Source organism: Myxocyprinus asiaticus, chromosome 34 (assembly GCF_019703515.2).
Source record: "Myxocyprinus asiaticus isolate MX2 ecotype Aquarium Trade chromosome 34, UBuf_Myxa_2, whole genome shotgun sequence".
In the NCBI taxonomy this organism is placed as follows: domain Eukaryota; kingdom Metazoa; phylum Chordata; class Actinopteri; order Cypriniformes; family Catostomidae; genus Myxocyprinus; species Myxocyprinus asiaticus.
This window is the reverse complement of record NC_059377.1, coordinates 5,885,003-6,029,181: the sequence shown is the minus strand read 5'-3', so window position 1 is coordinate 6,029,181 and position 144,179 is coordinate 5,885,003. Positions and strand designations below refer to the sequence as shown.

Below are 144,179 nucleotides of genomic sequence, written 5' to 3'. Positions count from 1 at the left end.
ATATTTGCTAAAATATGTCAAATACATTTACATAAATACATTTTCTACAAATACATTTTTGTGGCCATTTTTGAAAATATATTTAAAAATATAAATATATTTTAAAAGCATTAAAAAAATATATTTTGCCCTCCATATATTTCAATACAAGAAAATACACACACGTAACATTTGAAGAAAATCTTTATTTGATGTCTAAAATGTGAACATGTATGTAACACATTTGAATAAAAATCAAGCAAGGAACATACTTTAAATTTTAAAAAATTAACTTTTTTTTTTTATAAGTTCCCCCAGCTTAGAATTCACTGCAATCCCCAAAGCTCCTCTGGACACATTGGGAAACCTCTTCTTCACTGCCACTGTAAGAGACAAAAATCACAGCTATATTTTAAAGGGATAGTTCACCCAAAAATGAAAATTCTGTCATTAATTACTTGTCCTCATGTTGTTCCAAACCCATAAAACTTCCGTTCATCTTCAAAACACAAATTAAGATAATTTTATGAAATTTGAGAGATTTCTGTCCCTCCATTGACAGTCCACGCAACTACCAATTTGAAGCTTCAAAAAGTTCATAAAGAGATCGTACACTGCAAAAAATGATTTTTTGTCTTGTTTCCAGTCCAAATATCTAAAATTCTTAAATCAAAATGCATTTACTAGATAAGTAATATGGCATAAGAAATTATGTCTTGTTTTCTGAAAAAAAAAATTAATAAATAAAAAAATACAATTCCAAATTAAGTGAGTTTTGCTTAAAAAAGCTAAATTATCTGCAAATGGGTAAGACAAAAAATCAAATGGAAACAAGATTATTTTTCTTACCCCATTGGCAGATAATTTTGTTTGTTTTAAGCAAAAACTTTTTTTTTTTTTTTAAGAAAACAAGACAATATCTTATGTCAATGTACTTGTCTAGTAAATGCATCTTGATTTAAGAATTTTTAGATATTTGGACTGGAAACAAAACAAAAATACTAAGTATTTTTTGCAGTGTAAAACTAATCCATATGAATTGAGTGGTTTAGTCCAAATTTTCTGAAGAGACTCGATCGCTTTATATGATGAACAGATTGAATTTAGGCTTTTATTAACATATAACCATTCATCAACTCACACATCAGTTGTGGTAAACGGGAGCTCAAGCATGATTGCTTGATGTGCGAGAACCAGTGAGGTTCATTCTCGTGTTACGCAGCACGTTTGAGCTTCAGCAAGAACCAATGAGGTTTATTCTCGTGCGTCGAGCAGGTTTGGTTGAGCTTCTGTTTATGTTCGCTGATCAAGCCTAAATTCAATCTGTTCATCATACAATCAAGTCTCTTCAGAAAATTTGGACTAAACCGCTCAATTCATATGGATTAGTTTTACGATCACTTTATTAACTTTTTGAAGCGTCAAAGTGGTAGTTGCGTAGCTGTCAATGGAGGGACAGAAACCTCTCAGATTTCATTAAAAAAAAAAATCTTCATTTGTGTTCTGAAGATGAACGAAAATCTTATGGGTTTGGAACAACATGAGGGTGAGTAAATTATGATTTTTTTTTTTTCCATTTTTGGTTGAACTAACCCTTTAACTGAATTTTTCTAGTAAATTTTCGTTTCACCAACTCTGCATACAAAATCAAATACTTCTCTACTATACAGTATGCCAAACATGGTAGTATGTCCGAATTCATAGTATTTGAAAAATAGTAGGTAAGTCCGAATTTCATTCATATAGAACATACTTTTTTAATGGTTGTGAAGTAAATTCAAATACAAATGTAGTACCTACTGAAACAGTATGCGATTTTGGACGCACCGCAAGTCTTGACTTGTCCTTATCAAGGGCACTCCTTCTCTAGGCACCACAGTCAGTTTTACTCATTCCTCCTACAAAAGACAATACACGATACATGAACATTTGAATAGGGTACAGAGGGCATGCACCATTGTCTTCAAACTAGTTTTAGATTTCCAAATATTTTTGTTCACCTTAACAGTGGAACTGAAGAAAAATAACTATAGGTATGCTGGATTTGAAAGACATGTTTATGGGTATGTTTTGGACAGTAAAGAAAATAATGAAGGAGAGGTAGAATTAGCCTTTTTTAAACTACTCAGATTAATATCTAAGAATTTGACCTGGCCTTCGAAACTGTTTACCTTTCAAACTGCTGTGGATCAGAACCTCCAGTGGGAAGGCGGCCATTAAAAGAACACGCACCATTGAAGTGGCTGTTTGGGTCTGCAGGGCAGAAGTCCATTGATGCTTTAGAATTTTTATGCCTGTGCCATGTGCTAACTAAACCTGTGGTTGTAATCACATAAAAAGAGATTTACAATATACATTATTTTCAAATAAATTCTTTAAAAGTTTTTATTCAGCCATTTCACCCATCACAGAAATGCATAACAAATCTGTATGTACAGATCTAAATCCTCAGCAAAAATTACTTACATAATTAGCATCACTGGAACACTAAAAAAAGTAAAAATAAAAAAATAAATAAAGTCAACAATGTTATTACAGACAGACACACTTTATTAAGAATTAACAAAGCAATGACACTAATGTAACTGCACCATGTATTTTTTCATAGGTGAAAACAAAATACTTACTTTGGCAGAACCAGACAGAGAAGCCTTGGATGGAGCCTTCGGCACCTGTGAAGCAGAATATAGATAGATTAAAAACAATACACAACACTGAGCATCATAAATCTTTGTAGATGTATCAGAATATCACAACATTGCACAACTATCTAAACATTACTGCTTGTAAGTCATGTGACTTATATTTTGATGGAGGTATGACTTGAATACACCCATACAACGCAAGTGAATAGGTACAGAGTTTCATGTTCTGAAAAAGACATAAAAAGCTTAATTGTAAGCCATAAGAATCCAGTAGTTAATAAATGTCTTCTGAAGCAAATGTCTTCTTGATTTTGGGTGAGAACAGACCAAAACGTTCCTCCAAAATATACCTCTACTATAAATCTTGACATCAGCAATCAACTTCATGATCATGATTAATTAAATAACTTCCTGGTTCCACCTAGTGCTCTGTGCATGCGTTAAGCACTAGGACTGTATGTCTATATGCATATACACAAGGGTGAGTAAATGATGAGAAATATCAATTTTAGGTGAACTATACTTTATCTACCACAGTCATGTTCAAATCACTAGGATGCTATGAATAAAGTTCCTGATTGTACAAGTATATTTGAACGTAAAAACATAAAATAAAAACAATAGTTAAAAATGCATAACTTGCATCAAGGAAATCTGCATTTGATTCCAAAGGCTAAAATGAATACAGTAAATGGATATATGTTAGCAATAGTACTGGACAATTGTTGTTACAAAATAAGTTTATCTAATGATCTCAAGAAAACAGTCATTATTTTAATAGTTATGCTTAGTATGTGACATAATAGCATGTGGCACAGACATTACATAAAAAGCAGCTAATACTTACTTTAGGAGCATGTGAGAGGGGAACATGAGATGGAGTCTTTGACATCTGTAAGAGAGAAATTCATATATTAGAAACAAGTCATTTAATACTGTACATCAGAAAAATATTTACATAGCAGACTATACCTTGTTCAGATGCAATGTACAAGAAAAATCAGGGACGACCCAAGCATGGTACTGGGCCCAGTGTAAGTTAGTATAAGCCCCTCCCCCCCATCCGTTCGTGATCATGGCCCTAAGTACAATGCACTAGTTTATTTGTTTTTTTATCTATATCATATGTTCATAGATATGAACAACATGTAAAATGTACATCATGAACATCTTCAACAGCTATTGTAAACTGCACCAAAAACAACAACAACAATAATAATGATAATGACAAACAAATTAATAAATTAGATTTAAATCTTACTTCAGGAACATCTGCATTTGATTTCATGGGCTGAAATAAATAGGCAGAAATATTACTACTGAGCAACCAAAAAACTCTAAAGGTCTTAAGTTTAAAAAGGCAAGGAAATGTGGAACATTGTCATTAGTAACTGCTTTATATTATGTAAACAATTCTAACCTCCTGGAGTAAGTGCTCTGTAGCCAGAAGGAGAGATGGGTTTTCTGTGAAAGTAAAATTAAATGTGAATAAATTTTGAAAAAAACAAACAAACAAACAGTAGAAAGACCAGACTGTGGTTAGTGTAAGCACACACACACACACACACACACACACACATACATACATACATACATACATACATATATATATATATTTGTTTTTTTTAATTAGTACAATACTTACTTTCAAGTATTTAATTTTTCAGCCTCTCATTCTCTAAATAAATTTGATCTGTTATCTTATTTTTATTTGTAGCCAACTATTTTTTGATGTTGTACATAAGATATATTCCTGTTACTCTACGGTAAACTATTTTAGAATGTAATTCTTCTAACACACTTTTTTTTTTTTTTTTTTCATTTTAAATAATGGATACTTTTGATCTCCATCCACATTCTGTAGGGTTGGAAATGTATTTTCTTGACCCTGAAATACATTTCAAAATATATTTTGTGAAATGAAGGTTGAAATTAAATATATTTTCGATTTCAAAAATATATTTTATTGAGCTTCACAGTTACAACATATATTTGGCATATATTTAAAATATATTTTGGCTAGAAAAAATATATTTTTTTACCGTATAGGTGGCCCAGGAAAACTACGTGCCTACTGGGAGAAGGAAGTGCATAGAGTCCTGGAACGCATCGGGAATGGTCTAGTGTACAAGGTATAGCCTGAGATGGGTAGCAAGACCTTCCGTGTACTTCACCACAACCTCCTACTTGATGTCAGTGACTTACCTTTGGAAGATCTCATGCCTTAAGTTAAAGAAACAAAGAAAGTAAAACAGAAAAGACCATCAACAAGTCAGCCTGAGGATAAGTCAGAGACCGATACCTCACATGAGGAGGAATATACTTACCATTATAACCTTCAAAGGAACATACCCTGTTACAAATTTGTGATGTTCCAGCAAAAGGAAAGTGATCATGCACCTCAGACATCCCGAAACCACTCCAGCCTTCATCCAACTGCCAGTGAATTCTACACTGTCGAAAGATGTGATCCCAGGGAGAACCAGGTCCAAGAGTTGGATCAGGAGCATCTGGTACCTCACAGCTTTATGCCAAGCCCAAGGCAAATGACTCCAGACAGAGATCAAAGAGGTGGTGAGAATGTGGAAAGGGAAGAAAGAGAACGGGATGCAGAAAATGAGCATGAGAGAGAAGTACAAGTAGACACTGGAGAACAAGATGCAGAGAACGAGATTGACAGAGAAACAGAGGTGATGAGGGAAGGAGATGTGAGAAGGACTCATAGGGTAGGAAGACCAAGAGAAATGTTCATGTATGATGCTCTGGGCAAACCATCATATAGAACTTGGAGAGCAGAGGTAAAGTGACTTTGGTCTAAACAACCATACATCCCTCATGATGTTGCCCCTTACTACCATTACATGCCCAATCATCCTTGCTGTTACTTTTGGCATTACACACACTGAAGGAACAATAGTGTAAACAAAAGTGAAAAGAGTACATAGATGTCAGGAGCTATCTAAAAAAGTAGGGGAGCGTGTAGTGGATTGAAAATTTAAATGCAAAGGAAAAAGTATACCCCTCTATTATTATTATTATTATTATTATTTTATGAATAAATTAATGTAATTTATTTAATTGATACATTTATTGGTTACATTCTTATTATAAAAGTTTTGGGTACAAGTATCTGATTTGTTCCTGAGTATAAGTTGAATCGCTGTTAATAATGCCTCCTGAAGAGAGCGCTTAGTGCTGTGGGAAAATGGTGCTGCGCAGGTCTGGCCACAGTCAATTAAACACTGCCAGAGCTTGCACCCGCATCCCTTTTCTCACTGCATTTTTCGCTTTTCTTTAGTTTCTTTAAAAATTCCACATTTAAGTTACTCGCTTGGGCCTGCATGGTCTGAGGTGGGTAACACATACAAGTCTGATTATTTTTGCCAGTATGCTTGTTTATACTGAAAGCATAGCCATTTTTGATACAAAATTCTAAACCTCCCACATAGCAATTTTTGTATGGCCCAGCTGTGACTTGTTTTTATGTTGGTGGTGTTTAATCGGTCCTGTTTCGTCACTGTTCCTGTTCTCGGTCCGGTCGGTTCTGTTCCCCGTAACCTCTGCCCCAGTCTGGATTAATTACTTTACGTTTTCCCCTACGGGGTAGATTGTGTTTGTTTTTTTCCCCCTTGTGGGAGTTTTACGTTGTATTTTGTGTCTTATTTTTGTATTTAATAAACCTTTATTTTTCACTCTGCATTTGGATCCTGAGCCTCTCTGTTCCTGACAGGTAATACCTTACATCCACCCAGTGTTGCTCAGTGCTGGCAATTCCATAAATATACCAACTATAGTCTTATTATTATTATAAAATATTAAGCTACAGCTCCTTCCCCCAGCTCGTCTAGAGAAAAAATCCCTACTTATCTATGTAGACCCTAGTCTTCACGGATCCTACTGTAGGCCACTAAATGCTTAACTTGTGTGTGCAACAAAAGACCAAAGACATAGTCAATTTTCATGCACGAAGCGTACCCCTCAGATATCACAGCAGCAGGAAACCAAATAAACAAAATAAATCAGCGACTCGCTGCTATATCTGCTGTATCTGTTAAGGAAAACTGTAGAAAAATAAAAACAACTTACTTTTTGTACCCTGTCCTGTCCAATGGTTTTTGTGGATGTATTACCTAGTGATTATTCACAACACATCGATGTATATTAATAGGAAGAAATATACATTATCCAATATAAGAAGATGATTGCAAACGTTTAATAACTAAAAACAAATTAAATATTTTACAGAAATCCCAATTAGTCCAATATTTGTTTAGCTCTGTAATCAGAATAATCTTTTCTATCTACAAAGACTTTGCTGAGTTTAGTATCAGTATAAAAAAAAATCTACTTTATTTGTTACCTTATGATGCATACATTTTGGAGACTCCAAAATTAATCCAGTTAATCATTTGATACGAGCACACACAGAAAATGTGTTTGAATTACACAGATGGGATCAAAACTAAAACATTCCTTCATCTGGAAAGCATATGAATTAGTTCGTGTTTACTCTTCCGACCACAAATTATAAAAGATTTAACTTGTATATCTTACACGTGTGACAAAGACAAATTAATTTTAGATACGGTAAAGATTAGTTTATAGCGTGCCGTAATTTGGCCAAGAGCACGCAATAGTATCAAATTAAGAAATAGTTTTGACGAGCCCCCAATTGTTAGCACACTTCAAAGAGGAAGTAACAAAACCAGGGGAGAGACGGGACTGTGTAAAAAGGAAGGTTAATTTTATTTATCACACCGGTGTTCCCCATCAGTATTTGATTATGCTTTCACTGTGAACAGCAAACACACACACACACAACCAAACAAAACGAAAGAAAGGCCAAGAGGACCATCACACCTTCCTACTACTACATTGATTAAAGTGTCATTAATCTGTTTAGTTAAGTAATAAAACATAACACAGGGCTAAATAAATAATTATAGCAAAAAAGAAATTGAGGTTGCTCAACCCCCACAGACTGAAGAATAGACACTGCTGTTAAAAATAATTTCTTAATATTTGTCTTGTTTTATTGTAAAAATATATAAACATCCTTTACAGTGGCGTGTCCAGAATTCTTTGACTGGGGTGGCCCATGTGGAGCACAGACTCATTCAAGAGTGGCATGACGTGTAACTCAACATCCCTGATATTAATAATAATAAAAATAATATATGTATATTTTCATCTTATATGTATAAGATCCTGCCTAGTCAAATGTTACTTTCTTAAATAAATGATTAACTGTTATTAAATGTCAATGCTGCAAAACACAGAAGACACTAAATAACATTTCTTTTTTACATTATTTCAGTATAATTGTTTATGTATGTAATGTATCTTGAAACTGCATAAATGTTATGGACACTGCTAATATGAACACAGTAGGAGTTTTGGATTTGGAGAGATGATGCTACTGTGGCATGACGCAATACTATCAAGTAGGCTATTGTTTTATTTTGAGACAATAAAAAAGATATTGAAGATATTTCTTAATCTTATCATAGGCCTACAAATAAAGAATGTGCATGGATTTCAGTTTTGTGTAGGATACTCAATTTAGCCATATATTGGGACTGCCAAAAGTAATTAATTAAACAGTGCTTTAAAAACAACTTACTTAATTTGATATTAAAACTGTTTTCCTGATCTCCAAAATGTTTTTAATTTTTCATCTTTTCTTAAGAGACACGCTATAAAGTAAGACTGAATACATTACATTATGAAAGGAAATAAAAACAGGCTATATGAAGACTCAGCTTTCTGCAAATTAAAAAAACTGATAGATGTATTAATTTAATTGCAACTGCAACACATGATTATGATAAAGAACCTGCAAACGTTTACAAGGTTTGTGGCAATGTGGCATCATATCTTTTAAAGATTTTTACATAATTTTAAGTAAACAAGATATCCCCGCATGTTTAAAAAAAAATACTTATGATTCACACATCAATGTTATACACACCCCAAAACATCACATGGGAAAGTAGTCAGATATTTCATATCTGAATGAATGAATGGTTCTTGGCCAGAATAAGATGGTGAAATATGCAGAAGTTTACATCATTACAGTTTTTGTCTAGTTGGGATAGAAGAGATTACCGGCTTCTTCACTTCATTGTGACGGGATGCGTAGAGGTGCAAATTTCAGAGTTGAAGGTGGGAGCTCATGGTGTTTCCATGAAATGTGGACAGGAGCAGGCAGTCAGAAAATATTCTGAAAAATCCAATCTTTTTTACTTGATTAATGAATTTTACAAGGTAAAATAAATGTGCACACAGCATGTGCATCAAATTATAAATTCTTTAGAGCAGGCAGGTAGTCAATGAGGCTTTAGAAGAATGGCAGAGCAAAGCGTGGGCACACTGTGCCATCAAAAGATGTGTAAATCAGACAAAAAAATGGTAAATTCAGTGTTAAAAATAGAAGAAAAAAAAAACTTGCACACTTGCTCACTGCTCCAACATTTTAATCTAAAACCACCAGACCATAAGAACAATTTAGTGTTAAGAAATCAACCTCAGGCAAGTCAGATGGGCATCATGTCATGCGTCATCTAATAATTGCATTAAAATTTAAATTAAATGCTTTTACATGTGTTCACTTGTTGTCTATTTGTATGGCTTTCATCCTATCTGGAAAACAAATGCAGGGTTGATGGAACGGGAGCAGTCGGGATGAAAATCACTGCGGGCAGGGAGCGGGTAAACATGGAGTAAAATTCAGTGGGAGTCCGGGAGAGTTCGGGCGCAGGATAGAAACTTGCAGGAGCGGGATGGAAAAAACAGTCCCACACAGACCTTTGACAGGACAGATGATCATAGTACTTTTTGTGAATTTGCAGGGGGAAATTGATTAACAAACCAATGAGACAACACAACTGGCTACTTTACAACAAAATCACACATTTAACCCAACATCTAAACATAAACAACATAAAACTGACCATGAACCAAAGTAACTGACATGAAGACAAAGATATACAAAATAAACACATAAAATAAACATTACTGACCTTGTGCCCTTATCAACCCTGTACTTGATAAAAAAAATAAATGGGCAAATTTCTAAATTGTGGCTCATTAACTTTTATGTATGTAGGTGTGCTGATTGCTCTCTACTCTTCCATTCAGTCTCCCGTTCTTCAGAGGCACTTCAAAATAAAAGTCCAGATAGGAGAAATAACTCAAAAAAGGGGAAATAATAACACTAAAAACATAAAAACACATATCTTGTAGCTTTTAATGTTATACTAATATTATCAACTAACAGGGTTGGGAGGGTTACTTCTGAAATGTATTCCACTACAGATTACAGAATACATGCTGTAAAATGTAATTTGTAACATATTCCGTTAGATTACTAAAGGTCAGTAACGTATTCTAAATACTTTGGATTACTTCTTCAGCACTGGTAGATTTTTTCACTTGTTTTGACTATAAAAACTCTGCCAGTACAGTAAGACAAAATACACACATGTTAAATATACATTCTCTGAAAAACCTAAATATCTTATACAGTGTTGTTTCTAATCAAAAGATTTTTAGATATTTTTACAGGAAAACAATACAAAAATTATCAAGAATACGATTTTTGCCCTAATATCAAATGTCTTACTAGAAAAAAATAAATTATGATCCAACGTGAATTTTCTTGATAAAAAATATGATCGTGTCTGGTAACGTGCATGTAAAATGGCTAGAAATAGCATTTTAACTTAGCGTAAAGCTGACAATTTACACAAGGTTTATTTCTATTTCTTCTGCTCCAAACTTACTTCAAACGTACTTCTCTGTCTGCTCGTATGAATGTAACACATCATAAGAAAGTGTTTCACCGCTGTTCAAATGCACTTTGGATCGTATCATTTATATGTATAAATGTTTCCATCTGAAAGGACTAAATATTAAATGAAACAAATGACAATAAAATGCAAAGTAATTTCTTCAGTAATCAAAATACTTCTGAATGTAACTGTATTCTAATTACCAATGATTTAAATTGTAATTGTAGTGGAATACAGTTACTTATATTTTGTATTTTAAATACGTATTCCCGTTATTTGTATTTCGTTACTCCCCAATCCTGTCAACTAAAAACTAAGCTATAAATATGTGAGGGTTATTTATACCAGGTTCTGCCTGGTTTATTTAAAGGTCCAACTCTTGTGAAACTTGTGAAATGACCAATTACAGTTTAGAATTTGGGGTGGCCAATCAAAATTTAGGGGGGTCAGAGCCACCTCATGCCCCCCATCTGGACATGCCCCTGATCCTTTAAACAAGACCAATTTACCTGAGAAACATAATTGTATATAAGACTTACAGAGAATACATCGAATTATATCTAGAATATATCTTATTATTAGCCTATATTATTTTTGTGTATTATTCTCACACCATTGGAAAATTATTTGAGTGTATTAAACATAAACCTAACCTAACATATGCAATTTTGCTTCTCAGGTAATTTTTATAAATCGTTTTTAGGATTTTCTATAGACCCTTAAATTTTTTTTTTTTTGTTTGTTTTTTTTTTTTTGTTGTTTTTTTGTTTTTTCTGAAAGCAAAACAGAGATACATTTTAAGGAAACATTTTTGCAGTGTAATAAACTCTGACATAACCAAACTGCAATATGCTTTGAATAAATATAGTGTGCAACATCTAAGCATATTTTGTTTTATGTGGTATTTTCATAATTTTTTCCAATATCTCGAACAGGGTTGTCATTACGTTTGCTTCAGGATAACGCAGGCAGAACATTTTATGATTATTTTGTGCAGTACTGAACCTGTGTGCAGCTGTTACTGTGTTTCTGATGAGACCTATCCAGACAGCCAACCACCAGTCTTTACAATGATCCATTCAACTACTGAATGCGTCCGTTTTACCAATTCAGTTGGTGAAGGGTCAGGGTGATGCGAGCTGATTTCTTGTTATGTATGAGAACATAAGCAGCAGAGTTTTGAAAAAGTTGTAAACGATGAAGCACTTTTGCGGGTAAACAAGTAAAAAGAGCTACAATAATCTAAACGGACACCGTATTGATAAATGTAACGTTGGTGTCTGGAGTGGAAGAGAGGAGACGCAGGAGTAGAATCTTTCAATTATAAACGCTGGTGTGGATCAAACAATAAATCTTAACATCAAAACTTAATGCAACACTTCAAGGACTGACAAATGAAGAAAACTAGAGGGTATTTATACACAAGAAACTAATGAGGGAATGGAAGGCAGGTGGGGATAACGATGAACATATGGAAATGATTAGGGCAGTGAACTATGGGAGATGTAGTGCAGGAGAAAACTTCAAAATAAGAGTCCTTGAAAATGAGGGAGACAGACTGTGCCCGGGGTTCCCAACATAACTGACAGCATATGGGGGATATGCAACCTCCGTGGTCACTACTGCTGACTGCGGCAGGGAATCGACCACCGGAATCAGGAAAGGATGAGCCCCCACAAAAAATGTTTTAGGGGAATTGTATGGAGAGGAGTTACCTTGGAGATAGGGTGCGTGGAAGGCATGGAGACAGGGGCCATGGAAGAAGTCAATTTCTGTATTAAACATGATGCGAGTGAAGTGTTATGCATATTCAGGGTGGCTAGGATGTAATTCGCCAAGGGAAGATCTTCCGTCTCTGGAAGTGCTGTGGGTCTGTGGAAGTTTAATGCCATTCCATAAATGGGCTTGAGGTATATGTCCGGAATTGATGTCGAAGCAGAAAGGTGAAGGAACTTGGTTGTGTATTCCAAGAGGGGAAGATCCTGCCTGAACAGCTCCAAGAATAATACTGTTGGCTCCATGCTCAGTGATGTGCATATTGAGGTGAGGCTTTGTAGGAGAGGAGGATAAGCAGGATCGCTGGAGTAGAGGAAGATGTTAGGAGGAACAGGTATGTATATCCATATTTTTTTGTTTTGGGTCAGTCCTTCTGTAATGTTGGTGTCTGGAGTGGAAGAGGAAGAGAGGAGATGCAAAAGTAGAATTATTCAATCTTTTAATTATAAACGTTGGAGTGGAACAAATGCTGGAGTGGAACAAACAATAAATCTTAACATCAAAACTTACAATGTAACACTTCATAAACTCAACACAACACTTCAAGGACTGACAAATGATGAAGAAAACTAGAGGGTTTTTATACACAAGGAACTAATGAGGGAATGGAAGGTGTTGCGACTTCTGCTGCCTTTATGAAGAATCACTCTCAAAGTCTTGGGGTTTTGATGCCAGAAGATAGACTTTATTATCAGAGATAGCAAAGCCGAGTCAGTCTGCAGAGTAACTAACTTTCTGTATTCAAACATGCCTATATACACATTCACCTAGGGCGTGACCAATACACCCCATACATTTTGTTCTGTGTCTTCAGTCTGTTAGAGAACATGAAACTATTTGAGAGACCCCTCTCCATCTCTCTACGGGGCCTTATCCTATATTTCCTCTAGTGTCAAAACATGAGACTCAAGATTACCTTATATGAGTACCATATGTGATCACACATTCCATTTTGAGGGGCCTCCTTTACACAGACTTCTACACACACACACACAGTAAAATCCATGCTTGACCATCAGAAATAATTGTAGACAAAAATGGCTATATTTACATTGATTATACTTGATTAATTTATATTAACTTGATAAATAATATTCCACATTTCCCCCTCTGAGACTTACATAAGTCTCACCTTCACTGTCTTTATCCAGAGTGCAGTTTCATAATTCAGTCGCCTCAGTTATGCTATCGAGTGACTAAGTTAAGTCACACAGCTTCATTACCAATGACCAGATTATGCTTAAAAGATTCTGTTCTCTTATTCATTCAATGAATGCAACATATAAGCATGTTATAAGCATGAGCGTGCAATTGGTTCAGCCTTGCTTGTGTTTGTCATAGTTATGTGGAGTATATCAAACATAAAACAAAATATTCATCCTAATCAAAGAGTTCTTTTTTGTAGCGTACATACACTATATTGCCAAAAGTATTCGCTCACCCATCCAAATAATTGAATTCAGGTGTTCCAATCACTTCCATGGCCACAGGTGTATAAAATGAAGCACCTAGGCATGCAGACTGCTTCTACAAACATTTGTGAAAGAATGGGCCACTCTCAGGAGCTCAGTGAATTCCAGCGTGGTACTGTGATAGGATGCCACCTGTGCAACAAGTCCAGTCGTGAAATTTCCTCACTACTAAATATTCCACAGTCAACTGTCAGTGATATTATAACAAAGTGGAAGCGATTGGGAATGACAGCAACTCAGCCACGAAGTGGTAGGCCACGTAAAATGACAGAGTGGGGTCAGCGGATGCTGAGGCGCATAGTGCGCAGAGGTCACCAACTTTCTGCAGAGTCAATCGCTACAGACCTCCAAAGTTCATGTGGCCTTCAGATTAGCTCAAGAACAGTGCGTAGAGAGCTTCATGGAATGGGTTTCCATGGCCGAGCAGCTGCATCCAAGCCATACATCACCAAGTGCAATGCAAAGCGTCGGATGCAGTGGTGTAAAGCACGCCGCCACTGGACTCTAGAGCAGTGGAGACGCGTTCTCTGGAGTGACGAATCACGCTTCTCCATCTGGCAATCTGATGGACGAGTCTGGGTTTGGCGGTTGCCAGGAGAACGGTACTTGTCTGACTGCATTGTGCCAACTGTGAAGTTTGGTGAAGGAGGGATTATGGTGTGGGGTTGTTTTTCAGGAGCTGGGCTTGGCCCCTTAGTTCCAGTGAAAGGAACTCTGAATGCTTCAGCATAACAAGAGATTTTGGACAATTCCATGCTCCCAACTTTGTGGGAACAGTTTGGGGATGGCCCCTTCCTGTTCCAACATGACTGCACACCAATGCACAAAGCAAGGTCCATAAAGACATGGATGAGTGAGTTTGGTGTGGAAGAACTTGACTGGCCTGCACAGAGTCCTGACCTCAACCCGATAGAGCACCTTTGGGATGAATTTGAGCGAAGACTGTGAGCCAGGCCTTCTCGTCCAACATCAGTGTCTGACCTCACAAATGCGCTTCTGGAAGAATGGTCAAAAATTCCCATAAACACACTCCTAAACCTTGTGGAAAGCCTTCCCAGAAAAGTTGAAGCTGTCATAGCTGCAAAGGGTGGGCTGACATCATATTAAACACTATGGATTAAGAATGGGATGTCACTTAAGTTCATATGCGTCTAAAGGCAGGTGAGCGAATACTTTTGGCAATATAGTGTATCTTCAACCCAGATACTTTGCGCATCGTAGAGGGTCACCCTTTGGGGAGAGGTTAGGCTAGCACTTACACCCAGGGTGTGGCTCATCTTTATTCATCTTCTTTGTCTTCATTTGAGGTACTTGAATTCCCAGCCAATGTTTGTGAATCCCAGTTTGGTTTATAAAGCCAATCCTGATAATATACACTTTGGTTACCCTCTAATATCACTTTCCCATTATCTTGACATCTTAGAATTTCCATTTGCTTAACTGTGGCTTTGATAACTAGTGACCTCAATAAAGGAAGTACACAACAAAACATTAGCCCTCCTATCATTATTGCAATTCCCAAAAACATTCCCAATTTAGCAAACTATGTTCCCCATGCTCCTAACTTTAGATCAAACCAATCCCACATTTGATTATCTCTTCCAACATTTGCTTTAACTTCGGTTCTTACGTTTTTTAATTTAATCATGACTTCACTAAATGTTCCTCCTGGAGCAGTATTATTTGGTATAAAAGTACAACATTGATCTCCAAACATAACACATACACCCCCTTTGTCTGCCAATAACCAATTAAGAGCCTGCCTATTTTGCCATGTCATCTGACTTGTTTCATGTACTTGTTCTTCTAATGCAGATAAAGCATCATCAGTGTAATTCATAAACCTTTGTTGATTATAGTAAATATAATTGATCCATTCTGTGTTTTTATTTTGTGTGATCCAAACGAATATTGATTCAAACCCTGCTTTGACTTCATCTCTAGCTTTAAATTCATTAGGTATATTCCTGGGTTGACCAGTTGAATCTATATACACAATAGGGTCTGTTTTATAAGCTCTCTTAGTTCTATTCTTATCTTCCTTTATGAATTGTCCTAATTCCCACTGTGCCATGGCAATTTCCTGGATCAGTCGTACTCTAACACATATTCCTTTCCATCCTAGTGGTAAGGGGGCCCTAAGTCGTTCTTTTCCACAGACCCAAAAAAAATCTGCCACCACTATTGTCTGATCCTCATTTAACTCTATTGAAGGAAACACTATAGTTTGATTTTCACATTCTTCTGGATATATTTTCATTCCCTTTCCTAATCCTTGTGCTTGAAGTACTTTACAGGTACATTTGATCGCCAAGCATTTGTTTTGTCTAAGTACCAAATAGTAGCACATCTTCCCTTGAATTTTCCCATATCAAGAGTTAATTTAGGCTTATTATAGCACTCATACTCTTGGCTATAATCTATGTTGTACCATTTTGGGATTTCTACCTTCCTTTCTTTTATTTTATTTTTTTATTTTACATCCCAATACCTACACCAATCTCCCCAATGTGGTTTATTAAATTGCTCCTTAAGGATGGAATTACCCACAAAAGCCAAACACTCAGCTAAGCAGTAGGGTCTAAAATGCTTTTCTAGATGACAAAAGTTTCTGTTAAATTTAGCACATTTTTGAAAGTCATGTGGATTTGGAACTACTATTACCTTATTTAAGGGTGATTTGGAGCATTGTAAGCAATTTTCCATACCTGTCTCACTTGCTGTAAACATTGCCCATTCATACCTTTCGTTATTTTGCGCTGTTTCCCATAAACTATCTAATTCATTTATTTTTTCATTACTTATCTTCTGTTCTTTATTCAATTCTTGTTCTGTTGGGGTTATTATTGAGTTGTTACTGGGTCTGACCGAGGGCTGCAAAATCAATTGTAGGGAAGTCTGGTTGAAATTTTGAGCAGTGGTGTTGGCTGTAGTTTGGGCTTATAGTAGAGAAGCATGGGTGGTATTGATTGTGGCTTGAGCTTGGAATATCAGATGCAGTAAATATGTGATGATAATTAGACATGCTATTGGACTCATTCCTTCCACTCTCTTGATTCTTTCTGCTTTGCTTAGCTGTTTGTGCATCTCTTTCTGAGCCTTTGCCATTCTGCACTCTTTCGTCCTTTGTCTCTGGTCTCTCCTCATTTTCTTCTGTATCATCTGTTTCAAGTCTCTCTCCCTTTCTTTCCTTCCTTACCCTGGGAATTCTTGTGCAGTGGTTTAGATGATACCAGGTGGTGCTTCCTTCCACTTGGACTGCTGTTGGAGTAGCTGTCACCACTTTGTAAGGTCCCTCTCTCCTGGGCTCATTCCACTTTCTCCTGAATACCCTCAAATATACTTGGTCACCTAGGACGACTGGACAAGATGTCTCTGTCTCCTCTTTAGGCTCCTTTCTCTTTTCCTGTAAATGGATAGCTTTATGTATTGCAGTTAGTTTCTTCATATAAGACCTAAGTTCCATTTGCAATTGCTCTAGAGGGGGTCCTTTGTAGGGACCTCTGCAATATGGCACAGGCATGGGTCGACCCGTAAGCATCTCATGTGGTGTTAAGTGCGTGCTTCTGTTAGTTTGCATGCGATAGCTCATTAGCGCAAGAGGTAAAGCATCAATCCAGTTGTTTAGTACTTTCACATATTTTGTTAAGTTTGGCCTTGTGGGTACCATTCACCCTTTCTACCATCCCTTGGGATTGTGGGTGATAAACACCCTAGCCTCTGTTTTATTCTCAATTGTTGCAATACTTGTTTTACAGTTTTTTGAATGAATGCTGATCCATTATCTGAACTTATTTCTGATGGTATTCCAAATCTAGGGATTACTTCTCTTGTTAGAAATGTAATTACTGTTCCTGCCCCCGCATCTGCTGATGGTATTTCTTCTACCCATCTGCTAAATCTGTCTATTACCACAAGCATATACCTTTTGCCTTGTACTCACTTTATTATGTCCACATAATCCATCACCAGGTGCTTGAATGGTCCTTTTGGTATTGGTATGTGTCCTATTGGTATTGGTATGTGTCCTATTGGTGTCGCTGTTCCTTTCCTAACATTGTTTTTGGCACAAACTTCACATGTGGACAGAAAATTGTCTATCATTGCATGTAAGTATGGAGACCAATATCCCTGCTGTTTAATTTTTTTATCACTTACCCCCTCGCGCAATGGTCAAAACCATGCGCATCTGGAATAAGAATGTTTAAAAGTGTGGTTGGTGCAACGATTTGTCCTTCATGTGAACGCCAAATATCTTGTGTGTCTGTCATGGCTCCTCTTTGTTGCCACATGGAGTGTTCATAAGGACCTGCTTGTTGTTGAATTCGAATAATATCATCTAATTGAGGTTGTGGTTCTATAAGAACTACTGGAGCTAATATTGCTACCTGACATCCTGATGCTTTTTTAGCTTCCAAATCCGCTTTGTTGTTACCCTTAATGATATAGTCATTTCCTTTTTTATGAGCCTGACATTTGATGATTGCTAATCATTTTGGTAGCATCATAGCAGAAATTAATTGACCTATCTGTTCAGCATGTTGGATGGGAGTTCCATCATTCTTTTTGAAGCCTCTCTGTTTCCACACTGCTCCAAACAGATGACATACACCATGAGCATAAGCTGAATCAGTGAAAATATTTGCTGTTTGTCCCTTTGCTAATTGACATGCAGTCGTGAGAGCTTTTAATTCTGCTAATTGAGCAGAGCAAGGCTGTACACACTGTTGGAATATTACAGGCACAAATTCATCCATGTTTTTCTTTACTACTGAGTATCCTGTATGAGTTCCCAAATAATCTCTAAAACTGGAACCATCCACAAAGTAAGTGACTTCTGCCTCAGAGATTGGTGTAGACTCAAGATCTGGCCGTAACCTAATGAATGCCAATGAATTAGACACACAGTCACGTGGCTCACCTCCATAAACAAAAGGAATCAATTCAGCTGGATTAACTGTATTACATCGCTTAATGGTAACATCTGGATATGTAAGTAATGATGAATATGCTAGAATGCGGGCTTGAGTCAGAACAAATTTCCTTGTTCTAGTAACTCCACAATTTTGTGACGCATATAAATGGTTACTGGGTATCCCATAGTTAATGTAGATGCTTTCTCATATGCGTAATATACTGCTGCAAGGCCTTGTCAGTAACATGGTGGGTAACCTTGTGCTACATTGTCCAGCTTAGTGCTATAGTAAGCTATGGGTTGTTTTTTCCTACCACTGCAAGTCTCTTGCATCAATACAGCTGATGCATAGCCATCAGCTCTGTTTGCCACATACAGGTGAAACGGTATTGTTTAGTCGGAATTACAGAGGGCAGGTGCCCTTTGTAATTCTTTCTTTATAGACTCAAATGCTAGCATCGCATCTGTATTCTATCTTAGTGGAGTACTTAAATTTTGCATGGATGATTCTTATTGGGCTGGCTGAATTCACCAGTCCTACATCTGTGTCATGCTGAGACCATAACTCAGCTGGTACCTGATGCTCCTCTTCCTTAAACAGTTCAGCATCAATAGTCTCTACCAATTTGGGTGTTGTTATCATCTGCGTTTGTATTTTTTTTACTAATGACTACTTCCTGAGGAGTACCCATCTATAAAATTTCACACAACATTTTTATGTATTTTTTGTCAGCAGAATGAAAAATCAATGGATTTACTGTCGGTTCCCATCGGCACTGTTTAGCTTTTTTCATAATTGGCCCCAAATCTTTTGCATTCCAATGATATATGTGGAGCAGAATTTGCTACATTAAACCAATTTTTTACAAATTCACTCTCAGTTATATTTAAAGCTGCTCCCTGTTTACTTATTATGATGTATTGTGAGGTCATTTTGATTTTTTGTCCTTGCATATTTTTGCAAAATGCATCTCTCCCTAACAAATTAACAGGAGTCTGATTTGATACTAGGATAGGTATAGTTGCACTTTTGTTTTTAGTTTGTAGACACACTGGAGCGGTCATAGGAATTAGCTGCATTTGTCCCAAGAATCCTAGTGTCTTTGCAAATTTTCCAGACAAGGGGAGATGTGAGGAATAATTTGAATTTACACGTGTGTAAACCGCTCCTGTGTCTACTAGCATGGGTGTGGTTTTTCCCTCTATTTTAACCTGCAGCATAGGTTAAAGACACTAGGATTCTTGAGCATAGGTTCTTGATCAGCATTGGTTGTTAAAATTGGAAGCTGACTCTCCCCTGTAGGATTCTCTGAGCATCCCTAATATCCTTGATTTGGACCTCCCCAAGGGTTTACTGGGCCTTGAGATGGACCTTGAAAGGGCTGTTGCCAACTCCCCCCCTTCCACCCCCAGGTGTCTGTTGCCATGGACTTATGGGGCAGTTGCTTTTGTTATGTCCAGGCTGTCCACATCCCCAGCACATTCTTGGAGGAAAATTATTAGGCCTGCCTCTTCCTCTCTGTCCCCCTTGTGATGTTTTTTTTTTCCATCCCATCATCCCTGGCTGTTGAGCATAGACATTGACAATGGGTGTGGGGATCTGGTTTGTATTTGTAGGGATTGCTGTAGGTGGATTCAGCTGGATAGTTGGTGATGGAGCATTACTGTCATTTGCTCTGATTCTTCTTTCTTTACTGTAGCTTGAATCTTTTTCTTATGCTTATGTGTTAGTTCTTCAAGTTGTAACTGAGTCAGATTTCTCTTTAGCTCTTTCTCTTGGTTCTTGAGCTTTTGTTCATTTTTTTCTGTATTGCTCCACTGCATGAGTCACATGATCGCAAAACTCCTTGTGTGTTTTGGAGGTTAAGCCAACCATGTCCTCCAGCTTGCGCTTTACAGCTTGTGGCATGGCATCTATCACAGCATTTCTAAACAATGTACCCATTAATGGGTCTCCTTCTGAATTCCCTTTGGTCTCTTGCTTCCATCTGTTTAGTTGTCTCTGAACATATGTGGTTGGGTTTTCTGTTTCCCCCAGCTGCTCCCCCTTTAATGCCTTAGGGTCCACTCTGGTTGGATACTCAGCACGCATTGCCTGCCACACTGCTGGATGGTATGCATCAAAAACAGTTCCATCCATGTAATAAGAGTCCACAGCTCTATCCAGACCAGATACTTGAAGGATTTCTTCCATCTTTGATCCTCCTACAATTTTTGCCAGGAGTGCTTTAATGTCCCCCACAGATAAAAGTCTGCCCATTGTTTGTTCTTCAAACACTCTAATCCACTCCCCAGCCCCCTCGTGGATATCAGGGAGGCAAGTGACCAGCCCCTCAAGGTCCTGTGTAGCACAGGGCACATAATGTCCCTGCATATCTTTAATTAAAATGGGGAGTTGATGTGCCAATGGTCTAAGCCTTCCTTGTTCTCTCCCCTGTGCTCACCTTCCTCCATCAAATGATGACTCCTCTTCACTTTCTATATCCCTACTGTCTAATAGTCTACTTCTATTTCTTACCAATTTATCTGTGTCTTGTATTAATTTTTCTGTTTCTCTAATTTTCCTATTTATTTGTGCTTCTATTACTTGCACTTCCGCTTCAGTCTCCTCTTGTTCTCTTCTCACTTGCCCTATCGGTTCTTCTTCACATTCTTTTTCTTTTTCATACTGTACTTTTATTTTCTCTAATGCTGTCCGTGCCTGTTCATAACAATCTAAAGGCAAGTTTCTCTCACTTTTTCTATCCTGTTGTTTCTTCGGTCTTACTCCCAGTTTTGTTTGTCTTTCTTTTTCTAACTCCACATGTCCCTCCATCTGCATTTCTCCTAAAACCTCTACAGTTCCCTTGAGTATTGGGAACTGACCTTCCGAGGGCACATATGGGGGTGGTTTAACAAGGACTTCTCCTTTTTTACTCATCTCTTTTTCTGCATCCTTCAGTATTTTTCTTGCCTGTCTTATATTTTTCAGAGAATTTTCTCCTTCCTTTTTGAACAGGGCTAGCACTTCTCTCTCTCTTTCCCTTTTTGTTTCTCTCTTTTTATTTACTCTTATCTTTAGTTTTATAATTTTTTATCAACGTTTCCATTTCCTCGCACAACCCTACATCAAATGTCCCTTCCTTTGGCCATTTTGTCATCATATCTTTGGTTCTCTTTTGCCATTTGCTTGAAAGCTTATCTATAAGTTCTTTACACAATGGATATTGTAATCCTAATATGGCCACAGGAGTGGCTGCCATGATTTTTCCTATAATACACCAAATCCTATCTTTAGGAAAAATATATCACTGTATCAATATTTGTGACAATTTTTATTTTTGGACTATTTTATTTGTTCAATTAATATGATCTTCCTAAAGAAATTCAGTTATTTTTATTTATTTATAAACCAATTTCCCTTATCACCTTCTATAACATACACTTTAATTGTAATAATTATTATACCACATACATGTACAAATTTCCTATATGTTGTCAATTTACTTTTAGGATCACTATCCAAATAGTGCCAAACCACAATAACAGCTACTTTTTCTTAGATAAGCTGAATCCTTATTTCTTTATTCTTTATTTCTTCCAAGTAATTTTTACTTGGCACACAAAGAATGAAAAATTATTTTATCACCCTTCATTTAGATAAATCATTAAATTTAGAAGATGAACGTATATCTTACTATTTTAATTTATTTCCTACTACAATAATCCGTAAAGCCAACAATTTTTCTAATTTCTTTCACCTTCACTTTTTAATACACAACATTCATACAAGTCCCTTTATTATTTTGCGGGGCTCAGATTCTCATACATACTTATTTTCATACATCCATGTCCCCTTTTTTTGGGCTCATACACTCATTATTTATCCTTTTATTTAAGGCTCATTCTCTCATTCTTTGCCCGTATTATTATTTAGGGTTCATTCTCTCATCCACTCCTCTCAAGTGTGACAATAACTGTGCCCTCTGTTGAATCACACTTACGTGACAGTCCAGAAGGCACCCACTGTCCACAAGATACAGAGTTTATTTTCTCATACAGCCACAGTCACAGATATACTCACACAGACACAGACTTAATCACAGACACTTACATATACACTTTTTTAAAACACAAGGCATTTATAAACAGAGCTCTCAAAGAATACAATATCTTGTATTCTATAGTTTCTAAAACGCAACTATTCTACCACCCCTCTGAGGTGACCTGCAGGATTTGCCTCTCTTGCCTTCCTGGCTTTTTATTTTTTTATTTTTAAATTTTATCTGCTTTCATTTACTGTTATTCATCATGGCCCCCTTAACAGTAAAAACAGATAATTGCAGTATTTGCCTACCTGGTCAAAAACCTGTCTCTCTTGCCTTCCTGGCTTTTTTTATTTTTTTTTTATTTTTAAATTTTATCTGCTTTCATTTACTGTTATCCATCAAGGCCCCCTTAACAGTAAAAACAGATCATTGCATGCAATTATTTGTTCTGGTATCAGAACCCTTTATTCTTTTTTTCTTTTTTTTTTTTTTTTTTTGAATTTGGAGGAGCTTTTTGAATGTCCTTACCACCACAGGCAGATTCTGGCAAGCAACACAAACTAATTATATAAGCAAAAAATGCTTACCTTTTTAAGTGGCCACTGTTTGAGTTGCTCGTCCAGCTAGCCCATTGTGATGTTTCATTCTGCTCCTTTCCAGTGTCCTGCCGGGATCGCCAATTTGTTGCGGCTTCTGCCGCCTTTATGAAGAATCACTCTCAAAGTCTTAGGGTTTTGATGCCAGAAGATAGACTTTATTATCAGAGATAGCAAAGCCGAGTCAGTCTTCAGAGTAACTAACTTTCTGTATTCAAACATGCCTATATACACATTCACCTAGGGCGTGACCAATACACCCCATACATTTTGATCTGTGTCTTCAGTCTGTTAGAGAACATGAAACTATTTGAGAGGCCCCTCTCCATCTCTCTATGGGGCCTTATCCTATATTTCCTCTAGTGTCAAAACATGAGACTCAAGAATACCTTATACGAGTACCATATGTGATCACACATTCCATTTTGGGGGGCCTCCTTTACACAGACTTCTACACACACACACACACACACACACACACACACACACACACACAGTAAATCCATGCTTGACCATCAGAAATAATTGTAGACTAAAATGGCTATATTAACGTTGATTATACTTGATTAATTTATATTTAACTTGATAAAAAATATCCCACAAAGGCAGGTGGGGATGACTATGATCAGATGAAAGTGATTAGGGCAGTGAACTATGGGAAATGTAGTACAGGAGAAAACTTCAAAATAAGAGTCCTTGAAAAAACTGAGGGAGACAGACTGTGACAGATATGATTTATGAAGTTTGTTATTTTCCAGATGAGACTGTTACTGAGAGGTAACTACCTTTTCTAATACATTAGTCAAAATAGGCAGGTTGGAGATAAGCCTGAAGTTGCTCAAAACTGTGTGATCTACACCTGGTTTCTTGAGTACTGGAGTGAGAGCGGCAGTTTTTAATCTTAGTGTTACATGACCAGTAACAAGAGATCTGTTAATCTTGTGGGCAATAGGTGAAATAATAGCAGAGAAGGAGATTTCAAGGAGATGAGTTTGTACCTGATCAAGCTGAAAGGAAGAGGAGTTTGATTTACTTATCAGGTCTATTACCAAAGATGAACTGGTTGTTGAAAAGGTCATGAAGAGGTGGACTGAGTTTGCAGGAGAATGTTCTGAGGTGGGAGAGAAAACTTGGTTGATCTAATAGATGTTAGAAAGAGTAGAAGTTGGAGGTTTGATGAGTTTGTTAATATTAGTTATACGTTTTTTGTGGGGGGGTGGTTACACTTGGAATTAGTAATGACAGAGGATAGGTTGGTAGAGTGTGTAGAATTAAGAGCAGATTTATATTTAACACATAAGGGTGCTTTCACACTACCACTTTTGATGCACACTCAGGTTCAAATTATGTAAAAGTTTTTTGTTTGGATGATGTGAATGCTGTTTTCTTAACTCACCTGGGTCCAATTGAAAAGGTGGTCTGGAGTACTGTTCATGTAAACTCTGGTAAGGTTTGTTGCTGATATGAACACAATCGTACCAAATTGTGGAAGTGAACCGCTTGTGATGATGTATAAGTAGCATCTTTGCAGGCTCCCGATTGCAATTGCGGCAGACAAATGGTAACATTCATCACACCATTGCATAAGCAATGCACCTGCGGCAGACAAGTGCAAGTGTCGTTCTGTGCATGGCATGTTTTCATGGTAAATTCAAAGAGAAAAACTTTAATACTTAGTTACTTAACACAGTGATGTCTTCTCAAGATGTTACCTATTTACAGTGGTAAACAGCTACCACTTGTCCTCATGTTGATGACCTGATCAGACAGCAGTTCGGATCCAAATAATATGGTGTGAACCAAAACCAGCATGGGCAGGGGGAAGGGGATGAAATTAACTCTGGTTCAGTACATGAAGCCGAACCAAGTGTGAAAGCACCCTAAGGCGAGTATGGCGTTGGGAGGGGGATATGTGAACTCTGTGTAAGATCTTGAATCGCTTTAACCCTATTACAGACACTCAATGTTCTCGCACTTTCCCAAGAATCATCCCATTCCTCATCCTTAATCTCTACATTGAGCCCCATTTCCCATGTTTTCTTTAGGTGAAGGGTGCTTGTACTACCATACTCTTTGAGAATATTGTAGAAAGAATTTATGGAACTGCCCAGCTGTGAGAAAATAATCTGTTATTCCTGGTAAGAAATCAGGATTGTCACAAACTGGGGTTTAAACAGAAGTAATTCCAGATCTACCATCTAATCATCTAATAGTCCTCCATGCTTTAATATTGCAGACTGTAATGGGGTTATTGCAGGCAGATTTCAGAGATTTAAGCTTTTTAATAAATAATAAGTTAGCCAAGGGAAATTTGGACATGGAGCTTTCTATGTCAAACCAAATAGATGAGGGCTTTTCATGCACCCAGTCAGCTATGAAGCGCAGGTGCGCACTAAGCTGATACTTATGAACATCAGGAAGGTCTAACCCTCCCTCTGAAGATGAGAGACATAATGTTGCTATTTTGAGCATGAGGCCCCTTCTTAGCCTATATGAAAGAGCTAAACCATCTATTCAAGGTTTTTATAGTTTTCTGAGAAAAGGTAACTGGGATCATCTGAATTGGATATAATAACCCTGGAAGATTGTTCATATTCAAAAGAACAGCACGTCCCAACCAAGAAATAGGGAGTGTGTTCCATCTCTCCAAATCCATCCTAATATGTTCAAATAGAGGAACAAAATTTGTTTTGTACATTTGGCCAAAAGAAGGTGTAATATTTATTCCTAAGTATTTAAAGCCTGTTGGGGACCATTTATAGGGGAAGGGAGAAGGAGTTTGAGGTTTCTGTTTTAAACTACCCAGGGGCATTGCAGACTTATTAAACTAAACTCTGTAACCTGAAACGGCACTAAATTTGCTGATGGTCTCAATAAGAGTAAGGCAAGATACATCAGGCCTGGTGAGAAAAATCAGGATGTCATCAGCGTAAAGAGTAATTTTATGCTGTTTGTCTAAAATGGTTAGGCCACGAATGTCAGGACTTGTCCTAACTGCCTCGGCTAATGGCTCTATGGCTAGGGTGAACAGGAGAGGTGAGAGAGTGCAGCCCTGCCTTGTGCCTCTGTGAATGCAGAAATTGGGAGATCACAATCCATTGGTAAGTACTGCCAAAAGAGGATCTTGATAAATTAAGTTGACCCATCTGATACATTTTTCACTAAGACTGAATTTATATAACATGTGAAACAGATAAGGCCATTCAACACGGTCAAACGCCTTCTCCGCGTCCAGTGAAACCACCAGACCATCTACTGAATGCTGATTACATTTTTTTATTGTGTTCAGTAACCTGCGCATGTTGTTAGATGAATTATGACCTAAAATAAAACCTGTTTGGTCTTCTTTAATGAGCAAAGGATGTAATCCTTCCAGACATGTTGCAAGTATTTTTGAAAGAAGTTTCAGATCCACATTGAGCAATGAGATTGGCCTATAGGAGGCGCAATCATTAGGCTGATTATCCTTTTTTTAAATTAGGGAGATGTTTGCCTCCCTGAAATATTTAGGTAGGACACCTTTTTCAAAGGAATCATTAAACATATTCAACAGAGGGTCAACTACAAGGTTCTGAAACTGCTTATAAACTAACTACTGAGCCCATCTGGTCTAGGTGCCTTTCCAGACTGTAACCACTTAACTGCATTAAGTACCTCTTCCCTAGATATAGGAATTAAGTGTAAATCTCTGCCTGTGGGCATCATCTTGTAACTCTGATTTATATAAATTTTCATAGAAGCTTTTAAATGTATCATTAATGGCTTCAGTGTCAAAGGACTGCTTACCATGCTTATTCATAATTGAAGAGATAGTTTGGGAGTCTGTCCTTTTTTTTAATTTTTTTGTTTATTTATTTATTTATTTATTTTTTTTGTTAGGTAAGCTAAGTATTTACTTGCTTTATAACCCTGGTTCATACAGTTTCTGCTTGGCAAATCTGATTTTTATATCTGCATGTTTTGTTAAGAGAGATTCTCAAGCAGAGCGGATTGCAGAAATTTCTTTAAGCCTCCAAGAAGACAGACTTTTTACATAGTCTTTTTCAGCCAGTTTGAGTTTGGATTCAAAGATCTCCCTTTGTTCAGCTTGTCTATGCCTTTTGCTGGACATATAAGAGATGGCAAGACCTCTTGAAATGGCTTTGGATGTTTCCCATAGCAGAAATGGATCATCTGTATATGAGTTAATAGATCAAAATTATTTGAATTCCTCTGTGAAGATATGAATTTATGATCTGCCAGAATAAAGGGATTAAATCTCCAATATTTAGTCATATAAACTGTGTTCTTTAGGTTATACTGAATGAAGACTGAAGCATGGTCAGACACAGTCATATTCCCTATAGAACTAGAGGCAATTGACTGCAGCAGTGTTTTTGGAGTGAGGAAGTAATCTATTCTAGTGTTGCATTTATGAACCTTTGAAAAAAAATTAAACTCTTTATCTACCGGATGCTGAGCCCTCCAGACATCTATATAACCCAAATCATCACAAAAGGCACTAACAATCATGGCCTGGGGAGAAAGAGGTGATTTGCCCAGAGGAAATTTATCCATAACAGGGCTCAGATGACAGTTAAAATCTCCTCCAACAAATGGGTTCCAGATATTAAGATCTGCCAGTTTAGAGAATGCAGTATTCAGAAACTCACCGGAATGACCAAGAGAGTAGTAAACATTCATTTTTGCAATTTCCTATCCATACAGTATACCCTTCACAATAAAATAGCATCCCTGTGTATCACTAATGCAGTTTATACATTTGAAAGGCAGGTTTTTCAGTAATAAAATAGCTACACCTCTACTCCTCGATGTAAAAGAAGAAAAGAAGATTTGCCCAAACCCCCCTTGTTGTAATTTTAAATGTTCCTTATCATTCAAGTGGGTCTCCTGTAGTAACGCTATATGAACTCCTTCCCTTTTAAGATAGGTCAACACCTTTCTCCATTTAACAGGCGTGTGGATATCATTAAAATTCCAGGTTGACAGTCATAAACTAAGAAATCAAATATTTCCGGAACACAACTTCTGCCTATAAGTGTACGAATGAAAAGCGAGCCGAGTAACAAACAACAAACAACTATCATACGTGAACCAAAAAAGTATAAACCTGAGGGTTACTGTCACAGTCTGTCTCCCTCATTCTCTTCAATTACTCTTATTTTGAAATTTCCACTGGACTGAATTTCCCATAATTCACTTCCCTCATCACTCTCACCTGTTTCCAATCCTCCTCACCTGCCCTCCATTTCATCATTAGTCACTGTTTGTATAAATACCCTCTAGTTCTGTTCATCCTTTGTCAGTCCTTGAAGTGTTACATTGTGCTAAGTTTTGATGTATAGATTTATAGTTTGTTCCACTCCAGTGTTTGTCCTATTCCAACGATTGCAATTAAAGGATTTAAGATTCCACTTCTGCATCTCCTCTCTTCCTCTTCCACTCCTAGACCCCAACATTACAGTTACATGGCCTAATGTTGACAGTAAAGCTGGGCACTGTCCTTCTCTCACTCTGATGAGCACACAAGTGAAAGGGCTCTCTGACAACAAAAGAAAACTAGCTGCTCAATGCGCTGAGCAGTGTCACCTTTAACTTACATTATAGAAAAACATAATTTAGTTATAGTCCACATCCGTATACTCGCGACCTAACGGTAATTTCATGAGGTCATCTGCACAATCCAAGAGTCAGTCTGAAATTCATGCATTTTCAGCAGGGGTCACATCCAGCAAAGTAAGGTAATCCTCCACCGCAGCTGGATCTCGGAACAACTCGGTGGATTCCCGGTGAGTAACTTGAAGTGAGGCCATGTAGATTTGCTTGTACTCAGCACCAGTGGACTTCAGGCATTTCTTTACCTCATCAAATAGTCTGCACTTGCGTAGAACAGAGCTGAGAAATCCTGAAAGATTATCTCCGTCGCTTCCCATATTTCAGTGGTTGATTATTTCTCCCCATCTTCCACGACGCATTCATCACACGCTGTTTATTCTTATTATGGAACCTCACCAAAACAGATCGTGGTCTCTGGTTAGGGTGAGGCTTGGAAGCTAGCGAATGGTGTGCTCTCTCCAGCTTTATTCGGCCTTTCTTTGTGTTAATATTCAGGGTTTTAGGTAGCCAAGACTCGAAAAACAGCATTGAATTATAACACTCAGCGCCTTCTGGGAGTCCGATTATGCGTATGTTCTTCCTCCTCCCTCCTCTGTCATCGATGTGTTCCCTCATGTCAAGCACCTGTTTTTTTCCAATGCCCTTAACTTGCTTAGGACAAGATCAAAAGCATATTCCAATGCCAAAACTCTAGTCTCCGTTTCCGATATCCACTTTGCGTAGCTGTCAAGTTCTTCATGGTGCGTCTGTATCAATTGTGATAGTGGCCCCAGCTTTTCATCAATAACTCGATGTTAGCAGTAATCTCAGAGAGCGCCTCGCTAAGTGCTGGTGCAAAAGATCTAGCTCCTGTGTTAATATCGCTGGCTTGTTGGCTAAGCTCCTTGAAGTTATTGCGAGTTGGATTTTTCCTGCATGACATGTTGTCAGACTGCCTCAGAAAGTAGTTATTACAGGTGCATCTCAATAAATTAGAATGTCGTGGAAAAGTTCATTTATTTCAGTAATTCAACTCAAATTGTGAAACTCGTGTATTAAATAAATTCAATGCACACAGACTGAAGTAGTTTAAGTCTTTGGTTCTTTTAATTGTGATGATTTTAGCTCACATTTAACAAAACCCACCAATTCTAATTTATTGCGATGCACCTGTAATGCTCATTGCAGGATGTGAGATCGCAAAAGTGAAGTATTACGAATGTAGATTATAATGTAAAAAAAAAGACGAAGTGGCACGCCAGCTCAACTAGGCACAACCTTCCTTCAAGCTGCCATCTTTTTTTTTTCCTATTGGTCATCATTAACTAGAAGGTTTTGAGTCAAAAGTCGAATTGCACTGTGGTCTTTCTTTAGCACTTGTTTGGTATGTTGATTTCAAACATCAAGTTCAAAATAGTCTTAAATTACAAATTTAAGTGAACAATAAATTTTACAGTGAGAAATGTTAACTGAAGTAAAAGGTGTGACACCTAGCCCTGATATGTCCTATACACTTATACTGTACATTCATATACCTACTGTACATTCTATATATTTTTTATTTTTATTGAATGTGTATCTATATAGTGCGTATTGTATACTGTACAGTGTATGTTATTATTTGTATATTGTGTTGTGTGTAATTATTTGTATATCATACGTTTAAATTGTGTTGTGTTAATTTGATGTTATTGTAAATTGGTACTGTCTCATCACTGTCACGACTGCTATGTTGATCAGAACTGCACCCAAGAATTTCACACACCATTGCACTTGTGTATATGGCTGTGTGACAATAAAGTGATTTGATTTGATTGATTTGACATTTTAATTCAGGCTTTCAACCGATTAACATTTTTAATTAAATGAATTATATGGTATGCAGATTAATTAATCACATACATAAATATTTGCTGAGAAAGCCCCTCAAATAAGAGTAATTCAATATAATGATTAAATAATTATAAATAGTTACTTAAGTAACTAATAAAAAAATAATACGGTTAATTAAAATGCATTACATTACAAGTGAAGCATGAAAAAAGACAATACAAAAAGTGGCTTTAGAATACAATATATATATATATATATATTTTTTTTTTCCATTTTATTGAACATAAACCTGTCATTGGCCTACAGTTCACTGCAATCCATTTTGCTATTGAATTCATCAATCAGTCCAAGATTTATTACAAGGGCTTTTTTAAGGACACGTCAAAGTACACCTGCATTAGACGGACGCTTTTGCAGAGTCTCGGTTACGCCACATCATAAACACTGTTTTTGTCAAGTTAAACGAAGTTTTAAACTTAGAAAAACACACCTTGAGATCCCTGGCTTCGGATTTGCACTCCATCAAGCTGTGTTTGAGCGCAAGAACGTGTACTCATCTTGTGTTGTCTGCTCTTGGTAAGTGCGGTTTGTTCTCTGTCTGTATAAGCTGCGTGTTGCCTATACAGCGAGTTTCGCTTACTGCCCACTGGAGAAAACAGGTGGAACTACAAGCTTGAATTGCTCAGACAGAAGGAATATTCCTTATTATGGTCTGGGGACATGAATAATTGCATTAATTTTTTTATTGCATTATATCTTATGTAATTAATCAAACTGAATTAACGCGTTAAATTGACAGCCCTAATTTTAACCTAAATTCTTTAATTTTTATATGACATTTCTGAGCATGTTTATGAAATATAAGGAAACTAACAACATAAAATATTTTTTTTTAAGCCTGAATGGTGAAAATGAATTAACACCTAATATGTAAAAGTCAGAGTATCATCGAATTGTGCAGCTGATTTCAAGCATCATGGCTTCATTGGCTTTTTAAATCTAGTTTCTATTGATGTATAGGGAGATTAAACTGTCAGATGTTTCAGTGAAAGACAGACATCTCTCTTGGGATGATCATGTGGCTTGGAGCAGAATTCCAGGGGGAAACACTGAAGCCCAGAGTCACGGTTGATCAGTAGCGGGTAACTCAGTGGTTTGTTGCGTGATCAGCAAGTGATGAGTAATGCTTTTCTCATTAGGTAATGAAAGATGGTTGGCCTCTCAACACCTCAGGTCAGCACATTTGCAAGTGTGTTTGGCATGAGCATTAATAAACTCTATCACTGTGGTTTGTCCTGTAGTTGCTTATCAAGGGAACATTGGATTTCGGAGATTTTCACTACGTCTGCATCCCACAGTGAAAGCAAAAGAACATCTTTATCAACAGTGTCTCATAGTTTGTTGATTGCCTCTTTTTACTCCCTCTTTACTTTCTCTGTTTGTTAGTTCCACTTAAGTTGGTTTGGAGCTGCAAAGGTCTGAAGTGACTATTAATTGGCTCATCCTCTGAAGTGCACATTCACCAGCTCACTGAAGCTACAGTCACGATCACACCGTCTCAAGAATTTGCCCGAGTCTCCTATGAAACCCAGGGGCTTAAAAAGAGATGGCACAATAACAAACAAGAGAAATGAAGAAGTGTCTAGACATAATGAGGGTATAGACTCGTATAGAAAACGCAATGCTCCATATGTAACAAGGTCTCACCAGAACTGGATTCATGCTGAACCAAATGCCTAAAAGATGTCTAATGAGGTTTCACACCAGGGAGGTCTATACTGTCTGAAAGGAGCTATCTTAGCATTCCTATTGCTCTGAAAGGCAGTTGCCCGGCTGGCGCATACAGACCCAGAAATACACATTTCTAATGGACATTATTATGGGGCAATTTCTCTAAAAATTTCACAAACACAATCAACGTTGCAATATTACGTCTGCGGAAAGAGGCAGTAAATTGAATTTTATTTAAAAGAGGTGTTTGAATCAACATGAGCGATAGCAAATATTTGTAATGCGATGGGTTTGAGGAGTAACAGAATATATGTAACAAGGTTAAGTATTTGAAATACAAGATATTAGTAACTGTATTCCACTACAGTTACAATTTAAATTATTGGTAATCAGGATACATTTACATGAAAAGGTATTTTGATTTTTGAGGAGATTACTTTGCTTTTTATTGTAATTTGTTCCATTTAAAATTTAGTCCAAATCAGAATGAGCTTTATTGCCAAATATGCTTACACATACAAGGAATTTGTCTTAGGGACAGAAGCTTCCAGTGTACAAACAATACAGCAACAAGACAAGAAAATAAAAAGTGAACAGAAAATATAAGTATATATAGAAATACACAATAAGACTAATAATAAGACATATATATATATATATATATATATATATATACAAACACAAATCTTTTATATACAGATGCAAGGGAATGTATGGCAGAAGAGGTAGGATATGTTGGATAAATATAAATAGACTAAGCTGTGTATTGTACATAATTATTGCTCAATGGGGCAGTTTTAAGTGTTCATGAGATGGATAGCCTGAGGGAAAAACTGTTCATATGCCTGACGGTTCTGGTGCTCAGAGCTCTGAAGCGTCTGCCAGAAGGCAACTGTTCTAAAAGGTAGTGGGCAGGGTGAGTGGGGTCCAGAGTGATTTTTCCAGACCTTTTCCTCACTCTGGAAGTGTACTGTTCTTGAAGGAAGGGCAGGGGGCAATCAATAATCCTCTCTACAGCCCAAACTGTCTTTTGTAGTCTTCTGATGTCCGATTTCATAGCTGCACCAAACCAGACAGTTATTGAAGTGCAGAGGACAGAATCAATGACTGCTGAGTAGAACTGTATCAGCAGCGCCTGTGGCAGGTTGAACTTCCTACAACCTCTGCTGGGCCTTTTTCACAATGGAATCAATGTGGGTCTCCCACTTCAGGTCCTGTGAGATGGTAGAGCCCAGGAACCTGAATAACTCCACTGCTGCCACAGTGCTGTTTTGAATGGTGAGCGGGGTCAATGTATTCATGTAAAACATGTATTCATATAAATGATGTGATCCGTGTGATTTTGAACAGCAGTGAAACAGACACAGGGCGCTGTCACACTGTTATGAGTGAATAAATGCATATGACGTCATTGAGGAACTTTCCCTTTGGGAGCTTTAAGGAATAGTTCACCAAAAATTAAAGTTTTATCAGGATTTACTTACCTTTAAGCCATCCCAGATATCTTTCCTTCTTCAGCAGAACTGAATGAAGATTTTTATAAGCACATTTCAGCTCTGTTTGTTCATACAATGCAAGTAAACAGGTGCCATTAGACTGCTGGCTATTTGATAGTCCAAAAGGCATATTTATGCAGCATAAAAGTAATCCACACGTCTCCAGTCGATCAATTAATGTCTTCTGAAGCAAACCGATAGATTGGTGTAAGAAACAAATTGATAAATTAAAATGTTTTTAACTTTAATCGTTGCTTCTGGCCAGCACTGCATTGATGTTTGAAATGACCTAACTCTTGTGTGACGTTCGTTCCTCTGTTGTATACAAAGTGCGTGCTTGCGTCACGTGATGCATCGACTGCTGGCAGGAAGCAATTTTTAAAGGTTAATTGCCTGATGGCACCTGTTTACTTACATTGTATGGACAAACAGAGCTGAAATGTGCTTATAAAAATCTTCACTTCAGTTCTGCTGAAGAAGGAAAGTCAATTTTGTGTTAACTAACCCTTTAATAGAGAGAATCCACATTCAATCAGAAAAAGATGTCATTGATTACACAATTTTGAAGTATGTTTGGAGCAGCAGAAATGGTTAACCTTCTGTAAATTATCATGTGAACATTTAGAAAAATATTCAAAACACATCTTGATAATTTTTTATTTGCTCAGAAATTACATAAATGTTTTTTAAATAATATTTTGTATTCATCCTAACAGCCATTGTAGTAAAGTAGATTTAAAATGTTTAATGAAATAAAGATAAAAAAATGGCACTAAATGAACACAAGGAAGAAGGTATTTAATTTATAATATATTAAATATTATTAGTATGCATCAATACAGCAATACAGTAATACAAAGGCAATGTTTACCTACATCGATTCTGAATGAACAGGGTGTGCAAAAAATGTACTCACTTATATTTTGGAACCAAGCTGAATATTATTTATTATTGTCCAGTCAAGTTTATATTATAATATGATGCTGTATTAATATTATTATTTTGAGAGCTTGATTTATACAATAGTAATATATTTCTGTCATATTGACTTCACCTGGGGTTTTTATTTTGATGGAACAATGATAGTGCACTGCTTTGTCAGTATATATTTCACAGTTTACAAAGATCATCATTACAAATATCCCGACATCTGGGGCACAAGCAATTACATGGTTTGCGTGGTTATTAACACCATGAGAAAGACCTTTCTGACCTGTGCCTCACCACCCCCCCACCCCACACACACACACTCTGGAGAGCAACTGCTGCCCTTCCAGCCGACCCAGCGCCAGATGGGTTTCCCCGCCTCCGGGAACCAGGAATAGCTCTAGGGAAAGGAGAGGGGGAGGGGGGAGTGAGAGAAGGAGAGTGAGAGAGAGGAGAAGAGAAGAGAAGAGAAAGGGGAACAAAACAACTCGCTGGCTCCCGAACACGCCGCCCACCCGGTCCACAGCCAAATGGACCATCTCCGTCAGCGACGCTGAGCGATGGCACTGGGCTTGCTCAGCCACCCCCTTCGGTAGCCTGCTGATGAACCATCCGAGTACCACCAGATCGTGTATCCTCAGCGTCACGTTCTTGATCCAGTAGCGAGTTCTCCAGGACAGCGTGCTCTTCCTCCAGTCTTCGGTTTCTGCACCAGTGTAAAAGACCTTTGCTCGTGTGGGAAGAAGGAAGCGGGAGCCGGGTGCATACCCAAACGTACAACATTTATTTTTACACTTTCCAGTGTCTTCACAATCACAGACTGCTTTTCCAGCAGCACGCACCCTAGTGGCTTTCCAGCTCACTGACCTCTCAGATGCTCTGCTTATCAGCAGCGGCTCTCAATCACACACACAGACACACAGCTTTGTTGCATCTCTCTCTGTGTCTCTCTCACGACTGTAGCTCTGGTCACAGCTTTATCCCTCGCCCGCCAACACTGCAATCACCAACAGCTGGGCGAGATCATTCTCCCCAGGTGTCCATCCTGGCCTCGCTCTGCACCGTCATCACTCAGCCCCGCTCCGCCTGCCACACACTGCTACTGTTCTCAACCCTGGATATGGATGTGTCCCGTGACACATTGATGTGTCCCATGACAAGTTGAGATGACTACCAATAGGACTGAAGACATTGGAGCTCACATGATTAATCTCCTGTTGGATACTGTAGTCTAGTGTCAAGGCGGACGAGACTTTACTGAAAACGATTTCACTGTATTCAATATGATTTGTTTCTGCTCAAATAAAAGGTTATAATAAAATAATTACATGTGTAAAACCGTATCTGGAATTGTCGGCATTACAAGTATGACTGAGTTTGATTCATGCATTGACAGTCCTGTTCATGATTTGTTTAAACTTATACACAAACACGATGTTAATTTTTGCTGCAAAATTTTTTTATTCTTCATTGACTGACATCTTATTTTGACCAGCAGTTGTGATCCAATTATTAAAAGCTATATGAACCATAGGAACGCCCACTGCAGCCAATAATACAGTCACACGGCAACTTCCAACATTACTGTAAATTCGCAGTCAAATTTGAACAGGGCACACATATTTGTCTCTCACTTACATTCCTCTCAGATTCATCCAATTTGTTTGGCTTGTCAGGCAAAATTTTCATCACTTCCATCAATTTAAAGGCTGCTTTCTAATCAAGACCAATAATCCTAAAAGTTATTTCATCTGCTTTTAGCTGGGTGGTTGCTTAATAGCCCAAGTCAAAAGAGCCAACCCTGTCTTTATAATATTCTGGTCTCTAGATATGGCTTGGGTCCCTCTTTCAATGTAAATCTATGGATTTTTTTTTTTTCCCTGTCAGGAAAATATTTTAAGTCCATTGGCTTGGAAAACTAATAGCACACCTTTTCCCAATAAGCTGCATGATTTGAGGTATTATTCATTGCTAGGGGTTGGTTGGGGGTTTTGAAAAATCCCTAAACCTATGTATGAGCAATGGCGATAGTGATGCATGCTTTAGCAAATACTACTAATTACTACCACCAGCCCTGCGCCAGCACTCCAAGTTGCTGCTGTTCATGAGTAAGGTTCTGTACCAAATGGCATACTTGAAGTGAACTTGCAAGCTCTTGGCCTTTGCTTGTGTGTCCATTTCTCCTTATGGTTCAAAACAGTGCTGAAGAATGCCCCTCTGCTGCCTTGATGCATCTTTTTGCTGGGCCTGCATTGTCCACGCGTATTACATCACCAAGGTGGACTCATAGGAGGATTGCAAGGGCTGACACTATGATTTAGGACAGGTATAAGATTAAACATAATATACGCAAGCTCGATTTCATGTGTTCTTGTGTCCTAAATTGTGCCAGAATATGTACAATAGTGATGTTTCATTTGTGAATGAATCTGTCTTTTTGAATGAATCTTTTCAGTGAACAAATCTTTTAAGTTAACAAATCATTCTCGTTTACTGTCTCATATTTATTATTCACTGAAGTCTCTCCTATTTGAAGCCAATGAGTTCTAGATAAAAGCACAAGACTGCTTCTGTGGGTTTTCTTGTCTGTAAAGACAGACTTTAGTGGGAGCCAATTGCGAGTCCGGGCTCCGTAGCATATCATTTGTTTGACCAACTGAAGGAATTCGCCCGAAATGATTTTATAAACGCACTTACATTAATTCTTAAATAAAACTTGTATATTACTTGAGCTGTAAAATTGAAGAAAATCTTTGTTTTTGTAAGATTTAAGGGGGTTTATGCCGTTACGGCGTCATGGCAACAATGTCGGAAAAATTGGATATAACTTTACACAGAAAAGGTCAGTGAGCAATTTTATCACACTAAAAGCATGTTTGCACGCTTATTGTTTATGACTTGTGGCTATACTTTTAAAATAGTGAATATTTTATTGTTTGTGGAGTGGCCCCATTCACTTCCATTGTAAGTGCCTCAATGTAACCCAGATTTTTGCATTTTTTGAAGAAAAGGAAGGATGAGTCAAAATGAATTTTTGTAGTAATCAATATTATGCTACAAATGAGCTTAACTTGTACTGAACCCAGAATATTCCTTTAAATAAAATTTTGTTTACAGCTTGCTTCCTCGTTGTCACAGTCTGTCTCCCTCATTTTCTTCAAGGACTCTTATTATGAAGTGTTACACTGAGTTTATGAAGTGTTACATTGTGTTTAGTCTTTGATGTTAAGGTTTAGTATTTGTTCCAGCGTTTGTTCCACTCCAGCGATTACTATTGTTGAGCTGTTCGTTTGTTCCACTCCAGCGTGTATAATTAAAGGATTTAAAGATTCCACTCCTGCGTCTCCTCTCTTCCTCTTCCACTCCTTGGACACAAATGTTACAGAAGGACTGACCTACAAAAAATACGGATATATTTACCTGCTCTTCCCAATGTCCACCTCTACTCCAGCGATCCCTCTAATCCTCTTCTTCCACTCATCCAGACCCATGTGAGCATGGAGCCAACAGGGTTATTCATGGAGCTTTTCAGGCAGGATCTTCCCCTCCTGGAATATTCTACTAAATTCTACCAACTCGCTGCTACAACCTCCATATCGGATTTATACCTCAAGTCAATTTACGGTATGGGTTTATATTTTCACCGACCTACAGCACTTCCGGAGGCAGAGAATCTTTCCCTAGCAGATTATATCATAGCTACACTGAACATCCATTATCCCTTGCTATATTCCATTACCACGTTTACTCCTCTCCCAGCTTGCCCTATGCCTTCCACGACTCCTCCCTCCACGCCTTCCATGGCCCCTGTCTCTGCGCTTTTCACGCCCCCTATCTCCAAGGTAACCCTAAATAATTTTTTTGGGGGGGCTCATCCTCTCCAGGTTCCAGTGGTCGATTTCCTGCCGCAGTCAGCGGTAGCGACCACAGTTAGCAACCCAGTGCCCATGCCTGTCACGGTTAATGAACCAGTGCCCATGCCAGCCACAGTTAATGAGCCAGAGCCAGAGCCAGTGCCCATGCCTGTCATGGTTATCGAGCCAGAGCCAGTGCCTGTAGCCTCAACCGTCCCCATATCCACGCTCCCTCCTGGCCGGAAGAGGAGGAGAAGGAAGAGGACTCCTCCTCTCCAGTCTCTGCCTATGCTCACGACCACAGAGGTCATTTCCCAGTCTCTGCCTATGCTCATGAACACAGAGGTCGTTCCCCAGTCTCTGCCCATGCTCACGACCACGGAGGTCATTCCCCAGTCTCTGCCCATGCTCACGACCACGGAGGTCATTTCCCAGTCTCTGCCCATGCTCACAACCACGGAGGTCGTTCCCCAGTCTCTGCCCATGCTCACAACCATGGAGGTCAATCCCCAGTCTCTGCCTGTACTCTCTTCCACGGCTCTCAGCCCTGAGCCTTCCATGGCTCTCAGGCCTCTCAGCCCCGAGCCTTCGACGGCTCTCAGCCCAGAGCCTTCCACGGCTCTCAGCTCTGAGCCTTCCATGGCTCTGTCCCTTGAGCCTCTCATGGCTCCGCCTTCCATGGCTCTGTCCCTTGACCCTCCCATGGCTCCGCCTTCCATGGCTCTGCCTGCTTCCCCAGAGTCTCTTCCTCCAGCGGTTCCTGACCCAGTCCTTGCCCTGTGGCCACCTTCCAGGCCTCCTGACCCAGTCCTTGACCTGTGGCCACCTCCCAGGCCTCTGGACCCAGTCCCTGCCCTGTGGCTGCCTCCCAGGCCTCCAGATCCATTCCCAGCCCTGAAGCCACCCCCCAGGCCCCCGGATCCTTTCCCAGCCCTGAAGCCGCCCCCTAGGCCTCCTGATCATCCTCCTTGTATCCTTCATCTTCTGCGTCATCATACCCTCCTCATCCGTCGTTGGGCGCCAGGAGTCGCCCTTTAAGGGGGGGGGGGGTAATGTCACAGTCTGTCTCCCTCATTTTCTTCAAGGACTCTTATTATGAAGTGTTACGGTGAGTTTATGAAGTGTTACGTTGAGTTTAGTTTTTTATGTTAAGATTTAGTGTTTGTTCCAGCATTTGTTCCACTCCAGCGATTACTATTGTTAAGCCTTTCGTTTGTTCCACTCTGCATGGAGGCATGAGGACTGCAGATGTGGCCAGGGCAATAAATTGCAATGTCCGTACTGTGAGACGCCTAAGACAGTGCTACAGGGAGACAGGAAGGACAGCTGATTGTCCTTGCAGTGGCAGACCACGTGTAACAACACCTGCACAGGATCAGTACATCCGAATATCACATCTGCGGGACAGGTACAGGATGGCAACAACTGCCCGAGTTACACCAGGAATGCACAATCCCTCCATCAGTGCTCAGACTGTCCACAATAGGCTGAGAGATGCTGGACTGAGGGCTTGTAGGCCTGTTGTAAGGCAGGTCCTTACAACCTTTACATTCTGTGCGTGATTTCCTGCAAGACAGGAATGTCAGTGTTCTGCCATGGCCAGCAAAGAGCCCGGATCTCAATCCCATTGAGCACATCTGGGACCTGTTGGATCAGAGGGTGAGGGCTAGGGCCATTACCCCCAGAAATGTCCGGGAACTTGCAAGTGCCTTGGTGGAAGAGTGGGGTGACATCTCACAGCAAGAACTGGCAAATCTGGTGCAGTCCATGAGGAGGAGATGCACTGCAGTACTTAATGCAGCTGGTGGCCACACCAGATACTGACTGTTACTTTTGATTTTGACCCCCCCCTTTGTTCAGGGACACATTATTCCATTTCTGTTAGTCACATGTCTTAGTTGTTGAATCTTTTTATGTTCATACAAATGTTTACACATGTTAAGTTTGCTGAAAATAAAAGCAGTTGAAAGTGAGAGGACCTTTCTTTTTTTTTTTTTTTTTTGCTGAATTTAGATAAAATATCGATGTGAAAGTAATGATCATTATTGATATTGTATTAATATCTTACTTGAAATTCTATAATTATTTTAGGTTTATTTATTCATACATTATTTTATTGATTGGAAAACAATTAAAGTGCCAAAAATATATTTCTTGCAATAAATAATGGTCATAAATAGCTTATTTTGTAAATTTATAAATTGTCTCGTTGAAGTGCACTTTAAATTGGAGTGAGAGGGGGGAGTGACTGTCACTTTGCTCACAGCTGATTGTTCCAGAATTTGGATGAGATCTCTGATCGGGAACATAACCTGCCCCTGAGCAGATTAGCCGATTAGCGTATGTTACTATGGGGATGAACCCAGATTAAAGCCTATCCACTTTACTGGTACCGTAAATTCAGAGTTCGCTTAAACTAAGTTTAAACTTATCTAGCTAGCTGCTTAATCCTGCTTTGTGACATAGGTGTCTGATGGGTCCCCTTTCGTGTTCAGGTAGGCCACACTAGTCCTGTCTGTCCTGCTCTCTCTCTCTGTTTACAAACTGAGAACCAGTGGGCATGAGCACCACAACGATGACACATGTTGTGCAATGTCTTGTGACATCACAAACACAGATTTCCAAACTAGATGTTTCAGTAGGGTGGTAACTATAAATGCTCTTTTTAGACCAGGGAGAAAGTTTTGAGTTCTGAAATTTACAGTAGTACAGTTACCTCTTATATGTCTAAATATCAAGGAAAATTTGATTCTCCATTTCTTGACCCCTTTAAATCAAATATGCAAGGAACAGTGCTATTCTAGCACATTTAGGGAATGTTTAAGATAGACTGTGGGGGGGGTGTACGTAAAGGGGCAGTCACACTAGTCTTTGAGCAAACACATTTTTTTCCGCAATGGACCAGGATATGATGTCACGCGGGAGGACTTCTGGTGTAAGTAAATAATACATTACAAAAAACAAATAATATTATATTAAAACTGTTAAAATATATTGTCTACTTACTTTCCTGCAAGAATAAAACACACAGCTTTAAAATATATGCATTCTTTGTATTGAGTCAAGAGGTCAGCGTGTGTCCAGCGAAAACAGCATCATAGTGGAAAGTTTGGCATGGGTGAAAATGAAAAAAATATATATTATGCTGCCATCTGCTAACATCCATATATTGATTAGATTTACATATGGCTCTGCATAAAAGAGCTGTTTATTCTGAAGATATATATAATCTTTTCTAAAGGGATCAAATGTCTGCACATATTGCAGGATTGGTCGTTCAATGGTAAATGTCTGAATTTATAACCTGTAGTTGTTTTATAGAGTGATACATATGCACAAACTGCGAGTAATCCCCTTTGAGACCCTTGTAAAATACATCACCATACATTTTTAAAGAGTTTGAAGCTCATAGGACTCATGACCATGCAGCAGACGTTTATATTTAAAGATGCTATGTTAATATTTAAGCAGGTACATAATATTTCAGTCCTATTATCTATTACTTTAAACTCTCTTATATAAGTACATGTTTACATAATGTCATTCAGTATTAGGGCTTTAAGGATAAAAAAATGAAAATTTTGGTGTAATTTACTCACCAGCATTGTTCCAAACTCGTATGACTCTCTTTCGTCTGGAGAATAAAATATATATGCTAGGGAGAATGTTAGCCTCAGAATGTTAGTTCATTTTCATATTATGGAAAAGAGTACTGTGAAAATTGTTCAATATATCTCATTTTGTGTTCAGTGGATGAAAGAAAGCCATTCGAGTTCGGGGTAAATAATGACAGAATTTTAGTTTTTTGGTAAACAATGCCATTTAAATAATGTGGCCACGTGTGGCCTGTCTGATTAGAATTAATCTCAAAACATCAGAATCCCAGATGTATGATTACAAGACCTTGTGTTCATATGGATTACTTGCCAGAGTAAAATCCTGAAGCTGGATTGTGCAAATGAAACGCAATTACTGGAGGGAAATTCTTGCCAGTCCAGCATGTTCTAATGATGGTTTCACATCACTGATAATGGATTAAGAAGCTTCCCCTGAGGACAACATCGTTTGAGCAGGAAACCTTTAGAGACTCAGAAATGACGGCTTCACTGCCTCTACACTCCTCTACCCTTAACACTCCAATCCTTTCCTATGAACAGAAGAAAGTCTGTTTTCTTACACATCAATTTCTTTTTGCAATATAACAGAGACTAATATGGAAGCTCATTTCCGCCAAAATGAAAAAAAAAATAGTACTTTGGTAAGTCAATTTTGAGATACTATGATACTAGATACTTTGTGTCATATTTATGACTTAATATCTCATCGCTGGTGTTTTTTTGTTTTTTCGCACCATTCTCTATACACTCTGACAGATACTGTTGTGCGTGAAAATCCCAGGAGATCAACAGTTACAGAAATACTCAAACCAACCCGTCTAGCACTAACAATCATGCTACAGTCCAAATCACTGAGATCACTTTTTTCCCCAATCTGATGGTTGATGTGAACAGTAATTAAAGCTCCTGACCCATATCTGAATGATTTTATACATTACACTGCTGCCACACGATTGGCTGATTGGCATGATTGGTTTATATTGATCTATTTAAAATGGACTTGCGTGAAAAGTGACTCTTATGTTGGGATAAATGACAGCTTATTTTAATAAAGTAAAATTGTGGGGGGCCTGGGTAGCTCAGTGGTAAAAGACGCTGGCTATCACCCCTGGAGTTCGCTAGTTCAAATCCCAGGGCATGCAGAGTGACTCCAGCCAGGTCTCCTAAGCAACCAAATTGGCCCGGTTGCTTGGGAGGGTAGAGTCACATGGGGTAACCTCCTCGTGGTCACTATAATATAATTTGTTCTCAGTGGAGCACATGGAGAGTTGAGCACAGATGCCACAGTGGATGGCATGAAGCCTCCACATGCGCTATGTCTCCATGGCAATGTACTCAACAAGCCAAGTGATAAGGTGCACAGGTTGATGGTCTCAGACCCAGAGGCAACTGGGATTCATCCTCCACCACCCAGATTGAGGCGAATCACTACGCCACCACAAGGACTTAAAAGCGCACTGGGAATTGGGCATTCCAAATTGGGAGAAAAAGGGGAAAAATCCAAAAAAATACATATATAAATAAAAAGTAAAATTGACAGTAATTAGTATATTGTTACTGATATTTTAAAATGAGATTTTGTTGAATATAAGCAACTTGCGTTTGGTTAAAATTGTTTATATTATTTTATTGAAAACCCCACTTTGAAATCCATGTATCAAATATGATACAACAAAAGGTTTTTGAGGTATATTTCTCAATCACCATTCCATTCCATTCATGCCCACAAAAAAATAAAAAAGAGCTTTGAAAATTCTGACATATTCATTTTATATGATATAAAGTGTGAACTAATATTTCTGTGTATTTTCATATATGCAGCCTGCTCTGACATTATAAAAATCTCATTATTTTACATGTTATTACAATGTCATCTTACCATAAGTTCCTGAAACCCAGTGAAAAAAGTTTTACAATTTCCCTTTTTTAAATGTCAATATAGTGTTTGGGGCACAAAATACATATGATAAAAATTGTTTATTGAAAAAAGAATATGTTATTCATATTGTATTTGATGTGCTGAATTGAACTGTGGTACATTTCAATCCATATTTATAGAGCAAGGAGAGGAAGTTGTCATGGCCATACTCTCAAATATTTGGTGTCTCTGAAAAGCCCAGTGAGTCCTCTGAAAATACTCCAAGATTTACCAGTGTAGCATGTATGGGCTAAAAAAAACTTAAATAACAAATGTCCTACATAAAAATGAATTGCTGGGCCTCGGGAGGATAATGACCTTTAAAGCCCAATGTATCAAATATAATCCATAAAGAAACATGTGCAATTGTTTTTCCACTTACATGTATCTGAATATTTTGCAATTAACTCGATATATATTGCTTCTATACTTATAATCAACAACTTTAAATCAACAGTTTTTAATTTGATTACATCATTCCCAGTGCATCATGGGATTGTAGTTTATTCTCTCATTAAAGATGTTAGGTATACGTTAAGTTTACCTTTGTTTTAAAGCACAAAAGTATTTGAAAATTTGATAAAAAGACAAAGTTTGTAATGTTGTGATTTATCTCAGAGCTGGTTGGTTTGGTTCATGGCTTAGAATGATTTTATGAAGACTTATCAAATCTCTATGGAAGAAATTACTGGGAAAAATACTTCCGGAACCAAGACGGCTGAAAATTTGGGTGAGCACTTTGGCCGTTGCGCTTTAGAATAGTAGTAAAACCTTTGTGCAGTTCATCAGCCTAACTGTAGGCATATTCAGATATATCAGAATTTCTACAAAGAAGAGGAGAGGACAGAAGATGAGAGTATACACACACACACACACACACACACACACACAATGCAAATTCATGATGCTGGAAAACGTCAAAATGTCATGATGGGTGGGCTGTTCATATTCATATCAATAAGGAAGCCACAATGGCATACCCCTTTGCAAGCTTATTGATTAACATTTCAAAGACTTCTGAGTGCTCATTGAAAAGATAGATTTAACTTTGAGCTCAACCCTGGATGAAGCCCTACCGGACGGGAATGTTTTTAAAAATGAGCAATCTTGAGCTAAACTAATAGTGCCCTCTACAGGTGCAAAGTAAATATTGCGGGTGGTTTCATGATACAGCATTTGCAGGTTTTCCTTGCAAAAAAGTACTATGGCAGATGGTAATAGCAATACTTTGATATATACACTGAATAATATTATATCATATACTCGTATAAAGCAGGGGTGGGGAATCATTTTCCTATCAAGGACGATTCCAGTATTTACAAAATTATTTGTTGGCCATACAATTGCTCACATTCCTTATTGTTGCTTGAAATTAAAGTATAGGTGCATTCTGTACGAGCTCACACACAAAGAAAAAAATTATAATTAAAGGGGACTTTCCATTTTACATTATGTTGTTCTGTTAATATTGAAAATGACTTTTAATCATTATTTTAATGTAATTTGATTTTTTTTTCAGTAAACAGAATCAAGGCCATTTTTTATGCTTATTAATTTAATTCTCAAATGGCCTAGCGGGCCAGTTAATTGGTCTCACAGTCTTTATACGGCCCTGATGCTGGACATTCCTCACTCCTGGTATAAAGAAGGCCAAAAGCTCTTATGGAAAGAAATTGGTCATTTTATTCACCAAAGTGGCATTCAGCTGATCACAGTATATAGTCAGGACATTAATAATGTGAAAAATTACTATTACAATTTGAAAAAAATGTTCAGAACTTCTTAAACTACTTCAAAGAGTTCTCAATAAAAAATCCTCCACGTGCAGCAATGACAGCTTTGCAGATCCTTGGCATTCTAGCTGTCAGATTGTCCAGATACTCAGATGACATTTAACCCCACACTTCCTGTAGCACTTGCCATAGATGTGGCTGTCTTGTCGGGCACTTCTCACGCACCTTACAGTCTAGCTGATCCTACAAAAGCTCAATGGGGTTAAGATCCATAACACTCTTTTCCAATTATCTATTGTCCAATGTCTGTGTTTCTTTGCCCACTCTAACATTTTCTTTTTGTTTTTCTGTTTCAAAAGTGGCTTTTTCTTTGCATTTCTTCCCATAAGGCCTGCACCCCTGAGTCTTCTCTTTACTGTTGTACATGAAACTTGTGTTGAGCGGGTAGAATTCAATGAAGCTGTCAGCTGAGGACATGTGAGGCGTCTACAGTGCATCCGGAAAGTATTCACAGCGCTTCACTTTTTCCACATTTTGTTATGTTACAGCCTTATTCCAAAATGGATTCAATTCATTATTTTCCTCAAAATTCTACAAACAATACCCCATAATGACAACATGAAAGAAGTTTGTTTGAAATCTTTGCAAATTTATTAAAAATTGCAATTCTTCTGTGAATACTTTCCGGATGCACTGCATTTCTCAAACTAGAGACTCTGTATGTATCCTCTTGTTTAGTTGTACATCAGAGCCTTCCACATCTCTTTCTGTCCTTGTTAGAGCCAGTTGTCCTTCGTCTTTGAAGACTAGTCTTTCATACATATTTTTTTTGAATGAAATGTTCATTTTGTTTTTCTTTTTTTTTTTTAGCAATTTAAAGCATTGTATAGCCTTCATTCCTCAAAACAATGATTGACTGATGAGTTTCTAGAGAAAACTGTTTCTTTTTTGCCATTTTTGACCTAATATTGACCTTAAGACATGCCAGTCTATTGCGTACTGTGGCAACTCAAAAACAAACACAAAGACAATGTTAAGCTTCATTTAATGAACCAAATAACTTTCAGCAGTGTTTGATATAACGGCAAGTGATTTTCTAGTACCAAATTAGCAATTTAGCATGATTACTCAAGGATAAGGTGTTGGAGTGATGGCTGCTGGAAATGGGGCCTGTCTAGATTTGATTAAAAATTATTTTTTTCAAATAGTGATGGTGCTGTTTTTTTACATCAATAATGTCCTGACTGCACACCCTGGCAGAAATTGTGAAATTTTGGCATTGATTTTGAAAATATGACTGATCAAGCAAAATAACTGTCTTTTGTTTAAGGATAGTGATCATTTAAAGCCATTTATTATCACATTGTTGTTTGGCTCCTTTTTAAATCATAATGGTAACTGAAATCACCCAAATGGCCCTGATCAAAAGTTTACATACACTTGAATGTTTGGCCTTGTTACAGACAGACAAGGTGACACACACAGGTTTAAATGGCAATTAAAGGTTAATTTCCCACACCTGTGACTTTTTAAATTGCAATTAGTGTCTGTGTATAAATATAAAAATATATCCAAAGCCTTGAAAATGTCAGTCAGTACTGTTCAATCACTTATTAAGAAGTGGAAATTTTGGGGATCTCTTGATACCAAGCCAAGGTCAGGTACACCAAGAAAGATTTCAGCCACAACTGCCAGAAGAATTGTTCGGGATACAAAGAAAAACCCACAGGTAACCTCAGGAGAAATACAGGCTACTATTTACTACTTTACTATTATTCTAAAATGTCAAAAAAAAAAAAAAAAAAAAAAAAAAAAGTATAATAAAGAATAAGTGTTTCAAAACTTTTGACTGGTAGTGTGCGTGTGTGTGTGTATATATATATATATATATATATATATATATATATATATATATATAGGTACTTTTTGTTAGTGTTGACTGTAGAGGCTTTTTAAAAATGAAAACAAACAAAAATTAAACCAAAAGATGCTCACAGTTTCGATTTTTAATTAATAGGGAAGTGAATGTACATTTGATTCTTGAAAGACCTTTTTGTATACATCTTTACATAAAAAAGAACTATACAGCAGTGGAATAAAACAGATCTTATTGTCATTGATCATTGTATCTCTGTAGTCATTTTTGTTTGTGCTTTATAAAAACAGGATAGTGTAATACTACACTTACAATTAAAACAAATTTCTGACATCGGGAATACAAGATATACAATACAATCAATCTACAGCATATATCTATACAGTGCACAGGCCGTCTATGGGCCTACAAAAACAAAGTGTACCATAAAACCAGCAGTGAAAATGAGCTCATTTTAATGTACCACTTAAAAATGCACCAGCAGTTTTACATTTACAGTGACTCCATGATGTAACATCAACCATTTTGTTTAAAATTGCTCAAAGTACAGTGTAAAATTTCATCAAGAGCTGAAGGGTAAATCTGACAAAACAAAGAACATCTACAGTTCATATTTAACCCCAAAATCAAAAGAAAGAAATAATACATTATATTTTGTACATAGAAAATGAAGGCTATTTTTTAGGACTATTAAGATGTGTTGTAATATGACATTTTTATGACAATTAAGCACATTTACACCGCAAATTGTCATTACCATAATGCGAAATAATATTTACACAGTATTTGGTTTACTGCATTCAATTTAAGTCTGCTTTCAATAAAAAAGTTATTTTATTACAGTGTTAACAAACTGAAAAATAAAATGCCCAGTCACATTTTGCTCATAAGAAATTAGGAGGATAAATGAGCTTAAATGTCTTAAAAATAATGTCACAATGCAAAAAATCGTAACGGTTATAAATAGGATTCCTTTCCTTGTGAAAAAGAACAAGAATCAAAATGGACAAGAGACAAAATGGACATGTTTTTTGTGAGATTCACCCTCAAACATCTAAAGTGAAGTGCTGTGTTGCTAAAAAAAGAATGAAAGATATTAAAGACAGAGGCTTATGTATGTGAAAGTAAAAGCATTGTAATTGACAGTAAAATGCACATAACATGGTACTGTGTATTGCTGTCCTGAGAATGTCAAAGATGTGCTTTCAGATACACACATCAGTGTGTTTAGCATGAGAAACAGAGAAATATTAGCTGTCAGTGTTATAAACATTCGTATAAACAGACTTTCTTTATTATTCTAGGGTCAGAGTACAAAAGTCATGTAGTACCAGTGTTAAGGCAAAAGTGGTCAACATATTTCATTGCACACACTCTCACACAAACAACCCCAGTCACTCACCACTAAAACAGTTTATCACCAGTGTTGTAATTTCCATAAAAGAATTATTGTTGTGCATACGTATAAGTCTATTCCTGTGCACAACAAAGACAATTAAAACAGCCCAACCCACACAGTTCCATGTTGCCTTTACCATGAAATTCCCAGTACAAGTCTCTCCACAACACAAAGTGATCTGGTCGTGAGGAATCATGGGAACTCTTCAGAGGATTGGCACTCCAAACCCGCTCTTCAACAGTGTGTGAAATGAATTACCTGCATCTCGCACACACCCGCATTACTTCCTCTTCCTCACTCTATAGCACTTAGTGACTGGCCTGGGCTCTCATCAGTATACACTGGAGGTACATGGGTAACAGGATGCTAGAGTGATATGGAGGGATTTTAGCTGCAGTTCTAGGGGCAGCTTTTATCTGTCTAGGGCTTCCTCTGCAAAGATGCTGATTATGGCCGATGAAACCTGCATAGAAAAACATTTTTGTGAGCAAATGTTCAGATAAAGTTCAACCAATCTGTCCTCTTACCAAAAGACAATGACCGCATTTACATGTGCAATGCATAAAATCATGCAGATTCTGGTCAGGAGCTTCAGTTAATGTTCACATCAACCATCAGAATGGGGAAAAAAATTTGATCTCAGTGGTTTCGACCGTGGCATGATTATTGGTGCCAGACAGGCTGGTATGAGTATTTCTGTAACTGCTGATCTCCTGGGATTTTCACGCACAACAGTCTCTAGAATTTACTCAGAATGGTGCCAAAAACAAAAAACATTCGGTGAGCGGCAGTTCTGCTGACGGAAACCCCTTGTTGATGAGAGAGGTCAACGGAGAATGGCCAGACTGGTTCGAGATGACAGAAAGGCTACGGTAACTCAGATAACCGCTCTGTACAATTGTAGTGAGCAGAATAGCATCTCAGAATGCACAACATGTAGAACCTTGAGGTGAATGGGCTACAACAGCAGAAGACCACGTTGGGTTCCACTTCTGTCAGCCAAAAACATAAAACTGAGGCTGCAGTGGGCACAGGCTCACCAAAACTGGACAGTTACAGACTGGAAAAGCAGAGCCAGGTCTGATGAATCACGATTTCTGCCGAGGTACACAGATGGTCGGCCAAACTGAGATATACAGGTGCTGGTCATATAATTAGAATATCATCAAAAAGTTGATTTATTTCACTAATTCCATTCAAAAAGTGAAACTTGTATATTATATTCATTCATTACACACAGACTGATATATTTCAAATGTTTATTTCTTTTAATTTTGATGATTATAACTGACAACTAAGGAAAATCCCAAATTCAGTATCTCAGAAAATTAGAATATTACTTAAGACCAATACAAAGAAAGGATTTTTAGAAATCTTGGCCAACTGAAAAGTATGAACATGAAAAGTATGAGCATGTACAGCACTCAATACTTAGTTGGGGCTCCTTTTGTCTGAATTACTGCAGCAATGCGGCGTGGCATGGAGTCGATCAGTCTGTGGCACTGCTCAGGTGTTATGAGAGCCCAGGTTGCTCTGATAGTGGCCTTCAGCTCTTCTGCATTGTTGGGTCTGGCATATCGCATCTTCCTCTTCACAATACCCCATAGATTTTCTATGGGGTTAAGGTCAGGCGAGTTTGCTGGCCAATTAAGAACAGGGATACCATGGTCCTTAAACCAGATACTGGTTGCTTTGGCACTGTGTGCAGGTGCCAAGTCCTGTTGGAAAATGAAATCTGCATCTCCATAAAGTTGGTCAGCAGCAGGAAGCATGAAGTGCTCTAAAACTTCCTGGTATACGGCTGCGTTGACCTTGGACCTCAGAAAACACAGTGGACCAACACCAGCAGATGACATGGCACCCCAAACCATCACTGACTGTGGAAACTTTACACTGGACCTCAAGCAACGTGGACTGTGTGCCTCTCCTCTCTTCCTCCAGACTCTGGGACCCTGATTTCCAAAGGAAATGCAAAATTTACTTTCATCAGAGAACATAACTTTGGACCACTCAGCAGCAGTCCAGTCCTTTTTGTCTTTAGCCCAGGCGAGACGCTTCAGACGCTGTCTGTTGTTCAAGAGTGGCTTGACACAAGGAATGCGACAGCTGAAACCCATGTCTTGCATACGTCTGTGCGTAGTGGTTCTCCCCCACATTTTTGAATGGGTTTTGTTTCACAATCCTCTCCAGGGTGCGGTTATCCCTATTGCTTGTACACTTTTTTCTACCACATCTTTTCCTTCCCTTCGCCTCTCTATTAATGTGCTTGGACACAGAGCTCTGTGAACAGCCAGCCTCTTTTGCAATGACCTTTTGTGTCTTGCCCTCCTTGTGCAACGTGTCAATGGTCGTCTTTTGGACAACTGTCAAGTCAGCAGTCTTCCCCATGATTGTGTAGCATACAGAACTAGACTGAGAGACCATTTCAAGGCCTTTGCAGGTGTTTTGAGTTAATTAGCTGATTAGAGTGTGGCACCAGGTGTCTTCAATATTGAACCTTTTCACAATATTCTAATTTTCTGAGATACTGAATTTGGGATTTTCCTTAGTTGTCAGTTATAATCATCAAAATTAAAAGAAATAAACATTTGAAATATATCAGTCTGTGTGTAATGAATGAATATAATATACAAGTTTCACTTTTTGAATGGAATTAGTGAAATAAATCAACTTTTTGATGATATTCTAATTATATGACCAGCACCTGTATATGGGTGTGTGTGTGTATGCAATCAATATTTTTTTCAGAGTTTGCAAGAGAATAAATGTATAAATATATTCACTATACGGTATGTTTCACTAAAACATTTTCAAGGATATTAAAGGTCATTTTAGCAGGAAAACTGCATTAAAAAATTCCAAGCTTTCAAGGATTTCAAGGACGCGTGGGAACCCTGGTATACCATGGACAGATGGTTTAAGCATAGTTTCTGCTCATGCAGAGGATGCCGAGAAAAACAGCAAGATGTGCCACAACAGTCAAATACATCCATCTGGTACATGCTTACATAGGAAAACAATTAAAAAACAGCATAAACGGATGCAAAAACAAACCTCTTCAATAAAGTAAAATATTGTTAACATTTTATAAGAACCTACATGAAAAACGTTAACAAGCATTATTGCATTAGGCTATACACTCCTTAAAGGGGTCATGACATGAGGAATCAAATTGTCCTTGATCTTTTGACATTTAAGAGGTCATTGTACTATAAAATCATATTGTACGTTTTAGAACTCAATACTTCCTCCCTGCAAAAAGAGCATCTATCGAAATCAAGCTGCCAAAATGACTCGTTCTCTACTTCCTCTACATTGTGATGTCACACTGTGGTAGATATTTGCATCTGACCGCCTCCATAACAACACATCAGTGCCTACTTTACCTTTAATCCCTTGCATAGCACGCTCAGTAGCAGTGAGCAGTGAGATGGCAAGGAGAGAGATCAGATCAGTCAAGAGCAGAGTGCCAGTCATAACAGTGGGCATTTACTGTCAAGTCTTAAAGGAGAAGCAGCACCAAAACTGAGCGTTTCTGACAGAGGGTCAGAATGAGGGTAGAAAATGATCATGTTTCACAAAAATATGACTGTTTTTGAACCAAAAACTTTACTAATAATGTAAGTGAATCCCAAGGAACATATTAAAATAATAATAATAATAATAAAAAAAGGCATGTCATGGCCCCTTTAAAAGATCATTTGTTAAAACTTAAAATACATTTAATTATAGGGCTGGATGTTGATTAAATTCAAATCGATTAAATTCGATATCGATTCATATGGGTTATAATGTCTCTTTTGGTTACATATGGCACATAAAAAACTATTAATTTGACTAATTATATTTTATTATTATTATTCTTTTAATAATTTTTATCACATTTTACCTTTTTAAAAATGAACAGATCCATGTTTTCATTTAATAAGTATGATATTATATTGCATATATTATATTTTGTTACATGTTTATTGTTTAACTGCATAATTTGTACTATTTCCAAGTATTTACATTGATTTGTTGACCACATGCTAAAAAACGGCACTGTCTCTTTAAGAAAACCGGCATTTCTGTAAATGAGCGCAAGTTAACGAGAGACTCGAGTGCATATATTTTATTGTGACACATTAACAGTCTTTGACTTTTAACTGTACCCCTTAAAATGTTCACCAAAACTGTTAGCGTAGAGCCCTGCATATGCCACCGATCGTATTCAGATGTTGTAGTAATCACAAAATTGGCTTATAAAGTAGCATTTGGATTAAGGTATTTATGTGCCACATACATAATCGAATATGACCAAATTTGGAATAATATAGGAATATTCTTGTGCATGTGAATTACTAATTGACTGATAAATCCATTTATTTATAATCAATCATACTAAGAACTCAGACCTTGTGTATATCCTGCTCTCCTCATGTACCTCCATTTCTGAGCTCTTAAACTCATTCAGTTCTTTTCTTATGGCCGCCTGGAGGAAGAGAGAAAACACAGAGTAAAGAGAAAGATCAAGATGAACCTGGTAATGTAATGTTATATAATAAATCATTTATATATTGATTGTTATATCATGATGGAATTGGTCAGTGTTTCTTAATGTCTATGTTATTTTTTAAATACCATTTGTTTGGCAAGGATATTTTGCATTTACTCAACAGTGTGCAAATGTTTTTTTATGTAACTACAATTTACATAAGACTAAATTCAAGTCTTATATAAGCCACCACTAGGGGGCAGATGAATCCAGCACATTAGACAGACCTTGTCAGCAGGAGTGAGTTTGGTCCAGGGTTTGTCAGCACGGCGGTCATAGTCTTGAGCTGAAGTGCACTCCACATACTCATGAAAACGCAGGATTTTTCTGGCCTGAAGCTCAGCTATTGTGGGCCTCTGTGATAACTGTAGACAAAGATGAAACAACTTTTAAAAAGGTGGTTCTTGATACCAAACTTGCTTGTTCTGAACCCAAGTTCGTTCCCTCCCCCTGGTTTCTGTTAACATAATATTATTTGGGTCTGATTGCATCATTAACGTGTGTACAAGCGGCAGCTGTTTACCACTGTAACTAGGTAACAACTCAAAAGGACATCAGCTTAGCGGTGTTATTAAAGTACCATCAAAACTTGACATGCACAAAACAACACTGTTTGTCTGTTTGTCTGCCGGATGCATTAATAGTGCAACGATATAATGCATGTTAGCGTTTGTCTGCCACAAGCTCGCGGATGCGTTGCAAGAGAAGTGAAGAATGTGAGCTGGTATTTGGAGGCCATTTGTTTGGAGACAAACAGGTACAAGAAATGCACTTTACCATAATAACTGCAATCGGGAGCCTGTGACGTATCCAGCATACAAGGAAACTCCTTTCATTCTGTTTAAAAAGCATCCCAGGATGCACCACATGAAGTTGCTTGAGAAAATGATCAGTGTGTGCAGAGCTCTAATATCGACAAATGGCAGTAACTTTGAAGAAGCTCAAATTTAAGATAACTTTGATTTGTTTAACGTTTTTTGTTTCACATAATTCCCACACTTCCATTTGCATTTTTTCATAGATTTCATTTACTATTTCCTATTATTCTTAAACGTGGAGAACAGTCCTAAGCTGCATCCCCAAATCGCATACTTCCGCACTATTCTATGCCGTTTTGTAGAGCAAGTAGGGTGAGTATTGTGTTTAGACTGAAAACACAATGAAAAGAAGTGTACTACTGTACGAGCACTTGGATGATGCACTTCTTCCACCAAAATTAATGGAGTGTGGAATGTTAAAATGTACAAGTGTTGGACTGAGGTTGACTAATGCGCTAAAGCAAATGTCAACATATCAAATGCGCCAATTCAGTCAGCTGAAAAACATCCAATGCTTCCATGTAGTAAAAAAACATTAGTGTTCCATTAGAAATTATACTACATTTTGAAAATTGCATAGTGTATAATGTGTCATATGGGATTTGCTCTTGCAAGTCAACATGCATTAAAAACTCAAGGTTAAGGTAAATAGTTAAAGACTAAGATCTTATCATTCCAGCCTCATTTAGTTTGTCTGCTTTATACCTTTCTGGTCAGCCTGCGTTTGATCTCACTTCTCTCTGCCCGTCGGTCAGCTTCATTCTTGGCTGAAAAACAAGAACATACAGGCATACAATATAGAGAACCTTTTCTGGAACCGCTTCTCTTTCCCAGACAGAAATTATGTGGATAAAACCATCAGTAAATCTTGACTATACATGTCAAGACATTTAGCATTTCACATGTGCATCGATCAAGATGTGACTGGCTTCTGTGGATGCTATACTAGATGACTGGAGGACGTGTAGTGTGTGTGCTGGCAAAGGAAAAACTCAGCTGGCCAAACACTCACCTAGTAGGATGTTCCTCTGCTCGAGTTCTTGTGCTGTGGGTCTCTGACTCAACCTCCTATGCGGAGAGAATGAAAAATACACAATGTTGATGTGAACAGAATACATAAACACTCTGTAAAACACCTCTGAACACACACAGACCTTGTGAGTGTGCTGCCAATCTGGTTGCGGAGCGCCTCCCACTGCTCTTTGTTCTTCCAGGTGCCGTTGTCATCCTCTTGAGACCGTTCCTTCTCCTGCTGACGCTCCAACTTCAGTGCCAGAGTATCCTTACGCTTCACACGACTCGCAAGACCACCTGACAACACACACATAGGTCAAAAGTTATGGTCAGGTCATTTATGAAATGTTTTGCAGATCTCCACAGAATTGATAATGCTTTTAGCTATAGTACCAATAGGCGTTTTCTTTCCTAGTTCATTTTTTTCCCAAGACACTAAAACCAGAACCAAAGCAAAAACCCAGTACCTAGCACTAGTTCCACAATTGTGTGGAGTTACGCTTAATAATAGTGTAATGTAGTAACATGTTATAATTTTAAAATCCATTCTGCAAAATTCTCCCAAAATCGTGCAAAAAAAAGAAAGAAAAAATAAAATCGAAAAAAGTCTGCAGATTCTCTATGGGACTGTTCACAGTTCATATTACAGGCAAAAAGTCATCGGTTTAACCCTCACTACTCATTTTTGTCTCACAAATGTCATTCAATTTTGCTATTTAGAGGTTGTCTGTGAACAGGACCAATTGTCCAAACGATGGCTCTGCCAAAATGATTGCTTAAAAAGTTGTAACATTGAAACATAATAATGATAAAAAGAGGGCTATACTATCACAAAGTCGACAAAAACAGGCACACAGTGAAAAGATACAATGTGAAGATGATGTGAATCTGTTTTTTTTTATTTTTTTTGCCCCCTCTATGATTGACTGTATTTTTTTATTTATTTAGTCTGGTTCTTTTACACTCTAAAATGTGAACAACCTTTCTTGAACAGTATTTCTATTGGCAGTAGAGCATCTTTGCCCATGGCTTAATTTTGGCAAAAGGAAAAACGTACTATTTTTTTAAAAAATGTTGATAATCATATCGCTGTCCAAATCGTAATCACGATTAGATTTTTTGTCCAAATTGTTCAGCCCTATTAATAATTCACACCGTTTATTCGTAGGCCTTTGTGATATAATCATGAAAATGAAGCAAACCAAAACATTGTTAATGCAGTCATGCCAGCTATAAATAAATGCTCTCTTTTTTCAAAAAGTAGTGGCCTATTATTTTTCCAGTGTAGCTGGTTAAACGTAGCACATCTGTCAATAGTATGTAAATTTAATGGGTTTCATGTGTTAGAGTGTGGGCTGGGATAAACTGTAAATTGAACAATTGCCTATACCAGAGGTCTGCAACCTTTTTGACATGGAGTGCCATTTTAAGCTTTCCCTGTTAATGGCTGTGCCAATGCCTATTTTGCTAATTTAATAATTATTTTTTTTATTACAAGTGATATTATCAGCATAACATTTTGAGTGAAATGTTGATATAAACCTGATAATTATGATATCAAGCATGTACATTTTTCTACAGAGCCTCCTGTGTAGTCTTGTGAAAACCTGACCTTTTGTTCAAAATGAGTTAACATAGTTAATGTCACAAATTTATTTATCTGATTTGTGACCAAGAAACTGTCTGAAATCTTAAATATTTCATATTCATTTTATGTCACACATTTTTCAAAATCGTGAAACTTTATTTCCAGGTTAAATTAATATATTGAACCACACTCAGATTTTTGAACCCCAGGATGTATATTTTTGTTTACGCTTAATTGTTTAATGTAGTTATGAGAATCACCATCATTGAGGTTTAAGGAGGGTGTATGCTGGGTTGAAAACCTTAATGATTGATAGCGGTGTCTTCTTATTTACATCATGTGTTTTTCTGAAAGCAAAAGTTGCGCTCTTCTGTTCTGCAGTCTCATCACACTTAGTGTTTAGCTTCCCATTCAACTCATAACAACACAAAAACACACAGCATGATTATGAGGAAGGATTACATCAAGAGGTAGGTTGGCATGCAGGTGTGAGGGACTTCATATAAATACAGTGGCAAGACAAATATGTGAACCCTTTGGAATTACCTGCATGTATTTATCTTAAAATCTGGTTTGTTCTTCATCCAAGTTACAATAATGAACAAACACAACCTGTTTTAACTAATGAAAAATACATTATTTTGCTGTACTTGTACATACTGAATGCATCATTCAAACATTTTCAGAGTAGGTTGGAAAAAGTATGTGAACCCCTAGAGTCAGAAGTTGGCAAACCTGGCATCCAATTAATTAAACGAGATTGGAGGTGTGGTTTAGAGCTACTTTGACTTATAAAAAGCACTCAAACATTTTGAGTTTGCTATTCACAACAAACATCGTCAGCCGTGGACCATGCCTTGCAAAAAAGAGATCTCAGAAGACCTACGATCAATAATTGTTGCTTTGCATAAAGCTGGAAATGGTTACAAAGTTATCTCGAAAAGCTTAGATGTTTATCTGTCCACCGTTAGATAAACTGTCAATAAATGGAGATGATTTAGCACTGTGGCTACTCTCCCTAGAAGTGGCCGTCCAGCCAAGATGACTCAAAGGGCACACCACAGAATGCTCTATGAGGTAAAAAAAGAGCCCAAGAGTGACAGCTAAAGACTTGAAGGAATTATAGGAACTGGTTAACATCTCTGTTCATGAGTCTACTATATGGAAAACATTAAACAGCCATGGTGTCCATGGCAGGACACCACGAAGGAAGTCGCTGCTTTCCAACAAAAAACATTGCTGCACGCCTGAAGTTTGCCAAAGACCACTTTGACACTCCACAACGCTACTGGGAAAATGTTTTGTGGACTGATGAAACTAAGGTTGAATTGTTTAGGAAGAACACGCAGCACTACGTTTGGCGTAAAAAGGGCACAGAATACCAACATGAAAACATCATCCCAATAGTAAAGTACGATGGATGGAGCATCATGATTTGGGGCTGCTTTGCTGATTCGGGGCCTGGAACGCTTGCCATCATCAAGGGAAAAATGAATTCCCAAGTTTATCAAGATATCCTACAGGATAACGTCAGGGTGGCTGTGCGCCAGCTTAAGCTCAGTAAAAGTTGGGTGATGCAGCAGGACAATGACCATAAACATTGAAGTAAATCCACTAAAGAATGGCTTCAAAAAAAGGAAATCCACCTTTTGGAGTGGCCCAGTCAAAGCCCAGACATTAACCCAATAGAGATGCTGTGGAATGACCTCAAGAGAGACGTTCACACCAGGCATCCTTATAATATGTCTGAGCTGAAGCAGTTCTGTAAGGAAGACTAGTCCAAAATTCCTTCTGAACATTGTGCAAGTCTAATCCACAGCTACCGGAAGCGCTTGGTTGAGGTTATTGCTGCCAAAGGAGGATCGGACATTTATTAAATCCAAGGGTTTACTTACTTTTTCCACAGCACTGTGAATGTTTAATGGGATATGTTCAATAAAGACATTAAAGATTATAGATGTGTGTGTGTTGTTAGCTTAAACACATTGTATTTGTCCATACTCATGACTTTGATGAAAATGAGATCACATTTTTTGACCAATTAAGGTAGAAAACCAGCTAATTCCAAAGGGTTCACATACTTTTTCCTGCCACTGTAAATAAGCCTACTCCTCTCTCGTTGTTGCTCATGTGTCAGTGGTTACCCCTCTGTGTACCAGTGGTGGCACGTGTGGCATAGGTTGCCAACCCCTGGCCTATACTGGATTCTGTTAAACTCAGATGAATGAAGAGCAGGTAGAAAATAACATTTCAAAATCATATGGCTGGTCAGAAACAATAAAGAGTCATACTTGTAGGAACATCCTCCTCATCATCATCTTCCTCATCTTCATCTCTGTAATGAATGGGTCCATCAGAGTCGCTCTCCTCCTCATCCTCGCTGTCTCCAGGTCCGCCATGCTCCGGTATGACAGTTACTCGAGGGTCTCCCACCAGACCTCGGCGGCTCCGTGGCTCCAGTTCCAGCTGTCGTGCAGGCTGAGGGTCTGGACGCAGCTTCTGCAGCTCTTCTTCAATGTCAAAATCATCATCCTCAGGCCTAAAAAACACAAACATAGTGAGCATATAAATAACGCAAGGTTGTATGCATATAGGAGGTGCAGTATGGATTTACAGGAAATACAGAATGTGTGTAATACTGTATAGTCTAGTAAAGCATAATACAGCATAGTATAGTATACACTGGCGGCCAAAAGTTTGGAATAATGTACAGATTTTGCTTTTTCATAAGGAAATTGGTACTTTAATTCACCAAAGTGGCATTCAACTGATCACAAAGTATAGTCAGGACATTACTGATGTAAAAAAACAGCACCATCACTAGTTGAGAAGTCATTTTTGATCAAATCTAGACAGGCCCCATTTCCAGCCTCCATCACTCCAACACCTTATCCTTGAGTAATCATGCTAAATTGCTAATTTGGTACTAGAAAATCACTTGCCGTTATATCAAACACTGCTGAAAGCTATTTGGTTCATTAAATGAAGCTTAACATTGTCTTTGTGTTTGTTTTTGAGTTGCCACAGAATGCAATAGACTGGCATGTCTTAAGGTCAATATTAGGTCAAAAATGGCAAAAAAGAAACAGCTTTCTCTAGAAACTCGTCAGTCAATCATTGTTTTGAGTAATGAACGACTATACAATGCTTGAAATTGTCAAAAAAACTGAAGTCTTCATTCAAAGGTGTACACTACAGTCTTCAAAGACAAAGGACAACTGGCTCTAACAAGGACAGAAAGAGATGTGGAAGGCCAGATGTACAACTAAACAAGAGGATAAGTACATCAGAGTCTCTAGTTTGAGAAACAGACGCCTCACATGTCCTCAGCTGACAGTTTCATTGAATTCTACCCGCTCAACACCAGTTTCATGTACAACAGTAAAGAGAAGACTCAGGGGTGCAGGCCTTATGGGAAGAAATGCAAAGAAAAAGCCACTTTTGAAACAGAAAAACAAAAAGAAAAGGTTAGAGTGGGCAAAGAAACACAGACATTGGACAACAGATAATTGGAAAAGAGTGTTATGGATCTTAACCCCATTGAGCTTTTGTAGGTGCGTGAGAAGTGCCCGACAAGACAGCCACATCTATGGCAAGTGCTATAGGAAGCGTTGGGTGAAATGTCACCTGAGTACCTGGACAAAATGACAGCTAGAATGCCAAGGTGCTAGAATTGCTGCATGTGGAGGATTTTTTGATGAGAACTATTTGAAGTAGTTTAAGAAGTTCTGAACATTTTCTTCAAATTGTAATAGTAATTGTTCACGTTATTAATGTCCTGACTATACATTGCGTTCAGCTGAATGCCACTTTGGTGAATAAAAGTATAAATTTCTTTCCATAAGTGCAAAATCTGTACATTATTCCAAACTTTTGGCCACCAGTGTACATGTAGCATGGTTAAAAAATTGTTAGTATTGTATCTACACTACTGGTCAAAAGTTTTGAAACACTTGACTGAAATGTTTCTCATGATCTTAAAAATCTTTTGTTCTGAAGGCGTATGCTTAAATGTTTGATTTAGTTTATGAAATGTATAACTGTTTAGTTTTGTAGACAAAAATGTAATTGTGCCACCATATTAATTTATTTCATTATAAAACTAAAATTGTATTTAAAAAAAAAAGCCAATAAGTGCCCAACATAGATGGGAACTCCTTCAATACTGTTTAAAAAGCATCCCAGGGTGATACCTCAAGAAGCTGGTTGAGAAAATGTCAAGAGCACATGTCTGCAAATTCTAGGCAAATGGGTGACTACTTTGAAGATGCTAAAATATAACACAGATTTGATTTATTTTGGATTTTGATTAGTCACAACATAATTCTATATATTATAATAAAGAATGAGTGTTTCAAAACCTTTGACCGGTAGTGTACATAGATATCTGGGGAACATGGGGTGACATTTCAAATATCATAATTAATATTGTAATAAAAAAATTGTCCCACCCTAAACTCAAATTATGTATTAAGTACAATATTGTAATATGTACAAAAATATTTAGCTTTTGGTAGATACCAACTTTAATTTGTACAGGTTAACCATCGTAGAATGACTAGTGCTTTAAATTCACAATGAAGCTTTTATGTGTTTGGAATGGAATACTTTCACACTGCTAAATGCAGTATACACTTTGATCAAATAATCAATCAAGAAAGAGTGTTCTGAGATAAACTGATATATAGACTGTGTAAACACTCACAGTCGGAGAGGTTCGATAGTGACTGGGAGCGAGTATCGCCCTCCTCCTGGGGCCTCAGCGAGGATGTCCGGCGGTGACTCAAACAGAAGCGAGTAAGCACGCTGGGATCCGTCCAGGTTGGGATGGGTCGGGCTGGGATTGTTCAAGGCTCTCTGGATGCGTATGTGCAGAGGTATGGGCAGCTGAGTGGGCGGGTCTGTGGTGGGGCTGGGCGGGTCCACATTAGGGGTGTCAGGGACCGGATGGGCCCGAGGAGGGGACGGGGGGATGTGGGTTGGTGGAGGAGAGAGGTCTTCAGAGCTTGCATTTCTGCCATCATTTGACTGGACAGGGGGCGGGGCAGGAGCTGGGACTGGAGCTGGCACAGGGACGGGGGCAGGGCCTGTGGACAGAGGCTCAAGCTGATTGGATGAGGAGTCATCTGAGTGGCGTTTGGTCACAGGTGTCATCCTCTTTGGGGGAATAGGAGGAGATGGCTTGACTGGGACTGCAGTTTGAGAGGGATCCACTGTAGGAAATTAAATTATTAATGAAAATGAGTTTCACAGAGAACAGAGGGTTAGTGCACATCTGAGAACAACAAATTAGGGGCTGTTCACACAGGATGCATTCCTGCATTTACAAAAGACAGAATGGAACAAAATGTTTTTTTTTTTAACAGGGCACAGCATTTTAAACGCATGTGTACAGAGACAAACAATTAAAAAACAGTGCAGACAGAATACATGAACTTGTCCTTTGTGAATAGTTATCAGTGTTAGGACTTGATTTGCATGCCATGAAATTAATCAAGGGTATTAGCATGGAGGGGGTGAGACCTTAAGCAGTACTGTACACTGTTTCTTATTTGAGAACATCAAGTACAATTTAAGCCAAGGAAGATAACGTCTGATGCAAAACCAGGCTTGAAACACACTCTACGCAAGTATGTTTAAAGAAAACACTTCTAGCTATGCAAGCTTGATTTCATGTACTGAGTACATGCAGGACAGCTCCATAAAATAAATAAATATATAAACTCATTATAACACTTCAAAAATGTAATATTAGACACTCTGAGGAAGAAAAAAAAAAACAAAAAAAAAAACAGGAGTAATTTCTCGAGTGAAAGCTCAGTCTGAACTTCCAGTAAGCACACATTTGTTTGCTCTGCAAGATTGTGAAATGTTAGTATATGGATGAATGTACAGATATCAGCCAGATTGAGTCTGTTAGTTTCATCCTCAGCAATGGTTATATTAAATTATCATATTGCTTATGTATTGAAATTCCATTAAATTACAGTAATCACACTGATTTAGAACAAGACTACACATTCTAGGTGTTAAACAAGCATGACTGTCAGATGTTACTATACGGGACATGCATGCCATTTGGCGGTGGGCGGGTCGACACCAGGGCTACCTGGGCGGAGTTGAGCGCCCCTGTGGCAGAGGTAGGCAGGCAGCGACAGATAGACTCCAGAATCTGCCTGCTGTCTCCAGCTCATCCAGTACTGAGGAGGCGGAGCTTTACTACACCTCTGTAATGTTGAAGCTTTGGAGTGGAGGGAGGGAAATATGCTTTTAGAATTTTGAACAACAAATCAAAAGCACTGTTGGAGAGTGGTCCAGCTCAACAGACAAAACGTATTCAAACCTTCAAAATGCAATTTAAATACATCCAATTTAAAATTGAGTGAGAAAATATACAGATTTAAAGTTGAAGTGTGTAATTTCTGTGGCACACCAAACACACACATACACACACACATATCCCCTTTGAAATTATACATATACATATATATATATACACACATACACATACACACACACACACACACACACACACACACACACACACACAGAGCGCCCTCCACTAATATTGGCACTCTTGGTAAATATGAGCAAAGGCGGCTGTAAAAAAAAAAAAATCTTTATTTTTTATCCTTTTGATCTTTCATTTAAAATATTCACAAAAATCTAACCTTTTATTGAAATAAAATAATTGAAGGGGGGGGGGATAATCACATAATTATATAAACATTTTTCTCAAACACATTTGCCACAATTACTGGCACCCCTAGAAATTCTTTTGAGTAAAGTATACCTGAAGTTTATTCCCATTAATATTTTAGATTTTTTTAGTGCACCTGTGTGACTATGAACATTAAATTGTTCAGCCATGACTTCCTTTTTCACAGGGGTATAAATATGAGGTAACACACAACCCAAATTCCCTTAGTCATCCATCACAATGGGTAAGAGCAAAGAATAAAGTTATGATGTGCAGCAAAAGGTTGCTGAGCATCGCAAAATGGGAAGCGGCTATAAGAAAATAGCTAAAGCATTGAAAATGCCCATTTCCACCATCAGGGCAATAATTAACAAGTTCCAATCAACTGGACATGTTTAGAATTGGCCTGGAAGAGGACGTGTGTCTATTTTGTCTCCACGCATGGTGAGGAGGATGGTTTGAGTGACCAAAAATTCTCCAAGGATCACAGCTGGAGATCTGCAGAAATTAGTTGGGTCTTGGGGTCAGAAAGTCTCCAAAACTACAATCATTTATCACCAAAAATTGTTTGGGAGGATTTAAAGAAAAAAGCCTCTTGCTCTTATCCAACAACACAATCAAGCATCTTCAGTTTGCCAGACCCTAATGGAACTTCAAACAGGACCAGGTTCTATGGTCAGATGAAACAAAAATAGAGCTTTTTGGCAGCAAACACCAGAGATGGGTTTCACGCACACAGTGAAGTAGCCATATGGAAAAGTACCTCATAGCATGGTTAAATATGATGGTGGATCTTTAAAGTTGTGGGGCTGTTTTTATGCCAGAGGTACTGGACATCTTGTTCTGATACAGTAAATGGCATCATGGACTCTATCAAATACCAACAAATACTGAATCAAAACCTGACTGCCTCTGCCAGAAAGCATAAAACGGGCCCTGGTTGAATCTTCCAGCAGGACAATGATCCAAAACAAACATCAAAATAAACACAAAAATGTTTCACTGACCACAAAATCAAGGTTCTGCCATGGCCATCCCTGAACCACCTGAACCCCATAGAAAACCTGTGGGTTGAACTGTAGAGGACAGTCCACTAGCGTGGACCTCGGAATTTGAAGGATCTGGAGAAATTATGTATGGAGGAATGGTCTCAGATCCCTTGCCATGTGTTCTCCAACCTCATTAGGCATTATACAACCCCAACTCCAAAAAAGTTGGGACAGTATGAAAATACTAATAAAACAAAAAGGAGTGATTTGTAAATTATATTCACCCTTTGCTATATTGAAAGCACTACAACTAAACATTATATGATGTTTTACCTTGTGAATTTCATTGTTTTTTTATGTACACTAATTTCAAATCAGATGATTGCAACACACTCCAAAAAAGTTGGGACAGGGTCAATTTAAGACTACTAACAATTTCACGAGTTAAAATAAGGCAATGTGAAACAGGAGATGTTAAACTGATGAGGCAATTGTGTCATTTTACATAAGGAGCCTCCAAAAACAGCCTAGTCCTTTAAGATCAAGGATCATTCGAGACTTGTCAATTTGCCAACAGATCCTTCAGCAAATAATCCAGCACTTTGAGAACAATGTTCCCCAAAGACAATTTGGAAGGATTTTGGGCATTTCACCCTCTACAGTGCACAATATAGTTAAAAGATTCAAGGAATCTGGTCAAATCTCAGTGCATAAAGGACAAGATGAAAACCATTCATCCGTAATGGATATCATGAACATGGGCTTGGGATTACTTTAGTAAACCTTTGTTAGTCAACACCATTCGCTGCTGCATCCACAGATGCAAGTTAAGACTTTACTGTGCAAACCAGAAGCCCTACATCAACAATGTCCAGAAGCGCTGCCGACTTCTCCTGGCTCGGTCTCATCTTAAGAAAGTAGAACAGTGGAACCATGCTTTTTTGTCCGATAAGTCCACATTTCAAATAGTTTTTGATAAACACAGCCGTCGTGTTCTCCGGGCCAAAGAGGAAAATTACCATCCAAGCTGTTATCAGCGTCAGGTCCAAAAGCTAGTGTCTGTATGTGCCAGGGGTGTGTCAAAGCCCATGGCATGGGTAACTCACACATCTGTGAGGGTACCATTAATGCGGACAGATATGTACAAATTTTGGAGCAACATATACTTCCACACCCAGCACCGTCTTTTCTAGGGACATCCTGGCATTTTCAGCAGGACAACTTCAAACCACATACTGGCCGAATTAGCACAGACTGTGGGTGCTAGATTGGCCTGCTTGCAGTCCTGACCATCTCCAATTGAGAATGTGTGGTGCATTATGAAGTACACAATATGGCAATGAAGACCCTGTACAATTGTGCAGCTGAAGACCTGTATAATGGATGAATATAAACTTAAACTTGTTTCTTCAGTGCCTAAATGCTTAATAAGTGTTATTAAAAGAAATGGTTATGTTTCACAGTGGTAAACACTCGACTGCCCCAACTTTTTTGGAGTGTGTTGCAATCATCTGATTTGAAATTACATAAAAAACAACAATGAAATTCACAAGGTATAACATCATATGTTTAGTTGTAGTGCTTTCAATATAGCAAAGGGTGAATATAATTTACAAATCACTCCTTTTTATTTTTATTAGCATTTTTCATACCGTCCCAACTTTTTCAGAATTGGGGTAGTAGGAGAAGACTCAGAGCTGTTATCTTGGCAAAGGGAGGTTGCACAAAGTAGTGAATAAAAGGGTGACAATAATTTGCCACACATACACCGATCAGCCACAACATTAAAACCACCTGACTAATATCATGTAGGTCCCCCTCGTGCCACCAAAACAGCTCTGACTCGTTGAGGCATGGACTCCACAAGACCTCTGAAGGTCTGTGGTATGTGGCACAAAGACGTTAGGAGCAGACCCTTTAAGTCCTGTAAATTGCGAGGTGGGGCCTCCATGGATTGGACTTGTTTGTCCAGCACATCCCATAGATGCTTTATCAGACTGAGATCTGGGGAATTTGGAGGCCAAGTCAACACCTTGAAATCTTGGTCATGCTCCTCAAACCATTCCTGAACAATTTTTGCAGTGTGGAAGGGTGCATTATCCTGCTGAAAGAGGCCACTGCCATCAGCAAATACCGTTGCCATGAAGGGGTGTACGTGGTCTGCAACAACCTTTAGGTAGGTGGTACGTGTCAAAGTAACATCCAAATGAATGCCAGGACCCAAAGTTTCCCAGCAGAACATTGCCAAGTGCATCACACTGCCTCCGCCGGCCTGCCTTCTCCCATACTGCTGCCATCTCTTCCCCTGGTAAACGACACACACACACACACACGGCCGTCCACATGATCTAAAAGAAAACGTGATTCATCAGATCAGGCCACCTTCTCCCATTGCTCCGTGGTCCAGTTCTGATGCTCACATGCCCATTGTAAGAGCTTTCGGTGGTGGACAGAGGTCAGCATGGGCACTCTGACTGGTCTGTGGCTACACAACAAGCTGCAATGCACTGTGTGTTCTGACACCTTTCTATCATGGCCAGCATAAGTTAGTCAGCAATCTGTGCTACAGTAGCTCTTCTGTGGGATCAAACCAGACAGGCTAGCTTTCGCTCCCCACGTGCATCAATGAGCCTTGGGCGCCCATGACCCTGTCGCCAGTTCACCGGTTGTCCTTCCTTGGACCACTTTTGGTAGGTATTAACCACTGCATACCTGGAACACCCCACAAGATCTGCCGTTTTGGAGATGCTCTGACCCAGTCGTGTAGCCATTACAATTTGGCCCTTGTCAAAGTCGCTCAGATCCATATGCTTGCCCATTTTTCCTGCTTCCAACACATAAAATTCAAGAACTGACCGTTCACTTGCTGCCTAATATATTGCACCCCTTGACAGGTGCCATTGTAACGAGATAATTAATGTTATTCACTTCACCTGTCAGTGGTTTTAATGTTGTGGCTGATCACTGTATATTTGACAAAAAAACTTTTTTGATAAAACTTGAGTTATGTTTGCAATTGTTTGATTTTTGTGAATATTCTGAAAGATCAAAAGGATAAACAATAAAGACATATTTGCCTTCTTTGCTCATATTTACCAGGGTATATTAGTGGAGGGCACTTAACAGTATATTTAACCAGCCCAAGACCTTAGCTTCACCAAAAACTTGACAAAATTATAGTTAATTAAAAATAAATATAAATCTAACATAGACACACAAACCTAAATATTATTATTCATTATCTCTGCCTCTCAATGCTTTAAGGTCAGAACTGACATTGGTTTGTCCTGGTGTCTGCACAAGTGAGGCCTATAAATGGCTCCTTTTGGAGAGGAATGGTGTGTGTTGTGTTTCAGACACTTGAGCAGCTGCTACCAGTCTGTCATTCCACTGGATGCCTAAAATGATCTTTCCTCAATGACAGTGCTACAGCCATCCGAGTTAGCTCTCATATCTTTTAGTTCAGCTAATAGTTCAGGTCTGCAGATACTTTATATAACTCTAGAGAAAAAAAAAAAAAAAAAAAAAAAAAGTTAGTATTACTGGAGAGCTGCATGATTATGTCAAAAATCATAAATGTTGATTATTGCCCTTGACATTGTAATAGCGATTATTAATGTCGATTAAAAGATTACATTACTGTGACATCACAAAGTAGGCAACCGCTTGGTTCTTCAGAGTACCAGATTTTAATGGTGGATAGGACATGCGATCCAGTTTTTTTTAAGCATCTTTTAAGCATTTAATGTGGTAATAATGTTTCTTAATGCTAGGCCTAATAAAAGTTATTTTAAAGGGATATCTATGGTATAGAAGAAATATATGTAGTTTCTTTCTTAACTATTGACAAAACCAGTTTTTACTTGATTCAATATACCTGTCTAACATGTAACAGGCTGATAAATACACATCCTCACAAGTTTAACACACCTCTTAAGCCTGAGAAAGGTGGCATAAAATCCAAAACTACTATCAGACATGCAATGTGTCTTTACTGCTTAAATTATTGGTCCACGTACAGTAAATATGGCATATTCAATATTAAAACTTGGCAGACGATTTAAATTGACCAAGTTACTTACTGTGTTCAGTAAGCGCTGTGGTGGTGAGACTCCCCATTAATTCCATTAGATCTTTACTGGTGATCTTGTTCATGTAAGATTATCCTTAGATCATATTTGGCCAAAGCAATTGGACTTTGGGAATTAAAAACAGCCATTTGCAATTACAGTTTGTGTGATATGTGAAATTTTCAAATCTACTGGGGCAAATGGCTCGTATTAGATCAGACGCGATAATAATGACAGTGATTTGTGAAATCTATGCCATTCATGCCATATTCTTTATGTTGGCTACACCTCAAAAACAAGCTTAGAACAGTTAAGTTGAAATATTTTATTGATATTTGAAACAAATCATATTCACATTGGCCTACTTATTAACATGACAATGTCTATGCCTTGATTTGAACGGGAACATTTTAGTTTTGTTGCGTTGCTCATTTGCAGTGTATTTACCATCTACGATGCAAGCGAACAGCGCAACATGGAATTAATCCAAAATTGGCCATTGGCATTTCATTGCTCAACGGACATGTCTGTGATTGGTTAGAATACTTAAGTGCTGCAAAAACACGTTGTAAATAGAAACAATTGACGCAACAGGAGCAGACTTAAATTAAAGGCTGTAATCGTCAGTTTTCATGATTACATAATTGTGGCAGCCGTAACCGTGATTAGTTTTTCGATTAATCGTGCAGCCCTAATTACTGTACACAAACCACTCTACAGAAACCAAAATTGGTGCTAATAAACCAACAGCAAGTTGTTGTCCATTTACACTGTATCTAAGAACACTCTAGCAACGTGAATCTTATATGGCTAGATACACAACAATCCATCGTGATGCGTTACTAGTCAAGACAGGACATAACGTAAGATATGCCCATACAAGACATTGCCTTGATTGACAAAATCAGTAAGCATTATCTATCAAACTATTAAGACAATCTTAATGCAATGGATCACACCCACAGTGTTTCAAATATGAATTTAGAGCTACATGATCTGGGCTTCACTACAAATTAGGGTTGCAAATTTTAAGAAATGTTCCTAATCAACAACTGTTAACGTTAATGACTGAAAATCGATTAATCATTAACAATAACAAGACTAAACTGTGAGTGGTGTACAGCTTGAAACTAAAAAACGCATATGTTTCATGTGTGACGCATATGTTTCTTCAATCAAAACTTGATTTTTGACTGACCGACCATTCTAATGCAAACTTGAAAATGTCAACAATGCATCAGAGAAAAAATCCTTACTGTGGAAGGAAAGGTAAAAACATGAAATAGCCACTGAAGTATGTGCATGCCACCTACTGTTTAAATACACTTTATTTTGTATTTTCATCTTAATATATGTTCAGTTCAGTGTATTTGTAATACATTCACACAGTGTTTTAATAAATGTATTGTTAATGTATTACTGTTAAATATAATTTATAGAAGATACAGATTAGAATTCACTAAAACTTCACGTTGTAGATCGTGATATGTTTCAGACCTTACTTTTTTTTATTTATGGAGCATCTACAAACAATCCACCAGCCAAATTAACAGATGTTAACAGTGTGTCAACAAAAACAGTAGAGACAAGTCTGAGCCTGCCCATCATTTTGTTACTCCCTCTGTCTCTCTGCTTCACAACAACATAGTGTAACTAGAGAGAACAGTAGGCACCAGACACAGCCACACCTCTTTCACTTACCACATATGGCTGCAACCAATATCAACTATCAACTAATGGACTGCTTATTTGGATGAAAAACAATGAAATACCCTGTACCACAAAAGAAAAAATTGTGCTCGCAACATGTTAAGCGTTGTATAATGCAATAATGCTTACTGTTAATGTTATTCTTGTTAATTATTAAATATAAACAATATATTTTCCTATGATGCACACATAAACTACCTTACAATTTTATTAAAGATGCGTTTCTGCATCCGTATATGCTGTAAATGCAAAAAACTCTGCTTATACCATCTTTACGTGTTACAGTATATCTGACTTTGCTGCTTCAATCTCTTGCCCTCTCAGAGGGAGTCAGATGCGAGTGAGATGCGAGTGAGTAAAGACTTAACATAGTACCACAACATCACCTAAATAGCTGTAAGCTTAACTATAAGTCTGCATTACGTAATGTTGTTTATTCCTTGTATCATGTAGGTCGGACAATGAAGGTTGTACCTGCAGTAAAATCCGAGCTCTGTTGTTTAATCACGAATTAAACATGAATTTTATCTCTGTCAAAACAAATCAGCACAAGACATAAAACAATATAGCTGTTTATTAAAAATAAAGAAACAACAATATGACCACACAGTTAAGTGGTGCATAAAAAATGGTCTACAGAATGACGGTCACTGAGGAAGCCCGTGGTTTTACACTCGTGGACATATACACTATATATGGTGCTGGTCTAGCTTATAGCTGGTGTAGTACTGCAACACTGAAAAAAGTCAGCTCGCAGAGTATAAAACAGAGCATTGTAAAAAAAAAAAAAAAAAAAAATCCTTTTCTCATTAATTTAACAGAAAACAACAAATATTTTTCTCATAACTGTATGACGAATTTTTATTATTCTCATTACTGCAATGCAAAAAAAATACAAAAATTTCTTGTTACTGTAACAAAATAAATAAGTAAATAATCGTATTCTCATTTCTGTAATGCAAAAAATATATTTTTCTTGCTACTTTAACCAAAAAACAAAAAAAAAAAAAAACAACGAATTTCTGTAATGCAAATTGTTTTAATTCTCATTACTGTAATGAGAAAAAAAATCATATTGTCATTACTGTAACAGGAAAAAATCGTATTCTCATTACTGTAACATAAAAATAATATTCTCATTACTGTAACGTGAAAATTTTTAATTCTCATTACTATAATGTGAAAAGAATCTGTAATGGGAAAAAATCTTATTCTCATTACTGTAATGAAAAAATATTTTATTCTCATTACTGTAATGAAAAAATTCTTTGTTCTCATTAATGTAACAAAAAAAATTATTATTCTCATTACTGTAACGTAAAAAAAAAAATCACTCATTACTGTAACATAACATTTTATTCTCATTACTGTAACGTGAAAAATATATTTTTCTCACTATTGTAACAAAAAATCATTTCTGTAAGGTGAAAAAAAGTCATATTCTCATTACTGTAACACTGAAAAAAATTGTATCATCATTACTGTAACACGAGAAAAATCCTATCATTACTTCAACGTGAAAATAATAATATTCTCATTACTGTAACGCTAAAAAATTATCCTATTCTCATTACTGTGAAAAGAATCATATTCTCATTACTGTAACGCTAAAAAATTATCCTATTCTCATTACTGTGAAAAGAATCATATTCTCATTACTGTAACGTGAAACAAATCTTATTCTCATTACTGTAACATGAGAAAAATCGTATTCTCATTACTTTAATGTGAAAATAATCATATTCTCATTACTGTAACGTGAATTTTTTTATTATCATTACTATAATGCAAAATTTTTTTATTCTCATTACTTTAACGTGAAAATAATCACTCATTACTGTAACGTGGAATTGTTTTTATTCTCATTACTGTTACACGAAAAGAATTGTATTTTCATTACTGTAACACAAAATAATAATATTCTCATTGCTGCAACATGAAAAAAAATTATTCTCATTACTGTAACAAATAATATCTTATTCGCATTACTGTAATGCAAAAAAAAACGTATTCTTGTTACTGTAACGTGAAAAAAATCTTATTTTGGTTACTGTAAGGTGAAATCCTTTTCATTCTTATTACTGTAACGAAAACATTTCTCATTACTGTAATGTGAAAAAAAAACTGTATTCTCATTTCTGTGACACAAATTTGTTTTTATTCTCATTACTCTAATGTGAAAAAAACCTGTATTCTCTTTACTGTAAAACAAAAACAAAAAATCTTATTCTCATTACTGTAACACAAAATGTTTTATTCTCATTACTGTGACGCGAAAAACATCGTATTCTCATTACTGTAACAAAATGTTTTATTCTTTTTACTGTAACGCAAAAAAACCTCAATGTAACAAAAATAAATTCTATTCTTATTATTGCAACACGAAAAAAAATTATTCTCATTACTGCAACGCAAAAAACAATTTTTAATTTCTCATCACTGTTTAAACAAATTGTATTCTCATTACTGTAATACAAAAAATATATTTTTCTCGTTACTGTAACGTGAAAAAAATCTTAATCTCATTACTGTAACACAATCTTATTCTCATTACTGTACCACACAATTTTTTTTTCTCAATGTAATGCAAAAAAATACTATTCGCATTACTATAACTAAAAAGAAAATAACAAAAAAAAAACAATTGCATCAATGTAACGTGAAATAATCTTATTCCCATTACTGTAAAGCAAAAAAACTTATTCTTGTTACTGTAACGTGAAAAAAATCCTATTATGGTTACTGTAATGTGAAATTCTTTTAATTCTTATTACTGTAATGAAAAAAATTTCTCATTACTGTAATGAGAGAAGAATCATTCTCATTACTGTAATGTGAAAAAAATAGTATTCTCATTTCTGTAACACAAATTTGTTTTTATTCTCATTATCTCAATGTAATGCAAAAAATACTATTCGCATTACTATAACTAACAAAAATTACAATTAAAAAAATTTAATAAAAACAAAACAAAAAAAAACAATCGCATTAATGTAACGTGAAATAATCTTATTCCCATTACCGTAAAGCAAAAAATAATTCTTATTACTGTAACGCAAGAAAAAAATCTCATTAATGAAATGTGAAAAAAATGTATTACATTATTTAAATCATCGTATTTGTTTTACTGATTTTATGCTGATTGTGTTAAAAATCATTGTGTTAAAAATCATTTTCAGCACTGTATTACGAGAATGAGTAGCCTATTATTACATCAAGATTTTGTGCCGTTAGGGGCCTGGGTAGCTCAGCGAGTATTGACACTGATAACCACGCCACCACGAGGACCTACTAAGTAGTGAGAATTGGGCATTCCAAATTGGGGAGAAAAGGGGATAAAAAAAATTAATTAATTAAATGCCATTACTAGAATTTGGGGAGAATATGTGCTTATTTGTAATAAAAAAAAAAAAAAAAGAGAGAAAATGTAAAAAACAAAAACAAAAAAAAAAAAAAACAAAAAATAAAAACGTACCTTTATTTGTGAGATTCACTCTTGAAACATTTTGTACCTGGGCGTTGATCGCTTATGCGACAAATTATATAAAATACATCTTCCAAAAAATTTCCAGTGAAAACAAAATAAACAGAAAATGTGATCTTTGACATTAAGATCTGACACACTGAATGACCAGTAATTTTACCCCTCACAGACCCAATTTTATTCAAAGCTAATTAAAAATGCTGTCTACTCTGACTCTAGTCTATTAAGAGTGGCACAAGCCATACAAACTTTACAGTTGCAACTTTAAAGGCATAAGCAGGCAGGACAAAATAGGACTCACCTTGCACTGCAGTGTTGCTGTTGTGATGGGCAGGTTTGGGAGGGGGCACAGGAGGCTGTTTAGGGGTAACAGAGGCTGTAGGGGCCGAGTGGGTGGGGACTGTGGGCGGGGTCTCCTGGTCTCCTGTTACGGAGGGAACAGGATTACTACGAGAGGACTCGTCTACATTTAAAGACACAGTCCGGGGAGGAGGCTTAGCAATAGGAGGAGCAGAGGATGAGGAGGAGGATGAAGATGACGATGAAGAGGAGGAGGATGAGGATGGGGCTTGAGCAGGCTCGGTGGAGGAGGAAGCGGCCATCAGCCATTTGGGAGGGAGGATGGCATTTTTAGTAGGCAGCTGTGACTCTTTAGTGGAGGTAATTCCAGGTTTAGGCTCAGGAATGAACCTCACACCCACTGATCCTAGCGGTGAGCATAACACACATGCACAAACAGACACAAACACAAATAACAGAACACACACATGAGTGCACAGCACAGTCACAAGAGCATGCATGAGTAAATCAGGAATGGTGAAAGCATATACAGTGCATCCGGAAAGTATTCACAGCGCTTCACTTTTTCCACAATTTGTTATGTTACAGCCTTATTCTAAATTGATTAAATTCATTATTTTCCTCAAAATTCTACAAACAATACCCCCATAATGACAATGTGAAAGAATTTTGTTTGAAATCTTTGCAAATTTATTAAAAATACAAAAATGACATGTACATAAGTATTCACAGCCTTTGCTCAATACTTTGTTGAAGCACCTTTGGCACCAATTACAGCCTCAAGTCTTTTTGAGTATGATGCTACAAGCTTGGCACACCAATTTTTGAGCAGTTTCTCCCATTCTTCTTTGCAGGACCTCTCAAGCTCCATCAGGTTGGATGGGGAGCGTCGGTGCACAGCCATTTTCAGATCTCTCCAGAGATGTTCAATCGGGTTCAAGTCTGGGCTCTGGCTGGGCCACTCAAGGACATTCACAGAGTTGTCCCGGAGCCACTCCTTTGTTATCTTGGCTGTGTGCTTATGGTTGTTGTCCTGTTGGAAGATGAACCTTCGCCCCAGTCTGAGGTCCAGAGTGCTCCGTATCAGGTTTTCATCAAGGATGTCTCTGTACATTGCTGCATTCATCTTTCCCTCAATCCTGACTAGTCTCCCAGTTCCTGCTGCTGAAAAACATCCCCACAGCATGATGCTGCCACCACCATGCTTCACTATAGGGATGGTATTGGCCAGGTGATGAGCAGTTCCTGGTTTCCTCCAGACATGACGCTTGCCATTCAGGCCAAAGAGTTCAATCTTTGTTTCTCATGGTCTGGGAGTCCTTCAGGTGCCTTTTGGCAAACTCCAGGCAGGCTGTCATGTGCCTTTTACTGAGGAGTGGCTTCCGTCTGGCCACTCTACCATACAGGCCTGACTGGTGGAGTTCTGCAGAGATGGTCGTTCTTCTGGAAGGTTCTCCTCTCTCCACAGAGAAATGCTGGGGCTCTGTCAGAGTGACCATCAGGTTCTTGGTCACCTCCCTGACTAAGGCCCTTCTCCCCCGATCGCTCAGTTTGGACAGGCAGCCAGCTCTAGGAAGAGTCCTGGTGGTTCCAAACTTCTTCCATTTACGGATGATGGAGGCCACTGTGCTCATTGGTACCTTCAATGCTGCAGAAATTTTTCTGTACCCTTCCCCAGATCTGTGCCTCGATACAATCCTGTCTCGGAGGTCTACAGACAATTCCTTGGACTTCATGGCTTGGTTTGTGCTCTGACATGCACTGTTAACTGTGGGACCTTATATAGACAGGTGTGTGCCTTTCCAAATCATGTCCAATCAACTGAATTTACCACAGGTGGACTCCAATAAAGTTGTAGAAACATCTCAAGGATGATCAGTGGAAACAGGATGCACTTGAGCTCAATTGGCAAAGGCTGTGAATACTTATGTACATGTGATTTTTTTTTCGTTTTTTATTTTTAATAAATTTGCAAAGATTTCAAACAAACATTTTCACATTGTCATTATGGGGTATTGTTTGTAGAATTTTGAGGAAAATAATGAATTTAATCCATTTTGGAATAAGGCTGTAACATAACAAAATGTGGAAAAAGTGAAGCGCTGTGAATACTTTCTGGATACACTGTAAACAAAGTGGTGCAGGAGAGCTTTAAAGAACCCATGAAATCAAAATTGCAGTTTTGTGGCTTTTTGTTCATGTCTGTATGTTCTGAGGTCATTATATGCCAGTGTACTCCTTAAAAAATGGCAAAACTCACATTAAGAAGATGTATGCATTTAAAATACACTACCGTTCAAAAGTTTGGGGTCACTTGCCTGAAATGTTTCTCATGATCTTAAAAACCTCTTGATCTGAAGGCATATGCATAAATGTTTGAAATTAGTTTTGTAGACAAAAATATAATTGTGCCACCATATTAATTTATTTCATTATAAAACTAAAATGTAATTAAAAAAAAAAGTTTTTGAAATTGATGACTTGGACCAAATAATAAAGAAAAGCAGCCAATAAGTGCCCAACATAGATGGGAACTCCTTCAATACTGTTTAAAAAGCATCCCAGGGTGATACCTCATGAAGTTGGTTGAGAAAATGTCAAGAGTACATGTCTGCAAATTCTAGGCAAAGGGTGACTACTTTGAAGATGCTAAAATATAACACAGTTTTGATTTATTTTGGATTTTGTTTAGTCACAACATAATTCCCATAGTTCCATTTATGTTATTCCATAGTTGTGATGACTTTACTATTATTCTAAAATGTGAAGAAAAAAAAATGTAAAAAATAAATAAATAAATAAAGAAAGAATGAGTAAGTGACCCTAAACTTTTGAACGGTAGTGTATATTCTGTCTCTTCTGTCAAAATGGACCAATAGAATTTTTGTCCAATAAAATGTCCCACTCTCTAATTCCACCAGACACTGACTAGTACTAGCAAGTAGCAAATTATAGTTCATAGCTTTGACAAAAACTCAAATCTATTGGCTTTTATTTTTTTAAAGTAGGACATGTTAACATAGGAAAAAAAGTATATTGAGCAATTTCATGGGGTCTTCAAAGAACATACAACATTGTGCCCGTGAGCAACATTTATAGTGCACAGTGAGCAACTACAGATCTAGTAATCCTTATTTAGTTTTTTTACCTCCAGAATAAGTGTATAGACTGTATGATCAGTGCTCTAACAGTTTGGTGTACAGCTAAGCTGTTTCTTAAGGTTTGAATATAAGCTGCTTTAAAGAGCTTAAGCAAATGTGTTTGTGGCACACACCTGTATATTTTCTCCTGACAGGAAAAACGATCAATCATCGCTTCCTCACTAAATTCTGCTCACTTGTCAGCTCATTTCACAGATAGACTAAAAAGCTACTGAGGACTCTGAGGTTATGAAACGATAAAGCCATTAAGTTTTAGGCTCTGAAATCAATGAGGATAGCATTGTCTACATAGTATTAAGCTTCCTTCTAAGGCAATGAACCCCTTACAAGTGACTGATTGAAATGCTGCTCTTGGAAACAACTCTGCACTCCACACAAATAGCACTCTTCAGGTGAAGCACAGGGGTCTCTAATCACAAATGATTTATATAAAGCGCAACAGTAGAAGTAAAAATCCCATTCACGTTCCCCATGGGGGAGTAGATTTGAAACAATGACATCAACATTTTAAAGCCAGACCTACCGTGAGCTGCGAGGTTGTTAACCAATGATATGCTTCTGTTGAAGCCATCAGTCCGTGTTATTTCAAGTTCATTTAAAAAAAAAAATCTTGCTTAATAAAGTAATCTCTGATGAAAAACTACACTACCCATGATCCTGAGGGGAGAAATCCACCAATCAGAGAATCACAGTGAACAAAGTGTGCCAGAAGAGCTCTTTAGCAACTGTCCACTTCCATGATGCACTGTGAATGATGCAATAGAGTCATATTCACAAATATTTTCCGCAATAAAATCAATTCTTATAATCAAAAACTACAAATAGCTTATTTTTTTTTTTCATCTTTTTTAATTTGATTACGTCATTCACATTGGGATTCTTCATGGGATTGTAGTTCATTCCCTCAAGAAAGACTCTCAGTACACAGTCTTGTACCTTTGACATTTTGTCAGATTTTCAAATACTTTTTTTGCTTCAAATCATAGTTTGTAATGTTGCAATTCACATTAGAGCTGGCTTGTTTGGTTCATGGCAGAAAATTATTTTATGAAAAATTTTATGTAATTCATTTGGAAGAAATTAATGGGAAAAATACTTCCGGAATGAAGATTGAGAATGCCGAGAAAGTGGGCGGGCACTGTTGCGCTATATGGAATTTCACATTAACGTGTTGCTAAGCTAACAACGCCACCCTCTAATAGTCATAAAAACTATATAGCACACACAAATATTGGGTGAGATCCAAGTCCATTTTTAGTAAGATTGAAAACATTTTATCCTCAATACTTTTCTTTATTGAATAAGTTGATTTATAATCAACATTATAATAGATGGGATTTTTTTCCCCACACTGAACTCGTCGCAATGGGATGAGATTGCCTGCTATGCAAAGGATACCTGCATTAGAATTTGACCAAAATTAGGTATCTTAGAGGCCTTTCACACTGGCAGTTTAGTCCGAATCAGAGTACGGTTCGCATTATAAAAATAAGTAATATGAAAGCTGTTTTTCGATGACTTCAGATCGATCACATTCTTGTGCTAAAAAAGGCTAGACACAGTGCCACAAATACAGTTTAACAGAAAGCAGGTGTCTCAAGATGCTTTTAATGTTCTTTTTAATTAGACACAGCATTTAAAAAAAACAGCACCCCTGCACGAGACGCTGAATAAACAAAAACAAAGCGAAACAAAGATGTTCGTCTAGCGTGTGTTTACATAGAAATACAAATGGATGGTTGCAAAAGCGTTCGGTGTGAACAGACCCTTACAGTTGGTGGAGGTCTTTGGCCACTGCGTCTTGCTCTCTTATAAGCGTTTCTCAGATTAAGCAATGAGTTGTTTAAACGCTTTGTCAGGAAAGATGTTCAACTTGGAAATGTGTGTCTCGAGGTCCTTGCGTTTGGTTCCATTCTGTTGTGTTCTATCTGTTTGAACAGCCCCTGTGCTTAGTCTGAGCTGCTTCACCACTGAGTTCAGCCGAATACCTCTGCTGTCTGGGAATATTTCTACTCTACATACAACTGTACTGAATAAAAAACAATGTGGTATTTCGCTGTTATTATGAAGCTTGAGTCTGGAGTAGTATACTGTGGCATCAGTGCAAGTGTAACACCATGTGAACTGCCTATTGAAGCGTTTCCCCCACTCATTTTACTTTTGACTTAACATTTGAGAATATGGATCGACTAAAACTTTTATTTATTTATTTTATGCACATTATTTGAAAATGAAATGCTCTTTGACAGACAGGAATGTTCTTTGCAATAATGTAATGGTGCTGCATGGTTTATGTGTTTAATGCGCCCTCTTGTGGAATAAGGAAACAACGTCAGTTTAAGAATCAGCTGACTTTAAAATTAGAATATTATTCAAATTTGGAAAATATTTAAGGTAAAAATTTGAATTTATTTTCTCTGCCCAATTGACAGCCCTAGGAGCGACCATGGCCTCCAACACAAGACTACACTGCAAAAAAATCCTTTTTTACAAAGTATTTTTGTCTTGTTTTCAGGTAAAAATATCTTAATGTCTTTAAAACAAGAATAATTTACTCGTGAAGCAGAATGGCTCAAGATATTAAGTCTTTTTTTCATAGAAATCTAACAAAATTTGGTGGGGATCATGCTTAAAACAAGAAAAAAAAAAAAATTGCCAAAGGGTTAAGAAAATAAACTTGATTCCCCCTTAAATCAAGTTTTTTTTCTTACCCCATTAGCAAATAGTTTTAAAATAGTCTGTTGTTATAAACATAAATGCTACTAAATTTTGTTAAATTTCATTTTGCTTCTCAAGTAAATCTTGTTTTAAGAATGTTTAGAAATGTTTTACTGAAAAACAAGACAAAAATGCTGAGTTAGAAAATGATTTCTTGCAGTGTACCTGTAGGAGGTAGTCTAAGCTCGGATGCAATGGCACGGTTTGCATGAGTGGGAACGAAACCTGTGCTAGGATTCACACTTGTTCAGGAATTAAACTAACTACCACATGCATTTTTGTCAATTTAAGCATGATGACATCATTATTTGGAAAAAAACAAAACAAACACACACGAGCACACGTGACAGGAGAACATTGGGAGACACCCAAGAGCTGAGGTGCGTGAGTGAGCGTGCAATGTAAGCTGAACATCAAAACGTGCCGCCATAATTTTTTCTAGTCTCCAATTGACACGTTTCGATGTTTATTATTGTTTGTATTGTTTACTTTTCTAATTTTGTGTATTAAGTGTTATATAAAGTTTGTCTAATGCACCTTGTATATTCTGTGTAAATTGTGTTCCTTGTTTATATTGTATATCTTTCTAATGTACTGAATGTATTGTATTATATGTGGTACATCTATGTACGAGTTTTACCTGTTCGTGATCTTAATTCGTCCTCTGCAGGTGTGTATCGTGGCAGTGTACTGCTCTGAATGGCCTCAGAAACTGGCCGGACCTGTAGGATTTCAGATGAGCTTTTCTGAAGACTGGGCCGCATGTCCATCTCTGACTGAGGCCGCACAAATTTCCCATCAGACACCTGTTTCACAGGCTCCGGCCTAATGACGTCCCTCCTGTCTCTGTCATTTTTCCTCTCGCGTTCCTCGCGTCGCTCTCGCTCCTCTCTTCTTTCCCTGTCTTCCCTCCTTTCATTCAGTTCCTTTCGTTCACGATCATCTCCCCTTTCCGGCTCGTCCCTCCTTTCATGATCTTCTTTCCTGTCTCTTGGCTGTTTCTTGTCTCTGTTGTCTCTCCAGTCTTTGTCTTCCCGCTTCTCCCGGTCATTCCGCTTATCTCTCTCCCGCTCGTTTTGCTCCGATCTTCCGTCTTTTGCATGCCACTCGTCTTTATCGGGTCTGGTATCCCTCCTGTCTTTGTCTCTTCTGTCTCGGTCCCTGTCGTCTTTTCTGTCTCGTCTATCTCTGTCTTTGTCTCTATTCCCTTTCTCTTCCCTCTCACCTCTCCGATATCTTGCCTCATCCTGTCCATGTCTCTCTTTTGGTAATGTTCCCACACGTCTGTCCGAGTCTGATTCCAGTCGACTGCGGCGGTCTGTTTCGGGTGGTAACCGAGTTCGAGCATCCACGTCCAGAGGCTGGCGGTTCCGGCTAACGTCTGAGGGAGCTCTGTTGCGGCGCTCTGGTTCTGGTGCGAGGCTATTCCTTTGTTCATCTCCCTGTGGTCGTGATGATGGTCCCTTGACTTCAGACGCTGTATCTGACCTGCGGTCTCCAGGAAGTGGTGCAGTGTGGCCATTTTTAACTAGAGGACCTTTGGAGTGATTCACAACATTGCTCTCTGAAAAACAGACATTGATAATGGATTATGAGACAGAAGAAAGAGAACCCAAAAAAAGCTAAATCATATGTGATTACGTCTAGGGATGCACGATATATCAGTGGCCGATATATTATTGGCCGATAACCGGGAAAATCAAAATATTATAATTACACCAGTAGTGGAATTACCACCGACGTTTTCACCAATAATTTGTTATGGTTTATTTACTTACAGCTGAGAATCTCTGACTGCTTGCGGCTTCTCTACTTCAGGCAGCCTTACACCTTGTCAACACCAGACACGAGCAGTGCATTGCGTTGCGTCAAAACCAATAGGACCCATTATAATCAATGATACTGTCTACACTGGACGTGTCCGTTGCATAAATGGGTGTCCTGTTCCATTTTTCGCTATTTATTGTATTACTGCTAACAATACAAAAAAGACGGTTTAGAACTTTCATGTTGACTCATCCAGTGTAGACAGCCTCAAGTTGTTGTGTCGCACCCGGTATAGATAGGTTGTTAAGCGATGTGCACGTGTGCAAACACACAGCATCTCTGAAAGTAAGAGTAAAGCTCATGTCGCTCTGTGAGGATTATCTCAATATTACTGTTGTTACAGTCATTACGTTGTCTTGGGCTGTTTCAGTTGGGATCATCTGCTTTAAGTAACAACATGCCATTTCCCAAATTCTGTTAATGTTTAATGAAGCAATAAAAGAAAACACGACAAAAACATGTATATGTCACTTGGCGGCAATCAATTTAGCTTATTACTTCATGAACCATAAACGGAATATGTAAAATTGTGTACATCATTACTTATTGCAAAGGATTGTGATTAAAACAAGATCAAAAACAATGTAACGGTGAATAGATCTTGAAATAATCCACACAGAGCAACATGAGATGGCTGAAAAAACTAGCTTGTGAGTGATACAAATGTGCTTTTTGTATTTTACGAGTTAAAAGGTATATTCCAATTTTGACTCGCTCCTCCTTTTCTTTAAAAAAAAAAAAGAAAAAAAAAAGAAAAAAAAAGAAAATCTGTGTTGTGAAGTGAATGGGGGTCAATTCAACTTATGTACTTATGACAATGTAATGTCAAGAAACCATAAAACCTTAAATAGACCTTAAAAATTATGCTTTAAAAATGGACTGCCTCAGCTGACTGGATTCAGACTCGGACAGACCTATGGGAACGTTAACAACTGTACAGCTCAAAGGATACAGGAGTTTTAACAGAATAATTAATATAAGTGCTTTTATAAAAATATTAGCTTCACATTTGTCCCTTTAAATCCTCCAAAAATTGTCCCTGTTCAATTCCAGTTTAAGTTCCTCACGGTTACCTACATTTTTGCTATTTTAAAGAAAAGGAGGATGAGTCGAAACAAATTTTTGTTGTAATCAACATTATGCCACAATTACTGTCGATTGATCTTAACTTGTATTGAACTCGGAATATTCCTTTAAGACTTTTCTCACGTTATGACTCATGACTATTTAGTCTGTATGATGTTTTACCTATTGCCATAACACAAACAAACCACACTTCACTCGCAGTCTGGCTGCCAGCAATGTATACAGAGATTAGGGTTTGTATTGTATGTTTTGTTGTTTAATGTTCATAACATCTGTAAGAAGTTTGTTTATGTCTCTCTGTTAGCGCTTCGGTACTATTGGGGAAGAGATTCATCAGAATTACTGTAAATATTCAGATAAATGGGCATAATACAATTTATGCAAGTGTATTCATATATTTATAATTTATTTGTGTCATTTATTTCTCATTCAAATCAGCATATATCTGTAATATAAGCACATTTCTGGTTAATGTTACATGCGCCAAAACTTAAAGAACAGCAATTAGAAGTCCACGTTTTTAAATGACACCTATTTTTTTAAATGAGCAGCTTTTAATTAATTATCTAGCAGTTCCAGGTTAAAAGATTACAAATTAAAAAAATTATCAGGTATCTGTATTGGCCACAATGAGCTGTGAATTATCGGTATCGGCTCAGAAATTCCATATCGATGCATCTTTCTGGACACTTATACGAGTTAAACCTAACCAGTTTCAAGTTTCAAGGTAAGTTTGAAATGACAAGAAATTAGTCTGTCCACACTGAAGTGAACATACAAAAGTGACAATCAAAGCCAATCTTAACATTTTTTTTTTTAATATACTTTTTGGTGAGGTGGGCTTTTGGAATTAGGAAAGAGATTTCAAAATAGAAACCAAGCAGCCGACAAAATGTTTTGTTACTCATCAAGGTTGTGGCTGGATAGAACTCAGATTAACACTGAAGAGAGGATTGATTTCTTGTCTCTTTATCGCATTGTGCTTGGTTAGTACAAACTGTAATGTTACCTTCATCCACAACATTTAAACATCATAATTCAAAACGATGTGACACAACCTCAACTTCATCTGTGATTCATGCACTTCAGTAGAACATTACATTTTATTTAGTGTTTTTATCTCTTCTGGATTGCTGTACCATTCTCTGTGATGTCCTTCAGTAAACCTCGCTCTATCAGCTCCTCTCTGGGCTTCCTCATCGATATCTTCCTCTCCAGCACTGATTATGCAGAAAGAAAACAGAAACACATTAGCCTCATCTCAAAAGCCACTTTCTCACATTAAATACGTTACATTTTGCCTGAAAACTTTTATCAGAATTAACATTTCGAAAAAAGTATTCACACACCAGCTTCAAAATGCTATATAAACCACAAAGATGGCATTTTGCTATTTGTTGATAGACTTTTTATTTCAGGAGTGCCTGAAATAAAAACTTGAGTAAACCAGGCAGCTCTACAGGATTAAAGTACGATACTTGTAGTAGAGGTAGACCGATATATCGGTTTTACCGATTAATCTGTGCCGATAGTTGTTTTTTGTAACTATCGGTTATCGGCATAAATCTGTTGCTAGTCACCGATAGCTTTTTCATCATTTAGTCATTTCAAAATAAGATTCCCCAGTGTATTTCGGGCTTGTTTATACTAAAAGGTCCAATGTACCAAATCTTACGTTTTTCTAGTTATTATTATTATTTTAATTTGAACAAAAAACTACATCTGGGATTTTATTCATTCTGGACTCTTTGTCTTTGCCCGCCATAGTAAAGACAGAATAAGATATTTTTTTTTACATTCCATAAATCAATTTGAAAAACCATCGGCTGATTAATCTATTATCGGCCTTTCCCACCACCTTAGTTATCGGTATCGGCAAAATCCACTATCGGTCGACCTCTAACTTGTAGTACAAAAGTCATGGGTTGATTAATCTTAATGATTAATGCCATTAAGAAAGATGATCACAAAAAAAAAAGTTGATATCAGAAGGCAGCATAAACAAATGAAAATTTTAAATTTTAATTCTGAATCAGTATCAGCAGAGAAATAATTGTACCTGTATAGTCTTATTGTCTGGACTCATAACAGACACGTACCTTCTGATGTTTCTTTGAACTTATCACTGCTTTTCTTCTTCCTCCACTTCCAGGGTTTGAAGATCTTGCCCAGGTTGGAGAACTTGCTCTTGCCCTTTCCTGAAGGGTTTCCTCCTGCTGAATTTGCCCCATCACCATCTGGCACACTTTGATCGACTTCATCATCTGAGGAGATTGAAAGAGAGACAGAAAAAGGATTGGTTCAATTCCTATAACCAAATGTCATTTTTACAATTGTTTTTTTGTAGTTTTGATCTTGCTGGTAAATCTCATAAAGAGGTAAAAAACGAAATCGTAATAAAGCACAAATGTCCAGTTCGGTAAGTAAAAAACCCATATATTTTTTAACATCAGTGAATTTGATTTTCAACAATAACTTGCAAACTTTTAAAGACAGACCTACCGTTAACTCAGAGGTTGTTCATAGATGGTATATACCTTTGTTGAAGCCATCGGTATGTGTTATTTCAACTTGATTGTTTAAAAATCATGTTTAATAGTGGAATTCTTGGTGAACAGCTACACTACACATGGTCCAGTAGAGATTCACCAATCAGATAACTGTGGCCAACAAAGCCCGTCAAACAACTCCAGCGTCGAGCGCCCACTTCCATGACGCACTGTGAATGACGCAATCGAGTTTGTCTCCCTTCACCCTTAAACTACATACACATCGGAATATATCGGAATATTTTGCAGTAAATTTAAATTATTTTGTTTCTATTTTTATAATCAATAACCTAAAATCAATGGTCTCATATATTTCCTTTTTTTTTTTTTTTTTATTACGTCATTCACAATGCTTCATAGTACTGTAGTTCGTACCCTCGTGAAAGATGATAGGTACACAGTTTTGTACACCGAAAAAAAAATTACATTTGTGGTGAAGTAAATATAGCAGAAAATAAGTTATTACTTCATTGAATAAGTTAAAGCATGAACTTGAATATATTAAGTAAATTCTACATTTGTACTTAAATTTGAACATGTAAAAATGAATGCTCTAGCTTATAAGTAAATATTATTCATGAGTGTTTATTTTCACAATATGTCATAAAGTATCTAAAGTAGAAAACCTTGTCATATTTATTCACTGTACATTTCACAGGTAAAGTAAATTTTTCGTAACTTTCTGAAGCTGGTGTCAGCATGCAAGGTTGAATAATTAATGAGCTTGCATAGTTTCACTGTTAGCAAGTTTAATTACAACATTTGTATTGTTGATTTTGGTGTTAGGTTTTGTAACTTCTTGTTTTGTGAAGTCTATAGTTCATTTTCTACTCAAAATTATCGTGTTTTGAACACCAAGTGTTGAGGTCTGCATGTGCAGCCCTGTATATTGTTTCTATCACCGTGATGTTGTTTAATCTTTTTGCAGGTGAGTTTTATCCTGTACTGACGGACGCCCCATCATGAGTTCTTACCTTACACTTCACAGCAGATGCACTGAAGGTCAGGTTATATATTATCAAACATATAATGTGGTTTTTAGATGTTTATAATGATTGATTTTGATAGATGTGATCTCGATTGCGTTTGCCAGCTATGAGTGCCGCTATATTGTTTACATTGCAGTGCAGCATGGGATTCTGAGTTCATGATAGAAGCATAGAAAGTTCTAAAAACCTAGTCCTTCCACTTTCCCAGCACTGGTGGTGGTAAGAATGAGTGACGGACGGAATGGGAGAAGGCTTGAGTGGATTGACTAGTTTGTATATTCTTTGTTTGATGTCAGAAAATATGGCCACATCGCTGCATCAAAACTGTAACAGCTTTAAACTTATATTGAGTGATTGTTTGAATGTTTGTAACATATAAAAATAAAGATATTGTGATGTTGAAAAGTCTATTTAAGCAGCTGGTTCATTATAACAACCGCTTCAATCCCTCTTTTGCTGGTAAACAGCAGCAGGACTGCAGATCACAACGGTTTGATCGTACGTGCGAAAGGGTGAAAAGACTAAATAACATGCAATAAGCTTCCCTGTGGAAGGCTTCCATAAGTCATGTGGTACATGATTAATCATGTTTATAAGTAGAGTTCAAAATGTGAAATGCTCCATTAAAATTTAAATTTGACTACATTTAAGTAACATGTACCTCACATTTGTAAGTAAAAGTTACTCGAATGTATTAACTGTATAAACTGAAATGTCAAATTTACATTTAAATTGTTGCGCTATATTAAAAGATAGTTCTGGTTCTATGTTCTGATTGGATGAGCTAAGTTCAAATCCATTATAAAATGCCAATAAACCCCTACCTGTGACCACAAATGTTTTATTAATGCAGCAAGCTGCTTATCTTTAATAACCTACAGTAAATGAATGATGCCTTTAGGCCTATTACTTGTCAGAAGAATCGTTTTTTATGTTCATTATTATGGTCAGTGACAAACAAGGAGTGAAAGCATTCCAGAAACTATAAAAAAGCATAATTTTCTCATTGATTTATCCAATGTGCGCACGTGTTGTTCACATGATGGTTTACGTACTTGCGATAAAAGCAGAGAACCCGATGATTTCATTTAAACATGTTTTATTTTTGCGTAGTATGATTTTTATGAATAAACTGATTTTTGGTAGTTGTCAGCATATGGGTGTGCATGTAAAACATGTGTCAGCTGATATATCTACTACTGTTTAGAAAATCTGAACAGTACCAAAATTAATTTACATTTATTTTAATTTAATTATTAAAAATTTTGTTAGTGAAGTTTTTATTTTTATTTTTTTAAATAAGGTCAAGAAGCCCTGCCTTACACTAAATCCAAAATTGTTAGAGCAAGGTACATCTAATTTCACAACCTATGCAACTTAAACCACAGAAAACCTAGCTCGATATGAGGCACCAAATGCATGTGTGTACATCAACATGGTGATGTCAAAGTAAAAGCCAGTGTGACATTCCTCTTACACATAAAAAAAAAATAATAATAATAATTGCTGAAGCAGGTAATACCTACCACACTGCTACACATGTTCACAACAAGAGGAAAAGGAAACTGACCCAGTTTCTTGCGATAAGATACCTTATTAAATTACCACAATCATTTTCTAAACACTGTTGAGTGAAACATTTATTGTCCATCATATAACACTGTGCAATACACTGCCTGGCCAAATAAAAAAAAATAAAAAAAGTCACTGTTTGGATTTAAATAAGCAGATACTTAAGAGCCTATGATTGGATCATTATTGCAGTGATTAATATGATTCAGCTGGCAACAATTCTTTTAACCCTAACTAATGCAGTGTGTAGCTTCTCATTTCTTAAACAACCATGTCGAAAGACGTATCCCATGGTCGTGGAAAAGATGTTACTGTGTTTCAGAAGGGGCAAATTATTGGCCTGCATGAAGCAAAGTAAACAACTAAGGAGATTGCTGAAATCACTGGAATTGGGTTAAGAACTGTCCAACGCATTACTAAAACCTGGAAGTATAGTGTTGAACCGTCAGTTTCACTGAATAAATATGGTCAGAAAAAAATACTGAATGATCATGATCGGAGATCACTAAAACGCTTCGTGAAGTCACATTGTAAAAAATCGACAGTAGAACTCACGGCTATGTTTAATAGTGAAAGTAAGAGCATTTCCACATGCACAATGTGACGAGAACTTACAGGATTGAGACTAAACAGCTGTGTGGCCACAAGAAAGCCACTTATTAGTGAGGCTAATCAGAAAAAACAACATGAATTTACTAGGGAGCATAAAGATTGGAATGTGGAGCAATGGAAAAAGGTAATGTGGTCTGATGAGTCCAGATTTACCCTATTCCAAAGCGATGGGCGCATCAGGGTAAGAAGGGAAGCACATGAAGCGATACACCTGTCAAGCAGAGTGCCCACTGTACAAACCTCTGGAGGCAGTGTTATGATCTGGGGTTACTTCAATTGGTCAGATCAAGGCTCAGCAACATTATGCGGAAATAAAATGAAGTCAGCTGACTATCTGAATGTACTGAATGACCAGATTATCCCATCAATGGATTTTTTCTTCTCTGACGGCACAGGCATATTCCAGGATGACAATGCCGAGATTCATCGAGCTCAAATTGTGAAAGAGTGGTTCAGCGAGCATGAGGAATCATTTTAACACATGAATTGGCCACCACAGGGTCCTGACCTTAACCCCATTGAAAGACTTTGGATGTGCTGGAGAAGACTACGAAGTGGTTCAACTCTCCCGTCGTCAATACAAGATCTCGGCCAAAAATTAATGCAACTCTGGACGGAAATTCATGTTGTGTCGTTGCATAAGTTTGTCGAAACAATGCCATGATGAATGTGAACCGTAATCAAAGCTAAAGGCGGTCTAACGAAATATTAGAGTATACAAACACAACTCTGTCATCAGTCAAATGAGTCACATATTCAAATACAAACACAATAGTGGGGGGAGATTCATAAAATGCATATGGTTAGTGAAACTCTTTTACTCAAATAAGCAATTAACTCACATGTAATTGAAACTGGGAACTACAACTCATCATACAGTTTGCATGCTTTCTGACACCCCAAAACTCCCTGCTGTTTAACCCTATAGTCATAGTCAAGGGTTTCATTATATACTGTTGAGAGTTGTGCTTCAGTTTCAAATTTAATGCAATACCATAACTAGAGCTAACCAGGGCATGTCAAGCCACCAGGCCAGTTTCATGGTATTTCACAATATCACACTGGAATCACAGAAGTGCCACCCTTTCTAGATGACATAGAAGACACTGAGCTGTGTGATAGCACAGGTTTGAGTCACAAATCTCTTTCATTCTGGTGGTTTAAATAAAGGATTGTAAAGAAAATAAAAAATACATTTTTGGAAATATAGCCAAAAAAACTGTATACTTGTTACCATGAGACTAGTGAAGTGGTCGACCGATATATCGTCAAAGCCAAAAAAATTGACTGACATTTGGTATTTTTAGATCTTCGACACCCATTTGCCTGATTTATTGTGGAAGCCGTGAAAGCTCAATGTAAACTGGAAGCAGTCAGGAGACTGCTGCTCTCACTGGATCTGCATAAGAGAGCAACTTTAAATTACAAACGATTCAAGTGCGCTATAAGTCACTGGCCACTGTTAATGTCACATTCATGGTGCACTGCATGGTGCATTCTTAGAAAATGGGATTGTTAATGTGCACATACCATTTTGTGTGATAGCATATAAATCGGCATTATATCCTGCTCTCTAGATATCAGCATCGGCCATTAAATACCCTATATTAGTCGATAACCAGGGGTGTCCAAACTCTTTCTATTGGGAGCTAAATGCAGAAAAGAAATACAGTGTTGCGGGTCGAATCACTGTAATATTTTAAAAAAAGAAGCTAGATGCAACCAGATTGCTGGAGTCTTAAACCATCTTTACATGGTTTACTGTATCTGCCTAATGCTGCTTCACTCTCTCTCGGTCTCTCCGTGTGCGTGAAAGAGATTGCCGATGCGATAAATATTCCGAATTTTTTAATTATCAGCAATGGCTGTTCATTTTCCCATTTGGCAGATTAGTTTCTCAAGCCATGACAAAGCTGAGAATCACCTGCTTGCACGTGAAGACATGTCTGAGACATGTAAATGAACTATCACAGCTAGTTTTGTTGTTAGTGCCATCGTATAACCACAATAATGGTAACAGAATAATGCATATCAGATGAGTATGAGCACATGATGCTTGAAGTGCTTGGGTGTTTCATTATGTGTAATATATCGGCATTATATTGGCCTATCGGCCACCCTTCTCTATGGATATCGGCATCAGCCATTAAAGAACCCATATCGGTCGACCCTAATGTGGTTGCTAAGGTGTTTTGGGTGGCTGCTTACTGGCTCATATCAAAAGAGCCTGCCATAAAGTTTAGGCTATATGATATTCTGGTCGCTCAATATCGATCTGGTTCCTGCATCAATGCAAGTCTATGCGATTTATGGGATTTTAACATCTACTAAGCAAACACTACGTCCGATTGCTTAGGAAAGTAATAACACACCTCTCCTCAACAAGCCACAAATTTTAGGTAGCATTCATGTCCACAGCACAAACGGCTATGCGCAAAAGTTTAATACTTAGGGCTTGGGATTTGTTCACATTTCTAACAGCAGGTATGAGCAATAGTATGTGATGCTTGCCTTACCAAACATAAATATAATACATTTAATAAATATATTAGCAGATTACATCAGATGGAATTTAATGAAGTAATTGAAGTAAGATTGGAGGTGTAGGTTAGAGCTACTTTGACTTATAAAAACCACTCAGACACTGTTGCATAATGTAGAGTAGAGGCCAAAATATACCCAACAACCCCAGGCATTGATCCTCACTGCTACACACACTCACACCTTTGAAGAGCTGTCCCAGTATAAATGAGCTCTTTGTTTCTTGAATGCAGCAAATTCCTCTTATATCAGTGACAAGCATGAGAATGGGATCAGAGTTGACAGCCGAGATCTCGTACAGAGTGGACAGGGTGATATACGCAGCTGTTAATGCTAGAGGACATTGCGAGAGGAAGTCAAGGACACGGCACAGAGTAAATAAACACAGAGGTCAAGAGTCAAACGGAAAACCGGATGAGCTCATAAATCGGTCAAACATTATGAAGAACAGCAGAGGACAAGTAAAGAGCCTTTCACATGCTGCTGTTTGACAAAGAACAAACAGAAGATTCACGGCAACACCTTTAAACAACATTGACATGAGATGGTGCCGGCCTGAAACTGAGGGAGAAACAGATACTGTTTGTGTGTGTGTATGTGTGTGAGAGATGTCAAACATGAACATGCACAAGTCCTGATGAACAGGAAATAAACGAGTGGCTAAATTGAATCCTATTAATAAAATATTTTTGTTACCATTCTCCATTTATTTAATCATAAATTGATGTTTAGAAGTATTTTTCCATTGGTGAAAGTTCTAGCTTTGTTCAGAAAGGAAGACTTTGAAGTATATACTGAATACTGGCCACAATTCGTTTTTTCTAGTTTGTGAAACAATATGCATCATGTTCCAGTGTCTCATATATTCAATATCGTAGGCTGTTACAACATAGTCTGTTTGAAACAAATTGTATAATTCAAATATAGCTAATGCATCACATTTTGTCATTATGTGACGACTCGCTGGCCAACTCAATGAAAGAATGGTCAGAAAGCGTGTCTCTCTGCTATTCCTTTAAGTTACCGTATTTATCTTAAGTTATAGTGCTTGTCTGAATCATGTGTTTGCAAAGATGCCATAACTAACGTGTTTTAAAATACATCGTGTTGAATAGTTTGTTCTATTCAGGTGCACTCTATCTAGTAGTTTGAAAGGAAGAACTCGTCGTGTTGTGCGCTTCTCCAAAGTGTTTAGTGCTGTCTCTGCCCCGGACAGAGAGTCACGATGTGCTGTGTCGGAGCTTGTTGCTGTGATGATTTAGAGCAGAACATTTTAAATAAGTCCCCTCTTTGACATGTCTGTCTATAGCTGTCACTGAATTTCAAATTTAGTGAAGTCACATCAAGCAGGATTATTATCGATTATCGTTTTCATGACCGATCATTGCTGCCACTTTGAATATGGCAGTCACTATCGATAATTTTTGAAATCGAGTAATCTAACGATTATTCTGACAATCAAGTAATCAGAAAAATGATTTAATAATTCTAATTGCATAATGTTGTCGAGGTGAAGTCACATTTTGCTAAAATGCATTCATTAGCCTAAGTTTTGATGTACTCTACGATTGAATAACAACAACAAAACAACTGTGCAATGAATATTAGGGCCCTATGATTTCCTCGTTGCGGAGAACATGGACGGAATCACAGATTCCATTGATAAAAACTGAATTAGCTATAAAACGCGGAATGTCACGGAATTTGCCATATCTGGGATGAAATTAATGTATAAATTCATAATTAATCAAATTAAAATCATGATATGTCCTAGTGTGATGATTAAAACACGAAAGACTGAGATTTCATTAAACAAATAGCCTATACGGTCTGCATAAGCTTCAACAGAAAGTGATTATCAGAAGTCACTGCTTATACACTAACCCAGGGGTCGGCAAACTTTTTGATATGGAGTGCCATTTTTTATTTTCCAAGTCAATGGCTGTGCTGAAGCACCGCCTCCCATTCAGCTCATGAAAACACTGTGTGATCATGAGGAAGGATTACATCAAGATGTAGATTGGAATGCAGGTGCAGAATTTATAGAAATAAAATTGTCTACCCCTCTCTCACCGTTGCTGGCGTGCCAGTGATTACCCCTATGCCACTATGTCATAGGTTGCCGACCCCTGCACTAACCACATGATTAACATCACGTGCGCTCTGTGTGTGTATTAATGGCAAAGAGCAGATCACTTTATTTGATGAAGTGCACATATACACTATACTGTATATATTGATTTAATTCAATCTTAGCCTTTTGCAGTTTAATAAACACATTAGCCCATTTAGCAAACTGCTAATTCTGGAGGTGAGAAGTGAAGTCGTCAAAAACATCCGGTTTCCTGCCAAAATTCCCAAATAAAAGCTTCATTTAACTAGACGAGTGAAACTGAAAAAATGCAACAGAAATATTTTACTTCTAGTAAAATGTAATATTCAATGTAGTTGTAGTAGTAATAATAATGATGATAATTATATTAATAATAATTACATTATATTTAAGTAACATCACTGCTTTCATTAATACTGTGATGCTCTACTGTGTAGCACTGTATTTGACAAAAATTATAATAACAAAATAACAACAAAAAAACTCAAATTTTGGGTTTTGGATTGTGCTGTGAAGATCAGTATAGACGCTCTTCATTTGATAAAAAAAAAATAATGCAATGGTATGTTAAAAAGTAATTGTTCTGTTTTCATTTTAAAATTTAAATTCTATTAATTGCTTTGATAAGACTTTGTTTTTAAATGATAAAATGTAATTAAACTTTAAAACCCAGAATTCGGAGAAAATAAAATGGAAAACACGGAATTCGGATTACTCTTTTTCTCTACGTTTTGGCCTTCTGTCCACTCTGAGACAGCATTTTTGACATCAAAAACTGAGCTTTTCGAAAATGCTCTCCCAAGTGGATAAATTTGAAAACGCCATCTTTGCACTGTAGTGTGGACAGGGTTGACGGAGATATCTGAAAATGATGACGCATTCAACCCAAAATCGATAATTTGTTACGGTTTATTTGCTTGCGGCTGAGAATCTCAGAATGCCTGCGGCTTCTTTCCTTCAGGCAGGGCCTCGGGCAGTCTCAAGCGACAGTGTGCGTGCGCATACACGACGTGTCTATGTGAGTGAGAGCAGGTGAGAGCAAAGCTAATGTCTCTCTGTGTGGATTATTTCAACATCTCTACACCTTGTTACGTTGTTTTGGGTCTAGTTTTAATTCGAGATCATCTGCTGCAAGTAACGACATGCCATTTCCCATATTCTGTTTGTTTCATGAGACAATAAACGAAAACGCGACAAATACATGTATGTATGTTGGTTGGGGGCGATCATTTTCGCTTATTACTAGGGCTGCAACAAACCATTATTTTTATAATCGACTAATCTGTGGTGGCTCAGCGGTTAAGGCTCTGGGTTACTGATCAGAAGGTCGGGGGTTCAAGCCCCAGCACCACCAAGATGCCACTGTTGGGCCCTTGAGCAAGGCCCTTGACCCTAACTGCTCCAGGGGCGCCGTATCATGGCTGACCCTGCACTCTGACCCCAGCTTAGCTGGGATATGTGAAAAAAAAAAAGAATTTCACTGTATATGTGCAAACGTATAATGTGTGATAAATAAATATAATTATAAAAATTATAAATTATAATCTAACAATTATTAGAATGATTATTCGGCTATTCCGGCAATTAATGCAACGATTAATCATTAGCTCTTAATCGACTATTCAGCTTGTGCCTTGGCTTAAAAGGTTGTATTAAATGTGCTTACTAACAATAAACAGGATCAAATCATCTTTTAAAAATACCTCTAAATGACATTCACCGAATTAAAGGGGAAAAAAACACTTTTTATGAAGTTTAATTCAGAAAAAATTAACTGCAAAAAAACGCTTTGTCTTGTTTTCCATTTTAAAAATTTGAAAATCCTTAAAACAAGATACATTTAGAAACAACATATAAGATATTTAGACTTGCTTTCAGAGAATGTCTCTTGAATATAAGTATCTTTGTGTATTAGTGTATTTTTTTTTTTACTTTTAGATTCAACTTTATTGTCATTGTGAGGAGTACAAGTACAGAGCCAATGAAATGCAGTAGTTTTTCACATATCCCAGCTATGCTGGGGTCAGGGCGCAGGGTCAGCCATGATACGGCACCCCTGGAGCAGTTGGGGTCAAGGGCCTTGCTCAAGGGCCCAACAGTTCTTCATACTTCTGCCAGTGCAGTAAAGTCAAAATATACGTATATTCAAGATTCTCTGAAAGCAAGTCTAAATATCTTATATGATGCTTCTTAGGTAAATGTATCTTGTTTTAAGGATTTTTAGACATTTTAAAATAATTAAATATTTAATGTTATATTCAACATTCTCAGATAACAAATTCTTCTCCTAAAGTAAATGTACTTTGAATGTATTTTAAAGGAGTTTTAGATATTTATATTGGAAAACAAGCCAAAACAACAACCAATCCAAACTTAATTTGTTGCAGTGTATAATGGGGCGAAGACTACCCTCTCACACCTCTTTGTTCACTTCGATCCAGCTTTAACTCACAAAAACAAACCTCTCTCTTAATAGAGCTGCGTATTGCCAATTTTCTTCACCATAAGATACACATCGTGACACATATTTTATGATTCCCTAATCACTACGTCACGAGCCATCATGTTATAATCTAGCTGCAGCAAGCACAAGTGTCCCCACCCTAGAGCACCGTTTCAATCTTGTAGCACAGAATTGCGATTAAAACAAGCTCCAACACAACCTAACATGGTTCATAGATCTTGAAATAATTCTCACAGAGTGACTCCAGATGGCTAAAAACACTAGTTTGTGAGTGAAACGAATGTACTCGTTGTATTTTATGAGTTGAGATTTTCTAACGTTATAACTCATGACTATTCGGTCTGTATTATGTTACCTATTCCCATTTTGATTGTTGTGTTCACATTTCATAAGTTATACAGTGGAACGGTTACAGATGAGTGCTGTAACAAGCGTTTGTGATAAGACATGCATAAGCACATGCAAACACACACAAACCACCACTGCACACACAGTCTGACTGCTAGCATAAATATTACACCATGTATACAGAGATTATTGTTTGTATTGTGTGTTTTGTTAATGTTCGTTACATGCAGTTTATAGCCTCATTTTGGTTGAATGCATTAACACAGCTGTTTGAAGGTCATTAATCTCTCTGTTAGCGAGTCATCAGGATTACCGTAAACACACATATAAATTGGCACCATATAATTAATGCAAGTGTATTTTCATTTATTTCTCATTCAAATCAGCATTCATCTGTAATATATAGGCACATTTCTGTTTTATGTTACATCTGCCAAAACTTAAATAGCAGCAAGTACAAATTCCAAGCTTTTAAATGACACATATTTTTCAAATAAAAAGCTTTTAATGAATTAGCTAGCAGTTCCAGGTTAAAGGATTTAAAATTAAAACTTTTTTTAAATATCAGTTATTGGTATCTGTATCTGCCACAGTGAACTGTAAATTATCGGTTATCGGTATAGGCCCAGAAATTCCATATTGGTGCATCCCTAGACGAGGACAATGCCATTTTAGTTTGGACGAGCAACTTTTGGAAAACGCTGCAAAACTGCAGTGTGGACGGAGTGCACACAAAAACACAGTTTTCAAATGTATCCGGATTAATGTGGACATAGCCTTAGAAAGTCAGTCCACTCGGCAGCCATCTTTGAAACTCTCTCGGGCAGGCTGGGCAGCTATTTTTGTATGTAATCATGCGGCATACAAGTGCAGCTCCTATCTACTTGAATGGGGAAAGACCGAAATCTCCAAAACGGTTGGTCAACATTACGATCAAAGAATATATTTCAAATTAGCAGTAAAACCTGACCACACTGGTATCATTAATTGTGCTTCTTTACCTCAGATTACACTAAAAAATGAAAATGTATAGCTAATGTATAGCTAATTTGAATGCACATTCTCGGGTTGATTAACAGGCAATGTCTGTATCTAATAAGTCATTGGCTCTTTAACCTGTAAGGTGGGGCTTCCTTTTCTACATCCGTTGACCATTGGGCATTGCAATTTCTCCCATTCATTTGATTAGAAGTGGCCCATCTCTGCTAAATAGTCTCTGGACACGCCTACTTATTCTTTATCATTCCTTTTTTCCATATTTTAGAATAATAGTCATCATCAAAACCATTAAATTACACAAATGGAAGTATTGGCATTATGCAGTGACCAAAATGCTGAACAAATGAAAACCATCTTATATTTCAGCTTCTTCAAAGTCGCAACCTTTAGTTTCCAGCTCTCCACACTATGTTCATTCTCTCAAGCAACTTCATGTGGTGCATCCTGAGATGCTTTCAAACAGTATTGGACACTTGTTGACTAATGTTCCTTCACCTTTGGCTCCAACTAATCAATTTCATTCAACTTTATTAATTACACTTTTGTTTTGTAAAGCAGTTCTTACATAGGCACAATTTAACTAATTTGAAGTATTTAAGCATAAACCTTAAGTCCTTAAGATCATGAGAAACAAATTCGGTCAACTGTGTCCAAACCTTTGACTGCTACTGTGTATGATGAGAGAATATGGCATAATTTAAACTCCTACAGAGAGTTGCAGTCAGTTACAGTGGAGCACACTCTCAAATCATCTCACGACGTCTAATCCCACAGCGAGCGATAGGAAGTGTGTTTAACAGAAACATGAGAATGTCCTATTTCACAATCACCACATTCCATCAGCATACATTCACCCCACCTGCCCATGCCTGTCTATAACTCTGTCTTACATCTTAAACACTCATACACCTGCCATAATTCAGATTAGTACACTGAGTATCTGTATGCACAAAAAAACCGTTCCTTTCCAGTGTAACACACTTTACAAGCAAAACAGGTCTGGTATGCCTTCTGAATCAACCATTTAAAATTTTTCTTGTTTTAACGAGAAACTTGCTTACCTCTTTCGTCAAAAAACTTGTGCCACAACACCAAGTTAACTCTATGAGAATGTGACAAAATAAAAATATGCAAACTTTTGTCTTCACACTTTCAACTCCTCATTCGGTCCAAAATGTCTTGCAAATCACCTGTTATGTAGGCAAGGTTCGGATTTAAGGTCTGAGTGCTCACTTCCTGTCCCATACTCCTGCCCTGTACCCCTGCGTCCCACTTGCCCCGTCCCGGGGCCCACGGCAGGGAGGGCAAAACACAGTTCCACTATTCCACCGCGCAGGTACTCGCACTCTGTAACTCTAGATGGCTGAGCTCGCAATATTCAGTTTGTGGATCTTTCTGTCCCTCCTTCACGTCTCTCTTCTAACTCTGTTTTGGTCGCTCACTCCTTCTCTCTCAGTCAACAAGTCAGCAAGGTCCCTCCCTCTCAGCAGCCTTGACTTCATAAATAAGATAGGCTGCACGTTTGAAGTACGTCAGCTGGTTGGGATGCCAGTCATTCCCTGCCGGAGACTTTTCAGAGACAAAGTTCACAGGACACGGCTCCAGAGGGTGTGTGTGAGTGTGTATGTCCTTGCATATAGTATAGTAGATATACTATACTCTGGGGTCTTGACCTCTGTTGCAACACCTTCATTTCCCATAATGCATTAAACAGTGCAGTGTAACCTGAGAGCAGATGCAATACTATCTGCGGAGAGGTGGAGCTCTCAGCTGCCAGGAAGTGACATCATTAAGGCTTCAAATTACAAGGAGAGAGACAGATAGTGAGGTGTTGACATAGGTTTGCGTGGCTCTGATTATTTATGTGTGTGGGAGTAAAATGAAGAACAAGTTCACAGTATATATTACACAGCTGCTAGGCATAACCGAAACAGGAGAGAAAATTCCAGGAAATTATGGTAATTACTAAGGCAGTGCAATACAGTTGCAGCAATGTGGATGGTGTAGCATTTATTTTTTTCTTTTACTACTGTCTTCTCACCAACCTGCTCATATTCTCACATTTAATGAGAACACGCAAACCTATTCTTTGACCATGCAAAACTCACCACCATAATCCTGGGGGGTTGACAATGGCTTCCAGGTCTTTGCTATGCGGTTACTAAGATGTTCTGAGTGGTTTTTAGCTAGTTGCTATGTGGTTGGTAGGGTTTTCTGAGTGGATACTAGGCCATTGCAAGATGGTTGCTCACTGGCCAAACTGAAAGAACCCACCCCCAAGCCTCTTTGATATTCTGGTTAGAGGTTGATTGGTTTTGCTGATTAACCATGGCTGACAGCTACTTTTGGAACTATCTGTTATGGGCAGAAAATGCTGATAGTTTGCCTTTTTTTTTTTTGTTCTCCCCAAAGGTGAATTTGGAGCACTCTGGAGAACGACCGCAGCCTCTGGAGGTGAAATATTAACAATCGCTGACACCTAGTGTTCATTGACAATGAGCTTGTTTACATGGACACCAGAAAGCCATTTATTGAGAGAAAGCTGCTTAAGATGCAAAAGCAGTGTATGGGTTCACATTCACCATGTTAACTGTTTACTCATTAAACGCAAATACATGCGGCTAGGTCAGTAAGCTGCTTTCTCCACAGCAAAGGGGATACAATGTAACTTCCCTGTGATACTGTTGTAAATTTCCAAATGTTCCACAGTTGTTGCTGTGTTTGTTTCCTTAACTTTATACTGTGCCTGCAGCCGCATTACACTGCTATAGTGGGGTTTCCCCTCTTACATCACTCTGGGATTCCCCCAGCACACTTGATGTGAGGGATAGTAGTCGATATTCTTTAATTGAGTGTTCTACTTGATTTTGCATACATGAGTGCGATTTTCCCTTTTCCACTGTACTCCCCAGAAATGTGCAATGCTTGCAATTTTGACTTGAAATGATGTAGCACCATGGTACTCAACAGGCGGCCCACGGGCTACGTCCTGCCCTCTACCAACTTTGTGTGGCCCTAGTGATGTTGGCATCATTTAAAATTATTATACATTCGTGAATTTCAAGGGTCAGTTTACTAGAGCATTTACGGTAAATTTCAGTATAGATGAATTGCAGTCCTGTTATCGAGGAAAAGAAACGGCATATAATTAAATAAAAAAGGCATGGATATAAATCGAATTATAGGCTACTTTATGAAATAAGTGCAACATCAGGCTGTGCGCGAGTTAATAGTTCTTCCGTGTTCCCTCAAATATAAGCACTCTTGGTCTCACTTTCCTACTCATCACTCACAACCACAGTGCAAAACAACCTGTTTAAACAGCTCAAAAGAAATGTGCTCATAGCAAACAGTAATAACAAGGGAAATAAAAGTGTATTCTTCTGCAGGCGCCACTGTCCTGCAATAACAGCATTGAGACGTCTTCTCCCAAATGCTTCATTATTATGGATTTGCATTACTTAACTAAACAAAACCATTAAAGTGTGGAAATATAGTGATTATTTCTTATTGAAGCACTTTTGGAGCTACTATTGGATATATCTGTCGTGTTTCTGAAGGTATTCCTAGTGTGTGTGTGTGTGTGTGGGTGTGGGTGTGTGTGTGTGTGTGTGTGTGTGTGTGTGTGTGTTGTTTATAATAGCTGAGTTTGTAATAGTAAGTCATGATGATCTCTGACAGTGACAACAAAACTGATCATATCTGCTCTCTATATTTGGCAATAAATATTGGAATTTTACAGAATGTAATTTTGTTTTTTTGTTTTTTTCATTTTTTGTGTGAGCCATTTTGCATCTTGTAAAAGTGTGGATCTTTGATAAAAAATAAAAATAAAAATAAAAATCTTATAGGCATATATATGATTGTCCTAGTCATATATATGACGCGTTTTATTTTTTGAAGAACCACACTTTTACATGAAGCTATGTATCTATATATAATGTGTTTATTTTATTCTTGTTAATTACATGTTTTCATTATGTATTAAAACAGCACGTTTACTTGCCTCAATATATAAAAACGTAATTCAAATCTTTGTAAAAAAAAAAAAATTTAAATAAAAAGGTGTGCAGCCCTCGAGGCTATAGGTATCCTGCTTTGTGGTCCCTGGGCTTTGCACAGTTGAGTACCCCTGATATAGTACATCCTATGATGTCAGTTTAGTTATCCGCTCATTTCCATGCACATGCGCACTCTACTAAAACCAATAAGAACTGTGCTTATGCCTTTACATGACCACATTCTCTGCATTCTCCAGGAGAAACCTAAGTGTGTTAAACCGCTTTCTCTTAATCCCTTAAACAGCATAAGGAAAACGCATATCGTGTTTACATGGCGTTTCAGAACACCACATACTGCAAAAACCCTGGAATAAACCGTTTTCTTAACTGCATGTAAATGGGGTCGGTATTCAGCCATATTTATATCCTCAATTTAATGCATATTTTGATAAGATAATCATCAATTGCTCTAATTTGAAGTGCAGGCATGTATGAACAGAAAAATGCAAGTATACAGAAAAGTTCCCTCTCATCCCATAAATCGCGTCTGCAACTTCATATCTGGAAAATACTACTCAAAAAAGTAATTTGGTGAATGTTAATTTATATAAAACCCCCTTCATCTGGTGAATATATAGGCTATAAATAGAAAACTGTCATTTGGTGAATGCTTTGATGCAGTGTATTGCAAAAGATCCAAGTGTCCGTCACTGTTTAAGGACTAATGCACAATTTTTACTACGAGATGATGTTATTAAAAAAGACACAAAGTATGGATATTATTGAACGATTATTTACATAACCATTCTTGATTAAGATAATAAAGTGTCCCTTAAGGGAAAAAAGTCTTAATGTTTTAATAATTCTGGATTACCGGACATTTATGACCAGCGATCGCTGATAAACTCTTGTTGATGAATTACTGCACATACATTATTTATTACATGGCAATGTTAACTTTATACTGTTAATATTGTAATGCATTGTAAATGATTGTAAGAGTACATGTTTCATTTTCCTTATCTGTTTATGGGAGCAGGTGGAAGTACAGACATTTCCAAATAAGAGACCATAGTGTTTTTCGGGCTTCTTTATAGTTAAAAGTCCTGCATGGTTATTAATGGAAATTTGTTTGTAAAATAAACAGCATCTGAGATTTCACTCAATATAGACTCATTTAGCCTCTAAATCAGTCCCCTTCCCAGTAAGGAAAGACTATGATTATTTTTTTAAACTATCGGACAGTTGGGGGCCCGGGTAGCTCAGTGGTAAAATACGCTGGCTACCACCCCTGGAGTTCGCTAGCTCGCTAGTTTGAATCCCAGGGCGTGCTGAGTGACTCCAGCCAGGTCTCCTAAGCAACCAAATTGGCCCGGTTGCTAGGGAGGGTAAAGTCACATGGGGTAACCTCCTCGTGATCGCTATAATGTGGTTCGTTCTCGGTGGGGCGCGTGGTGAGTTGAGCGTGGTTGCCGCAGTGGATGGCATGAAGCCTCCACATGCGCTATGTCTCCGTGGCAACGCGCTCAACAAGCCACGTGATAAGATGCGCGGGTTGATGGTCTCAGACGCGGAGGCAACTGAGATTCGTCCTCCGCCACCCAGACTGAGGCGAATCACTACCCGACCACAAGGACTTAAAAGAACATTGGGAACTGGGCATTCCAAATTGAGAGAAAAAAGGGGAAAAATCCCCTCAAAAAAATAAATAAATAAAAATAAACTATCAGACAGTTAATCTGTCATCAGTTTTTCCCTACTGACACTGGTTTACTGGTATCTGCAAAATCCAATATCGGTCAACCTCTATATCTGTCCTCTAGATATGGCTTGGGTGCCGGCTTCAATGTCAGTCTATAAGATTATTATTTCATGTTTTATTGTCCACCAGGCAAAAATAGTGTAATTGCTTAGGAAAATAAACAGCCACAAGATTTGAGGTCTCGTTCATGTCTGTAGCCCAAACGATGTGGAACTAGTTATGCTCCAAATTGTAATATTTAGGTTTGTTCTAGGAGAAACTATTTGCTTGTGTATATTAGTGGACACTGAGATAAAATAACAGGTTAGTCAAAAGGAGTGACACATGGACCACTGTCCCACTGAGATTCATTCTGATTTTAACTGATGCAGATCCCTCTGGATATGTGAAACCTTGAGGAAGGAGTCTTGCAGACAGGACATGAAGTGGCTCATGTTATCAGCGTGTGGGGGGGTCAGGGATAGGGGAGAGCCGGAACGCTGAGAGGACAGAAAAAGCAAGCTGGCTGAGTTCAGTGCCAGTCATTGCCAGGTTTTCAACTGAAACACTCTCACACACAAACACATTACCAGAGCTGTGCTGGGATAAACCCACTCAAACTGTCACGAGACGAAACCCAGACTAGAGGTTGAATGAACCAAGAAAGATAAAACTAGTTTATTAAATAGGAAACAAAGCTTAATGTTGGACATTAAATGTTTTTAGTTTAAGCATAATTTAAAAGATTTGGCAAGTATGCCACAAAAAAAAAAAGACAAAAATAAAAAATAAAAAACACCTTCAACAGTTTGCACTTTATATAAACACAGCAGACAGCTTTATTCTGCCAGAGAAGTGTGTTAACAGTATGAGTCAGTTGTGTTGCACTTAAACACTTTAGTTAATTACAGCGTACAGCAATAGCACTTTCCCATGATCAGTTAAACAGAATTGTTGTAAAAAGTAAAGAAATGCTATTAGCAATAGAGCAAATAAAAAATAAAAAAAATCCACTTTTACGCTTCTACAGCTTTTCTTTTTCTTTTTTAACGCTCAGCGTCAGATTTCTGAAGTGGCACGCAGCGCAACTCCATTAAATTTGACCAAAATCGTTATCAAAGGACAAAGATGATTTACTCTAGCCATCACTGGATGATATATTGTGCATATGTATCTTTCATGTAGCCTACACAATGTATTTTCAGTTATAAGTATGTCATTTTGTGTTTTGACAGCTTGAATAAAAGACCAATTCAAGACAACATAGAGGGAAATTGCATAATAAACGTTGCCATATCTAATAGTTCAGTTTGTGCAGTTACACCAGTTTCATACACTAACCTGCAAACTCATCTACGTCACTTTGTTCATTCTTGAAGAAGCCCAAAAACCTTTGTAAATTTGGACTGCCATCTGATACCTGTGCCTTTCCTAGCCACGACGGGCTTCAGTAAATGTTATATCACCCTCTTGTGGTCTCCCAATGCTATTACGCCACTGGACACTGGAAGCAATGACACCACATCTGTCAGCTGACAGACCAATCACAGCAGTGATAAAGGAACCACACCGTCACAGGTCTCTTCTTCATTCTACCTATCATTCTACATCAGTGGTTCTCAAACTTTTTTGTACCAAGGCACATCTTTGTAAATATTAGATTTCCAAGGCACACCATTTTTTTCCTCAAAATACAATGATGCATACATCCTCATAAATGCGAAATAATCTGTATTAAACCTGAAACATAAATCAGAAATTAAAAATGGACTTCACCATGGTAAATTATATCTGTGAAAAAATATAAAAAAAAAAAAAAAAAAATTTACTACACAAATTTCATGGAATATTTGAAAAAAGGTTATTTAGGTTGTAAAGGACAAATCAGGGCTCTACACAAACATTTTTATTTAGGAAAAAAAATGCAAAAGAATAATGACGGATAAAAATAATATGATGATTATAAAACAATGTTTGTTTATTTTTTGGAAAATGCATTGACCTGGAATTTGCATAAGCGCAATGCCATGCAGCATCTTGGTAGTCTCATTATAAAGTGTGAACGTTTCAACAGGATATGCAGTTTTAATAGGTTTTTGCAGTCTGGCAGTGTGTGGTTATAATGTTACAATGTGCACCTCCGTTAGAAGCAGAATAATGTTCGGTTCGGTGTGCTGTCACCCTCTCAGTTGTGCAAAGAGACTCTTATTGTTAGAGTGACATTTCATGGTTATTTTTTTGAGATATTGCTTGTCATGATGATTTAGACGAGGACGCTGACATGCTGTTTACTGGTATCGCGCATTTTATGGATTCATGCATTTTTATTTGACTCGCTATTTTTCTCAGAAATTTGCGTTTGAGCGCAAGGTTAAGACATCATCCATCAATAATTAATTATTCAAAACACTGTCCATCATTTTGATAGACAGGCCTACAACCAAGAATCTCCGCTTAAACCATTTTCATGTGGTATATCATCACTATCTCTCGGTCTATGCGAAAGAGAGAAGAGGAGAGCGCTCGTAGCCATGTGAGACTGAGAAAATGGCGCTTTGAATGCAAAACTAACTAACGTGCCTCTTTTAAAAGTACTTGGTATATGATGCAAGATGCATCAGAGAGTTTTTATTCTGATTATAGGTTGCAATAATAAGTTCATAACTTTGGGTGTAAGATCAGCTGTCACTCGCACCGGGCAGCCAAATAATTGTGCGAATTCACACGCAATAATATGCACTCGCAAATGCTGGAGCTCTACAAATTCCATGGCACACTGGCACACCTGTCACGGTACACCAGTGTGCCGCGGCACACCGTTTGAGAACCACTGTTCTACATATCTGTTCTCCGTGCAACTGCAAGGAGGGAAGTATTGTGAGATACCTCACTCCTGTTATCAGAGAACCAGGGTTAAGTGAGTAACCTAAAGTTCTCTTTCTAACATTCGTACGGTTTCTCACTATGGGATATAGCCAACTCCCATACTGCAGATATGCTGTCCAAAGCAGACCATCAACCGAATTGTAGTGCCCAATGTACACCCACCTAATTAATTTCCAGAATAGATAGTTAGCACTGTGTTATTATTGATTTGTGTGTGTGTGTGTGTGTGTGTGTGTGTGTGTGTGTGTGTATGTATATATATATATATAAAGCCTCTCGTCCTCCGACAAGAAAAATGGTGGCGGGTGAAAAGCCAGCAAGTCCACAGGCTTACAGCTGAGCGCGGAGTCGCTCACCTTAGGCACAAAGGCTGGATTTGTTTTAAGAGACACTCTCGGCAAATCCACCGCAAAGTGCATACAAGAGTCATGTACCAATAAAGCATGGAGTTCACTAACTCGCTTCGTGGTCATCAGAGCCAGTAACAAAGCTGCCTTTAGCGAAAGGAGCTTCAATTCCATACTTTCAACTGGCTCAAAGGGAGGCTGAGAAAGCACGCTCACAACCACGGACAGATCCCATGATGGAACTAGTGGTTTTAACACCCTGTTTAAACGCAGAGCACCCCCTCATAAACCTGCAAACAAGCGGGTGTTGACCTATTGTATTCGAGTCAATTCCCACATGACAGGTCGATATGGCAGCGAGAAAAACCTTGACGGTAGAAAAGGGCCTGCCTTTATCCAAAAGTTCCTGAAGAAAACACAAAACGTCTGCCACCGAACATGAAAATGGAACAATGTGTCTGTGTGCACACCACTGCTCCATTTCCGATCATACGCGGAGCGCGTTGAGGCAGCCCTCGCGCTCTGAATCGTTTCAATCACCCTCAGGGGTAAACCGGTGACACTCAAATTTAGCCTCTCACAGGCCAAGCCCAAAGAGCTACTCGGTCCGGGTCGGGGTGAAATATATCCCCCCGTGCTTGCGACAGCTAGTCCCTGCTCAGCGGGAGGGGCCAAGGCTGGACGTACAAGAGTTGTATTATTTCAGCCAGCCACAGTTTCCACGGCCAGTACGGGGCGATCAGTATGACTGCGTAACCGTATTCTCTTTACTTTTGGAATCATTAAACTCAGTGGGGGGAAATGCGTAAAGTAGCACATATGGCCACGGATGCGTTAGAGCATCCACACCCATAGGAGCACCGTCTCTCGCCAGAGAGAAGAACAGAGGGCAATGAGCGTTTTCGTGCGATGCGAAGAGATCTACGGCAGCTCGCCTGTATCTTTCCCACGGCTGACTCACCACCTGAGGGTGAAGCTTCCACTCTCCGTACAGAGGATTCCCCCTGTACTCCGGGAACGTGCATCACCCGCAATGAGAGAAAGCACTTACCGCTCCACAAAATTAGCTTTTGTGCCAAGCTGTGGGGTCGCTGTGAAAGCGTGCCCACTTGTTTGTTCATGTATGCCACAGTTATAGTGTTGTCCGATCTGACTAGGACATGGTGGCTTTGAAGGAACAGTGAAAAGTGCTTCAATGCTAGAAACACTGTCAGTAACTCCAGAAAGTTTGTGCGCACGTTGTATAGTGACGCCGGCCAAACTCCATTCACTATTCTGCCTTCGCACACCACACCTCAACCTGTAAGTGACACGTCTGTCGTCACCACTTTCTTCAGAGAGACTGCCCCCCAAAGGGATTTCCCATAAAGGAAAGCCAGGATTCTCCAGTGATGGAGAGCGAGCATCCCCTATGATGTCACTGTCACCCTGCTGCTATCCAGTGCTGAAACTCTCTCATTCGCAATAGTGCAAATGGAATGACTGATGCCGTCAAGGCCATCAGACCCAACAGGCGTAGACACAGTCTGAATGAGACTTTTTTCCCTCTCTGAAAAAGGGACAAATAGCTGCGAATCGATCTGATGTGCTCCTCTGACAGAAACGCTTGATACAGATCGGAGTTTAATCTGAGACCCAATCAAGTTCCAAAAAATAACATAAATTTCCTCATTTTAATTCACCGTATTATCAAAAATAGGTATGGACCCTTTCACAGACTGTGATGACGTGATTCCGCGTTATTCAGCAGTGTAAATCTACCAAACCTTTTTATATTTGCACTTTTTTAAATGATCTAGTTTAAATTTATAACATTATATTTTGTAGTATATAACCCTGGAATTAGTTTTTAAAAACCACAGCTGCGATGAGGTTTCTAATACAGTTACTGAGGGTGTGACAGAAAATTTGCCAACTTTCTCTCTTCTGACTGCTGTAATCCACCGCTCTCTATTTTTTCTTCTTTTGGAATGCTGTGAAAGTGTAATAAAGGATTTTTCCTTTTGCTGTTGGAGCAAACAGGTAAGCAAAAATTATATTTGCTGAGGTCTCCAATACACAGCTAAACAAGTTTACCCTGCTATTGTTTACTTCTGCATTCCAAACACGGATATGTGACCAGGTTTTATCGCTACATGGTTATGTAATATATCCAATATTCAAGCATAAATAACTATATTGTTATGTAGCTATACCATTAATGTACTATAAAAATGACTCAGTCTATGATATAAGATTGTGTTCACACCTTCCAGCCCAACAAATAGCTGACATTAACTCTGAATTGCTTTGGTTAGTTGTTCATTTTCTACACCAATGTGAGGTCTATTCATTTCATTGTGTCACTGGACTGCTGACTCGCTGTACACCAGCACATGATTATAATGACCGCTGACTCACTGCCGGGTTTAAACAGTATGAAACAGTCTAGGTGGAGCAGGGGTGGGGGATTGTTTGAATCATTAAAACATGAAACAGACCCATTGAACATGTGAAACTCAGCAGTAATCTGTTGTAGTATTAGGCACAACACTGTCAATCTCTGTTGTTTCCGTATCTGCTATCCTGATATCACACTGTCCAAATGCTGAATATGAGCGTCACGGGGTGAAAACAGGCCAAAACACTGAGGCGAGTTAATCCTATCGAGAAAATCTTTGAGCGTTACCAAATCACAGCAGATAAGTCATGGAAGTAAAGAGTAATTCCTCTTCCTGCCCTGCGTTTCTGAATATAACTTCCATCATTAACAAAGTACCATGGCATTATCATGTTTTTCTGACACAGTTCTATGGTAATGCAATTTGCATTTTATCTTATATATTTTCTTCAACTTCAGCCACTTTTAGCACTATGGATTTCTAGAAAGGAAAAGTCTCAAAACATTTTTCACACTCTCAATAATTTTGTTAATTTGCTTACAACGTCTAACAGTGCATGTACATGCATCACAAGAGATTTGCCATATTTATCATTGTCAAATTACCACCACAGTGTAATATCAAGCACATCTCAGATTCTGTATTGTGTTTAATAGAATTCTGTGTGAAAATGACGCTGATGGAAATAACATTTTTCTTTTCTTTTTTTTTTAAAATAAAATATCAGACTCTGTCTTGCTTAGGCTAATTTCATATCTGACATTTGATGTATCTTAAAAACACACAATGCAATATTATTTTAAAACTTTTTGCTTTGTTTTGTAAAATTACAGCTTGATTGGAAATGATGCCCAATAAAAATACTCTGCTCACAAGTGATATCAACCTTAAACTTTTTGTTTTCTTTAAACATCACTTCATGTCTCATTTTTCATCTATAGCATGCTCTTCACCGACACGTTTGTCCACTTGATAAACAAGTACAACTTTTGAAGAAAACTATATATACAAAATTGTTTGGTTTTGTTGTACTGTAGGACAGTCGTAATTTTTGAACATTTTTGATTTTCACAATGAATATCAAAATGATTTATGTTTTTTTCACTCTTTGTTTAGATTTTCATAGTTTTAAACATGTAATTTGTATTTTTATAATGGATTTTCAGAATTTAATACTGAAAGTCTGGGTCTGGGACAAGGCTCAAGCCTATTTATTTTTTTGGGCATGGTAATACCATCCTTTGCAAAATACTGGAGTACCATACCAATATGTCAACAGGTAGATACACATTTTTTAAATCAAGATTTTAGGTTTAAATTTATGTGAATGTACAAGGGAAGTGCAAATCTTAGGTCCACCATTTTTGCCTTCACCAACTCATTTTAATCGGTCACGCAGTTTGACAAATTAATTTTTGAAAGTACAATATTCCATGTCGTCCTCAATTAAATGTAAACTTAACAATTAACAACAATTAGCCAAATATGGTTTAAATAGTTTTAGATCTGTCAACTTCCCCAAAGTATTTTATGTCAACCTCCCAAATACCATGGTTTATGGATATATTAATTAAGGGATATATACAAAGTACCATAGTACAACCATCTCACATCACCAATGACCCTTGGTGCTGACACAGCACTTTTTGAAAGGCATTACATGAGTAGATAATCACAGATCTGCTGTTGTATATAGTCTTCAAGCTCGATTACTTGTGAAAAGATGTAATCTAGTATCTGGTTTGATTGGACAGATTTTTGCAATGGCATAAACAAAAGAACTGTTTGTTCAAATGAGTCATTTTTCCAGCACAAGTGGTAGCAATTTGACAAGCTTACATTTATGCTTTAGTATACCAAATAATACAGTACTATTTATAATACTAACTGAACAAATATTCCTAACTGAGCCACAAACTAAAAAAATAAATAAAAAAACAGTCTAAACCAACAGCCGAAGGAGTCAAAATACATGATCTCAGGCAACAACATATATCAACTTAGCAGTGGCTAGTATTTTCCTCATCGCTATCACAGAAAAGCACAACCTTCACTGGTTAAAAAACAACAAAAAAAAAAAGCAGAATTCCACCGTTCCTCATTTTGCAGATACTATGAAGTGTGGTATGTCCTACCTGAGGTAATTTCCTCTTCTACGGAGTTAAAATCTTGGTCCATAAAGGGTGAAATTCCACAAAGAAAAGCAAAGCTACACCACGGCAAATGAAAAGTGCTGAGAGTCACCTGTGGGTGTGTCGACTAGTCAAAGCGAGATCAGATATCTCGAGAGTCAACACACCTTTGTCACATGGTTAGCCATCTTTATGATGTTAACTTTCCTTATGAGGTCAGTCATATTAAATCATCACATAGTTCAGTGTCAATGATAACACTTGCTGTAGTGTGTTTCACTTTTATCTACTGTCAACAGAGTAAATGCACCATGTATTTCATATTTTTTAAACATCTGTGGTCAACTAAAACCACTGAAGTAGAACAAAACAGAGGCCCAGTCAATATACAACCATTCCTTCAGATGAAGTTCGGTCACAGATTTTCTTACCGCTTTATAATAATAATCCATTAATTCTCTTACCTCTGTTTTCCATTCCCGTGTCCAGAAGACAACAGCAGCTAAGAGGTTCCTGAAGAAATAAGAGAAGAATTAGTTAATTAGACACAAACACAAAATATAGTTTCACTGATACAATGGCTACAATGTATTGAAAGGTGCGAGACACACTAGGAAGAGCCCTTGAATTAACTTTTAAAACTGGCATGACAAACACATGGTTTGTTGAGTATTCTGCCTTAAAGCAGCCTTAGAAAACAGTCAAAACATTATCCCTTTTTAACCGATAACTATTATTTAATAATCTCAAGTGGCTTTATTGTTATCCTCTGTCAACACTTTTGCAAATGGAATCTACTGCCAAGCCCCTCTTGTAATTAAATGCATTTTATTATTGTCTGAGTACTTAATTCATCGTATATTATGTTGCATCACAAAATCATGTCCTAGACATCTTTGTCTGACACCTATCCTCTTCTGGAACTCGAAAAAATGCAATTTACATGACAGTTAAAACAGGTATTTACATGGTATTGTTCGCTGTCTGCATTAAACATATGTATTTGCTAAAAACATGTCTTAATTGTTATGAATAACCACCTCGCTAATTACGTTATAGTCATCCTAGACATGTTCTGTAAAAGCCTAACTGTTTAGTCAACTGTTCAGCAGGATTAAGTCTTAAAGTGATTTAGTAAAGCTCCTCGAACAACAATGTGAAGCTAAAGAATCACAAAAAAATAAAAATAAAATAAAAAAAATTAATGGGAGCTTTACAATATGGGATGCACCGATCGATCAGCCAATCATCCCTAGATTCAGGGACGATCTTTTTTTAATTGCAGCATGCACAAAATCACACATACACTGCTACTCTAATGAAGTCAGTGTAATAACTCCATGCGGAACATTACAAAGTTTTCACCCTTCACACCAGTGTTTATGCTGTCTTAACGGTCAATGCATCAATCACGATTAAGAAAAATTAACGTGTTAAACTTTAATCGCATGCGTTAACGCCTTAATTATGACAGCTCTTAATTATTTAACAATGACTAGTCGACCAGTTGTTCCAACAACCGACCAACTAGTCGATATTGAAATTGGTAGTTTTCCACATCCCTACTTTTTAGAAAATTGTTAAAAATTTTAGAACGCGCCATGTGGTCCGCCAGACACGTCCAGTGTGCGACCCCCTTAAACTTACCCTGCCGCTCACACTTTAGCAAAGTTGTGTTGAGAAATACTGTATGTTTGAAAAGACAAAGACTTTTGTGCAACAAGCAGCCCTATTTATATCTTTTTTTTTTAAATCTCTATGTTTATCGTTATCGAGAAAATCTTCTGATTATCGATGCGTGAAAAATGCATCGATCCCAAGCCTAGTGGGTAAGCCAATTTCTTAATTTGCTAGAAGTGCTTTTAAGCAATGATAAAAAATAAAGTCTGCTGATTCTGTCTGGGCCTGCCTTTAAATAACAATATCAAGAATCGGGACATTGCCACAGTGCGTTCTGTTTGTTTCACACTTATAAGCCTCTTTAAAGAGAGGTCTGGTGTCAGTTACCTTCCCTGCACTGCTGTAGCGGCTTTAAGCACCAGGCCTAATGTGCACTATGAACCCTGGGAGAGCGGATGTAAAATATCCCCTGCAACCCACAGCAGGATCAAGGATCACAGATCTAATCTATATCCTTGAACTGCACAAGCATATTGGAGTGTCAAACTGTCCCTAGGGCAACTCATCTATTGGGCCACTTGTGATTAAGATGGGTAGGTGCAGCTTTGAAAGGGGCAGGGGTGGCCGTCCTACACAGATCTACTTTTGAATGCAACCTACTAGAGCAATAAACTACCACAATCCTCAAACCAAAGCAGATCTGTCCCTTTCAAGCTTTAATGTTCGAACAAAGCCCAAATATCTAAATAGATCTGAAAATATCTTATGGTTTAACATCTCAAAGTAGAAAAAGTTCAGTTATGATGCCAATGTGTAGGCTAATTCGCCTAATGTTTTTGTTTTTTTTTTAGAATAGAGCTTTTCAATTTACAAGTAAAGGTCTGTGGTTGACATTTGCCTAATTGAAGCAAATTATACATTTTGTTCTACAACATAAATGACACATAGCCATAACTTAATTTAAAAACTGCTCTTTTTGTTAAAAACATAAGTTACTAACAAGTTGCTACATAAAGACTACAACAGTTGTTAAATGTGTCAAACACATTAGCTCACATCCTTGTGGTGACTGCTGTCTTTATGTAGCAACTTTTTTTTATGTCCTGCTTCAAAATGCAGGTGCAACTCAATTTTCTAATAAATGGCTTGAAAATGTGTATTCTTTTTCAGGTTTTAGGATTAAACGGCCCAGTGATGAATAAGGTTTTCAATTGACCAAAAATTAAAATAGGTTAAAACTGCACATCAAAGTAGTTTCTGCCTTTATTAGGAAGTTATTGCCTTATTAGTAAAATCTTATTTTCATACAATGTATTTTAAGTGTTTTAATTGAGAATCATGTGATGACACCAGTCAAAATGTCATACGAGATAACGTTAATGAATTTTCAAGATATTATCATTTTAAAACTTTTTTAATCAATAACACTTAATGAATATATAAAGTGAGGCAGTAACCAATATTTAGAGCTCTTAAAATAAAACTTGCACAATTGTTTTTTCTCATTATGTGTTTGCTTTAAACGTGACCCTACTTGTTAAAGTTCTTTACCCACATTTTAACGCTGCAATGTGATTTAAGCTGCAGAATGTCTGAAAATGTTTTACAGTAATTGGCATCATATTATTATTGTTTTCTCAACTCCATAAAATGAAATTATGCGTTTTAAGTGAAGAAATCTGCGTAATCCCGCCTGACTGAAATTGTTACTGGGTATGACACCTGATGAGTTTACACATGAATTGTCATTTTTACACAACTTACACATAATTGATGTTCATAAATAATTAATTTGTATGTTATGCAAAGGGAGTCACACTGAAAATAGTTTTTTCAAGGAAATTAATTAGGCTATGCTGTAAAGAAACCTTCCTGCTCTCTCTGTTTGACAGTGGCATCTAGAAAAATCATCAAAATGTGAAAACTGTACATATACATATTAACTGTTAATGATAAATAATTATATAAATATTAAGCATCTAGGCAAATGAAAAACGTTATGAATATGGTGCATTCTCTTTCGACAGTTTAAACAACTAATAACGCACTGTGTACGATGAAGTATGCTTAATAACATGCTTTATTATCAGAGAAGAAAGGTTATTTCATGTTTATTAAGGCTTTATTAATGTGTAATGATGCTACACTTAATATACAATGTGACCCAACATTGAATCAGCAATAATAATTACACACACATGCAACATAAATGACACACACACAATATGTCCACATTTTGAGCTTCAGTTAGCATATTAACTTACAAAAAACTGGGACTAGCTAACTAGCTAGTCTGGTTGTTGAAGAGAATTTGGTATAGTTAAACTTACATAATTTGCCAACATTTTATTCTAATCACTTCTGGCATATTTTATGCCGACAGGTTTAACATGTTAAGCTTGGGCAGAGCAAGCAAGCAAGCAAACCTATGGAAAATTTGTCAGTAAGAAAGTAAGCTACTCACTCACCTCGGGTGCCGGTTGCACCAGCTATACGCAAGTTTCAACTTAGCCTAGTTGTGGCATAAATGGGCACTAAGTCACAATTTACGCACTACTAAATATTTGAGCGTTGCACCATTAAACTTAGGTAGGACATAACCTTACGTATAAACTAAATATTTACGGAAGCCTCCGACCAGGAGTAACGGATGGAATAATAATCAGAATCACTAAATGAAATCAGTGAGCTCATGTTTTGGTTGACAGGCATGAGTCCTTTCGACATATCCTATATGAAGATGTTGGCATTTACACTTGTTTATATTTACAGGAGAAAAAATTATGTAAAAAAAAAAAAAAACGTACTTCTTCAGCATGAAACCGATCTAACAGTGCTCTTTCCTGTGCATGCCACCCGGAGTCAAGTTTCAACATATACAAAATAGATATTAAAATGAATAAATATCTGTTGTATTAGTACTTATTTATTTATTGCCCCTTGTCATTTTAGATAGTTATTAAATATTGTTATTTGCATAGGCTAAATACACCATTAATTAAATCTCGTTTTATTACGTATCGTATTTTAATGGGGATATAATTTATGACAGCTGACAGTTACGTGAGTAAACAAGGTTTGAACATCAACTGTAATGAGATAAAACTGAAATGTACAGCTTTTTAACACTTCTGTGTACAAATTTGAAGGCTGTTTATTGGATCAATACAGTTAAACGTCATATTATGCGACTACGCATTACTTTACAGAGAGCTTACGAACTACTAGTTAAGTCTTGCCTTAAGAACAGGTGGTGCAACCAAATTAAGCACTGACTTAGTTACAAAATAACTAGTAGTTACTAAGCCCTTATGTGAACTTTACGTCATAACTTACGTGAGAACTTACGCACAGCTGGTGCAAACCTACCCAGTTGAATTTCCCGCCAGTGAAGAGAGAAAAAAAACTGCATCCTGATGTCAATAAAGTGGATGGCGGATTCCCCAATATGACAGGTTGGACAATCATTTAATTTAATAATAATTTAATAATTAAATATTATTATTAATATATAATTTGTTAGTATTTAACTAAACAATGTTCTTTAAGGTGTTCCAAATATTGACACAAGTGGACTGACTTGCTAAAAAGACTGAGTAAACTCAGCACTACTAGCTTCAGTGCTTACCTAGTAGCTAACTTTTTTGAATAATTTGTTGAATAATTGGATACACTGTAACTTCATTAATTTACAAACATTTGCTTGATTATGAAAACCTCATCCTCAGAACTCTGATTTACATGGATGCTTTGAGGGTCAGTCATCAACACAGAAAAAGGATGTGACAACCATGCGTGACAATATTATGACGCATGAAACCCTATCTGACTAATAACAAAACAAAACAAACATCCAACAGATGGTATCTTAACACTGTAGGACTCTAGCATTATCCTTGGAGAGTGAAAAAAGATGTCTAAAAATCTGTAACGGGAAGACTGACAATATTTCCATGGGTTATATTCATTGCCAGATAGATAGATAGATAGATTTTACAGTTAAAAAAAATAAAAAACCCTCAAGGGGCCACCCCCAAGTTTAGGGGTTGGAAACCAAGAACCAGTTCTTGTTCAGAATATATATTTTTAACCCCTTTTCTCCCCAGTTTGGAATGTCCAATTCCCACTACTTAGTAGGTCCTCCTGGTGGCGTGGTTACTCACCTCAATCCGGGTCTCAGTTGCCTCCGCTTCTGAGACAGTCAATCCAAGCATCTTATCACGTGGCTCATTGTGCATGACACCGCGGAGACTCACAGCACGTGGAGAATCATGCTACTCTCCGTGATCCACGCACAACTCACCACACGCCCCACTGAGAGCGAGAACCACTAATCACGACCACGAGGAGGTTACCCCATGTGACTCTACCCTCCCTAGCAACCGGGCCAATTTGGTTGCTTAGGAGACCTGGCTGGAGTCACTCAGCACGCCCTGGATTCAAACTCGCAACTCCAGGGGTGGTAGTCAGCGTCAATACTCGCTATATTTTTTTAAAAACTGGAACCATATGATTTATGACTTTGGGTTTCACTAACTGTTTTGTAACATGCAATTTTTCCACCAATGCGAAAGAAACATCATACTAAAACACTCTGACAGTGCTTCCTGCAGCGCTACTCAGCGGCATTCCCCAAATGGAAAACGAAAGGTTCAATTCCTGAAGGGATGACTCTTATGAGCTGGTTCTTTTAAATCTAAAGCAAGCAGCAAACAGTGTGACCAGTGTAGTCTGATTCCTGGATGAATTACTATTTTGAGCTGGCTCTTTTTAGTGAATCATAAACACTTCTACATCAGTCAGAGCAGTTACTGAATTAATTGCACTGATGCGCAAGTAATGACTTTCGTCATGTCCAACTCTAAATGAAATAAGCACTGTTAATGTGTGATGTAATGTTGTACTTGAGGCATGTGAGATTCAATTTGGCAGTGCAGTTACTCACTGCTTATTCACATGACAATGGGTAGTGAAAGATAAATGAGTTTTTTTGTAATCAGTAGAATTTTAGAATAAATTATGTTATCAAATTCTTTGTTTAGACCTTTATTTAATGTATAGTTAGAATCAATTATTGGATTGCATTTGTGCCTCTAAAAAGTCTGTGTAAACACACCTTTTACACAATTTGTATTACATTTATTTTTGATTTGTTATATCTGCTCTGTTGAAATCTGAAATGATCTCATTATTTGGTAACAGGCTGCTGAGGTCAGTAAAGGGAATGCATTTCTATGCAGAAATGATTTATTTTACTAAAAGAATCATTAAGGAGCTTGAATCTTTAAAAAGGAACCAGAATTATTCCTTACAATTACCAGTCTCTGACACCAAAGCATTTTTTAGGTGCTTGTTCAGTTTACTTAATTATCCATTTAAATTTGTAAACTGGAAGTTCACTTAATATATTTGAGTTGGGACTACATTAATATTTTGCAGCACTGATGAAATTGGGCAGCACGCTTTGCATGGGACTTGATAGGGAGAGTAAATGTTAGAATTAAGTGTTATTGTATGTGTTTTTGTGCATTATGAATATAAAGGGGGCTGCTTGTTAGTGTTTAATATTTTATCTTGAGGTTTAGAAGAATTTCTGTTATGTTGGAGTTTATTTATTTATTTTTTATTATTATGGTGAAGAGTAGAGCTTGAGCTAACGATGAGGACAGGCACATGAAAATCGAATTCACTGTGTATTCAGAGGGTCATTGGCGCTCACGCTCGCAGCACGAGCGTGTCCGCAGAACACACGCATACACAGAGTTCTCACTTGCTGCATCCTAAAACGTAGGCAAGTGACTTGCTGCCTTGTCAGTTAATAGCTTAACCGACACCATTTTTGAATGAATGGAAACTGGTCTCAGAACAATTTGAAATGCACCATATTTTTATCCTACCTCCATATACAGCCTCCGAAGGCAGAAATTTCTAGCTTTCAGACGCAGCTCTGTCAGTCATCTCGGAACAGTTTGCAAGAATAGTGTAGTGGATGAACGCTGTATATTATCACAGACCATCTCAGGATACACACGCAAATGGTATGCAACAACTTTGGGACTACAGGTGAATTGTCATATGTGTCATCATAATTCAGTACAGCCTCAGAAATGGTTCTTGAACAAGAAGTTTCTATTCTGTGCTTGTCTATTCTTTAGCCTCCATTTGTATGTTGCAAAATGATCATTTTGATAACATATATAACATCATAAAAATTAAATATACATACATACATACATACATACATGCACACACACACACACACACACACACACACACATATATATATATATATATATATACACATACACACAGAAACACACACACACACACACACACACACACACACACACACAAAACAGTTAGTTCCGGTCCTCGAATCTGATTGGACGAGAGACGTTCCATGCGTACTGATGGTCTCACACCATCAGCACTCGGACGCTTCACTGTGTGTATCACTCCGCTTGTGTTCATGCCATTCTAAACTAAAGTGTAAGAGCTACTGTATATGTGTCTCTTTACATGCAAGTTTTTTTACATTACATATGTTAGCCAGCAGGTGGTGGCAAAAGATCATTTTTGAGTGTAATATGAGCCAGTTAGGTGAAGTGAAGTCAGCGTCAGTCAGTGTTTACATAGAACAGCACTACGTGATCGCTCATATTACTACTACACTACTAAAGCTAGGAAATAGCTTTAAACGGCTTTAAACGAACACCTTCGGCATTACGGCTTATCACAGCTGAGAGACACAACAGACTGATTAATTACACAAACTCAAGGCGCTTAACTCTTACCGGACTTTCCACATTGGAGAGGACATACTGTAAAAAGGTGGAGGACATTGCGGTTTCTATAGTGATTGACTCTTGTACACCAGCTACCGCGAAATAGGGAGAAATACCCACGTGTGGACGGCTATTTTTCCACTGAGAAAGCTGATCTTCAGAAAGCTGACAGCATCTCTGCTTGGAAGTGGCAACAGGTGATAGCGCACGTTCCATCTCTCTCTCTCGCGCTCTCTCTCACACACACACACACACACACACACACACATCCATCCATCCTTGTTAGAAACAGCACAAGCCGTGATACTGTTTCTGAAGTGACATTTTTTAAGTACTAACAAAGGCTTGGACGCATCATTTGATTTGAACCAGCAATGGCAGATTCTGATCTGTCACGTAAGACAGTAGTTCCATGCACAAATGCGTTTTTATGACCGTACTCAGTTTTTCCTAATTTTTTTTAATGTACTTGTTCATTGAACTGTTGTATATAAGCAATATCACACTCGCAATCGTGCTATATGGCCCTAAATCAGCACTGCTGGGATTACCTACGGCACTCAACCTGCGGCCGAATCACAGAAGTGCTGATGTAGGGCCATATCACACTCTTGCTCGTGTGATATTGTTACACACAAAATCTTAATTGAAAATTTTATTTTCAATTAAGATTTTGCCTTCCAACGATTATGAAAAGAAGATAATCGAGATAAAACGATTATTGTGCCGCATTCCGTTTCGCAATGATACACCCTGGCATAATATCTTTAAAGCATCCTTTATTAAAGTTCAAATAATAAGGAAGCGGGTTATGAAAATAAACTCCTAAACTGGCATTTCACTGTGCAGTCAACGCTGCGTCTATGAGCTGTGTGAAGTGACCAGGGAAGAGACTGAATCTTCTCCCGGCTGATGCACACTCTGGCGCTGCAGCTAGATTATAACGTGATGGCTCGCAACGTAGTGAATCATAATATACACTATATTGCCAAAAGTATTCGCTCATCTGCCTTTGGACGCATATGAACTTAAGTGACATCCCATTCTTAATCCATAGGGTTTAATATGATGTCGGCCCACCCTTTGCAGCTATAACAGCTTCAACTCTTCTGGGAACGCTTTCCACAAGGTTTAGGAGTGCGTTTATGGGAATTTTTGACCATTCTTCCAGAAGCGCATTTGTGAGGTCAGACACTGATGTTGGACGAGAAGGCCTGGCTCGAAGTCTTCTCTCTAATTCATCCCAAAGGTGCTCTATCGGGTTGAGGTCAGGACTCTGTGCAGGCCAGTCAAGTTCTTCCACACCAAACTCGCTCATCCATGTCTTTATGGACCTTGCTTTGTGCACTGGTGCGCAGTCATGTTGGAACAGGAAGGGGCCATCCCCAAACTGTTCCCACAAAGTTGGGAGCATGGAATTGTCCAAAATCTCTTGGTATGCTGAAGCATACCAAGCCCAGCTCCTGAAAAACAACCCCACACCATAATCCCCCCTCCACCAAACTTCACAGTTGGCACAATGCAGTCAGACAAGTACCGTTCTCCTGGCAACCACCAAACCCAGACTCGTCCATCAGATTGCCAGATGGAGAAGCATGATTCGTCACTCCAGAGAACGCGTCTCCACTGCTCTAGAGTCCAGTGGCGGCGTGCTTTACACCACTGCATCCGACGCTTTGCAGTGCACTTGGTGATGTATGGCTTGGATGCAGCTGCTCGGCCATGGAAACCCATTCCATGAAGCTCTCTACGCACTGTTCTTGAGCTAATCTGAAGGCCACATGAACTTTGGAGGTTTGCAGCGATTGACTCTGCAGAAAGTTGGCGACCTCTGCGCACTATGCGCCTCAGCATCCAGTGACCCCGCTCTGTCATTTTACGTGGCCTACCACTTCGTGGCTGAGTTGCTGTCATTCCCAATCGCTTCCACTTTGTTATAATACCACTGACAGTTGACTGTGGAATATTTAGTAGCGAGGAAATTTCACGACTGGACTTGTTGCACAGGTGGCATCCTATCACAGTACCACGCTGGAATTCACTGAGCTCCTGAGAGCGGCCCATTCTTTCACAAATGTTTGTAGAAGCAGTCTGCATGCCTAGGTGCTTCATTTTATACACCTGTGGCCATGGAAGTGATTGGAACACCTGAATTCAATTATTTGGATGGGTGAGCGAATACTTTTGGCAATATAGTGTATGTGTCACGTTCACTGTGTATCTTATCATGAAGAATATCGGCGATACACAGCTCTAATAAGAAGAGAAAGTTTGTTTTTTGTAAGTTAAAGATGGATTGAAGTGAAAGATGAGAGAGTGTAGTCTTAGCCCATTATAAACTGGAACAAAATAAGTTTTTGATTAGTCTTTTTTGGCTTGTTTTCCAAAATAATATCTAAAACTCCTTTAAAACAACGTACATTTACTTTAGGAGCTATACTGCAGAAGACAAAATTGTTATCTGAGAATGTTGAATACAATATTTAATCAGGGCTCGACATTAACGCTTGTCCGGGACAAGTGGATTTTTAAAGGGGCAAGTGAAAGAGAATTTTACTTGCCCGACCCGACAACCAGAATGATTGAAACGTCAATAACAAAAAAATAACCGGCTATATTTTTGATAGCCTAGGCCTGTGTCACTTATTACAAAGTTCATATTCTTATTCTGCTGTTAAAAATAATCCAGAGCACATCATTTTATAATTCGCAAGCGATCTAGTAACAGCTGCGCCCTTTTTGACTGACAGGTGGCGTATGTGTGTGTGCTGAACATGCGCGTGATGTTTAAGTGAACGTAAACAGTGGAGAAAAAAGCGGATTTGTATTAAAATGTCGGACTTGTAAGTAAAAATGTAAACTAATAGACCTGCTGCTGTCTAGTGTGTCATTATAATAATCAAACAACCAGAACAAGAAAACGAGAAAACACACTGCTCTTGACTGAATAACTTCAATAGCTTTAAGATCAGTAGTAGTTTTATGTTGCATTTCATTCTGAATGTTTACTTGATACTGCTGTTAATTTTTTTTTTATTAAAAAAGCACTGAATTTTCTTAATTTGTATTTGTTGTTCTATTATTTTTAATCTATTTCTATTCATTGCTGTTTTTATTGTTTGTTTTTTTTATTACTGACTGTTTACTAGTCTTGAATAATTACTTAAGAACTTGGCACCATTCCACCATAATTAACATATTAGTTTTATTATTTGTTGTGGTATTGAAGCTGGTATTGAGAATCGCCAAATTTTGGTATTGTGATAATGTATAGCCTTTATTGTACATTGTACTTTAGATCTTGTTGCAATAACATGATGAAAAAGTAGATCTCATTCCATAGAAGTGTGAGCACCCCTGCTGTTAATGATGGCGATGTAGGCTTTTCTTTATTTGACTACCATACGTAACATAAAATAATTATCATATGACAATAGCCTCCTCCCCTAACCAGTGCAGTTTACATTTCAAGTTCAAGGAAATCCACTGTTAAAAAGACAATTTTTGAAAATACCAATAAATGCATGATGTTTCCAAAGTCAATGAATAATCGTGTTAAATAATCGTGACCTCAATATTGACCAAAATACTCGTGATTATGATTTTTGCCATAATCAAGCAGCCCTAATATATTATTTGTATATATATATATTTTAGGCAAATATATTAGGCATGTAACGATACACAAATTTCATGATACGATGCATAGCCTCATGATATAATACGATATGAGCACCCACAAATGTTTCACTCAAACTTATTCAAGGATTCAACATAAATTCTTTTAAATCATAAATGCCTGAATCATAAAAGTGTCTGACATTAGCAACTTTTCACAATACTCATAGTATCAAAGCAGCTTTATAGAAAATCATACCTTGTTGTTTGAAAGCGCCCTGTGAACTAACTGAAGTGACTGTAGCAAGGAAAAAAAAAACTCCAATGTTATTTAGTAGTGAAAAAAAAATTATTTAGCGTCGAGAAAAATCGATCAGCAATTTTTTTTTGTAAATTTACTGCCATTTTTACCGGCTTTTAGCATGTGCGCAAGTGTTGTTCTCAAAGCTGTTTACATTTCGAAGTCAAAAGCAGATCATTATAAGTCTCATGTAATCGCGGGTTTCTTACATTGTTGGTTTTTTGAATAAGCTGTTTTTTGATAGTTATAACTCATAACTTAAGAGTGTCTTGCTGTGCATGTCACACTCAGTGTCGGCTCGGAGAGGCAGCTGTTAAACTTACTGCTGCTGATTCTGCCTCACATATCCACCGATTCGTGCGATGTCGGCATAAAAAAACTATATGTTTGAAGTACTGTAACACCAGGACATGACACCGTTGTTTGGCAAATTCAACAAGCTGTCCCGCTACAGTACAATCTACTTGCCGTTTGCAATCGATCTTCTTGCCTATGTACTGGAAGTGTGTTGATCTGTTGACCTGTGAGTGCTCAGCGCCGCCTCTCGCGGGAGGAGATTGTTCCGCAGCTCTCAATATTGCGCTGCTTGGTTTTAATTACACTATAATGTGTTTGTTTATGTATTGTACAATACATATTGTATTGTATAATGAGCGTTGTACCGTACGATACAATACGATATTTGTTTACACCCCTAATGATCTATTTATATAATAAAGTAGCTGGTAAAAAATCAAAGTGCCTGGTAAAATTGGGCATTCACCAACCACTGTGGCTGGAGGGCAAAAAAGAAAATGTCATACCCTGCCAACATGTATTTCGCATGCTAACATTCACTTTCACTAGCTAGTACATAAAGAATTAAAAGATTTATTTGAATTTCATGACAATTCTAATTTTGTTGGGTTTACCCAATTCAACTGGGATCTTTCTACACAAAGTGTTTGTTTTGAGATTACATAGTTATTTTAAGTTAAGAAAACTCATTTCAAACATGTGGAACCACTGTCCATGAATGAATCAAGTTCAGCCAAAGAGCTTTTTTGTGTGTGTGTGTGTGTGTGTGTGTGTGTGTATAATATTCTGATCCCTAGATACGGCTTGTGTCACTCTTTCATTGTAAGGATTTTTTTTTTTTTTTTTTTTGCCTGTTTTATCATCAGCCAGGTTAAAATACTAAACAAGCTGCACAATGTTAGTTGGTTCAAATCCCTAAGCCTAAGTGGAAGCAACAGTAATAGCAAACACCACTAATAACAAACCAGCATAAAAAACGAGTGCAGATAGAGAACAAAATTAAAGGTGGTAACCTATTTCTAAAGCACACAATCTAGCTCAGGTAGTCAAACTGGTCTGGCCAACCCAGATGTAAAAAATGCAGTGAAGCTGAAGTTAGATTATATAGTACAAAGCGGGCATGTTAAAACAGATGATCTGCCTGACCCTGAAATGTCATGTATTATCAATCAAGGCCCATGGTAATGTTTAAAATTCAATGACAATTAAGTTTTCATTACTATCGTAACAGTAACGCATTACGTACAAAACGTACAGAAGAAACTCCACTCAGCAACATTTTGCACTTTTGCAACACCTCCCCCTAGAGCAGGAAATGTAAAGAAAAAAGCACAGCAAACACATTGACAGCCTGTGCATGTGAGTATTGTACATTATAATGTTGACTGCAGGAGTACATTAATGGATAAAAAATGAGTCAATGAGTCAAATGTCCCCTGGAGTAGAGAAACTGCAGTGCACCGAAAGCCAGACAAAAATGAGCCGGACTGACTGGTTGTGTAAAGTGACCCGATGCTACTGCAGTATTTACATAGCTTTGAGAGTTTAAAGTACAAACTAGATTTAGAACAACTTCACACATGCACACACACTGTGGACAGTATTTACTCAGTGTGAAAATATCAGACAATGTGGGGTTTCACCACTGTCTTGTGAAGCCCCACATTGTGTTGCTGGCATGAACGGAACAGGCAGGTTCAGCAAAAGGGTAAATTCTGTCATCATACAGTATATTCACCCTCATGTTTTTCCAAACCCATATTATTGTCTTTCTTCCATGGAAAACAAGGGGAGTCCTTCTGTGCAATGTCTCGGGCATGTAACGATACACAAATTTTGCGATATGATACGATGCAGAAGCCTCACGTTACATGGCTCAACTATAAGGATGACCTAATGACCCGGGACCAGTGTGAAAGAGTTTCGGGCTAGTTGGTGGAATGGTCACTTGCCCTATAGTTGAAGTTGCTGTGAAGCGAATGCTCAAATTGAGCTGAAAATGCCCAAAAAGTGTTGTTTGTGGGGTTGAAACACCCCATTTTCTATGGATTATTGGAGAGTTGGGCTTCTTTAAATTTCCATCAGGATTGGTAGATCAGGATAAACTCAGGATTTGCCATATTTTATGATATTTCACGGATGACTGTCATTGTTTTCACATCAGCTCTGAGACCCACTTTCCTCACAGCTGCTGTTGGAAGCTTTTAACTTTTTACAAAGGATTCGCACAATCTATGATTGCAAACCACCGTTTTTAATTTCCTGTGCTATCGCTGTGACAAATATGAGGTGAAATATGGCATAAAGTCCCAGATATACTTCATATGAAACCGAAGAACAAATGGGTATGAATCATTTAGAACAAAATCTGGCCAAAAAAGGTTTTGTGCTCGTTTCGATGGTTCGGAACAGCTTGTCTGGGCAAATTTTTAAGAAAACTTCTAACTGGCTGCTAAACACAACCTTGCTGCCTTTGATCCACGTCATCGCTAGGTGTGACCTGGAGCTCCACCTACTACTTTGTTTACGTTTTTCAGTTAATAATCAATGTGAACACACCAGCTTGCAAGACCATGTCATGCGTTTTTTTTTTGTCATTTAATTAGTCTTAAAAGGAATCAAATCTACTCAAATACTCTCAAGTGCCCATTCACTCTTGTGCCATCTGCAGTAAAAGTCATTCACACATCTGCGAACAGTAAAATATGCTTCTCTTATCATCATTCTTTTGTCTGTATTTTGCCCATTATTACTCTTTTATACACCCATCTTTACAGTTGTATCAGTGTCATGATAAATTACAATAACAGAATTTGATCGGTGCATATTATACCAAATATATCGGTGCATATAGCGTGTTAGTGCATTAGTGCCATGAATTCAGAATTTAAACATTTTTAAATTAAAAATTTAAAATTCACACCAAATATATCGATGCATATAGCGTGTTAGCGCATTAGTGCCATGAATTCAGAATTTAAACATTTTTAAATTAAAATTTTCTACTGCATATATATTACTTTAAATTATCATCAAGTGGGTAAAACAGCTTCTTTTACTGACCTCATGTAAATCCTACTCATAGAATGAGGCGTAAAGTCATTAATAACTAATTTTAATGTTCCGTGTTTCTTGCTTCCAGTAATCAACAACGGCCATTGAAACATGAGCAAGATCTGCTGATATCCAAGTCTTCAAAAATTAAATAGCATTTAAATGTTTGATCTGACTTTTTGCTTTGTTGCTGACTCTTCAGAACTCTAATTACGTGCTTGATTATGGTAAAAGAACATTTTGACAACTTTGAGGAAGGCATAACGTGACTGAATCCAGCATATTCAGTGAGAAATTCGAGCTGCTACTAGCCCTAGACTACACCGGTAATAAATAACTTGTGAATTCGCTGTCATTTCATTCTCTGTCTGTTTGGGTCGGCTCTGCAATATCGCAAGGGAAAAAGCACGTTGTGTGCGGAAAAAATCATCGGCAGCCTGCACCCCTCCCTGAGTCCCTGTACAGCTCCAGAATGAGAAGCAGCACGTCTGATCGCTCGCACCATGGACACTTTCATAAACAGAGACACTTCTGTCATCTCTCTCTCCGTTATTTCATTCACATTCTTCTGACACCATCATAAAATTGGGTGTGCTGAGTGACTCCAGCCAGGTCTCCTAAACAACCAAATTGGCCCAGTTGCTAGGGATGGTAGAGTCACATGGTGTAACCTCCTCGTGGTCGCGATTAGTGGTTCTCGCTCTCAATGGGGCATGTGTTAAGTTGTGCGTGGATCGCAGAGAGTAGCAAGAGCCTCCACATGCTGAGAGTCTCTGCGGTGTCATGCACAGCGAGCCACGTGATCAGATGCGCAGATTGACGGTCTCAGAAGCGGAGGCAACTGAGACTTGTCCTCCACCACAAGTCTGAGTAACCGCGCCACCACGAGGACCTACTAAGTATTGGGAATTGGGCATTCCAAATTGGGAGAAAAGTTAAAAAAGTTTTTAAATTTTAAAAATAAATAAAATAAAACTGAGTGCGATAAAGTTAATGTTTGAGTCGACATTCAGGATAATATTCATTCAACTCAGTGCTTTCACATCAAGAAGCCAAACCAACACAGATATACAGGTACATCTGCCCTTTTTATAGCACATGGCACAAATATATATTATAAAAAAACAACAAAAAAAAAATTTTTTAAATAAAATTTAATTGTCATTTTATCATTCGTATATAAAGGAGAATGGAACCATGACTGAAATGTTCAGGAAAAACATCAATTTCGTGACTGTTTCTTCATGAGAAAAATATATATATATATTTTTTTTTAGAAATGTAGCTAATATTATTACTCTGTTCAACTGTAATGGCTCTTATGGCTGCTCATCATCATCTTAAAATATGTAAACCTGCTCTATAATATTCTATGTTGTGCTTATGCCTCGTTATATACACGTTGTTGTTATAATTAGTATTAAATACATTGTTTATAGCAGTTCCTTATTGCTGCCTGTTGATCTTTTATTGGGATGGCAGGGTTCAAACATTATTTACTGTATGTAGGTTAATAATTTAAGAAGTAAAGACACATATTGTATGTCTGATGGTAGTTTTCATTTATACAGTTGAAGTCAGAAGTTTACATACACCTTAGCCAAATACATTTAAACTCAGTTTTTCACAATTCCTGACATTTAATCGTAGAAAACATTCCCAGTCTTAGGTCAGTTAGGATCGCTACTATATTTTAAGAATGTGAAATGTCAGAATAATAATAGAGAGAATGATTTATTTCAGCTTTTATTTCTGTCATCACATTCCAAGTGGGTTAGAAATTTACATACACTTTGTTAGTATTTGGTAGCATTGCCTTTAAATTGTTTAACTTGGGTCAAACATTTTGGGTAGCCTTCCAGAAGCTTCTCACAATAAATTGCTGGAATTTTGGCCCATTCCTCCAGACAGAACTGGTGTAACTGAGTCAGGTTTGTAGGCTTTTTCAGTTCTGCCCACAAATTTTCTTCCAGATTGAGGTCAGGGCTTTGTGATGGCTACTCCAATACCTTGACTTTGTTGTCCTTAAGCCATTTTCCCACAACTTGAGGTATGCTTGGGGTCATTGTCCATTTGGAAGACCCATTTGCAACAAGCTTTAACTTCCTGGCTGATGTCTTGAGATGTTGCTTCAATATATCCACATAATTTTCCTTCCTCATGATGCCATCTATTTTGTTAAGTGTACCAGTCCCTCCTGCAGCAAATCAACCCCACAACATCATGGTCGGCTTGTGACCCTCACCCTTTTTCCTCCAAACATAACGATGGTCATTATGGCCAAAAAGTTACATTTTGTTTCATCAGACCAGAGGACATTTCCCCAAAAAGTACACTCTTTGTCCCCATGTGCACTTGCAAACTGTAGTCTGGCTTTTTCATGGCGGTTTTGGACCAGTGGCTTTTTCCTTGCTGAGCAGCCTTTCAGGTTATGTTGATATAAATCTCGTTTTACTGTGGATATAGATCCTTGTCTACCTGTTTCCTCCAGTATCTTCACAAGGTCCTTTGCTGTTGTTCTGGGATTGATTTGCACTTTTCGCACCAAATTACGTTCATCTCTAGGAGACAGAATGCGTCTCCTTCCTGTGCGGTATGATGGCTGCGTGGTCCCGTGGTGTTTATACTTGCGTACTATTGTTTGTACAGATGAACATGGTACTTTCAGGCATTTGGAAATTGCTCCCAAGGATGAACCAGACTTGTGGAGGTCCACGATTTTGTTTCTGAGGTCTTAGCTGATTTATTTTGATTTTCCCATGATGTCAAGCAAAGAGGCACTGAGTTTGAAGGTAGGCCTTAAACTACATCCACAGGTACACCTCCAATTAACTACAATTAGCCTATCAGAAGCTAATTGGCTAATTGCCTAATTGCCTAAAGGCTTGACATCGTTTTCTGGAATTTTCCAAGCTACTTAAAGGCACAGTTAAACTTCCGGCCCACTGGAATTGTGATATAGTCAATTAAAAGTGAAACAATCTGTCTGTAACAATTTTTGGAAAAATTACTTGTGTCGTGCACAAAGTAGATGTCCCAAACGACTTGCCAAAACTATAGTTTGCTAATATAAAATCTGTGGAGTGGTTAAAAAATGAGTTTTAATGACTTCAACCTAAATGTATGTAAACTTCTGACTTCAACTGTATATGCCACATATCTCAGGCTTTAGAAGAGTGCTAAGCGTGTGAGGAAGTGTAGCCTATCAACCTGTAACATGTCCAACATAAACATTTCTGCATATTGAATCAAGTTAAAACTTGTTTTTCCAATAATTCAGAAAGAACCTTTAGTTTTCTGTGATGTATTGAAATTTTACAGATGACTAACACATATGAGGTTTGGTTGAAATTGTGAGAATGGTTTGTGATTAGGCATGGGCATTATCAAGTAATTTTGTAGTTGAGTACTCTAACCCACTAAAAAAATGAGTAATTGATTACTCGTAAATTAAAATGCAAGTAAAAAAATAACACGTATTATATAAATAAGTGAAATGTATATTTTGTTTTATTCACAAACGATATGTAGAACGGTTTCAGAGAAGTAACGCACATACTAGTCTGATAAGCTTCCGAGTTTCTTTCCACTATAAAAGCAGATCTTCATCCATTGGTTTGCATGACTCCAACAAGAACTTAGTACAAAAAGAGTAGAATTCAATAAATCTAAATATTACAATAATTTCCATGCTTAGAGTGCATCTCAATCAGCTCCCTAGTTCAGTAGTAAGGGCGTTAATCAGTGAGTGAGTCGGCATTTCTAAGGCTGTCTCAATCACAAAATCGATCAAGTGCAATGAAACATTCGCTCCCTAAAAATTCCCAGGGACAATCGTTCTCAGTAAAACCAAGGAGCATCGTTGCTCACCATGTTCTCGTTCCGGAAACGTCATCATCTCTTCTGAAGTCTTTGAAGTCGTTAGAAGATGAGCACTAACTGTACAACTATGAAGTCAAAGCCTTATTTTCTCTTTAAAAGAGATGTAATTTCGTTCCTCCATAATGACCATGAAAGGGAAAAAAATCTTTAAAATATTACAATTGTTAGAAGAAGGTTAAAAATACACTCTGTGACTGAATGACACGCCCCTCCTGTGGATCATCATTGCCCTGCCTCTTTAGAGAGCCATTCTTAAGCCAGGCCCACAATTGGAGTTGGCAGAGGATTGAGAGGAGGGGCGCGGTGACTTTTCCTGTTTGGCGGCGCGTGATGGGGCACACCTGAAGTCAATGAAGAGCCTCATCACTGCTGCCTTTAAAACCTGAGTTCGCCTCTCCACGGGAGAACAGTCTCTACTCACTGGCGTCCTCATAGGTCCAAAAAAGGAGCAGGGAGGGTCTGGCACGAATTAGATGCTTTGCCGCACCCGCACCCAGAACCCTGGCATGAATTAGATGCAACGCCGGGGATTGGAGCAAGCGTTGCGGTGGATGGACCAGGATGTTGGGCCGCTATTCCTCACAAGCAACAAGGCCAAGGGAAGCTGGGCTGCTCAAGAGGATCCGCCGCCCCACGCGCCTCGGAACCTGCCCACTATAACCTGGACCTCACCTTCTATGCACAACCCATCCTTCATATTGCCCCATTCACTGCGAGAACGCCAGATTCCCTTTTGTTTTGGACACTTTCCCCTTTGGACACTTTAATCCCCCTTATTCTGTGGATATTATTTTAAATAAATGCCTCTCCAAGGCCTGACGCCACACCCACTGCATCCGTCTCTTTCTCACCCTGCTTCAACTCCCGAAGGATTGTTTAGATTAGGTCGGAGCCCTTGATACACACTGTTTGTGTTTCTTATCTTTAGAATGATAAAGTGCATAGGAGTGAGCATCGTGAAATAGCTGTTGTGATTTGAAAAACGGACAAGAAGACAAAAGGTACAAGGCTGTGTACTTACTGTCTTTCATGAGGGCACAAACTACAATCCCATGAAGCATTGCGAATGATGTCATTGAATAAAAAACTATGGGAATAAATAAAACTATTGATTTTAGGTTGTTGATTATAAGTATAGAAACAATATATTTTAGGTTTATTGCAAAATATCCCAATATGTCCAAATACATAAGTAGTTTAAAGGTGAAGGGAGACCGACTCAATTACGTCATTCACAGTGCCATGGTAGCGCGCGGTCGCTCCGAGGCTCGTTTCGTGGGTTTTGTTGGCCGCAGTTTTCTGATAGGTGGATGTTTCTCTGCTTTACCATGGGTAATGTAGTTGTTTACCATGAATTCTGCTATCCAACATGATTTTTAAGCAATGAATGGCTTCAGACGGAAGCATATGCCATCGATGAACAACCTTGTAGCTCACGGTAGGTCTGTCTTTAAAGGTTTATAAATTATCATTGAAAATCAATTCGTCTATGGGATAAATGAATGGGATTTCATTCATGTTACGAGGGAGACTGTGCAATGCATGGAGGGACATCAATGCCTTCTGAGTTTTTTTTTTTTTGTTTGTTTGTTTTTTAAAACACAACATAACTACATAGGTAGGGTTCAATAAGGTATGCAGCCATTTGATGGTAAGACCAGCTGCATACCTTACTAACCCTTGCCCTTGTATACATGTTGATTTTTCAAAACAAAAATTGTGCCCAGTGGCACAATTTGTGGGTAGGCTAAGACTGATTTTATTCTTCCATTGTAAAACTGGCAAAAGTTATCGCCTCATAGGTTATAATTGGAAATCCAAGCGATGCATTCTAAATTTGTTTGTTATGAAAAGGAAATATAAAGTTGTTCATCCAAATTTTAACGTAATAACTACTGCTAAATATTTGTCATGTAAGTCAGTTTTTTTTTTTTTTTTGTTGTTTTTTCAGCTAGTATAGACTTGTCATGCCTGTTTGGTTACTTGTTTGATTTATGTCGGTTAACAGTTAATAACCGGTTACTACTGGTGGTTATTCGGTTAAAAGATATAGCCAGAAATTTGTATCCCTACACACATATGCCATAGTTTCCCAGCAAAGCTACTTTTTGTAAAGAAAACTTAACATATAATAAAAGGATATATTATTCCTGGAACATATAGATACAAAAAATTTTGTGGTGGGCCAGTGAAAATGTTGTCAGTGCAAGTAAAAATCTAAACTACTGTCCTGAATGGGCCAGCATTAAAAAAACCTTTACTTAGCCTAAGTAAAGATTTCAATGTTTAATGATGCTGAAGCACATTTAAAAGACATTTCTGAAGACAAAACTTTCACAACAGCTATTTCATGATGCTCACTCCTATGCACTTTATCATTCTAAATATAAGTAACACAACCAGTGTGTATCAAGGTCTCCGACCTAATCTAAACAATCCTTCATTGTCTGTCCGTCATTGTTACAGTAGATGCACTGACAGGATGAAAGGAGGTTAAATGGGACACAGTCGAGCTTGAAGTAGGACATTTACTCAACTAAAATCACTGCAACCGTTGCACCAGAACACCAAGGCCGCTTTTCATTTATGATTAACCCTGAGTCCAACATGTTCAGATGGACACACTTAAAGGAATATTCCCAGGTTCAATTCAAGCTCAATCAACAGCATTTGTGGCATAATGTTGATTTCAACCAAAAAGTAATTTCGACTTGTCCTTCATATATATATATATATATATATATATATATATATATATATAAAGCATAAAGCAAAAATCAAGGTTACAGTGAGGCACTTACAATGGAAGTGAATGGGGCCAATTTTTGGAGAGTTTAAAGGCAGAAATTTGAAGCTTATAATTTCACAAAATCACTTACTTGAATTCTTCTGTTAAAACTTAAGTTTAATTTCAGCTGTAAAGTTGTTTAAATCGTTGTTTTTAATGGTTGTTTTAGGGTTTACGCCGTATCACAGTGGCAACGGAGTTGTAAAATTGGATATTATTTTACACAGAAAAGGTTTGCAAGTGATTTTATCACATTAAAATCAAGTTAACATGCATATTTGTAATGTCTTGTGGCTATACTTTTGAAACAGTGAGTATTTTAACATATACAGATTGGTCCCCATTCACTTCCACTGGAAAGGAGGGACAAGTGGAAATTATTTTTGTGGTAATCAACATTATGCCACAAATGCTGTCGACTGAGCTGAACTTGTATTGAACCCGGAGCATTCTTTTAAATCAAGGTCCTGGGAATGGAATGCCGAGCGTCACTTCCTGTTCAGACAAGCCTAAACAAGATGACAATCAACAACAAAGTTACACTGCTTTCAGCTTCACAACAACTTGCAAAGACAACTGTTACTATTCAATCTTATGTGCATGACAGGAATGCAATCAAAACAAGTCATGAACTCAAAAACTTACCTTTCCTAAGCTTTACTTATAATTGAAATAGGTGACAGCGCCATACTCTTTCATTCCTGCTTCTTGGTGAGATCTACCCTCAGGTAGCTCATTCTCAGGGTATCTACCTGAACATCACCTGTGCTTGTTGAAACTTGCCCAGACTTCAGAAACCACGTGGGGAATGCATGGACTTCAATCAAGTCAATGTTTAACTCGGAAATCAAGTCGGTTCATATTAAGCAGACACATTATTAGATGAAAAACACCTTTAACAAGGTTGGTGTGTGTTTGGAGGGGTTTGAGGAGTGTAATCTGCTCCATTTGATCTCAGCACCATAACTCAACAGATGGGCAGATTGATTTTACATGATCAACGATGTTTATTTGTGTCCACTCACCTTTATTTAAAGCAATAGAGTCTACAGAGTGCATTACATGCATACTCACGCTGTTGTGATGTGTAGCTCTGGTGTTTATTGTGTCTCACGGATGTACTTATTTCATGTCACGATTTCCTGGTTTGTTGCTGATGTTTGGAAACAGCAACAGGTTGTTGAGCTGCTAGCATGTAGCGGCTAATCACTCACACCGATTCAAAGCACTAAAACACCTCCTTTATTATTAAACCTTTCTAGGATTTATAATAGCTTACCTGTTGTGTATGTCAATCTAATCCCTCCATAAAACTTTTCTGAAGCTGTGAAGAATTTCAAACGAGACTGTCAGTCAAAGTCCGTCAGATCCACAAACTCTCAAACGAGACAGTGAGAAATAATAATAACAATAATAATACAAAAAAATATCCAAAATCTCCTGGGTTAATACGTCCTTATCCAGAATGTTCTCATGTCGTTCTATTGGTTCAGTTGTCTCGGTGTCAGATCGTGTTTATCGACCGCTGCGGTGGTTTTGATGAAAGCGCGAGATCACGGGTTGCCAGGTGTCGCACCTGAAACTCCTCCTCTCAGAAACCTGTCGAGGTGAACGTGATGGTGGCTGACGGGCAGGCGTCACTGACAGGTCATGTGACCGGGGAAAGGTTTAACTTGCCTGCGAGATCACAAGGTTGCCAAGTGTTTCCCAATGAATCCCTGCTTCTGATATTTTCGTTCGTTCGTTCGTTCGTTCTTTCTTTCATTTTTATTTTTTTATTTATTTTTTTTATTTTTGTATATAATATGGTCAGAATGAACTTCTTACTTTTTTTTTTTGTTTTGTTTTTTTTTTTTTTTTTTTTTTTAATCCCGCGACATGGGGTCATTTTCATTGGACTGGAAATTCTGGAATATAATTTTTTTCTGAACATGGTTTGTCTTGCTTGCTCATTTATATATATAACAGATCAAAATTGTACTTTTAAATAAAGCCGCCCTCTATTACTACTTTACTGACACACATAAAGGAGTCAAGGACGTCGAGCATGAATGACTGAACAACACTGCCATCAGCCGTGTGAGACATTTTCACTGGTCACGCCTGCCATCTAGTGGTGATATTTGTTAAGGGAGCCATTTCTTTGTTGATGAAAAGAGAAACCTTTATTTGCCCGAAGTACCACACTGTCTGAGATACATTCTTTAACCAGTATGAAACATTTCATTATTTATTCCATAGAGAAACTCACATATGTACTTGGAGAAGACGACAACACAACCACACTAGCCGCTAAATATGTGTCTGCCATTCACAATATAAGAAATAGTTCAGTCGTTTTGTGTCTTTTTTTTTCTTTCCTTTTCCCATATGTAATATTTATTAGTTTTTACATGTTTCACTCCCCCCCCCCCCCCCCCCACACACACACTTTTACTTATTGTATTATTGCATCTTTTTTAAATAATATTTTTATATTTATTTATTTATTTAAAAATCTATATAGAAACAGCTTTGTAATGCTTTGGCAATACTGTTACAAAACTGTCATGCCAATAAAGCTAAATTGAATTGAGATGCTCAGTAAAGTCTCTCTCTCTCTCTCTCTCTCTCTCTCTCTCTCTCTCTCTCTCTCTCTCCAATATTTTCTTCTGCTGTCTAAAGTTTTTTAATGTCTTTGATTTCAAACTAATATCTATTTTATTTCTAGGTTGTTGATTGAATGACATAAGAATGAAGATTCTTCCGCTGTTGCTATAACTATCACACATGCTTTGTGACCGTGGGCAAATGTAATAGTAGATAAGAGTTGAAAATTATTACACTAAGTAAAATAATAATAATAATAATAATAATAATAAATCTTTAAAATGCATACAAGGCCATAACCATGTCTTGAACATTGGGGGTGACCAAATCATTTTGGGGGTGGGGGTTCACAAATATAATGGTCCTCTTTGGTCCTTTAATATAATAAAGGCACTGAATTCAATCATTTTCTGAATAAAGGCTTGAAATGCGATACAGGCCCAAAATTGGTTTGAAAAGATACACAGTACAAGACAAACACTGTGTCTGCATTGCCAGCAATTTGCCTGTTTCAGTCATCTTTCCTTTCTTTTTTGTGTTGTATCAAAGAAAAGACAAATATAATATATCACTGATGTATCTGTAAAATGACATGACTGTGTCAGCTGGCTAGCAAAAAGAAAGTCTGTTGTCATTTGTTGTTCTTTTGAGAGATGAAGGCTATTCCATCCACTACTATCCTGAAAGAATGAACCAAACTGGATCCAACCAGGACAGAGAGGGAAATGGAGGGCTCAGATGCACAACAAGAAGACAAGTACATCAGAGTCTCTATCTTGAGACATGGACCCCTCACTGGAGGTCACTACACACTAAACACCAGCCTCATCTGCAACAGTGAAAAGAAGACTCTGGGATGTTGGTACTGTTGGCAGACATTTAAAGAAAAAGTCACTTCTGAAACGGGTAAATAAGAAGAAATAGAGCTTATGACATAGGCGTTAATTTAGGATGACAGGGACGACTTTCAGAAAATCAGAAATGTCCCGACCAACATTTGGACAATTATACCGCACAGAAAATACCTTAACTGTATACTTTGTTTTTAATTTTAATTTTAACAACTATTAAAGGTCCTTAGTATAATTATTAATGTGTAAATTACTGTCCTACCTATTCTGAAACAGCGCGTAAACGGTGTTGTCACGTGGCACCTGTTACTTTTCTCAGCGCTGTTCAGGATGCACCAATCACTGTCATTTGCAAGAAATTAAAAAATTGATATTTTCTGGGGAATACACGGGCGGATTACCATTGGCATCCTACGTCCTATTCTTGAAATTTATAGATATAAACAAGAATAGTTTTTGAGTACATCTGTTTCCTGTAAGTCAAAAATGTTGAGTTTTGTATGCAGCCGGTAAGCGCCCTCTTGAGGAAGACACATTTACATTTATTCATTTGGCAGACGCTTTTATCCAAGAGAGGAAAACATAAGCGAATTTAAGGAGACAGTGGTATGAAAAGTGCTGCATTACAAAGTTTCACTAGCATCATAGTATTAAAAACAGAATAAAGTGTAACAGGATTTTTTTTATTTTTTATGACTGGTTAAGTGCTCATGGAAAAGATGTGTTTTGAGTTGTTTTTTGAAGACAGAAAGTGAGTCAGCTTCACGGATGGAGTTGGGAAGGTCATTCCACCAACGTGGTATGATGAAGCTGAAAGTCCGGGAAAGTGTTTTTGTGCCTCTTTGTGTTGGTACAACAAGGCGATGTTCCTTAGCCAACCACAGGCTTCTAGTTGGCACGTAGCTCTGCAGAAATTATTTTAGGTATGCTGGAGCAGACCCAGTGACTGTTCTGTATGCCAGCATCAGAGCATTGAACTTGATACGTGCATCAACCGGCAGCCAGTGGAGAGAGACAAGGAGTGGTGTAACATGCGCTCTCTTTGGTTGATTAAAGACCAGACATGCTGCTGCATTCTGGATCATTTACAGGGGTCTAACTGCACATGCAGGAAGGCCTGCAATGAGAGCATTACAGTAGTCCAGTCTAGTTATGACAAGTGACTGGATAAGAAGTTGTGTGGCATGTTCAGAGAGGAAAGGTCTTATCTTCCTGATATTGTAGAGTGTAAATCTACATGATCTTGCGGTCTTTGAGATGTGGTCTGTGAAATTTAGCCTGTTGTCGATGGTTACCCCTAGATTTCTAGGCGTTACTGTAGTTGCACCCAGGTGCAGGAGTTCAGTCTTGGCTGGGTTGAGTTGCAGGTGGTGCTCCTTCATCCAGGCCGAGATGTCTGCCAGGCAGGCAGAAATTCGAGCAGTCACTGTGTTGTGCTGGAAAGACAAGTAGAGTTGTGTGTCATCAGCATAGCAGTGGTAAGAGAAACCATGTGCCTGAATGATGGGTCCCAGTGATGTTGTGTATATAGAGAAGAGAAGTGGTCCAAGACACCTTAAAATTTTGTATGATTGTGTCAGAGGTGCAGCATTTTAAGATGCTAGTATAACTACCAATAAACGTTTTATTTTTTACATTAGAGAAGAACATCGGGTTATATAAAAAAAAAAAATAAATAAAATAAAAAATAATAATAATATATTGAAATAAAGCATTTGTGTCATTAGGTTTATTGCATCGCATATCACTGTCACATTATTCAAGTTTATCGTATTTCACATTGTTCCTCCTAAATGTGGCGCCCTTGAGGTCACTTTTTAATTTGTTTATTCTTTAGAAATTATTTATTTAAAAAAACGGGCTAAAATGTAATATAAGAATATAAGAAATTAGACTTGTTATATGAGGTAAAATTGTCCTATATTGCCAGACTGACTTTCTCGCATTTTCTTCATACCAACATTTATTTCTGTTATCCTTGCTATATGTCCCTACCAACTTTAACACCAAACCTACGCCCTTGGCTTAAAGACTGGACAGTAAATGATTAGAAAAGAGTATTATGGATGAATAAATATAATTTTGAACTGTGGAGCGAACAGTTTAAATTATAAGGTCATTGAGAAGTGTCCTAATAATAAAATATCTTGGAAGTTCTGCAGAACATGATTTTACAATTCACTTGATTCTTGAATATATTAAAGTGACTGCTAGAATGCCCAAGACCTGCACAGCTGCCTTTGCTGCTAGTGGAGAATTTGCTGATAAACAGAGAGTTTGCACTTGAACTTTGAAAATAGAAATAGTCATTTGTAACATTGTAAATGTTTTTAATACAATTTAATGCATCCTTGGTGGTTAAAAGTGTTCGTTTTGTGCTAACACATTTTGTGTTCCCGGTCAAAAATGACCGGCCCACTAAGATTGTTTATAAATCTCTCATTTTGCATATATTATCACATAATATTGCATTAGATAATGACAAGTTTTGTACTCCTTTTCTGAACATATTTATATATATATATATATATATATATATATATATATATATATATATATATATATTATTATTATTATTATTATTATTATTATTATTATTATTATTATTTTATTATTGATAGAAGGATAAATTGAATTGAGCTAGTTGGGGGCACTAAACAGCATACCATTCTTTTCTAAATGTTCTACTTTCTGTTACAGGGAAGAAAATTATTCTGAACTCTATTCTAAATTATTCTTACAGGGAAGAAAATTATTCTAAACTCGCTCAGGTTGCAGCTTGTCTGTGGAGGCGTGGCGTACCTCATCAAATTGCAATGATGATATTAAGGTCAGGAGACTGTGATGGCCACTCCAGGACCTTCACCTTTTTCTGCTGTAACCACCGGAGGGTCAACTTGGCCTTGTGCTTAGGGTCATTGTCATGCTGGAAAGTCCAAGTGCGTCCCATGTGCAGCTTTCATACAGAAGAATGCAAATTGTCTGCCAGTATTTTCTGATAACATGCTGCATTCATCTTGCCATCAATTTTCAAAAGATTCCCCATGCCTTTAGAGCTCACACACCCCCAAAACATCAGTGAGCCACCACCATGCTTCACACTGGGGATAGCATTCTTTTCACTATAGGCCTTGTTGACCTCTCTCCAAACATAGCACTTATGGTTTTGACCATAAAGCTCTATTTTGGTCTCATCACTCCAAATTACAGTGTGCCAGAAGCTGTGAGCCGTGTCAAGGTGTTTTTTTGTGGCATTGGCACAGTAAAGGCTTCTTTCTGGCAACTCGACCATGCAGCTCATTTTTGTTCAAGTATTGTTGTATTGTGCTCCTTGAAACAACCACACCATCTTTTTCCAGAGCAGCCTGTATTTCTCCTGAGGTTACCTGTAGGTTTTTTCTTTGTATCCTGAACAATTCTTCTGGCAGTCGTGGCTGAAATCTTTCTTGGTCTACCTGACCTTGGCTTGGTATCAAGAGATCCCTGAATTTTCCACTTCTTAATAAGTGATTGAACAGTACTGACTGGCATTTTCAAGGCTTTGGATATCTTTTTATATCCTTTTCCATCTTTATAAAGTTCCATTACCTTGTTACGCAGGTCTTTTGGCAGTTCTTTTCTGCTCCCCATGGCTCAGTATCTAGCTTACTCAGTGCATCCATGTGAGAGCTAACAAACTCATTGACTATTTATACACAGACACTAATTGCAATTTAAAAAGCCACAGGTGTGGGAAATTAACCTCTAATTGCCATTTAAACCTGTGTGTGTCACCCTGTGTGTCTATAACAAGGCCAAACATTCAAGGGTATGTAAACTTTTGATCAGGGCCATTTGGGTGATTTCTGTTATCATTATGATTTAAAAAGGAGCCAAACAACTTTGTGATAATAAATGGCTTCATATGATCACTATTCTTAAATAAAAGATCATGCAAATGTTTTTTTTGCATGATCAGTTATATTTTCAAAATCAATGCTAAAATTGCACAATTCCTGCCAGGGTATGCAAACTTTTGAGCACAACTGTATATACTGTATATGCATAAGCCGACATTTAAATTGGAAGCCCAATTTCTGTGCTTTCCAATTCACTGTGAGTTGGTCTTCCGTTTAATGTAGTCTGGCGTAATATCATTGGGAGACCATAAGGTGGTGATATTGCCTTAAAACATTTACTGAAGACGGTCACGGGTAGGACAAGGCACAGGTATCACACAGTAAGACACAGGACGCATTGATGCGGCAGGTGGCAGTCTAAACTATGTTTTGGATCTGCTCACAAAAGTTACGAAGGTTTTTGTACTTCTTCAAAAATGAACAGTGGTGTTGGTGAGTTTGCAGGTAAGTGATATCAATTTTCATTTTTGTATGAAATATCTCAAGTAAAAGTCAAAACTCATCAGTTACCTTAAAAATGGCCGTTTAAAGTTGACAATATGTATTGAAAATGTTAACAGAAATAGAACTGTGCTGCATAATTAGTTATGATGTATATTTAAAAACAAATTATATACTAAATATTACATATAATATATATTCATAAGTATATTATTAATATTATAATATTTATATAATTATATTATTATTGTTTTGTATATATATTTAAAAGAAAAATTGATTCAGATGGCAGAGAAAATACCTGTATATGTCAGATCAAGAGAGGTGGAGATGAGAGATATAACTGGTGTAACTCTGCAGCTGAGTAGTTCTGTTAGCTTTACAATTCTTGTCAAAGGTAATGTGAAATAAGGAAGCATCATGATTTTGAAATATGTGATTAATCGTGATTAAATATTTTAACAACATATGTGGGGTCCAGGAACTGAGTTTGACACCCCTGCAATACATACACACAACATCCCACCAACAATAAACTCAAGGGCTTTCACACTGCAATTAACCCCGGGTTATTGTCTTTTTAAACCCCGCTTTTAACCTCGAGTAAAGCAACATTTCACACTTGTCATTCTGAAAGGTGATTAGCACCTCTTTTAATCCTGGGTTATGAAACCTGCTCCAGAGCAGTGTTAGCGCCGCTTTTAATAGTGCACCAGTACGTTTTTATCTGGCTCTTATTTGTCCCAATAGTACCAGTGGTTTTGGACTTTATACTGTCATCTATCATCATGGAGACACAAAGTTTATTTACTAACTGCTGTCGCGTCAAACAAAGATGTTTGTTTATGTTCTGTTTTATTACTTTTAGTCTGTGTTTTTCTCTGTCTCATACTACACACATCAGTATAATGGACATTCTTGGATTAAATCTAAATGAATTCTCACAGGTTGTTGTGCACTGGCATGTGAGCGGACTGCTGCGACTCGTGAGCTCTCTGGTGGTTGATGAGGCCGTTGTGTGCTCGCTGTTGATGCTTGATGTGGCACCGTTTATCTGTGATCATTATTGTTATTATTAGTGGTAGTAACTGGTCAACTACATGACAGTTTGTTATGTGCTGTCAACATGGCAGCATCCATGATGGGGCGACCTGCTCAATATAAAATTGAACAGCTTTTATTGAGGTCAGTTGCTGACTGGAGTCTTCATCTAATGTGAGTGTACATCATTTTAAACATGTTTGTGTGCTATTGTGTTTATTTGTAATACTTTTTAAATGAGGTAAATACAGTGGCAGAGTGGTGGACAACACAACCAAATTAACAAAGCAAATAAAATCTGAAAACACCATGGAAATAAGCCACAACACAATACAATTATGCCACAACACAACAAGATTATCATAAAAGAAATATGTATAAAATTGCTGTAGTTATTTGTCCTGAAGTGCTCTGGATGATGCATATCTGGTTGTTTTTTTGTTTTTTGTTTTTTTACCAGAACTCTTAATTCACATAATCTCATCATTTCTAACTTTCTTGAAGCTGTAATGGCTTTGACAGAGGAACTTCTCTTGTAGTGTCTTGTGGACATTACAATTATTTTACGATGTATTAAACTGAATTTAGCATAAACAAAAATACTAATAATTTGTGATGATTACTGCCCAAATTAACAGTTTAGATATACATTTGATTGATTCAGTGACTGGTTGCTTTTGTAACTTAGTTTGATTCTAAACAATACCTACTTAAAATAAATGATTAATTTGCATTTTTAAAGTTGATTTATTGGTGTTTTCTCAAGTAATATTTTCTGCTACAGTATCGCTGTCCATTTCCTGTATGCCTAACACACTTTATAAACCCTATTTAGTACTTAACAATTAAAACATATTATTAGTACTATTAACCTTAACTTGCGTATTTATTTACATTTAATTTATGTTTAATGCATGTTTAAACTGTGAAAATGTAAACTAATATTGACATCCAATATATTATTTGAAAGATCTGGGTCTCAAGATTTGATATTTTAAAGAAATTTTGATGATTGCAAAGTTACAACAATAAGATTTTATTAAACGTGTCAAGAGTGAAAATCATAACACTGAAAGTGAAACCAATTTTTATTGTGTTCCAGCCAAACACAGATGAGCACAATCCTCCAAACTTCTGTATGCTTTTCATTGCAAGAGTCCAATAAATAAAATCCATTAGAGATTTTAGTCCAAAAATGTACAAATATGAAGAAATATTGATCAATCTGTCTTTGTTCAGGTATTACATATTCAACACGTTATCATTGATGTCATTGATATCTTGCACTCTGTGTAGTGTTTCAGTAGCAAAACACCCAAGCTTGATTTTTGGGAGGGTCTTATGAACAAAATGAGCCCAACCTCAAAATATTCTTTGCAGTTGTGATTGGGTAGTTACTCAGAATAGCCAAACAGGACAGTCGACACGAGTGATGTAAAAATTTGTGTCATCCAAGTTTGTCTCTGGATAAAGCCGGCCAATGAAAAGCTAGATCATTTTTGACTGATGGGTTGTGTAGATAATGAACAGATGAAAACAACGATATGATGGTTGTATATATCCCTGATGCCAATTTGCGAAGGTTCAGAGTGGAAAACTGTGGAATGTGTTTGTTTGTGTTTGTGCTTTTACACATGGTGTGCAGTTATAGAGTGTTACTGCCTTACTGTTGACAAAGAACTTGGCTTTTGACCCGCGATCTGATCCACCCTCCTCGGCTTCAGTCACCATCACTGAGGGTTTGGAGAACACATGCTCCTGACTGCATTTGTTCATCAAACTCCCTGTTCAACTGCACATCCAGGGGGCTTGGACATGTCATTCAAGCCGAGATGAGCCACCCTCCCCAGCTTCGCTCACCGTGAGTTAGACCCCGGAGCACACGCGCTCCCAGTGCATGACTTTTTCATTTTTTCCCACTGCTTTTCGTTCAGTTTGCATTGGGAGCAGGTGTGCTCCAGGCTTCACTGATGGTGATCAAAGCTGGAGAGAGTGAGGCTCCCCAGCTTGAGGCAGTGGCTAAAGACCCTGGATGAATGGCAGAGCAAAAGCTCTGAAAAATTACAGTCAATCTGCATTTGTATGGGGAAAAAATGAACAGAAGCATTGCTTGCGCTGCACTTCAGCAAATAAACTCAGCAAAAAAAGAAACA

At 37.6% G+C, this 144,179-nt stretch overlaps 1 protein-coding gene across 7 annotated transcripts; it reads right to left on the bottom strand.

The window, feature by feature from the left end:
- Positions 1–47,894: 47,894 nt before the first annotated feature.
- Positions 47,895–134,841, bottom strand: LOC127425691 (phosphatase and actin regulator 4A-like). Of its 7 annotated transcripts, XM_051671915.1 has the most exons (15): positions 134,485–134,841; positions 111,325–111,373; positions 85,285–85,449; positions 84,325–84,405; positions 80,913–81,836; positions 74,395–74,799; positions 63,250–63,381; positions 61,846–62,353; positions 59,432–59,679; positions 55,693–55,849; positions 55,551–55,606; positions 55,244–55,305; positions 53,948–54,085; positions 53,581–53,657; positions 47,895–49,646 (listed from the first exon to the last, which is right to left on the bottom strand). In XM_051671915.1, exons 2-15 carry the CDS (start codon positions 111,335–111,337, stop codon positions 49,631–49,633), a joined length of 2,982 nt encoding a protein of 993 aa, XP_051527875.1. In that variant the 5' UTR covers positions 111,338–111,373; positions 134,485–134,841; the 3' UTR covers positions 47,895–49,630. The 7 variants fall into 7 exon arrangements, with proteins under 7 accessions (XP_051527875.1, XP_051527874.1, XP_051527873.1 ...); XM_051671914.1 differs by lacking the exons at positions 111,325–111,373; positions 134,485–134,841 and adding an exon at positions 110,864–110,956; XM_051671913.1 differs by lacking the exons at positions 111,325–111,373; positions 134,485–134,841 and adding an exon at positions 98,563–99,004.
- Between the last annotated feature and the right edge of the window lie 9,338 nt (positions 134,842–144,179).

Bases quoted from the DNA above. Each gene is read 5' to 3' on its own strand.
- LOC127425691 (XM_051671913.1), bottom strand. From the start codon at position 98,617: ATGGGACAGGAAGTGAGCACTCAGACCTTAAATCCGAACCTTGCCTAC. The intron at 81,837-84,324 runs GTACAGCAATCC...TCTGTTTTTCAG, and splicing joins GAAGGACATCACAGAGAATG to AGAGCAATGTTGTGAATCAC. The intron at 63,382-74,394 runs GTGAGTCCTATT...TCCACTCCAAAG, and splicing joins CAGCAACACTGCAGTGCAAG to CTTCAACATTACAGAGGTGT.